The 116,361-nt window shown below is 29.2% G+C and overlaps 6 protein-coding genes across 9 annotated transcripts; 2 read left to right on the top strand and 4 right to left on the bottom strand.

Moving 5' to 3' along the window:
- Positions 1-410: 410 nt before the first annotated feature.
- On the top strand, positions 411-73,971 carry LOC123293069 (ras GTPase-activating protein raskol). The gene is made up of 12 exons (XM_044873784.1): positions 411-477; positions 6,541-6,686; positions 9,731-10,010; positions 60,929-61,439; positions 62,464-63,226; positions 64,154-64,472; positions 64,698-64,864; positions 64,928-65,068; positions 66,277-66,509; positions 68,048-68,706; positions 69,985-70,432; positions 73,153-73,971. The coding sequence occupies exons 1-12, from the start codon at positions 411-413 to the stop codon at positions 73,436-73,438; spliced, it is 4,020 nt and encodes a 1,339-aa protein (XP_044729719.1). The 3' UTR covers positions 73,439-73,971.
- A 10,355-nt stretch (positions 73,972-84,326) lies between these two features.
- Positions 84,327-87,711, bottom strand: LOC123291775 (rRNA 2'-O-methyltransferase fibrillarin). Of its 2 annotated transcripts, XM_044872194.1 has the most exons (3): positions 87,580-87,710; positions 85,996-86,019; positions 84,327-85,959 (listed from the first exon to the last, which is right to left on the bottom strand). In XM_044872194.1, the coding sequence occupies exons 1-3, from the start codon at positions 87,590-87,592 to the stop codon at positions 85,055-85,057; spliced, it is 942 nt and encodes a 313-aa protein (XP_044728129.1). In that variant the 5' UTR covers positions 87,593-87,710; the 3' UTR covers positions 84,327-85,054. The 2 variants fall into 2 exon arrangements, with proteins under 2 accessions (XP_044728129.1, XP_044728128.1); XM_044872193.1 differs by having other exon boundaries at positions 84,327-86,019; positions 87,580-87,711.
- A 6,276-nt stretch (positions 87,712-93,987) lies between these two features.
- Positions 93,988-96,281, bottom strand: LOC123293068 (gastrula zinc finger protein XlCGF52.1-like). The gene is made up of 4 exons (XM_044873783.1): positions 96,263-96,281; positions 96,089-96,204; positions 95,350-95,989; positions 93,988-94,555 (listed from the first exon to the last, which is right to left on the bottom strand). Exons 2-4 carry the CDS (start codon positions 96,093-96,095, stop codon positions 93,988-93,990), a joined length of 1,215 nt encoding a protein of 404 aa, XP_044729718.1. The 5' UTR covers positions 96,096-96,204; positions 96,263-96,281.
- A 2,079-nt stretch (positions 96,282-98,360) lies between these two features.
- LOC123293067 (gastrula zinc finger protein XlCGF71.1-like) lies at positions 98,361-99,175 on the bottom strand (the record flags this gene model as incomplete). The annotated part of the gene is made up of 1 exon (XM_044873782.1): positions 98,361-99,175. A coding segment is annotated over one exon (672 nt), but the record flags the coding sequence as incomplete, so codon positions are not given.
- Positions 99,176-103,536: 4,361 nt separating this feature from the next.
- LOC123293065 (nucleic acid dioxygenase ALKBH1) lies at positions 103,537-110,462 on the bottom strand. Its single transcript, XM_044873781.1, has 5 exons — positions 110,403-110,462; positions 110,190-110,244; positions 108,710-108,918; positions 107,547-107,740; positions 103,537-104,127 (listed from the first exon to the last, which is right to left on the bottom strand). Exons 1-5 carry the CDS (start codon positions 110,460-110,462, stop codon positions 103,779-103,781), a joined length of 867 nt encoding a protein of 288 aa, XP_044729716.1. The 3' UTR covers positions 103,537-103,778.
- A 506-nt stretch (positions 110,463-110,968) lies between these two features.
- Positions 110,969-116,121, top strand: LOC123291772. Of its 3 annotated transcripts, XM_044872188.1 has the most exons (9): positions 110,969-111,092; positions 111,699-111,858; positions 112,614-112,784; positions 113,078-113,670; positions 114,388-114,616; positions 114,739-114,943; positions 115,004-115,060; positions 115,138-115,682; positions 115,876-116,121. In XM_044872188.1, exons 1-5 carry the CDS (start codon positions 111,015-111,017, stop codon positions 114,553-114,555), a joined length of 1,170 nt encoding a protein of 389 aa, XP_044728123.1. In that variant the 5' UTR covers positions 110,969-111,014; the 3' UTR covers positions 114,556-114,616; positions 114,739-114,943; positions 115,004-115,060; positions 115,138-115,682; positions 115,876-116,121. The 3 variants fall into 3 exon arrangements, with proteins under 3 accessions (XP_044728123.1, XP_044728122.1, XP_044728124.1); XM_044872187.1 differs by having other exon boundaries at positions 114,388-114,943; XM_044872189.1 differs by lacking the exon at positions 110,969-111,092 and adding an exon at positions 111,546-111,578 and having other exon boundaries at positions 114,388-114,943.
- Positions 116,122-116,361: the final 240 nt, after the last annotated feature.

The raw sequence follows: 116,361 nt of genomic DNA, 5'->3' as shown, positions 1-116,361 counted from the left end.
GTTAAGTGTAACATGTTGAAAGGACTAACATACCTAAAATAATATGGAATACTACTTACATTTCTATAAAACAAATCTTATTTAATAAAAAATCCTTCATCTTACTTACAAACAACTAAATAAAAAAAAAACATGACATAATCAAAAATTTATTAACTTTTTATTTTTTTAAATTTAAGTTCATATTTGTGATGACTTCAGTGATCATTTCAATATTTATTTTTTTTAAGTGATTCATCAGCAAATGTGTTGTACAGTGTTTTGTTTTACCTTTTACAGGTTATAAAAAAAACAATCAAGTAAAATACATTCAATTGTTCTAAATGAAAGTTTGAAAAGTGATCGATTTAAGTGATTTTTTTTTTATTAAAATATTGATTTTTAAATGATTTGTTTTGTTATTATTCAGTATGAGTTATAATCGGTATAATAAAATTGAATATCCATGTCGAGTTGAAGGATGGTTATATCTTTATGGTAAATATTTTAAGATTAATTGATTTTCTTAGAGATAATTTTTCTGAAAATTATTATAAAAAAATAACCGAGAAAAATATTTGCATTAATAAGATTTTTTGTTGAATTATTGTTTACTTTATGAGTTCGAGAAAAATTGACAAATTTAAATGAAAAGTTTGTAATTTTTTTTTTGTGGTCATCCTGAACTTATATGAACTTCTTGGTTTTTCTTTTATGGAAATTGACCACAGAAATTCTTAGAAATGATTAAATCTTTTGTTTTGTTTGGTGGTTTTGGTTTATAAAGAGTGTCTCAAAATTAACGCAAAAGTTGTAAATTCGAGTTTTAGTTGTAAAAACTCCAAAGCTTTGTTGCACATATTTTGTTAAAATGTGGTAGAATTTCTTGAGATTGGTCTACGTTTTCTCCTCAAGATGTGTGTAGGGTAATCGTGGGCTTGTTGACATAACCCTCAAATTACAAAGTAAAAAATTAAACGGTGTTAAATCCCATAGTTCGAGTAATCAGTCAGGGTTTAGTTTCTTAGATTTTTTCCAAATTTATCTATTCAAATTTGATGAAGTTAAATCACTGTTCAGACCATAGTTTGATCAAACCTTAAATTGCTATCACGCTGTTTTTTAAACGCTCACATGGCTTGAAATTCAAAATTCGTGTTAATTCTAGCCTTTATATTTGAAAATTCTTACTAAGAAATCGAGTAAAATGGAAATTTTAACTTAAACAAGTGAAAACAAACAATTGACTGAAATAATTGTTGAAATACCATGCATAGTCTGTGTTGATTTCTTTATCACATTACACATACAAACATGTGACACATACATAAGTGATAATCAAGTATAGTACATATTATAAAATTTCCGCCTAATTGACGCCCTCACGGGTAAACAGTAATGTTTGCGAAAAAATGTTTCAAACAAAAGTTGTTTAATTTTTGATAAGAAACATTTTTTACATTTAAACTTTTGATCTATCTCTAACGGTTTACAAGATGGGTCCTACGGACCCAAGAACCAATTGACCTATGATGCTCATTTACGAACTTGACCTCACTTTTTACGCCCTGAGTACGCTGTAAAAATTTCAGCTCGATATCTTTTTTCTTTTTTGAGTTGTGTCAACAGACGGACGGGCGGACAACCGGAAATGGACTAATTAGGTGATTTAGTGAACACCTATGACAAAATTTTTTTCCTAGCATCTTTATTTTTAAGCGTTACAAACTTGGGACTAAACTTAATATACTATGTATATTTCATATATACATGATATAATAAGAATGGGCATAGGTGACATTGTTGCACTCAAAACTTCAGTAAATCATATGAAATCTCTATCTCTATATATTATAAATGCGAAAGTAAGCATGTTTGTTTGTTTGTTTGTTACGCTTTCACGCTAAAACTAACGAATGGTTTTTAATGAAACTGTACAGCAATATAGCTCATACTTCAGAATAACACATGAGATATAATTTATAAAGATATTTAATTTGACATCACCACAAATTACAGATTTCTGTAAAAATAGTCAATATAAAATATTTCACGGCCATCTTTTCTGATATACTCAATGAATAATTATGACTATTCTACATTTTAAAAAATAGAAAATCATACATATATTTTACCTGTGTAAAACAATCCTTACCATTATTTCGAGTGTTATAGAAAGGGGATAAGCGAGAGCAATCTGTATCAATCTTTACTTTTAAACCCAGCGAAGCCGGTGGGTATCACTCCAGTATCATCTAATATGATGGGGGACTGTTATCAAAAATTAGTACATGTCCACACAAATTTTAAAGACAATTTGGAAAATAAAAATAAATTTTTTTTTGATTTCTCCTGAATCGAATTTCTATTAAATAATTCTGTTAAAACGTGTTTTATTTATTTAAATTTCATTTTGTTTATATTTATTATAATAAATAATATAACTTTCTTATTAAACATATTTTTTGTTCGTTTTTTTTTTTTCTTCTTATGAACAGTAACTTTCATCTATCAAAAAATTGTTGATTGTAAAAGAATTATTATGATAAATAATACTTGAGCTAAGATTAATAATAAATAATCGTTGCGATTGTATAACCAACATAGATTATTATTAGCTTCACTCTATTTTTTTGTTGCATTACATTATTATAAAAAGAATATAGTTTGAGGTTATGTCATGGAGACTGGAACTAACTCTTAAGTTCTGTGGAGAGTAATTAGTTATTACAAAATAAATATACATTGTTTATTATATTTTTTACATGATTTATGAATTTATAAATAATTTATGATGAGAATTCTTTGAGGAAAAAATAAATAAAAAAAAAACCTTTAACAAAAAGAAAACCGACTTCAAAAGAAAAAAATTTTCCAAAATAAATTAATATGCACTAAAAAGTATAAAAATAATCATATTATAATGACGAAGTCGGTTTTCTTTTTGTTAAAAGTTTTTTATTTATTTTGTGATTTTTAGTGAATCTGAAGTACACTAACTAATTTGTCAATAAAACAAGTGAAAACAAACAATTGACTGAGTTAATTGTTGAAATACCATGCATAGACTGTGTTGATTACTCTGTCACATTACACATACATACATGTCACATATACAACTGATATTCCCATATAATACCATGCTATACAATTAACGTCTAATTTGCGCCCTCACTGGCAAACAGTGATGTTTACGAAAAAATATTTCAAACAAAAGTAGTTTATTTTTTTATAAGGAATATTTTTTACATTTAAACTTTTGTTCTATTTCTAATGGTTTACAAGACCCAATGGTCCTATGTTGCTCATTTACGAACTCGACCTCACTTTTTACGTCCTAACTGTAAAAATTTCAGCTTGATATCTTTTTTCGTTTTTGAGTTATCGTGTTCACAGACGGGCCGATGGACAGACAACCGCAAACGGACTTTCCGGTTTGTTCGTAGCAGCAATATTTTTAAGCGTTACCAACTTGGGACTAAACTTAGTATACTTTGCATATTACATATATGCATGGTATAATAAAAAAATACAATCGAATTGATAACCTCATCCGTTTTTGTTTGAAGTCGGTTAAAAAAAATAAATCGTTGTTTGTTATACGAAATTGAAAATTATGAAATTTTTCAAAATAAGTAATATATAATAATTGGCTATTATTTTAGTGGGAGTTTGTTTGATAATGTTTCTTAAGTTTCTCACATCTTAAGTTGATAATATGCTAATATGCAAAGAGTTTCAAGTCTAAGTAATAACATGTAAATTTTCGTGCAGGTATCTTTTGTAATAATTAAATATTCATAAGGGACAGATGGATTATTGCATAGAATAACTACTGTTAGCTTTCATAATAGAATAGTTTTGATATGATATCGTACTCCTTTATTATACCATGTATATGAAATATACCAAGGTATACTAATTTTTCATATGTACCTGACTAATCATTCGTGACTCAAAGGATTTAGGGATGGAGTAAAAGTAATACAAAATAATAACATTTATAAATAAATTCAAATGAAAACAACATTTTTAACATTTCTTAGAAAATGTTCTGCAACAGAGGTCGATGTGAATTGATTTTGGAAAATTAATAGCCTAGCATCGTCTGCGCTATTACAATTAATACCATAGGTACAACTTAGAAGTATATTGTTGTAATATTTCCATATCTTTAAAATTATTAATATCATCAATGTTGTCTAAGTTAGCAAATACTAACTGTACTTGCGAATTTTTCATAAATTCCTTGAAAGGGCTTAACTTTACCTTTTTTTATAAAAGCTCGCTGTGTAATCACAGCCTGTATTTGCATGAAAACCAGGCAGTGCACGACACATAAGATAGCTAAGTTTACTAGCTAATTCGGTATAACATAATTGATGAAATTAATAATGCTAGACCCTTTGTTTGTCTTCAATTTCGATAAAATTGACTGCACAGAGTTAAATTATGACCCAAAGAATACAAAAATTGGTATGATTTCGAAGAGTAATTTCTCGATTTACGTGTAAAATAATTGTTTATTAGCCAAATAAACTAAATTTTCGTCACTCGAAAATTTAAAAAATAAAATACTTTTTGTATTTGGATGTAAATAATGGTAAGAATCATGAGTTTTCTCTCTTTTTAACCGACTTCAAACAAAAAAGGAGGAGGTTATCAATTCGACTGTATTTTTTTATGTCTGTTACCTCAGAACTTTCGACTGGGTGAACCCATTTTGATGAATTTTTATCTATTTGAAAGCTGGTACTTCTTGTATGGTCCCATTTCATTTTGGTCTGACAACGGCATCCATGAGAAAACCATAAAAGCGTTAAATTTGCATTGAGTTTACACGACAAGAGGACGAATAACTCAATATCACGCCAACCGAATTTTATGATTCTTTTTTTTTTTTTTTAGTGAGAAATTAGTTAGTGTACTTCAGATTCTTTATTTTCTCGACTATTTTTTTAGCCGCTATTTGTTAGTTGCCAACTTCAGGTTCATAAAAAAAAAAACTTTTAACAAAAAGAAAACCGACTTCAAAAGAAAAGCTTTTCCAAAACAAATTAATATGCACTAAAAAGTAAAAAAAAAATAACGATAAAAAAATGTAGTTAAAATTATCGTTATTTTGGAAGTCGGTGTCAGCCAAGCTAATGTAGCAATTGTTCTGTCAGAGTTGTTTCCTTGGCTGAAACCGACTCCAAAAATAACAATAATTTTAACTACTAAATTTGTTTTGGAAAAGTTTTTTTTTTGAAGTTGGTTTTCTTTTTGTTAAAAGTTTTCTTATTTATTATTCGATATTCCTTTATATCTTTATATGTTAAAACTTATGTAATATAGGCAAATTTAACATCATTTAAATGTTGTATATTGCCTATAAACTATTAAATGTTTATAATAAATGAATGATTTTAATAATTACAACATGTAACTGTACTTATAATTATGATTAGTTTTAAAAATATTTAAACACCGTTAGTGGACATTTTTTACAATTAACTTCAAAATATACTTATTACACGAACAATTGATTTTTAAATAAATATTTTTATACTCTGTATATCTATAAATATATAGGAGACTTTCTATAGATCTATATAGATAGATAGTCACTCATCACGATATCTCTGGAACTATAAGACCTAGAGACTTGAAATTTGGCAGGAATATTCCTTTTGCCAAGTAGAGGTCAGCTAAGAACGGATTTTACGAAATTCCACCCACAAGGGGGGTTGCGGGGGTGTTCATGAATAAAAAATTCATATTTTTCAATTATGGCTTTTAATAGTTCAAAACTGGGTCAGAATGTTTTAAATTACATTTAGAAATTTTTTTAACCTTCGGAGGGTAGAAAGGTGTAGCGAGAAAGTGGGAAGGAAATATAGAATATTTACAAATATACCTAAGTGGGGTATCAAATAAAAGAGCATGACGTGTACATTACAAAAATGTTATCCAACGCGAGGAAATGTGCAGGGAGGGGTGCAAGTGGGGATGTTGCCCAGCAAACCGGGTATATTTTACGCCACGCAAAGCGGGCGGGTAACAGCTAGTATGTAATATATATCAAGGTATACTAAGTTTAGTTAGGAGTTTGTAAAATATTTGCGAAAGAAATTTTTGGTAAAGATATTTATAAAATTACTTAAAGAATCCACTTTCGGTTATATGTCTGTCTATCTGTAAATACGATAACTCAAAAACGAAAAGAGATATCAATGTAAAAAGTGACATTGAGTTCGTATATGAGTAATTTAGGTCAAGATCTTGGATCCGTAAGACCCATCTTGTAAACCGTTAGAGTTTTCTAGATATATTTACTAGAAAAATTGTTGTGAAAACTATAAAAATTTCAGCTCGATATCTCTTATGTTTTCTATTTATCGTGTTGACGGAAATGGACTAATTAGGAAGGACCTAATTCCTCCAACCATTGACAATGCTTGTCTAAAAAACATATTTCCAAAATTATTACTTACCAAAACGTTTAAATTTTAAATGGCTCTTAGACTATTTATAAAAATAAATATTTGATTTTAATTGGTTTTATTTTTTTATTTTTAGATAAAAGTAATGAGAACGAGTCCTCACATCATAAAAACGATTCGTCTGCGTATAAAGAGATACCAGAATCAGCATGGATACCAAATTTTTGTGTTCTATTGCAAGATGAACAAACATTAACAGCGTACAAAACCGAAGAATTATCGGTAAGTTTATTCAACTTAACTTAAACATCAAAAACCAAATTACTACATACCAGGACTCCAAATTATTGAAACCTATTCGAGCTACGTTAATTTTGAGATCAAAAATTTGAAAAATATGACCCAAATTTAGTAGGATTACATACTTGATTTATCAAAATTGGATGTGTTAGAGCAAAATTAAATTTTTTGGATTCTGATGATGTCATAAAGTTAAAAAATTCGATTTTTTTAATAAACAATTAAATTAGATCCGATCTTATTTGAATTTTTTTTGAAACCCACTAGTTTAGGCTCATTCTTTTTAGCTGCGATGACAGTTTTTCGCTAACCATCACTTGCGTGATTAATTCCGGGGCAAGGACTCTACATTCTTGAAACCTATTAGAGCTAGGTTAACTTTTATCACAAATTTGAAAAGTATGTCCCAAATTTAGTAGAATTACATGCCTGGTATATTAAAATTGGATAAAACATGAATGCGATCGACCAAAATTAAAATTTTTGAATTCTGATGACGTCTTAAAGTTAAAAAATTCGATTTTTTTGATAACTCAGACAAATTTGATCCGATCTTAATGGAATTTTTTTGAAGCACTCTAATTTTGGGTTATTCTTTTCAGCTGCGATGTCAATTTTTCGCTAGCTATCACTTATGTGCTTAATTCCGGGACCAGGATTCAAAATTCTTGAAACCTATTAAAGCTAGAGTAGATCTGATCACAACTACAATTTTAATCTAATTTTGTTTGTATCACTCTGTATTATTTACTTTATTTACTATCAACAAAATTGTGATTTTGAAAATTAATCAGTTCCTTATGCAAAATACTCCAGTATCATTTCGGAGAGTAATAAGTTTCTAAAAATATGCTCGAAAACGTAGAGAAAAATCTATGCTTTAATTTGATACTCTATGATTTGAATAAATAAAAATAAAAAAGTTTATCAATTAAATGTACAGACTCTTTAAGGTAAAATGACACGATTATGGCTACCCAATTTTACCTTTACTCTTATTAACCGACTTCAAACAAAAACGGAGGAGGTTATCAATTCGACTGTATTTTTTTTTTTTTGTTGCCCCAGAACTTTTGACTGGGTAAACCGATTTTGATAATTTTTTATCTGTTTGAAAGCTGGTGCTTTCCGTGTGGTCCCATTTCATTTTCGTCCAGTTCTGACAACGGCATCCATGAGAAAATCATAAAAATCTTAAATTTTCATTAAGTATACACGACAAGAGGACGAAAGACTCAATATCAAGCCAACCGATTTCGATGATTCTATTTTTAGTGACAAATTAGTTAGTGTACTTTAGATTCGCTAGAAATCAGAAAATAAAAAAAAGCTTTTAACAAAAAGAAAACCGACTTCAAAAGAAAAACTTTTCCAAAACAAATTAATATGCACTAAAAAGTAAAAAAATAACGATAATATAATGTAGTTAAAATTATTGTTATTTTAACTACATTATATTATCGTTATTTTTTTACTTTTTAGTGCATTTTAATTTGTTTTGGAAAAGTTTTTCTTTTGAAGTCGGTTTTCTTTTTGTTACGGCCCTGGACTTATACACTATATTGAAGGTAAACGAGAAAGGGTGGTGTTGGGTTTCTAAATCCGTTTCACCTTTTAGAATAACCCAATGACATATTTTTTGTTTACGACATCTTAACAGATTCCACTGACCCATAAAAAAGGCCCGCCTTATAAATGAACAAATGAACACTTTCTAAGTAAAAATTAAAAAAGAAAATTTTAAAAATAAATCTTTAAACAGAATAATATTCAATAATTGACCTTGATTTGAATTGATATTTTTATAATTTTATAATAAAGCGCAAATCACATTTTCTAATGATTAACTTTCACAGATTTATAAATAGCCGTACAAAAATAAGGTTAGGATACAAAAAAAATTTCCCATTCACTTCAAAACACATACATTATTTATCTTGTTTGGTAGGTTTTTTCTCACATAATATTAATGGAGTTAGTGTAAAATTGATTGAACACCTATTCATTTTATACCCTTTGTAAATACAGAGTGGTCCCAATAAAAGTATCGAAGTCATATATCACTCTAGGTTTTCGAAATATCTAAAGTTAAATAATTAAATAAAATTTTCAATTTTCGATATTTTGAAAATGACTTCATATATCGAAAAATTGTATTGTTACTTTTCGTTTTATATTGTCAAGTTATAACATAATTCACCATCAAATTTGAAAATATATATTTTTTTAATTTGTGTCGCCACTACCGTGCTCATACATTCTTAATTAGTAAGGTTCAACAGTTTTTTTTTTTCAATAATTAATTAAGATTTTAACTTTAATTTAAATAGTTTAATTTTAATTTCCACCGAGTAGTTTTGGAGAAATCTATGAAAACATGTCATCCATCTACCGTTTTCTCATGAGACCAATGTTAAATATGCCTACTTTTAAAGTCATTTATTTATTTAAATAATCGGGCAACTGCTCCCCCCTCTCTAAAATTTTCAGAATTGATTTAGACCTAGCCCAATTTCATACTTTTGTTTGTATGAAGTTGGGCTAAGTTGAAATCAATTCTGAAAATTTTAGGGGGGGCTGGTAAGTTATCCGATTATTTAAATAAATAAATGACTTCAAAAGTAGGCATATTTAACATTGGTCTTATATTGATTTTTTGTAGTAATTTTCCATTTAGGCCACTCCTTCACACTATGATAAAACACATCCTCTGTTTAAGTAGTGTCTTATTGGATGAATTTTTTTTTGATGAATGTATTTTGTATTAATTGATTAATATAAAATTAGGTTAATTATCTCGTAAATTAGGCCTCAGATACAAATAAGGTAAAGCACATTTTCTTTATTTTTTTTTTCAGCTTATTCAGGGAGCGAAAGTTTTGCAGTCAATTATAAAACACTCTGTATATTTCATACATACAGGGTAGGGTGTAATTAGTTAATTTTGCTTTCGCTAATGTCATACTACCTTAATATGCACATGGTATTTAAACAATTAACTAATTGATTGTGTTCTTTTTTTGCAGATAAGTGATTCATTATTTGTTGATTTACCACGCGTTCGCTTAGACGGATGTTGCGGCAGTGGTATAGGAGGAAATGGAACAAATACAAGTGGTGGAGGACGATGTCGTACAATTCGACATTGGCCAGAAACACCATCGTTACCTGAAGAACCCGAAAATGATTATGAATCAAAATCGAATAATCATGAATTCTTAGCATCTCCTCCGAATGGTTTAAATGTATCAGAGGATGCTGTCTCCTTACGTGAAGAACATTCTCATGCATCGAATGATGGTTCAGGTAAGGATCTCTTATTTTATGATCTATTTTTTAAAATTATTTACGTCTTTATTAAAGCTGAGGGGTCTTTAGGATAATGTGTTCATAAACTATCTTAAGGTTGTTATGAAAATGGAAGGAAGGGGGTCTGATTGACCCTTTCATTCTGTCCCATGCAAAATGCACAGAATGAAGTATCTACTGCCAACTTTAAATAAACAAATTTTTTAAATATTAAGTTAATGAAAATATATATATTTTTTTTTATTAAAAAATATCTTTTAATGTATTTTAAAAAATGTTACAATTGTGACGTATAAAGTCTGACAACACTGAAATGTTTATGTTGACATTTTATGATCAGTTCATGATAACAACATAAAAAAAAAAGAAGAATTTAGAGATTTTAATTTCGTGAAAAGTTCAATTCTGTTTAAACATAATTATTTTATTATTGAATTATTTAAATTAATAAAAAATTACAATTATATTTAATACAATTATTTGTTGACAATACAATGACATATCTTCAACACATAAAAAAAAACTAAAAACCAATGTAAATAGGTACTGTTATTTCTAATAATTGATTTTCAATTTTTGGAAAGTTTGTCATTAAAAAAGAACGAGAGGTGTCGTGGGAAACCCGATAGAAATTATGTTCCTTTCATTCTAAATTTTATGTTATTGAATATCAAGCACAGTGAAAGAATGATAGTAAAATTGTATTTAAAAAATTTTTTTTAAAGTTTTCGTTTATCAAGTTATGGAAAATTAGACATTCTCTTAGAAATTATTACTATAAAAATATAAACAAATTATAAAATTCATTTTTATATCAAAATTTTTATATCAAATGCCATCTATGAACAGTAATAAGAAGTAACCAAATATCAGAGTTACTTAATTAATAGTTAATTGTATAGTTTTAATTATTATTGCATAGGTGTCGCTTTTTCGACTGATAAAAGTTTTAGTTTCCTAGATTACGGTTTTACATTTTTTTGAAACTGTTACACATTTAATTAATACGATTTTTTTTGCGATAAAGAACGTAGTTTCAATAAAATTTGCCTCATAACAACCGTTCGTAATTCATCACTTGTTCACTTAAGGGTGTATTTTGAATAAAAGGCTTTATTTTTAATTTTATGAAGTTGGACTAAGTCTAAATCAATTTTGAAAATTTAAGGGAGGGGAGCCCGATTATTTAAATAAATAAATAACTTCAAAAGTAGACATATTTAACATTGGTTTTATGGGAAAACAGTAGATGGATGATATGTTTTCACAGATTTCTCTAAAACTTGTCGGTGAAAATTAAAAAGAACTGTTAGAATTAGAGTTAAAACCATGTCTGGAGTAATTTTCAAAATATCGATAATTGAAAATTTTGTTTCATTATTTAGCTTTCGATATTTCAAAAATCAAGGAAGATATCGAAAAATTTTATCCTTATCTTTCGTCAACATTCATGAAGTTATAATAAAATTCATCATCAAAGTTGAAAATATGATACATATAATTTCAAGCGTAAATTTAAAATTGTCTTGTCGCTCGTACTAACTTAAAATAAGTGTTAATAATTTTAATTGACCTGTGCTTATAAAAAATGATTCATAACAATTTAATATTTACGCATTTCTGTTTAAAACCTTGATAAATGTTATGGTCATCTAGTCACCAATCTTTTTATATTAATTACATAATAATTATTATTATTATTAATAATAAACTTAATGAATTGGTTACTTATTTATTGTTGATATGTTCGTGTCAGTTCGTATAAATATTTAAAAAAATAAATAAAAATAAATAATAAAACGGTACTAAATCGGTGGTCGGTATTTTATAATAAATTACAGTTCATTTACCACCGTATAAGGAAACATTTATTAGTATTATTAATTAAATAATACATTTTGTAAATAATACATATTAATAATAATTATTATTATTTGTATTAATTAATTGTTTTATTATTAATATTATATGGTAAACCTGTTGAAAAAACAAACGGTACTATGCCCCCCCCCTCTCTTTTTATACCATGCATATATGTAATATGCAAGGTATACTAAGTTTAGTCCCAAGTTTGTAACGCTTAAAAATATTGATGCCACGCACAAAATTTTGCTATAGGTGTTCATAGAATCGTCTAATTAGTCCATTTCCAGTTGCCCGTCCGTCCGTCCGTCTGTGGACATGATAACTCAAAAACGAAAAAAGATATCGAGCTGAAATTTTTACAGCGTACTCAGGACGTAAAAAGTGAGGTCTAGTTCGTAAATGAGCATCATAGGTCAATTGGGTCTTGGGTCCGTAAGACCCATCTTCTAAACCGTTAGAGATAGAACAAAAATATAAATGTAAAAAATGTTCCTTATCAAAAATTAAACAACTTTTGTTTGAAACATTTTTTCGTAAACATCACTGTTTACCCGTGAGGACGCCAATTAGGCGGAAATTTTATAATATGTATTATACTTGATTATCAGTTATGTATGTGTCACATGTTTGTATGTGTAATGTGATAAAGAAATCAACACTGACTATGCATGGTATTTCAACAGTTAAAAGTACACGGATCTTCTTGATATTTTGTAAAGAGTCATAATTGTTAATTGCAAGTAACTTTTTTAGTAACATTTATAAAATTAACTTATCAAATAGAAGGGTAGTTTACCAAAAATAAAAATAGTGATACCAAATTTTTGGCTACCCTGTACATTATTAAGAAGTTTTAAATATGCCTAAATACTTTTCAGAATAAGCAAAACTTCTTATAAAGAATGAATTTTTTTCTTAAAATGCAAAATAAGAAAATTTACAAGTATAGTTAACTCTATCCGGGGACACACAATATATTGCATATATACAGGGTATAAAAATTAGAAAATCCAATAGTTTTTTTACATTTTCGTGACGTCCGGAAGTTGAGTTTTACTTCTGTCCCACTCTATAGGCGTAAATCAAAAATGTACATGTCGCATGAATATGATTTTTGTTAAATACACTTAGACAAATATTTTCCATCGGCTCCATAAAAATCTACTGGCGCGGAGTTTTTCCTTGGGTAAAATGCTTCATTTCCTACAGTATTTTCAAGTTTTTGAATCTTTGAGGTTATTTTATTTTGACAGTTCATAAAAATTAGTTCATTTTGGACATAGGATATTCATGACAATTCAATACATTAAATAATGAGTTAATTAAGGTAGTAATTTTTCATAAGTTTTCTTTAAATAATTAAAGAATAAATTTTTCTTAGAATGTGTGCAAATTCCATAAAACTCCACACATATTTAAATATTAAAAACAATAATGTACTTTAATTGTTTGTTAATTGAATCATGACAAACAGACAGACATAATGACTGCTTGACTGTCTGTCTCAATGAATTAAATGAAATATGTATAATTATTCAACGGAAATGAGTTAGAGTACCACAAGTGAGATTGCGATCAAACTTCTTAAATCACCGTAAATACTGAAACTGATTAAGGAGTATCCATAAATTACGAGAACTAGTCAGGAAGGTGACTAGTTCAAAAGCTACGCAGAACTACGTCAGGGGAGGCTGGTAATAAAGTCAAGCTACGTACAACTACACTGAAAAAAATTCTTAATATCAACCGATATGAGATCGTCTCAACCTCATCGCGAGATCAAATATGGCGAATAGGAACTACCGTACGGTGTTGAGTGGTGAAATTGACACAAGTGCATGAGTTGTTTGTATGAATGTTATATACTGTGACAAATTTCAAATATTTTTCTTTTGAAATGCAACATAGTTTTAAACAATCTTCTTTTGATTGGTTCTACGACTTTTAAATATTGTAACAAAATACTTATGTGATTGACACAATCACATGAGCAGGTTTATTAGGTTTATTTAAAAAAAATAAATAGATTTCTTCGAGGTGGACGTGAACCAGCGACCTATGAATTACTAATGCTTTTTTTTAGGTCCATCACTGTTATATATTTTTAAAATGGTCAATAAGTTTATTTCAAACTCACTGTAAATTAGTAACAGCAATCTTCATGTAGTAAACACAATCGTACATTAGCTAGAGATGACAGGTAGGTGCTCGTAGTGATCAAATCTTATATTTAAAGTAAACACAAAAAAATTTTCTTTTAACTCGTCAATTCACTTTATTTACACGATTATATATTCCCACTTAGTACAATTTTAGTTCCATCAATAAAATGCATGACTTTAAAATAAAATCAATATCTTTCATAGAAGTAATGATTCTGTTTGTTTAAGCTCAGTGATTTTGTATCAATGAATTCATATTTTAAATTCAATCCCATTCTATTGTAAATCAGAGTTCAAAAATATCCGATATTTATTATAAATATCAAAATATCGGATATTTTTGATATATATCCGATATATATCAAAATTTTGATATTTAAAAAAAAACTAAAATGTTTTAAAGGTTTTATTAACTTAGGCACTTCAAATCAGACAAATGAAATCAAAACATAAAATATTCTTCTAGATCAGGCAAAATCAATTAAAAATAATAAAATTTTTATAAATAAAAAGCAATTTTAAAACAAAAAACTATTTTATAAATTGTTATCAGTCAATGGTCATAGCTACACTTAGGCAACAAAACAATAAACATTACAAATAACAACTCTAGAGTATAACCAGTCTTTTAATTATCAAATCAGTCATCAGTCATTCGTAATAAACTGTTAATTATCAAATTAAAAAAAAAAATGTTTCATAATTGTGCTTGGTTTGACTGTAAGGAAGATAAAGCTAGATCATCTTCCTATTCTAAATCTTACTTAAACTTACTCTTTAGTAACGAACTTTTTCTGACACGACACGATTTAAGCTTAGTATTAGTAGGTTTTAACTCTACTCCAATGCCATCAAAATTTGAGAAGTAGAAATATGGTAACAAACGCCAAAAATTACTAAATAATATTAAATTTTTTAAAATCATTTTTTGTGTTGATATATGTCATAAAAATTAACGTGATATATATCATGATATATATCCATTGATATATATCCTCGAACCCTGTTGTAAATACAAATATTTAGTTGTACTTTTTCCAATCATTAGGAAATTGTTTCAAAGTATTTTAATTTTATTTCAATAAGAAACGGCCAACTTATTATTTTAATTATTTCAGTAGTATTTTAAGTATTTTCAGGGATTATTTTAATTTTTTTCAGTGTACTTATTCAAAAATCGATTAGCCTTTGATATCACACTATTTCATTAATCAAAATATTCGGTTAATCTTTTGTACGTTTTCCCTTAGTATATTTCTTGTGGCTCTATAATTATTATTATACACTATCCCACTTGCGGTATTCTAGCTACTTATACAATTTAATAACTATCGTTATAAGTTGTTTATTTAAACGGTATTTAATTTATTTGTTGATTATTTATACTAAAAATAACTTTAATTCAATATTTGAGGTGTTTTATGAATTATTAGAAGAGGGGTGGAGCAGGAGGCAAAGGTGATGTCCAATCTTATTATCTAAATGTTTAAAAGATTAATGACTTTAAATGGAAACGGGTTTGTTTTAAATAATTCTAAAGTATTTTAAAGGAGTCAGTTCATCAATTTATAAAAATCTAGTACATTTAACAACGACGGGAGGGGTTTTAAAAATATTGTCGAACTTTTGAGATATTTGTCGAAAATCTCTCCAAAATATTTAAACTCGTATATGATTTCGAGCGATACCATAGAAAATACCTACTTATCCAGTCGTTGAATGAACTAAATTTTTGGGTCAAATTTTTCTTATAATCCGAGTTTGATCATATTCCGAATCAAATTTTCATGATTTTTTCTATAAATGAGACCAACTTGGAAAAAAATGATTACATTAGGTAATTTTAACCCAAAAAATTAAAAATTGGGTTAATTTAAAGTTAGGAGGACTAGTTTTGGAGATAAGATCAAAAATAGATCCTTAAAGCCTTTTTTCTCATAAACTATACAACCAATCGTCAACTGAACTCGATTTTTAAATTTATTTGGGTCAAATTTGTCTTATAAACCTAGTTTTAGCAAATTCTGAAACAAAAAAATGTTCATGATTTTTTCTAAGGGGTGTTCAATAGGAAAATTGCAAAAAATCGATAAAAATTTTTTGTCTTCGATTTTAATAAGACTTCGATTTTAAATTTAAGGTAATTTTGACTCAATAAATTCATAAATCATGTTTACTTAACTTTTAGGCGAGTAATTTTCGAGATAATGTAAAAAATCGATCTGAGAAGTCGTTTTACTCGAAAAATACCCAACTAATCGCCAAATGATGACTTTTGAATTTTTTGCATCATAATTACCTTATAAATCGAGTTTTATCAAATTCCGAAACAAATAAATTTTCATGGTTTCTCGATTTTTTCTTAGGAAGATTGGAACAAATCCAGGAAAATTTTTTCTTGCCAATTTTGACCTTACAAAATTAAAAAATCGGGTTCATTTAAAGTCTGGTCGAGTTATTTTCGAGATAACGTAAAAATTCGACCCAAAATACCCCAATCTTCAAATGCTGAAACAAAAATGTTCATGATTTAAAAAAAAATTTGTCTTTTAAGAAAATTGTAAAAATTACTGTTTTTTTATTTTGAAACCATTTAAGGCATAAACATAAATAGATCGTTCTCTATCATTATTATTTGTACTAAATACGTGAAAATGTATTTTTACAATATTTATTTTATATTAGAAAGTTTTCTCATTACGTTCCAACATTATTTTTTGTAAATAGGAAACGTATTTCTTATACAGGTTCGTATTTATCGATTATTATTGTTTATAATGTTTATAAATAATAAATAATAATCGTTTGAATTGTATAAACCGGAAGTGGTTTTGTATTTCTCTGTGTATGATGACGACAAAACAAAGTTATTTGTGCGCATTTTTTTTTTTTTTTTTTTAATTCTAAATAATTATTTGATGTGATGTGTTTTAATAACAGAAGAACAAAAAAAAAAAAAAACTACTTAAGAGAAAAAGCAGACTTCTTTAAAATGTATGGAATATGTTTTTTTTGTTAAGTGTGTGAATATACGGTCGCATAGTGGTTCCATAATTATCGTTTTTAACCCTCGAAACAAAAATAACAAGTGAAAACAAACAATTGACTGAGTTAATTGTTGAATACCATGCATAGTAAGTGTTGATTTCTTTATCACATAACACATACAAACATGTGACACATACATAACTAATAATCAAGTATAGTAAGTACATATTATAAAATTTCCGCCTAATTGGCGCCCTCACGGATAAACAGTGATGTTTACGCAAAAATGTTTCAAACAAAAGTTGTTTAATTTTTGATAAGGAACATTTTTTACATTTAAACTTTTGTTCTATCTCTAACGGTTTACAAGAAAATGGACTAATTAGGTGATTTTACGATCACCTATGATAAATTTTTTTTCCTAGTATCATTATTTTTAAGCGTTACAAACTTGGGACTAAACTTAATATACTATGTATATTTCATATATACATGGTATAAAAAGGAATGTTATAAGTTTGACCACTATGTCTGTCTGTCTGTAGCATCATAGCGCCTAAACGGATGATTTTGATTTTTTTTCGTTTGAAAGGTAATTTAATGAAAAATGTTCGTAGCTATGTTTCAAGTGCGAGTTTCGTTAGTTTTGTTAGGGTTCCGTACACGGAACTACTTAAAAATATCCCATGACCCTAAAAATCGGTTCAGTTCAAATTTTTTTCGAAATCTGCTTTATTGGTGTTCGAACTATTGAAAGCTAAATAATTAAACAAAATTTTCAATTTTCGATATTTTGAAAATTTCCAAAATATTTGTATATATCATTTATTTATTTAAATAAAATAACCCCTCCCCTCGCAACCTAAAATATTCAGAATTAATTTAGACTTCATATTAAAAAAAATTTTAATTAAATTTGCCTTGATGTTCGTACATCCTTAAATCAGTCGTGGTTAACGTAAGATAATAAAAATTGATGCATGATTTTAGTATACTGAACCCTAAAATGTATATAGATCGGTGAATACGTAAATAGTTGAGTTTAGATAGGACGACATCTGTATAACACTCAATTCAATTACAACATACATCGTGATCTGAGTCTTATGAGCGATACGAATAAATCTTGGATGTATCATATCAGGCATACATATTATAACGGGAGGTTACTGGAAAATTATATAAAACTTTAGGTAGTTGTTTTTTTTCTATGGGCATAGTGTCAGAAAATTCTAAATTTTTGTATTTAAATTAATTAATTTTCGAATTATTAACACGGAGAGTATTGGATCCCACAATATTAGATTGGAAAATGGCTTTCTGTGAAACTATTTCTAATTCAACCTAAAATGTTCTATAGATCAGTCTGATCAAAATCTCCCATGGCTACAAATTTTTTTAACGAGTAGTTTTCGAGCTACGGTCGATTAAAGCTACGAATAATAAAATAGTATATGATTAGAAAAATGGCTTTCTGGAAAACTTTTTTAAACCGCCCCAAAAATGTTCTTTGGATCTTTCTGATCAAAAGCTCTCACGGCCACAAACTTTTACCAACGAGTAGTTTTCAAGCTACAGACTATATAACTATAATGTATGTGTAGCTTTGATCACCCGTAGCTTGAAAAATACTCGTAAAAATTTTTTATGGCCGTGAGAGATTTTGATCTGAATGATCCAAAGAACTTTTTAAGGTGGGATAGAAAAAATTTCACAACAAGCTATTTTAATATCTATACCACCGAAACCGCAGTGATGAATTGTGTTTTTACATTTTTTTATGTAAAACGCTTTGAATAAGTCACTCTGTATATTCTGAAATAAAATTGACTCTGAGTCTAAACTAAGTAAAGTAAAAATTTTAAAAGTGTTCTCTTAAAAAAAATTAAATAATTGACGACATAAACTTTAATAATAATATAATAATATTAATCTTACTTAGATCGAACGTAAATCCATTTAATTTTATCCATAGACAAATTTTTATACCATGTATATATGAAATATACATAGTACATTAAGTTTAGGTCCAAGTTTGTAACGTTTAAAAATAATGATGCTAGGAAAAAATTTTGTCATAGTTGTTCATAAAATCACCTAATTAGTTCATTTCCGGTTGTCCGTCCGTCTGTGGACACGATAACTCAAAAACGAAAAAAGATATCGAGCTGAAATTTTACAGCGTACTCAGGACGTAAAAAGTGAGGTCAAGTTCGTAAATGAGCATCATAGGTCATCATTGGGTCTTGGGTCCGTAGGACCCATCTTGTAAACCGTTAGAGATAGAACAAAAGTTTAAATGTAAAAAATGTTCCTTATCAAAAATTAAACAACTTTTGTTTGAAACTTTTTTTCGTAAACATCTCTGTTTACTCGTGAGGGCGCCAATTAGACGGAAATTTTATAATATGTACTATATTTGATTAACAGTTATGTATGTGTCACATGTTTATATGTGTAATTTGATAAAGAAATCAACACTGACTATGCATGGTATTTCAACAACTAACTCAGTCAATTGTTTATTTTCACTTGTTTTAACGATTATTTTTAGCAATAAATTATGTTCAGGTAAAATTGACGACTTTTTATAAGAAATAAATATACTTATAGGTTATGTACCAGTAAGAATCCTTTCAATAAAAATTAAAATATAAATAAATCATAAAAAAGTAACTTCATCTGCATTAAAATTATTGTTAAAATTAATTAATATTTATTTATTATCATTAAAATTATTACACAATTAAATAATATGAAATTTTAACTATTTATACCGTACAGAGTCGAATATCCTTAAACAAACGAAAGTTCACGAATGAGCCCGAAAATTTTCGAAGGTAATAGTTTTTTGCTTACATCTTTAGTCTCTAGATGAGAGAAATTTTCACAATTTCTGTTAAAAACTGTAGATAATTGAAACAGTCTGAAAAATTCATGATTCGAAAATAGATAAAATTATTTGAAGATAACAAAAGTGCCATACCATTTGAAAAATAAAAATTATTTATGTTTTAAGGTAGTAGATACAAGCGTCAAAGCAAGATTAGACTTGTGGTTGAAATTATTTGTACCTTATTTTCAACTTTGATGATAAATTTTGTTAAAACTTCATGAATGTAGACAAAAAATAAGAATACAATTTTTCGATATCTGCCCTAGTTTTCGTAATATTGAAAGCAAAATAATTAAACAAAATTTTCAATTTTCGATATTTTGAAAATTACTCCAGATATCGAAAAATTGTATTCTTACTTTTCGTCAAATATTGTCAAGTTAGCTATAACATAGTTCACCATCAAAATTGAAAAAATATATTTTTTTAAATTTGTGTCCCCACTACCGTGCTTATACATCCTTAATTAGTCGGGCACAACAATATATATTTTTTTTAAATTTCCACCGACTAGTTTTGAAAACATGTCATCCAAATATCGTTTTCCCATAAAACTAATATTAACTATACCTACTTTTGAAGTTATTTATTTATTTAAATAATCGGGGGATCCCCTCTAAAATTTGCAGAATTGATTTTGATTTAGATTTACTTCTACTTTAAACTTTTTATTTTTTCATGACAATTTTAAAGCTACAGGCAGTTTTAAAAGAACTTTTCAAAAGAAAAACGAAAACGCCTGACAAAAAAATGTTCGTAAAAGATCGTGTAACGTCATAATGTTAATTAATAATTGTATACAGTGTATACTATTCAATTAACATTATTACGTCACAACGATGTTTTATGAACAATTTTTTTGTCGGGCGTTTTCGTTTCTCTTTTAAAAAAGTTCTTTTAAAACTGTCTGTAACTTTAAAATTATCATAAACAAGTGAAAACAAACAATTGACTGAGTTAATTGTTGAAATACCATGCATAGTCAGTGTTGATTTCTTTATCACATTACACATACAAACATGTGACACATACATAACTGATAATCAAGTATAGTACATACTATAAAATTTCCGCCTAATTGGCGCCCTTACGAATAAACAGTGATGTTTACGAAAAAATGTTTCAAACAAAAGTTGTTTAATTTTTGATAAGGAACATTTTTTACATTTAAACTTTTGTTCTATCTCTAACGGTTTATAAGATGACGACCCAAGACCCAATTGACCTATGATGCTCATTTACGAACTTGACCTCACTTTTTACGTCCTGAGTACGCTGTAAAAATTTCAGCTCGATATCTTTTTTCGTTTTTGAGTTATCGTGTCCACAGACGGACGGACGGACAGCCGGAAATGGACTAATTGGGTGATTTTATGAACACCTATGACAAAATTTTTTTCCTAGCATCATTAATTTTAAGCGTTACAAACTTTGGACTAAACTTAATATACTATGTATATTTCATATATACATGGTATAAAAATAAAAATATTTTTGTTATATTACTTATGTATATAATGTTTCCATTTTTGTCAAAAAAAAAAAAAAAATTGATTAAAAATCCCAATTGTTTATTTATCAATTTACGTTCGACCAATTTTACTTAGTCAATTTTAATTAAACTCTACTTAGTCTTAGTGAATTCAGTTATATCTGTATAATATGTTGAGTTAGTTTTCTGAATAATATTGGATGTAAACATATTTTGCAGTGTGCAACACCATAGTCACTACACTCACTAAGTCACTAACTCACTCACTAGTCACTTCATTTCATTTCATTTCAGTCACTAGTCACTGCTTAGTTAGTGAACACAGTGATGTATGTATGTATACCAGTACCACTTGTGTATCTAAGCTATGTAGTTCTTTAGTGAATTGTTGATGTTTTTTAAAAAAAACATTCTTTTAATAATTATCAATTATTACAATTATTAATTTTAATTAAATAACTCATCCACTCATCATCACTGTTTTACTTCGATCGCAATGTTTTGTGTTTTAAAAATAACGTTCTACTTTTTAATAAAATAATCAACTAAATTATATTTTTATGTGGAAAAAATTTAAAAAATGTGTTTAAAAAAAATTAGTTTATTGATTTGAAAGTAATTATTGCAAAAAAAGTAGTTTTTTTTGTGTTTTTATTTTTAATTTTTTTTTAAAAGTGTAAAATTATAGAGTTGAAGTAAAATTGAATGTGTAATTTTTAGAGTTCATACCGATTTGATTGATAATTATTAATACGAGAGATGAAAAATAATGGGTATTTTTTAAATAGATTTTATAATTTTTATAGGAATTTTCTTTGATTGTTATAATAAATTTGATGAAGGGTGGTGTGTCAATTTAAATATTTGGATTTTCAAAACCTAAGTTTTGAATAATTTTTGATTTAAGGATGTACCAGCGCCATGGTAATTTTGGATAAAAGGATTGATTTTTTTAAAATATAAAGTTAGACTAAGTCTAAATCAATTCTGAAAATTTTAGGGGGAGGGGGGTTAAAAATATCTATTTAAATTAAAGTTAAAACCTTAACAAATTATTGAAAAAAAAAACTCGTTGTGCCCGACTAATTAAGGATGAATGAGCACGGTAGTGGGGACACAAATTTAAAAAAATATATTTTTTTCAATTTTGTTGGTGTATTATGTTATAATCTTGACAATATAAGACGAAAAGTAATAATAAAATTTTTCGATATCTGAAGTAATTTTCAAAATATAGAAAATTAAAAATTTTGTTTAATTAATTAGCTTTCGTTATTTTGAAAACCAAGACAGATATCGAAAAATTTTATTCTTACGTCTATCTTCATGAAGTTTTAACAAAATTCATCATCAAAGTTGAAAATAAGCTACAAATAATTTCAACCACAAGTCTTAACTTGCCTTGGCGCTCGTACTACCTTAAAAATATTAAGAAATCACAAATAAATTTTTTTTAAAATTTTCTGAAAATGATGCATGCAAGTTTTTCATAAAATGTTTAACATGTTCAGCCTGTTTAACGTGTTTTATCATCTTATATCATCTTAAAAATTTTCTTTATATTTTCTCAAACACTTGCATTACCTACATTTTAAAGTTACGAGTATTTTACAGTTCCATATTTAAATATTTTTGATTATTTGCTAAAAATGTGTTTGTTATTGAAATAAAATAATCTTTTTTGAAGAATTTACTCATAAAATTTTAATAAATGAATTTTCATTGAAATTTTTTAATATATTTTGTATATAAAATATGTAAATTTTTTTTGCATCGCGTGTATTTAAAAAAAATTGTGTTATTATCGTTTATTTTATGTGTTTATCAAATTTCATTTGAATATTTTTTAACCGACTTCAAACAAAAAAGGAGGAGGTTATCAATTCGACTGTATTTTTTTTTTTTATGTTTGTTACCTCAGAACTTTCGACTGGGTTAACCGATTTTGATGATTCGTTATCTATTTGAAAACTAGTGCTTCCCGCGTGGTCCCATTTCATTTTGATCGAATTCTGCTTTCGGCATCCATGAGAAAATAATAAAAGTTATAAATTTGCATTAAGTATGCACGACAATTGAGGACGAATAACTCAAAATCACTCCAACCGATTTCAATGATTCTTTTTTTAGTGATAAATTAGTTAGTGCACTTAAGGTTCACTAAAAATCACAAAATAAAAAAAAACTTTTAACAAAAAGAAAATCGACTTCAAAAGAAAAACTTTTCCAAAACAAATTAAAATGCACTAAAAAGTAAAAAAATAACGATAGTATAATGTAGTTAAAATTATTGTTATTTTTGGAGTCGGTGTCAGCCAAGCTAATGTAGCAAACTGTTCTGTCAGAGTTGTTTCCTTGGCTGACACCGACTCCAACAAAAATAACAATAATTTTAACTACATTATATTATCGTTATTTTTTTACTTTTTAGTGCATTTTAATTTGTTTTGGAAAAGTTTTCTTTTGAAGTCGGTTTTCTTTTTGTTAAAAGTTTTTTTAGAATGCTATGCGTATATATGAGTTAAATGCGTGTTTGGTGCATACATAAAGGATTCCGTTGTATAATTTAATTCACCTTGAATTAAATTTGATGCAACAATGCATTTTATTGTGGATTTCTGATAAATCGCTGACTATCAACTTCTCAACACCCTTACCCCGATTTTGTGCCGAAATACCATGGATTTCCGCCGTTTTCAAAACTTTGTTTCTTGGTACAGCCTTTTCAAATTAATCTAGAGGGTTGAAAATCTGTTTCAACTTTCGATCTTACTCTTTTTCTTTTTAGCAAACAATAAAGAGCATCTTGTAATAAAGAAGTTTCTATATTAGTGATCGAATTAGTAGTGGACCTCGTTGAGAATTATTATTTAAAAGTATTCTAAAATAATGAATGACAACCTGTATTTATTGAATTCTAAATTATGAATTATTTAAAATTTTAAGCAATAAATAATATTGTTAAAACCAGTGAAAATAAACAATTGACTGAGTTAACTGTTGAAATACCATGTATAGACAATATTGATTAATAGTTTTTACGTCATAAAAGATAGCCACTTATACACACAAAGTAATAAAAGTGTCTGTCTTCTCACTTTCTCAGTGTACATCGTAATAAACAAACACATACATAATATATGTCACATAAATTTAAAATATATACAATACCTGGTATACATACTATATAATGTTTCTAACCTAATTTTTGCCCTCATGGGTAAACACTTAAACAATGATGTTTAAAAAAAAGGTTTCAAACAAAAATTGTTTATGTTTGTTTTATCTCTAATATTTATTTGATGAGTTCTACAGATTCAAGACCAAATTGGCTTATGTTGATTCTTTACGAAATCGACCTCACTTTTTACGTCTTAAACACGCTGTAACAAGTGAAATTTACAAAATTTAAAAAAACCACCGAATAATTTTCCGGGCTCGGAACCCTAAACTCGCACTTGAAACGTATCTAATAACACTATCCCTTTAAATTACCGTTCAAACGAAACAAAAAAAATTAAAATCGGTTCATCCGTTTAGGCGCTACGATGTCACAGACAGACAGACAGGCACACACTCATAGTGATCAAACTTATAACACCCCTTTTTTGGTTCAGGGGTTAAAAATTTCAGCTTGATATCTTTTCTCATTTTTGAGTTATCATGTTCACAGACAGGCAGACAATCGGAAATGGACTAATTAGATGATTTTATGATAAATATTGAAGCTTAGCAAAATATTGTTGGTAGCTTCAATATTTTTAAGCGTTACAAACTAAGGACTAAACTTAATATACCCTGATATATTTCATATGTATATGATATAAAAATATAAATACTAATTTAAATAATTTTGAATATTTGTTGGATTTGCGTCGCATATTAGCCTAGCGTGAGTTGAAGCGTCATTGATTTGCGTTGGTCCTTGTTTTATAGATAATGTGCGAATATGAATACATTTTATTATAATAATATTTTTTTAAATAAAAGTAAAACGTGTGAAATTGTACACATACTGTGTTTGTGTTACTGTATACCATGTAATAATGACTTAGTGTGTTGTTAAAGTGGTCCGGCTGTTTGAGCAAGTACAGTGAATGTTTACTGTTTACAAGTTTTTATACCATGCATATATGTAATATGCAAGGTATACTAAGTTTAGTCCCAAGTTTGTAACGCTTTAAAATATTGATGCTAAGAACAAAATTTTGGTATAAGTGTTCATAAAACCACCTAATTAGTCCATTTTCAGTTGTCTGTCCATTTGTCCGTCTGTCTGCCAACTCAAAAACGAAAAAAGATATCAAGCTGAAATTTTTACAGCGTTCTCAGGACGTAAAAAGTGAGGTCAAGTTTGTAAATGAGCTACATAGGTCAATTGGCTCTTGATCTATGTAAACCGTTAGAGATAGAACAAAAGTTTAAATGTAAAAAATCTTCCTTATCAAAAAATAAACAACTTTTGTTTGAAACATTTTTTCGTAAACATCACTGTTTACCCGCCAGAGAGCAAATTATGCACAAATTGTATAGTATGTATTATATGGGTATATCAGTTAAATATGTGTGGCATGTATGTTTGTGTAATGTGCAGAGTAATCAACACTGTCTATGCATGGTATTTCAACAATTAACTCAATTGTTTGTTTTCACTTGTTATTTTGTTTCACCTGTCCCGTTGTCTGTCTGTAATCAAATCTTGCATGTCAAATCTGATCCACTTCCCGGTTTCCGATTGAGCTGAAATTTTGCATACACATTAAATTTGGATAACAATGTATGGTAAGGTTGTGGCGTACTGATTTTCCGATCGCTTCCACCATTTTTGATATATATATATATATAGTGTGTCCCCGGATGAGGTAACTATACTTGTAAATTTCCTTATTTTGCATTTTAAGAAAAAAATTCATTCTTTATAAAAAGTTTTGCTTATTCTGAAAAGTATTTAGGAATATTTAAAACTTCTTAATAATGTACAGGGTAGTCAAAAATTTGGTATCACTATTTTTATTTTTGGTAAACTACCCTTCTATTTTATAAATTGGCGAAATGTTACTAAAAAAAGTTACTCGCAATTAACAATTATGACTCTATACAAAATATCAAGAAGATCCGTGTACTTTAATTATAACATCATTTTTTATTTGAACAAAACTGTAATTATAAAAAAAAACGTAAGAAAGAAAATAATAATAAATCAATTATCATTTACTACTATTCGAGAGTGTATTTTTTTGGAGACTAGGCTAGAAAATTAAAAAGAAAATTTATTTTCTTTGATAAACATTCACTAAGAATGGAATTGTCAAAGTTGGAAAGATCTTCTTGATATTTTGTATAGAGTCATAATTGTTAATTTCGAGTAACTTTTTTTTAGTAACATTTTGTCAACTTTTATATACGCTGAGCAGTTTACCCAAAAAAAAAAATTTTTTTTTAGTCTTAATTTAACAATACTTTTTAAGAGACAAGCTTTTACTGTCCTTAAAATTAGAAAATAATTTTATCTATGAGTCACTCGTATCCGACTATTTGTAAAAGCTTGAGGCGCTTAATATCAAGAATGAATCGAAAAATAATTAGGCATGTGGAGTAGATGAGGCGTTCCGATTCATTTTTATATTTTAAATTGAGCGCCTCAAGCTTTTACAAATAATCGGGTATGAGTGACTCATAGATAAAACTATGTTCTACTTTTTAGTATAATAAAAGCTTATTCCTTAAAAGTATTTTTTATTAAAATTTTTTTTTTGCGGTAAATGATAATTCAAAGTTCCTTGATCAAAATAAACACAGTTTTAGGGTTTCTTGTGGGGCAAATTGTAAATTATTTCATTTTAATTTTTAACAGTTCCATGAACCTGGAACAGCCAAAGTTGCACAACCAGGTAAACAACACGGGGTTAATTAGTACTCGATTATTACTAATTAATTACCCAAAAATTGAATTTATTATTCCATTTTTTAAAAAATTAATACTAGTTGTGCTGGCTTCGACCGAAAGTTAGCACAACAGCTTCAAAAAACTTCGTATTGGTTAGTATTAACAAATTAGAACTCATTTATTACTAATTTATTACCATAAATTTTAATTTATTACTTGTAAAATTCTATAGTAATTAAAAATTGTCCTAGTTTTCTCGTGAACCTGTAACAACTAGTTGTTTTTTTTTTTTTTTTTTTTTTTTTTTTTAAATTATGCAAGATGGAAACATTCAGTAATGTTGACTAAGAGGATTAAATTAAATAGAAATTCCCATTGTTGTTAATTATGATAATTTTTTATTTAGCAATCTTGAAATCATAAAACTCTATTTGTCTATTATCTTTATGTTATTTCTGTACACGAGAAGACATACCGGATACAAACTGTTTTGCGTCGCTCGATTTGATTTTAGCAGCATATCATCGTACAATGTCCACTCTTGACTCCTTTTGCAGACAGCATAGTGGTGACCTATCGACTTGGAATTTTCGAACGTTCGTAGGTTGTTTGTCGAACCGCGATACGTAACAAACCCAGAAAAGACGAAGTCCTGTTCGTTTTTTGAATTAGTAATATTTAGTGGTATATCCTTTAATTTCAATCTAGAAAGGCTGGTTTCGAACTCGTTTTTATAAAAATATGGTTCCAGCAGCAACAAGTCACCTATAATTGCGATTTGAAAATGATCAGTGAAATAAGAAAGATTACATTAACCCGCGTTAAAAATTCCATCCATTTCCATCGAAGTTCAGGCCCAATAGAACTACTGGGGAATGGTACCATGAAATTCCACATGTTCCGAGGAAAATTTCCATCGAACAAAAAGTACAAGAAAAAGCTTCGAGAAAATTCCATCGAACAGATGGAACTGGATGGAACTTGCAATAGAATGGTTATATGTTGCGATATACGCTGGGGGTAATTTTGTTAAAATTTTTCGGTAATTAATTAGTAATAAATTAAAATTTATGGTAATAAATTAGTAATAAATGAGTTCTAATTTGTTAATACTAACCAATACGAAGTTTTTTGAAGCTGTTGTGCTAACTTTCGGTCGAAGCCAGCACAACTAGTATTAATTTTAAAAAAATGGAGTAATAAATTCAATTTTTAGGTAATTAATTAGTAATAATCGAGTACTAATTAACCCCGTATTGTTTACCTTGTTGTGCAACTTTGGCTGTTCCAGGTTCATGGAACTATTTTTAACACAGTACCTTATGGAAGAACTCACAATAATGTTAATTGTACAAAACTTAATCGATGATTGAGCTTCAAAATTGCTTTCATCATGAAGAAAATTTATCACAGATTCTGATTATGAAAAAAAAAATTACCTTACGGCACTTTCCAAAAAGAAAACAAACAAACTTTGGTTTTTGACGTTTAAACGTCTAAAACTAGTCAAATTGCGTATAAATTTTATATTTTACGATATTTTTAAAACATTTACGTGATACAAATATTATTTTTATTCATTATTTTTTTCATAACTTAGATTTAAATTCAATGAATATAAATTAGTTGCTAACTTTACTAGTTATATGACGACCGAACTACTTTAATGTTAGTGTTAATACTGTTAAAAGTGATTGAATAATTCACTAATAATGACGACTATGATATGACTTAAGTGTAATGATTAACAGCATGCATGTTTAAAACATATCTGTAGCGTGTTTTTATTAAAATAATATTTATAAAACTAAAATAAAACAAAAATAAATGAAATATGGGTGGATTGGATATTATTTATATTAAGATAACGAACCAAATGTTTTATTCAATAAATGCATAATCAAGCATTTTTTATTTTTATTACCAGCGTTCATTTATTTTAATACAGAAAGAGCTTTATTATAATTAACCTTTAACTATTTAGGAATAGTCCTTAAAATAATTCTTCAATAGGGAATATTCATTTTTTTTTTTTTTTTTCTGTTTTTAGTTCATTGTTTACAACGTTATAACAAAGTAAAACATATAAATACTGTTTAAAAATGCTGTATTTAAGTGTAAACAAATATTTAAAATACATTATAATTTTGAGATATATAAACGCAGTTTTTTGGCGTTCTAGGTTGATGACGTATCAGTACGTGATCTGTTAATTGGTGACAGTTCAATATATAATTTACACTTTAAAAAAATGAATTTACAACACAGAATTTACACTCGTTATTGTTAAGTTTTCTAATAAAAAGCCGTAGAATAATATAATTTAATGAAATCCATACTAATATTATAAATGCGAAAGTAACTCTGTCTGTCTGTTACTCTTTCACGCCTAAACGGCTGAACGGATTTTGATGAAATTTGGTATGGTGATAGATGATAACCTAGAAATGGTCATAGGCTATAAATAATCACGCCATCGTTCTTAGGGGGTAGGCAGTAGGCAGATAACTAAATTGAGTTAGTGATTTTTAGTCGTTTTTGTTGGGACTTTTGCTCCTTTACGTCTAAACGGCTGAACAGATTTTGATGAAATTTAGTAAGGTAATAGATGGTTACCTAAAAACGGATATAAGATCAAAATGATAACGTCATCGTACTTAGGGGGTAGGAAGTAGGCAGAAAACTGAATTGAGTTAGTGATTTTTTTATGGTTTTTGCTGGGAGTTTTGCTCTATCATGCCTAAACGGCTGAACGGATTTTGATGAAATTTAGTTAGGTGATAGATAGTAACCTAGAAAAGGATATGGAATATGGGGGGAGGGGTGAAAGTGGGAATGTTGCCCAGCAAAGCGGGTAGTTCACAGCTAGTACCATATAAAATGTAAGTAATTAATATCATACAGTATGTCAACGAATTTGACAAGCCCGTACTATGAAGTCACGTCCGTATAAAAATTTGAATTTCTGTTTTAGAAATTTTTAATTGCCCTCACTGAATTTGTACTTCAGAATAACACATAAGCTATAATTTATAAAGATAATACCAGCCCGCTTCATTGGACGGTTTCGATTTTAAAAGTAAAATAATTTGGTTTCATAATAAAACGTAACATATATTTCGAGTGTTATGCATGGCAATAGAGGGTTAAATAACAATAATTGTTTATATTTATTAAATAATTATAATTTAAAAATAAATAAATAAATATTAAAATTTAAAAATATTAATTAGCATATTATGATAAATAATTTAAAAAATATAGGTATTTAGTGTGTTGTTATACCATGCATATATGTAATATGCAAGGTATACTAAGTTTAGTCCCAAGTTTGTAATGCTTAAAAATATTGATGCCACGCACAAAATTTTGCTATAGGCGTTCATAGAATCGCCTAATTAGTCCATTTCCGGTTGTCCGTCCGTCCGTCTGTGGACACGAGAACTCAAAAACGAAAAATGATATCGAGCTGAAATTTACAGCGTACTCAGGACGTAAAAAGTGAGGTCGAGTTCGTAAATGAGCATCATTGGGTCTTGGGACATCTTGTAAACCGTTAGAGATAGAACAAAAGTTTAAATGTAAAAAATGTTTCTTATAAAAAAATAAACAACTTTTGTTTGAAACATTTTTTCGTAAACATCACTGTTTACCCGTGAGGGTGCCAATTAGGCGGAAATTTTATAGTATGTACTATACTTAAATATCAGTTATGTATGTGTCACATGTTTGTTTGTGTTATGTGATAAAGAAATCAACACTGATTATGCATAGTATTTCAACAATTAACTCAGCCAATTGTTTGTTTTTACTTGTTTTAAATATAAAGTAGGTGATTCATTAAACACACAAAAATACACATAATTTAGTTGACACATACACATAGTTAGTTAGTGCTTACCTCCGATGTCTAAAATTCATTCTGAATCAGAGAATGCGTGTTGTTTTGACTGTGTGAAATTCTATTTTTGATATTTTTTATTAAAAATTATGATAATTAATGTTTTTTTTTTTTAAATATAGTATTGTTCATGATGAAAACCTAATAAAGCCGCTATAAAAATACATGACCTTTGAGAATTATTATTTACAAAATTTTAATCTTAAGCCAAATTATGATGTTTGTATGAAGACTAACTCAGTCGGCTACAATTTTTGTCCGATTAGAATGAGAGGCCAAATAAGTAAACATGAAAAACAAACATTATATGCTAATCCAGTCTTTTCGAAATACACTATACCGAAAGTATGGAACCTCCTGAAAATCTCACAGAGTCGGGATAAAAAAGGATTGTTAAGATTGCCCCTTTTACCTTAGAGCTCCCTATGAAATAAAATATTTGACCTTGTAATGACATTCAAGGTCATGGTCAAAGTCATATTTGGGCTTAAAATATACTGCTCTTTCCAAATATCCAATAAAAAAAAGGTTCCCATTTGTTAACTTTAGCTTTGCGGTTATTATCAACGTCAAATCCAAGGTCACCATTAGATTCCCCGTCGAAAAAGTGTAGGGGTTACCATTGCAAAAAGAAGTTTGACCTTGGAATGACATTGAAGATCATGGTCAAGATCATTTTTTTGCGTAAAATGAAATGTAAATTTTCCGTTCTTTTCAAATCTGAAATAAATATTCGATATTTATTATAAATATCAAAATATCGAATATTTTTTATATAAATCCGATATATATCAAAATTTTGATATTTAAAAAAAACTAAAATGTTTTATTTACTTAGGCACTTCAAATCAGACAAATGAAACCTAAACATAAAATATTCTTCTAGATCAGGCAAAATCAATTAAAAATAATAAAATTTTTATAAATAAAAATCTACTTTAAAACAAAAAACAATTTTATAAATTGTTACCAGTCAATGGTCATAGCTACACTTAGGCAACAAAACAATAAACATTACAAATAATAACTCTAGAGTATAATCAGTCTTTTAATTATCAAATCAGTCATCAGTCATTCGTAATAAACTGTTAATTATCAAATAAATAAAAAAATGTCGTTTCATAATTGTGCTTGGTTTGACTGCAAGGAAGATAAAGCTAGATCATCTTCCTATTCTGAATCTTACTTAAACTTACTCTATAGTAACGAACTTTTTCTGACATGACATGATTTGAGCTTAGTATTAGTAGGTATTACTCCAATGCCATCAAAATTTGGGAAGTAGAAATACGGTAACAAACGCCAAAAATTACTAAATAATATTAAATTTTTTTAAATCATTTTTGTATTGATATATATCATAAAAATTCACGTGATAAATATCGGATATATATCATGATATATATCCATTGATATATATCCTCGAACCCTGATATATATATATATATATATATATATATATATATATATATATATATATATATATATATATATATATTAATTTTAACGATGGTCATCTTTGACATCTAGTAGGTAGGATCGATGAACATTTGAAGAAATTTTTCCAAAATTCCAACATCAGTACAAAAACCAATAGCTCCATTTCCTTCGACAATTCGCTAATAAGTAGGCAATATCAATCCTTCAATAAACAGGAAATTATTGATAAAACCTTCGTATGTAATCATTGAGAATGAAACGGAAACAAAAAACATAGTAAAAATAATAAATAAATAAAATTGATAAAAATGAGGTTAATTTTAAAACTAATTGAAATGGCTTCCATAAAATATGTGTGCAAAATGAATAAATTAAAACAAGTGAAAACAAACAATTGACTGAGTTAATTGTTGAAATACCATGTATAGTCAGTGTTGATTTCTTTATCACATTACACATACAAACATGTGACACATACATAACTGTTAATCAAGTATAGTACATATTATAAAATTTCCGCATAATTGGCGCTCTCACGGGTAAACAGTGATGTTTACGAAAAAATGTTTCAAACAAAAGTTGTTTAGTTTTTGATAAGGAACATTTTTTACATTTAAACTTTTGTTCTATCTTTAACAGTTTACAAGATGGGTCATGCGGACCCAAGACCCAATTGACCTATGACGCTCATTTACGAACTTGACCTCACTTTTTACGTCCTGAGGACGCTGTAAAAATATCTTTTTTCGTTTTTGAGTTATCGTGTCCACAGACGGACGGACAACCGGTAATGGACTAATTAGGTGATTTTATGAACACCTATGACAAAATTTTTTTCCTAGCATCATTATTTTTAAGCGTTACAAACTTGGGACTAAACTTAATATACTATGTATATTTCATATATACATGGTATAATAAAAACCACTCGTAATATTAGAGTTTAAATAATACTTAAACTCTACTATAGTAGTTAGTGTAGGATAGAATTAGAAAGGATAATTACTATTCTGGGATGTGTTTAACTAATTGATTACACTTAAGGTAGTTTACTCACGCATGATAATCGTAGTTGGAGCTAAAAATATACCATACTTATTGCTTGTATTGATTAAACCATGTATCAATTCATCATACAGGTCACAGAATGTATTTGGGAGAGTTTTTATACCTTGTTATACATGAAATTTATATCAAGGTATACTAAATTTAGTCCCAAGTTTGTAATACTTAAAAATATTGATGCTATGAACAAAATTTTGATATAGGTGTTCATAAAATCACTTAAATTGTTCATTTCATCTGACTGCCTGTCAACCCGGTGGTGACTCAAAAAGGGAAAGCGATATCAAACTGAAATTTTTTTTGCGCGCTCAGGACGTAAAAAGTGAGCTTGAGTTCGTAAACGAGCAACATAGATCAATAGAGAACTTACATTTTTTTGCTACAAATTCATACATACAAATGAAATAATAATTCATCTAAAGTATATTTAAGGAAGGTCCCTCGGCAATAATAGAAAAAATAAATTAGTAGATAAGGATCCGAATTTTTAGTATGTTATAGTTCACGAAATATATTATGGTATAAAACAAAAATTTGGGTATCTTACCGTTCAATTAAGAGAGTTTTTATTAATTAAAAATACACTAAATAACATACCATCCATCCTCATAACAGGTTATGTTATTTAGTGTATTTTTAATTAATAAAAACTCTCTTAATTGAACGGTAAGATACCCAAATGTTTGTTTTATACAATCATATATTTCGTGAACTATAACATACTAAAATTCGGATCATTATCTAATAATTTATTTTTTTCTATTACTGGCGAGTCACCCTCCTTAAGTAATTTTTTTTTTAAATTAATTTCTTTTTATACCATGTATATGTTATATGAAATATACATAGTATATTAAGTTTAGTCCCAAGTTTTTATACCATGTATATATGACATATACATAGTATATTAAGTTTAGTCCCAAGTTTTTATACCATGTATATATGAAATATACATAGTATATTAAGTTTAGTCCCAAGTTTGTAACGCTTAAAAATAATGATGCTAGGAAAAAAATTTTGTCATAGGTGTTCACTAAATCACCTAATTAGTCCATTTCCGACGTCCGTCCGTCCGCCTGTGGACACGGTAACTCAAAAACGAAAAAATATATCAAGCTGAAATTTTTACAGCGTACTCAGGACGTAAAAAGTGAGGTCAAGTTCGTAAATGAGCATTATAGGTCAATTGGGTCTTGGGTCCGTAGGACCCATCTTGTAAACCGTTAGAGATAGAACAAAAGTTTAAATGTAAAAAATGTTCCTTATCAAAAATTAAACAACTTTTGTTTGAAACATTTTTTCACTGTTTACCCGTGAGGGCGCCAATTAGGTGGAAATTTTATAATAGGTACTATACTTGATTATCAGTTATGTATGTGTCACATATAAATATTATCTTCGATAATATTTATATTCAAAATGGCTTCCCGGCCAGCTGAGAATAATAAATTCCGCAAACTAGCGGAAAAACTTCATTTATTGGCAGCAGACATACATTTTTTAAAAATGTGCAAATCAAACGGCATCTATGTGTCACATGTATGTATGTGTTATGTGATAAAGAAATCAACACTGACTATGCATGGTATTTTAGCAATTAACTCAGTCAGTTGTTTCTTTTCACTTAACTTAGTATACCTTAATATATTTCAAATATAAATGATATTACAAGAGAAATTTGCAAAATTTAAAAAACCCCCGACAAATGCGATTTATTCCTTGTAAACCGATTTTTGGAAACTTAGCTATAGTTTTAACATAGCGTTCAAACTTATAACAGTCCTTTTTTTTAATTCGGGGATTAAAAATGCAATAATCGGGTTTTTCTCAGGATCAATTTTAATAAAATTTTACAAAATTTTCGTTTAATATAGAAACAACAGGATTTTCGTAGATCCACGTATAGATAAAACTTTCGAAGTCCAATTGTGCTATTTTCATTCAATTTTTTATAGATTAAATTACAAAATACGCGCTTTAATTAAATTTGTAAAAATAAGTTAAAATTTTTTTTTTGATGTGGATAAAAACGGACTAAGAAATGAAATAATGAATTCTTTTGAACTTTAAATTTCATCAGATTCTTATTAAAAGTAAACAAGCTCAACCCGTGCAGAATTCCACTCTCGTTGTTACCGTAACCCGTGGTTAAAAACAACAAATTTTGTAGAAAACTGGAGAACAAAATCAAAAATCCTTAAATAAATATTAGGAGAACATGTATTAAAAATAGTTATTATGTGTCTAGAGTATTAGGAGAGCATTTTTAAAAACTAACATGTTTTTGTAATTAACTTATTATTAAAATTTATTATATTTTTTCGTTCAAATTATTTGTCTAGCGTGATTTTTCCTAAGCGGTACATTTCTAGTCCATATAAGTATATTTTTCGTCAAACTTAGACATAATAATAATAATAATAATGGGGTTTAACCTCCGTTTCTCTGACATATACGCCTATAACAGAGGCCACCTACATCATTATTTGTTAATCTTTATTTATTTAATTACAAACATATTTACAATTACATTTTGATGTGGGTGGAGTCGGTTACTTCGTTCTTATCCAAGCGACGACAATGTGATCAATTCTGCACTCCCATTAATTATAAATTGTTCACACTGCCGCTGCCTGGATTCGAACCCGCAACCTAAGTCTAAATCGACAAACAGTCAAAGGCAAACGCCTTAGACCGCTCGGCCATTTAGGCTCTCTTAGGTTAAAAAAACGACCATACCACGTTGAACATGCCAATTCTTCTCCGATCACCGAAGTTAAGCAAACCTAGACATAATAATTTGGAAAATGAGGAGTGTAATCTTGGAATTTGATAAAGGAATAAGGAAGATAGGGGTAGCACAAAAAAAACTTGCTAGAATATTAATAAATAAGATTTACAAGTGAACTATCTTAAAGATTCATATTAGATCATTATTAATACTATGTGTATAATAATATTTATTGTATGTGGGTATATTATGTTACAATAATTACAATACTGAATTAAATACATTGCGTTCTGTTACGTTATTAGATTGGTTTGGTTTGCTTTCAATATTTTGTGGTGATGATTCAATGACAAATAGTTATTATTTATTATTTTGTTACAGATAAATAACGTATTATTATTTATTTTTATTGCAAAATTTTAATAAATATTCAAGAAAACATCAAATGTAGATTCGATCCCCAGTAATTTAGTATGAATTTCTAAACGAGTTACAAGATATATTTCTCACCAATTTTTGGCAATCTTGAAATATCTCAATAAAATGTTGAAAAGTATCTCTAAAATTATTACACTTAAAAAAAAGTTTTAATATCAACCGATAAGAGGTTGTTTCAATCTCATAGCAAGATCAAATATGGCGAATGGGACCACAAATGTGATACAACTACCGTACGGGGTTGGGTGATGAAATAGACACAAACGCATGAGTTGTTTGTATGAAAGTAATATACCGTCTAACAAATTTCAAATATTGTTGTTTTGAAATGCTATATTACATAGTTTTAAACAATCATTTTTTGATTGGTTCTACCACTTACAAATATTATAACAAAATACTAATGTAATTGTCACAACCACATGAGTAGGTTTATTAGCCTTATTTAAAAAAAAATTAGATTTCTTCGAAATTAGATTTGAATCAGACATATGGATTGCTATTGATTTTAGAGTCTCAATTCCGTCAATAAAATACATGACTTTAAACTAAAATCAATCTCTTTCATAGAATTATTGATTTTGTTTATTTAACTTCAATGATTTTGTATCAATGAATTCATATTTTAAATTCAATCTCATTCTATTGTAAATACAAATATTTAGCTGTACTTGTTCCGATCATTAGAAAATTGTTTAAAAGTATTTTTACTTCATTGCAATATGAAACGGTCAACTTCGGGATGATGTTGTCATTATTTTCATTTTTTTTCAGTATGATTTTATTCTGAAAACTTGTCGATATAAAAAAAGAAAATATAATTTTTACACAAATTGACACCTAGACGATTTAACCTATGTAATTAAAGTATTTGGCACATTACATAATCACATAAAATTAAGTCTATGATATGAATTCCCATAATAATTATGTAATGACTTAACTAAATAATGTATTTGTTTTTTATTTATTTTGATTACAATAATAACAAGCTTCATTGTTTATGTCAACCATTGTTGTGATATGATAATAAAATATTTTGTAATAATTATAAACAATATAATTAACACAAAATACAATTAAAATCTAAATAATATAATGTGAGATAATTTTTTATTTTACAACAATTTTGTAATCAAAAAAAACATAAAATACGCATTATTTAATAGATTTAAAATACCTAAATCAAGTCACAAATACTTTTAAAAACTATTTGAAATACTCTCAATGAGAACTAACATTTGAGTACAATGACATTTTGTTTTAGTTCTACTTCATTACATTTTAAGATTTTATAAATTCCTTTTTAATTTTTTTTTTTAGTTTAAATTATTTTGTAATTTTTGATTTATTTAAAAAAAAAAATGTACTGATGGTTTTGCTCACATACAGAGTGTCTCGGAACAGTACGGGTACAGTTTTTGTGAATCTTAAGAGGCACTTGGATTCTCTAGAGTTAGTAAAACATTTAACTTGTTTTGAAACATTTTTTTTTTGCATTTCTATTTTAATACTCTGTATATATGAAATATACAGTGTGTATCCGGATAGAGGTAACTATACTTGTAAATTTTCTTATTTTGCATTTTAAGAAAAAAAGTCATTCTTTATAAAAAATGTTGCTTATTTTGAAAAGTATGTAGGCATATTTAAAACTTGTATCACTATTTTTTTTTCTTTTTGACAAAATGCTACTAAGAAAAATTGTTCGAAATTAAGAATTATGACTCAAGATTCAAATTCATGACTGAATTTCCAGAAGATCTTTCCAACTTTGACAATTCTATTCTTAGTGAATGTTTATTCGAGAAAATAAATTTTCTTTTTAATTTTTTAACCTAGTCCACAAAAAAATACACTCACGAATAGTACATGTTAATTGATTTATTATTATTTTCTTTGTTACGTTTTTTTTTTTTTTGTATTTACAACTTTTGTTCAAATAAAAAATGATGCTATAATTAACGTACACGGATCTTCTTGATATTTTGTATAGAGTCATAATTGTTAATTGTGAGCAACTTTTCTGAATAACATTTTGTCAATTTATAAAAAGGAAGGGTAGTTTAACAAAAAGAAAAATAGCAATTTCAATTTTTTGGCTACCCTGTACATTATTTAGAAGTTTTAAATATGCCTACATACTTTTTTTTATACCATGTATATATGAAATATACATAGTATATTAAGTTTCGTCCCAAGTTTGTAACGCTTAAAAATATTGATACTACGAACAAAATATTGGTATAGGTGTTCATAGAATCACCTAATTAATCCATTTCCGGTTGTCCGTCCGTCCGTCCGTCTGTGGACACGATAACTCAAAAACGAAAAAAGATATCGAACAGCGTACTCAGGACGTAAAAAGTCAGGTCAAGTTCGTAAATGAGCATCATAGGTCAATTGGGTCTTGGGTCCGTAGGACCCATCTTGTAAACCGTTAGAGATAGAACAAAAGTTTAAATGTAAAAAATGTTGCTTATAAAATAATAAAAAACTTTTGTTTGAAACATTTTTTTGTAAACATCACTGTTTACCCACGAGGGCGTTAATTAGGTGCAAATTTTATAGTATGTATTAATATAGGAATATCAAAGTGTATATCTTTTGTTATTTACGTGACGTCAAAAAAACAAACGATTGCGCATCAACACTTGCGCATTATATGAGAATATCAGTTAAATATGTCAGATATGTATGTATGTGAAATGTGACCAAGTTATCAACACTGCCTATACATGGTATTTCAACAATTAACTCAGTCAATTGTTTGTTTTCACTTGTTTTAAGAATAAAATAAAAAAATCTTAAAATGCAAAATAAAAAAAATTTACAAGTATAGTTACCTCTATCCGGGGACACACTATATATGAAGATATACTAATTTTAGCCCTAAGCTTGTAACGCTTAGAAAAATTGTTATCTGACCATCCATGAACACGATAACTAAAAACAAAAGAATATATCAAGCTGAAATTTTTATAAAATGCTTAGGACGTAAAAAGTGAGATTGAGTTCGTAAATGAGCAACATAGGTCAATTGAATCTTGGGTCTGTAGGGCTCATCTTTTAAATCGTAATAGAAAAAAAAATTTAAAGTAAAAAAATTATTTGAAACTTTTTTTCGTAAATATCATTGTTTTCCCGTGAGAGAGCAAATTAGGGCTAAATTTTGGTGTCCGTTTTATACAATAAAAGATAGAGAGTTGAAAATTTATAAGTAGCTTCAAATAGTAAGTCTTGTGAAAGATTAGTGAAAAACAAAAAAAATGTTTTTAAAAAATACTTTTCAAAACTAGGACAAATGGAAGCCGGAAGGTCGCCATAAATGTTTTTGATTTTTAAACTAATTTATTAAAATAAAAAAATGTATGCGTCAGTCCAAAACTAACAGCGTCAAAAGTGAAACTTTGTATGTAATTCAAAAACTGTCAATGAGTGTACAAAAAAATACATTGCAGCAAAGAAAAATTGACTGGAAATTATAATAAAAATGATTTATAATAAAAATCAAGAAAAATCTACAGACTATCCCGAATTAATTACTACGGAAGTTTCACTTGTACGTACTATTATTTACATATACATAAAACTATATACATATACGTACAAGTGAAACTTCCGTAGTAATTAATTCGGGATAGTCTGTAGATTTTTCTTGATTTTTATTATAAATCATTTTTATTATAATTTCCAGTCAATTTTTCTTTGCTGCAATGTATTTTTTTGTACACTCATTGACAGTTTTTGAATTACATAAAAAGTTTCACTTTTGACGCTGTTAGTTTTGGACTGACGCATACATTTTTTGTATCTTCATTGACAATAACTGAGAATAAAAACAATATTAATAACAATAAAATAATATTAATAACAATATTAAACAATATTTTGTCCGAAACAAAAGGTAATCAATTTTTAAAATGAAAAGACAAACATTTAGAATTTATTGTAGGAGAACGCTAAATTATAAAATGAATATTCTAAACAAAGATAGCTCTAAACATGTATTAAATAGATATAGACAGTACAGATAACATTTAATAAATAAAGATCGACATATAAGATTTAAATGTAAGTAGGTTTGAACTATCCTTGTTTAATAAATAAATGGTATATGTACAGTTATCAAGTCCCACGGCCTCTCTCACTCTGCTGGAGTAAATGGTAATAAGAAAGAGACAAGGAGTTTAACAATGTTGTTAGCTCTACGAGTTAACTCTCATGACAAAACGTCCCATAAAAAGTTTCACTTTAACAAGCACTGATATTCAACATTGCCTGTACAAAGTATTTCAAAAGTTTAATATAAAATTATTAGAAGCTTAATCAAAGAAAGGCTAATATTTATTTCCTCTATTCTAAAGGGCTATTTTTAAATAGCATACGATATCAAAAAGACATTAATTATAATACTCGGGGGAAAAAATTAGCCCATTTATCAAGACATTTACTTTCATTTAAAAAAAATAATAATAATAAATGTTAAAAAGGTCTATTTTATTATTCAAGTTTTATTAATATTTCAAATTTTTATTTGATCCATAAAATAAGTAAAAACAAATGATTATATCATCTATCTACTTGATAAAATAATAATATATAATGTTAATGATTGTAATTAGATATTATTAAAAAAAAAAAAAAAAAACAAGACTACTTAATTTGCACTTACACATTATATATATACGCCAGTCAAATTCTACATTAAAATCGCAAAGCTATTTTTTTAGTATGTTATTTGGACCCCTTAGGAGAGTGTGAAACCACATTTTGTAAGCATTATCTCCAATGGTGTCCATTATCTCCAAAATTATAAAAGATGGAGGGATGCAAATTTTGTAGGCCTTATGAAAATGTATTGAAAAAAAAATTCAAAAAGTTTTCTTGCAAATACTTCGAAAAGTGACACCTGGTACGGTCGAATGAGGTCGAGTAGCAAAATAAAGCTGCTTTTTTGATGTGTTATTTGGACCCCTTAGAGGAGTTTGAAACTACGTTTCGAAAGCAAACAAAAGTACCAAAACAGCAGCTTTGTATTGTTACTTAGCTCCATTTGTACTAGGTGTCGAAAATTTTTCGAAGTATTTGCTAGAAAACTTTTTTGGATTTTTTTCAATAATTTTTCATAAAGCTCGCAAGTTGAAGCTACCTACAAATTTTCATCCCTCCTTCCTTTAGTTTTTTTGGAAAAAATTGACACCAAAGTTTTGCTCTAATTTAACCCTGCACGAGAAAACAATGATGTTTACGAAAAAATGTTAAAAAAGTTGTTTATTTTGGTATAAGGAACATTTTTTACCTTTAAACATTTGTTCTATCCCTAACGGTTTAGCATAAGCAAAACTCAAAATTTGAGCATTTGTAAAATTCAAGCATCATATTTCAAAAACTATTTATAGGCATACGGAACTGCAGATCGGCCTAAAATGTTTTAAATTTAGTATACTTTCAAAATGATACGGCAACTAATGTCAAAAATCTCACAGTTTTTGAATTAAACTGCAAAAACTGAAAAAAGTCCGAGAATTTTTCAGTTTTTCGCGTATTATGCAGGAAGCACAACTTTTTTTTGCTTGTAAAATTTGGTTTTACACTTCCCTGAGGAGTCCAAATAACATATCAACAAGTGAAAACAAACAATTGACTGAGTTAATTGTTGAAATACCATGTATAGACAGTGTTGATGAAGCAATCGTTTATTTTTTGACGTCACGTTAATAAAAAAAGATATCCACTTTTAAATAGCTACACACACACTCATATTCCCATATTAATGCATACTATGTATAAAATTTGCACCTAATAAGCGCCCTCGTGGGTAAACAGTGAAGTTTACAAAAAAATTTTTCAAACAAAAGTTATTAATTTTTTTATAAAGAACATTTTTTACATTTAAACTTTTGTTCTATCTCTAACGGTTTACAAGATGGGTCTTACGGACCCAAGACCCAATTGACCCATATTGCTCATTTACGAACTTGACCTCAGTTTTTAGGTCCTGAGTACGCTATAAAAATTTCATCTTGATATCTTTTTTCGTTTTTGAGTTATCGTGTCCACAGACGGACGGACGGACGGACAACCGGAAATGGACTAATTAGGTGATTTTATGAACACCTATGACAAAATTTTTTTCCCAGCATCATTATTTTTAAGCGTTACAAACTTTGGACTAAACTTAATATACTATGTATATTTCATATATACATGGTATAAAAATGTAGCTTTACATCACGTTTTGTGATTTTAGCTATTTTTATTGTAAGATTTGACTGGCGTAATAATAATTTACATATTTTTAATATGTTATTATTAATTTAAATAATAACATGTAATTTTTTTAATTTAAATAATAACTTGGTACTATTATGTCTATCTCTCTCTATATTTATCAGGTTTGTTTGTCATATCATCATTATAAATATGTTTGTTTAATTAATTAAAACTACCAAATGACTAAACTTATACTAACTTGGTCAACTTAATAAGCTTACAGATAGATTATAGTTTTAGGTGGATCTTGTAAAAATAATTAGCATTATACATGAACTGAACATGATATTATGATATCATAGTCCTTTTATAAATTAAATATGGGGGTGTGAACACCATACACATATATACAGATACATTTTAATTTATATAATAAATGAGGGGGTGTTAGTGTCACTACTATTCAGTGTCCACTGTCATCATGATGTGTTGAAATTTTATTAGTTTAAAACAAATTAAAACAGACAATTTCTATACAGAGTATTCAGTTAATTATTAAAATACTCTGTGTAGAAAGTATTGAATGTCCGTGCTTGCTTTATTTGTTTTGGTACCTGGATGACCGAGCTTTATGCGGTATTTTTTAGTTAAAAAGGCACAAATTTCATCACTAATATAAGAACCATTTAAAATGTATCCACAAAAATACCAATTTGAATGTACCGGTAATGTATTTTATTTCGCCGCCAATAGATGTCAGGAAGAGTCATATATTGCAATCAATGTTTCAGTTTTTCCTGAAAACATGGATAAAACGACGTTTTCCAAAAATTGGACCTAGCTAGGTTTTTTGCCCCAAAAACCCCCTGCATACTAATTTTCTTGAAAATTGTTAAAGCTCTTTTTAAGAAAAGAGTTTTTTTCTATAATTTTTTTCAAGAATCTGTCACAAGACCACCAGTTGAAGTTACCTGCAAATTTTCAACTTCCTATTTTTTATAATTTGCACCCTCACAGGTAAATAGTGATATTTACGAAAAAATGTTTCAAACAAAAGTTGTTTATTGTTTTATAAGAAACAAACAATTGACTGAGTTAATTGTTGAAATACCATTCATAGACAGTGTTGATTACTCTATCACATTACACATACATACATGTCACACATACATAACTAATATTCCCATCTAATACATAATATAAAATTTACGTCTAATTTGCGCCCTCACGGCAAAACAGTGATGTTTACGAAAAAATGTTTCAAACAAAAGTTGGATTTTTATAAGGAATATTTTTTACATTTAAATTTTTGTTCTATCTCTAACGGTTTACAAGATGGATCCCACGGATTCAAGACCCAATTGACCTATGTTGTTCATTCACGAACTCGACTTCACTTTGTGAGGTGATTTGATGAACACCTATACCAAAATTTTGTTCGTAACATCAATGTTTTTAAGCGTTAAAAACTTGGGACTAAATTTATTATACCATGCATATTACATATATGGATGGTATAATAAATTGAAAAAAAATTATTGCTGATTTGATTAAAGTGTTATGACTTCGGTACTGTTATACTACCTTAAATTAATTAGTAAATAAATATCTTGAAATATTTAAAGTTAATGATTAGTAAAAAATGTATTAATTAATAATTTATACGAATATTTAAAATCGTTATTAAATTCTAGGAATTAATAAAATATTTAATTAATTATTTAAATATAAATGACAATAATTAACTAACACTACATACACTAAACAAAAATTTATTATTTTTCAAAACCATTGGCTTAGATCGCATTCTATAATAGGGAATATTCATGAAATTTAAATTTGATTCAAATAGTTTTTTCTTCCGTAACTTTATTAGCTGCACATTTCAACTAAACCATTATTTTAGTAATTAATATCTATTTAATTACTTAAATTTTGTTAATAAAAGTACAAATTCAGTGAGAGAAATTCAAAATTTCTTAAACGGAACTTCAAATTTTAAAGCGGACATAACGTCTTAGTATTGACTTACCAAATTCGTTGACATACTGTATGGTATTAATTACTTATATTTTGTATGGTATTATATTGAGTTATATTATTCTACGACTTTTTATAAGAAAACTTAATAATAACGAGTGTAAATTTATTTTTTTAAATTGTTAATTATATATTGAACTATCACCAATTGACAGCTCACATATGAATACGTCATTAACAGAGAGCGCCAAAAGATTGCGTTTAAACGTCTCAAAATTATTATGTATCTTAAATAGTTTTTTACACTTAATTACAGCATTTTTAAACAGGGTTCGAGGATATATATCATGATATATATCCGATATATATCACGTGAATTTTTATGATATATATCAATACAAAAAGGATTTAAAAAAATATAATATTATTTAGTAATTTTTGGGGTTTGTTACCATATTTCTACTTCCCAAATTTTGATGGAATTGGAGTAGAGTTAAAACCTACTAATACTAAGCTCAAATCGTGTCGTGTCAGAAAAAGTTCGTTACTAAAGAGTAAGTTTAAGTAAGATTCAGAATCGGAAGATGATCTAGCTTTATCTTCTTTGCAGTCAAACCAAACACAATTATGAAACGACGTTTTTTTATTTTTTATTTGATAATTAACAGTTTATTACGAATGACTGATGACTGATTTGATAATTAAAAGACTGATTATACTCTTAGAGTTATTATTTGTAATGTTTATTGTTTTGTTGCCTAAGTGTAGGTATGACCATTGACTGATAACAATTTAAAAAATTGTTTTTTGTTCTAAAGTTGATTTTTATTTATAAAAATTTTATTATTTTTAATCGATTTTGCCTGATCTAGAAAAATATTTTATGTTTTGGTTTCATTTGTCTGATTTGAAGTGCCTAAGTAAATAAAACCTTTAAAACAATTTAGTTTTTTTTAAATATCAAAATTTTGATATATATCAGATATATATCAAAAATATACGATATTTTGATATTTATAATAAATATCGAATATTTTCGAACCCTGGTTTTTCATATATTTCTATTTAAAATTATCAATGCAAATAAATGCTTTTTTTTAAATTTCTTTGTGTAAATAATTTCTTTTAGTGTTTTATATGTATCATTAATATTTCTAAGCATTTCAAATTTAGGACTAAAATTATTATACATTGATATATATTTCATATATACAGGGTATAAAAACATGCAATTATACAAAGTGTTCTATTATTGACTGCAGAAATCTAGGTTCCGAAAATAAGCTAATCAAGAGCAACAAAAAAACTCTTTTCCAAATTTGAATCTGAGGCCTTATTTGGGAGATACGTACGGGTAAGGAAAAATTGATAAATTATTTCATTCACTGACTATCATTCGATAACCAGTAGCCAATGATAATCAGTAGATATTAATAAATTTCATTTAATAATGGAAGGGATATTTTAAAAAGTACAAAATTATTTAAAGATTTGGTCAAAATATCCCACTTTTTATATTTTTATTATATTTTTGTGTGAAAACAATAACAACTCTGAATTAAAATTGGACGTAAATAAACAAAACACGCCCATTGTGACGTAATTTGTTTCTTTGCTAATAAACTAATGTTTTCTCTCAAAAATATAATAAAAATATAAAAAGTGGGATTTTACCAAAACCAATTAAATAATTTTATACTTTTTTTAAAATCCTTTTCATTATTAAGTGAAATTTTCTAATATCTAATATCTAATCTAATTTTCTAATATCTGATCATATTTGCTACTGGTTATCGAATGATAGTCAGTGAATGAACAAATTTTTCCTTACCCGTATCTCTCAAATTAGGCCTCAGGTCCAAATTTGGAAAAGATTTTTTTTTTGGTTCCTCTTGATGAGCTTATTTTCGGAAACTAGGTTTCTGCAGTCAATAACAGAACACGTTGTATAATAAAATAAATTATAAAAAATTAGAAGATTAAAGAGAACAAATAAATGATTATCTTTGTAGTAAATAGATTTCCTTCCTCAACTCAAGAATAAAATTTATATAAAAAATTATATCATTTGTAATTTAATTTCATTTATAAGTATGATTGAATTGAAGGGAAATCAATTTTTAATTTCCTTATTCAACAAAAAAATAAATAAATAATTTTTTATTTATTTATCAATATTATTAAGTTACAAATATAGTATTTGTGTATGTATCGTTATGATGATGATTGAACAGTACAAAGTGTCACTCACTCTCTCTTGAACCAAGTAAATTAGTTCTTTTTATAAGTTTAAGGTAGTACGAGCGCCAGTTTAAACTTGTGGTTAAAATTGTTTGTACCTTATTTTCAACTTTTATGATGAATTTTGTTATAACTTCATGAATGTAGGCGAAAAATAAGAATACAATTTTTCGAAATCTGCCTCAGTTTTCGAAATATTGAAAGTTAAATAATTAAACAAAATTTTCAATTTTCGATATTTTGAAAATTACTCCAGATATCGAAAAATTGTATTCTTACTTTTCGTCTTATATTGCCAAGTTATAATATAATAGACCTTTTTCACATTTTTTTTTTATTCTTTTAAATGAAAGTAAATGTCTCGATGAATGGGCCATTTTTTCCCCGATTTTTTTGAGCCATATGACCGAGAAAAAAGCATTGAAAATCATTAAAATTCAAATTGGTGAAAATGATCCAGAAACTCACTAAGTTATACGAATGGCGCTGTGACGTCAGTTCGTCAGTTGACTTTGATGAATTATCATAAATATACAGTTTGCGAATGAAATTATCCCGCAATGACAGATAAATTGGTCAATAGTGACGATGAAAAATCGCGTATAAAAATATGTCGGGTGTGTTTTGTGCCTCTGTGCCCAAATACTACTTCAAAACAGCCAGAATAACTTTATTTTTCCGTGCCAATGGACTTGGCTATTAGTCAAAACTAAAAATTCCCATACCATAAAAATAGTTATTTTCGGTAGATTTCATAGACCTACCTTCGAAAATCCCGGTTCAATTTTTGGTGGCATTTTATTCTTGACTCGCAGAAATGGTATAATATAGACAATATCCCTTTAAAGTTGATATCAACGATATATTAATACGACTGTTGACACTGTTTTATTGTCATTGCTTGTCGAATTAACGCCACAGATCACGTGTGCGGTGGAGCCAAAAAAAATAGTTTTAAATTATTTCAAATATTATGACTTTTTTACAATTTTTTTTCATAGTGTTTTTATTGTTAAAAATGCGTAATTTTCGTGTTACAGGCTCTACTCGACCTATATTTTGATAAAAAATTAACAAAAAGCAGTTCTATTTTTCACAAAAATGGTCTATTCACAATCAAAATTGAAAAAAATATATTTTTTTTATTATTAGTCATAAGACGGCCGAAATATTTAATTTAAGAGAAATGGTAAAAAGTGTTAGTGTGACACCCTATATAATGTTCTGATAAAAAAAACCATATTTTTATCAGAATGATTAACTATCATATGTTAATGTATTTGTACAATCCACGCGTCCTGTCTACCAATATTCTAGTTTTTTGTTAATATAATTGTTTTCAAACAACAAGGACTAATAAACTTGTAAATAATAAATAACATAACAACTGTTATGCTTAGTTTCCTGTTTCCCTTTTATTATATTTAATAAATAATTAATAATTAATAATACATTTCATTTCATATTGATAAAAAATAATACATTTCATTTGGTGTTATTATATGGCCTGTTTAATGCAACAATAATTCTTCTTTCTTTGATATCAGTAACAGAAGGTGTTGTATTATTTTAAATATTATGGTCTTTTATAAGAATTCTAAAGTATTTCAACCCATACTTCAATATTTACTAATAACTAGGTGTACCAGGGCCATGCGTTATTGGGGTACCCCTTAGGAGGAATGCCTCCCAGCTACATTGTCTGAATTTTTGATTTGTTGGACAGTTTTGGTATTATTACGCTATTTTCTCCACTGATAAAGCAATTATTGTTTCAATATAATAAGCCAATAACCGGGTATTTTATTTCTGCAATTTACTGTAGAAATTTTTTTCGTATTGGAGTACGTTTAGAGGTATCCTCCGAGTGTAAATCCAAATTGGCGGGACGGAGGGGCGTGAGCTTCAGCCGCCATCTTAGAAAACACGTTTTACCAACCGGGGATCGTACAATAAAAATGGTAGGGATCATTTTCATAGAGAATAACATTTTCTATTACTTTTATTCGAAATTTTATGTATAATGCATAGGTTTTTATTTATACCGCTCCAAACTTTTCTTAATATGGTTATTACTAAATATATAGTTAACGGTTCACGATATATTAAAAATCGATGATTAGCTTTGTAGAAGATATAATTTCCAATAAATTTCATCTAAAACTTTTTGCCGTAATATTTGTAGTTAGAGAGCTATAGGCCAGATATTTTTGCAGTAAATTGTAAAAAAAGATACCTGGTTAATGGTCTATAGCTCTTAAACTACGAATGTTACGTTAAAAAATTTTTAACGAAATTTATTGAAAATTTTATGTTCTAAAAATTTGTTTATTACCATTTTCATGTACCATGAACCGTTAAAAATGTTTTTAGTGATAACCATATTAAGAAAAGTTTGTAATGGTATAAATAAAAACCCTTGAATAGGGAATATTCATGAAATTTAAATTTGGTTCAAATATATTTTTTCCGTAACTTTAATGACTGGACGTTTCAACTAAACCATTATTTTAGTAATTAATACTTTTTTATTACTTAAAATGAATTAATTAAAGTACAAATTCAGTGAGGGCATTTTAAAATTTCTAAAACGAAAATTCAAATTTTTATACGGACGTGACATCATAGTACGGGCTTGTCAAATTTGTTGACATACTGTATGATATTAATTACTTACATTTTATATGGTATTTCATTAAATTATATTATTCTACGGCTTTTTATTAGAAAACTTAATAATAACGAGTGTAAATTCTGTGTTGTAAATTCATTTTTTTAAAGTGTAAATTATACATTGAACTGTCACCAATTGACAGATCACGTACTTATACGTCATCAACAGAGAGCAATTATAATGTATTTTAAATATTTTTTTACACTTAAATACAGCATTTTTAAACAGTATTTATGTTTTTTACTTTGTTATAACGGTGTAAACAATTAAAAATATAAAAAAAATACATGATATATGAATTTATAGATATTTTTATTTTCTATAAAAATGATCCCTACCATTTTTGTTGTACGATGCCCGGTTTACGAGATTTTTGATAAAACGTGTTTTCCAAGATGGCGGCTGAAGCTAATGCCCCTGCGTCCTGCGAATTTGGATTTACACTCGGAGGGTACCTCTAAATATGTCCTAGGCGAAAAAATTTCTGCAGTAAATTGCATTATGAAACTACTTTTTTTGCTCTGGCTATTGGGGTATAAGTAGTGATCATGATATTTTTCTGTAACCATGGAAGTAATGTAATAGTACAGTCAATCTGGCATTTTGACTGGAAAAAATTTCAATGGTGGATCTGAGGTTATAGATCGTTAGGGGGGCATGGAAATAACTTTAAAAAAAATTAAGAGAAGTTTTCGTTTCGTTTTGAAATACAGCTTGCTGAAGAGAGAGTTACACATCGGACATTTTATGCCGTGCTGTGTTTGAGATTGTTGTAGAATTTAAAATTGAATTGATTGTTCGAAGAACCGTTAACTACGGTGCGTTGCATTTTTGGCCTATAGCTCGGAAACGGAAGTTTTTCATAAAAATTGTTTAAATAAAAGTTGAAACTAATTTTGAGTCAAACAACTTTCTCATTTACATTTTTACAAAAAAATCATTTTTTCTTAATGAAAATCGTGAAAAACCCTTTTTTTGATACTTTAGCGCCACCTACTTTTTGTAATTTAACTCGTATGACGTTGCTCCAATGACATAAAATGTAGCTGACAATGTCCTCTACATTTTTTATTTGAATCTTTTCCCTTAAATCAATAGATTCCGAGAAAAACGCATTCCAAAATTTTTTTGGATTTTCTCAAAAACAGCGGAACGAAAAATTCTCTTAATTTTTTTTAAAGTTATTTACATGCCCCACTAACGATCTATAACCTCAGATTCACCATTGAAATTTTTTCCAGGTCCGGCCTTATTTTCGTCTAGATTGACTGTATCATAAGGCTGTTAGGTACAAATTTTAAACATTCTTGTGAAACTTTAATTTTTTTCGAAAAATATATAAGTACCCAGAGCAGATAGAATATAAATAAATATAAATACTTATAACATATCCAAATTTCAAACCGATAAAGTAAAGCGTATAATCGTAGTGCTTGTTCTTACGTAGTACTTACGCTCTAGTCTAATTTGCACCCTCACGGGCAAACAAAGATCAATACGAAAAAATGTTTCAAACAGAAGTTGTTTATTGATACAGGTGTATATAAAATCACCAAATTCCCTGTTGCCCGCCCGTCTTTCTGTCTGTCAATTTGATAACTCAAAAACGAAGAGATATCAAGCTGAAATTACAGCGTGCTTATTACGTAAAAAGTGAGGTAGTAGTAGTAAATGAGCAACATAGGTAAAATTGGTTTTGGGTTCGTAGAACCCATTTTGTAAACCGATACAGTTAGAACAATAAACAGTTAGAACTTATAAAAAATAAACAACTTTTATTTGAAACAAGTTGTCGTAAATATCACTGTTTACCCGTGAGGATGGAAATTAGGTAAGAAACATTATATAGTATAGACTAATTAGATGATTTTATAAACAGCTATACCAAAATTTTATTCGTAGGTACCATCAATGTTTCTAAGCGTTACAAACTTGAGACTAAAATTACTATACCTTGATATACAGGGCGTTCTGTTATTAACTGCAGATCGTTGGCCTACAGAACAAGCTCATAAAGACGAAGGAAAAAGTCATTTACCAATTTTGGATCTGAGCCCTAATTTGGGCGCTACAGGTATGACAAAAATTGATAAATTGGTAAATTCACTGGCTATCATTCGATAACCAGTAGCCAATGATAATCAGTAGATATTAGTATATGTCATTTGATAATATTAAACTAAAGAAGGGATATGAACTGATTTCAATTGGATTATATTATTTTGAAAAAAACATTAAAAAAACTATTATATTATTTCATTGGTTTGGTCAATTCCCACTTTTTTTTATTATTATATTTTTGCAAGAAAACATTAGATTCTTAGTAAAAAAAAAACAAACAATATCACCGAAGGAGTGTTTTTAATTTAACGTAAACAATCAAAATTATTAAAACTTAAAATAAAATAAGTAAAAAAACAAATTACGTCACAAAAAAGGCGTACTTGTTTGTTTACGTTAAATTAAAAACATTCCTTCTGTGATATTATTTGTTTTTTTTACTAAGAATCTAATGTTTTCTTGCAAAAATATAATAATAAAAAAAAAGTGGGAATTGACCAAACCAATGAAATAATATAATAGTTTTTTTTAATGTTTTTTTCAAAATAATATAATCCAATTGAAATCAGTTCATATCCCTTCTTTAGTTTAATATTATCAAATGACATATACTAATATCTACTGATTATCATTGGCTACTGGTTATCGAATGATAGCCAGTGAATTTACCAATTTATCAATTTTTGTCATACCTGTAGCGCCCAAATTAGGGCTCAGATCCAAAATTGGTAAATGACTTTTTCCTTCGTCTTTATGAGCTTGTTCTGTAGGCCAACGATCTGCAGTTAATAACAGAACGCCCTGTATATTTCATATATACAGGGCATTATTAACGATATTTTGCAAGCGTACGTTAATAATGCTCTTAACCACTTGTATTGTAAATATTTAAATTGATTTTTATTAGCCAGAAAACGTTTAAAAAACATTCGGAAAAGTTCCTTTTAAATTTTAACGGCAAAATTTATTAAATAATTTTTTTATTGATATTAATTTTGAATTTTGATATTAGAACTTTTATTAATTATGAAATAAAATGAATAAAGACTAATTAACAAATTAATAAAAATGTAGTGAATACAAATAAAATTATAAAAAAAAAAACAGTATTAAACAAAATAAAGTAATATGACATCAAACAGTTCGGGTACGGGTACGACATCAAATAGTTCAACATCTGATCGACGAATAAGTCGTAGTTTAAATTTATGTTTACGTGGTAACAATCATAACTCAACAAGTGCATTTACATCTGATGAAGATTTTTATTATAACGGTGCGTATTTGTATTTTTTTAATTTTATTTTCATTTCACGATTCAAACCACAACTCCAAACAAATGTATACCATGTTTGGTCATCTACATATATATTATGTCGGAAGTCTTTTGTAAACAAATTTTATAACGTTTTATTGTTTCACTTTTGATTTTGGATTTGGTAAAAGAAACGGTTTTTTTTTTAATATTACGTTTTGGATTTGAACAAAATAAAACTTATATAAAATATAAAAACAGCTTTGCAGACTATAAAAGCTTGGCCTTCTAAAATGCACACTTTCAATAAAGCAAAGATAATTCAATCAAATTAAATATTGGACCTTGCATCAAATCAAGTATTTTTGTATTTTTGATATGTTTTTTGCAATGTGAAGGCAATGTTGAATCCAAGTTTTTGATCTCGGCAAATAAACGGATCATGCTGAAAAATAAGGAAAACTTCGAAAATTTTCACTTTATTTCATTTTTTGCCGATTTTGACCTAAAAGGACTGGTTTTTCATCAAAAACTGCAGTATTTATTTTTAAAGCAGGTTAAATTTGCAACAATTTGGGATCATGCTGGTTTTAATAGGACCAATAGTTTCGAAGATACAGCTTTTTAAATTTTCTCTATTTTGTCAAGCTACACGATTTTTACACAAAATTGCATCTTGAAAATATAATAATTAAGCCTATTAACTATTGAGCCCACTGCAGGGCAAAAGCCTCCTCTTAATCCCTCCACTTTGTTACGATCAGTGGCAAGTCTTTTTCACATTCCTCCTGAGTAGCTCACAAGACTATCCCTCCCTCTGGATAGCTTAATCTGGCGTCCCTTCCTTCTTTTACAATTATATGGCGGCCAGTTTGTGGTGCACACTGTCCAGCGATCGTCTACCAGTCTAGCTATGTGCCCAGCCCATTCCCACTTTAGTTTTTTTACGCAAACCGTAACGTCTTTTAGTTTGGTTTTGTTGCGTATAGTTAAATATCTTATTTTGTCCCTTAGTTTTATTTGGCATATGCTCCTCTCCATGCTTCACTGACAGGCTCTAAGTTTTTTAACCAGAGGTATTGTAAACTAGGGTCTGTGCGCCGTATGTGAGGATTGGAAGAATGCAACTGTCAAATATTTTGCGTTTCAGGACCAAAGGTAAATTGCTCTTGAAGATGTACTTCAAGGACCAATACTTTCGCCACCCATTAGTTGTTCTTTGTTGAGCCTCCATAGATGTGCTATTCTTGAAAGATACCAGTTGTCCTAAGTATTTGTAGCTGGTTACATTTTCGATTATTTGACCATTGAGGGTGATAATTGAGTGTTCTCCTGTATTGGACATTATTTTATCTCGATATTAATGTGTAGCCTGACTCAAGAGCCTCAGAGATCAAGACAAAATCGTCTGCAAAACGTAAGTTAAACCATTTTTCACCGTCAATTATTATGCCAACATCTTCAAGATTCATTAAATGGAAGATATATTCGAGGACAGCATTGAACAACTTTGGCAACAGTGGATCTCCGTGTTTGACTCCTCTTTTGACTGGAAATATTGGTCCCAAACGTTCTAATTTTATTTGCGCTGTGTTATTGTCATACAGTGCTTTAATAACGCGTATGTATTTGTCATCAACGCCATAAAATTTAAGCGACTGCAACTGCTTTGGTATAGTCGATAAATAACAAGAACAGGGGTTTTTGATATTCATTGCACTTTTCGATTAGTTGGTTTAGTGTTTGTAGGTGGTCCATTGTAGAAAAGCCGCGGCGGAAACCAGCTTGTTCTATCGGCTAATGAAAATCCAAAGTTTCTTTAAATCTTTTCAGTAAAATTTGGAGGAAAGCTTATATATGTTTGACGCGATACTAATTGGTCTGTAGTTATTAATTTATGACCCCCCCCCCTGATATTGATGCGTGCATCCATTGTTGAGGGCAGCATCCATTTTGAAGCATATTGTTAAATAGATTAGTTAGCACTTCCACTAAGCACTGACCACCACATATTACAAATTCAGTTTTTATACTGTCACATAGTATACTAAGTTTAGTCCCAAGTTTGTAACGCTTAAAAATATTGATGCTACGAACAAAATTTTGATATGGATATTCATAGAATCACCTAATTAGTCCATTTCCGGTTGTCTGTCTGTCGTATGTCCATCTGTCATTACGATTACTCAAAAACGAAAAGAGATATCAAGTTGAAATTTTTATAGCGTGCTGAGGACGTAAAAAGTGAGGTCAAGTTCGTAAATGAGCAGCATAGGTCAATTGGGTCTTGGGTCCGTAGGAGCCATCTTGTAAACCGTTAGAGATAGAACAAAAGTTTAAACGTAAAAAATGTTTCTTATGAAAAAATAAACAACTTTTGTTTGAAACATTTTTTCGTAAACGTCACTGTTTACCCGTGAGAGCGCAAATTATGCACAAATTGTATAGTATGTATGTTATTGCTATATCAGTTATATATGTGTGACATGTATGTATGTGTTATGTGACAAAGTGATGAACACTGTCTATACATGGTATTTCAACAATTAACTCAGTCGATTGTTTGTTTTCACTTGTTTATGACTTATAATTCATCTAGCACACCATCAAAATTTGCCAGATTTGATGATTTGCAGATTTGGCCCTTGGTATGTTACGAAATCAATGTTCCGTTTTGAAAGTTTTTTATATTATTTAATTTCATGGCTTATAGATTTTAAGTATACAATTTTGTTTAATGATTAATCTTCTTGGTACATAAAATTTACAAATTGAATTTACCAAAATAAATGAACCAATGAATCACATTGAACAAAATGGCCAGTTTAATGGTTCAATATAACAAAAAAATAGATCCCATCACGAAAAGTTATAATTTTTAGGTCGATTTTTTCGTCTTTAGAATCGTAATTCACTCTCCATATTTTATGTATTAAAAAAAAAACTACAAATGTGACGTATAAAGTCTGACAAAACTGAAATGTTTATGTTGACATTTTATGATCAGTTGATAATAACATAACCCAAAAAAGTATTTTAAACTTTTATTTTCCTGAAAAGTTCAATTGTGTTTAAACATAATTATTTTATATTTAAATTAATAAAAAACAAGTGAAAACAAACAATTGACTGAGTTAATTGTTGAAATATCATGCATAGTCAGTGTTGATTTCTTTATCACATTATACATACAAACATGTGACACATACATAACTGTTAATCAAGTATAGAACATATTATAAAATTTCCGCCTAATTGGCGCCCTCACGGGTAAACAGTGATGTTTACGAAAAAATGTTTCAAACAAAAGTTGTTTAATTTTTGATAAGGAATATTTTTTACATTTAAACTTTTGTTCTATCTCTAACGGTTTACAAGATGGGTCCTACGGACCCAAGACCCAATTGACCTATGATGCTCATTTACGAACTTGACCTCACTTTTTACATCCTGAGTACGCTGTAAAAATTTCAGCTCGATATCTTTTTTCGTTTTTGAGTTATCGTGTCCACAGGTGGACGGACGGACAACCGGAAATGGACTAATTAGGTGATTTTATGAACACCTATGACAAAATTTTTTTCCTAGCATCATTATTTTTAAGCGTTACAAACTTGGGACTAAACTTAATTTACTATGTATATTTCATATATACATGGTATAATTACAATTATATCATTATTTAATAAATGACAATAGAGTATTATCGTTAGTCAAAAATAAATCATGAAATTTGAAAAAAGTTAAAATTTATGTAAAAATATACTTAAATATTCTGATTTCGAGTCATGAAGGCACAATTTTCTTTTAAAATATTAAAATTAAAACTCGTAATTTTTAAACTGTATATCACGTGACCTAAAACGCGGGCAAGCCTTGCTGGGATGTCATATCGGTATGAGCTAGGGATGAGCATCGATGGTCGATGTTTTCAAAACATCGATGTTTCCATGTCGATGTTCGATGTTTTTGACATCGATGGTAAGGGAACGATGTTTTTCGTACATCGATGTTAAACAGCGATGTTTTCGTACATCGATGGTAAATAAACGGGAAATTGCTAATTTTATTTTCAAAACTTAAAAAAAAACTTGAAATTAATATCAATTTTAATTCATTTAAAAACTTGGTTAATGTGTAATGTATTAATTATATAAAGAGGACGTTTTGAATTTTGAGAACGGTAAGATGGCCACCGGCGCAGGGAATTACTTGGCCACCTATAGTACCTTCAATGAAACCTTTCAATCCCTCCTCCCTTCCCAGCTCCATGGCTTCATAACATTATATTATAAGATAACCTCGCTAAAAACTTCCAGCAGCTGTTACTGATACTGTTTTATCGTATTTTGTATATTCCTACAATTTCTTATTTAATATGATTTTTCCCTAAAACATCGATGTTTTGCACCGAAATACATCGATGTTTAGAGACCGATGTTTTCCACATATCGATGTTTTGGTTCGATGTTAACATCGATGGTCAACATCGATGTTTTCTTATCGATGCTCATCCCTAGTATGAGCCTTAGACCATCAATTAGTTCAGTGAAAACAGCTGAGTATAATATGTCCATAGATAATAAGTATTTATATTTATTATAATCAGGTGTCTAAGAATATATCTGTCAAACTGATCTGTGTTATTTCGTGTAATGATGCCGATATTACGTCATCAAATTAGATGGCCGCGTTTTTAACAGTTTAAAAAAGGGTTTAAAATTTAATTTAAGTTTTTGGCAAGAAAGTGTGTGTATTTTTCGGAAATAAATTTTTTGTGGCTTTTTATTAGCAAAATCAACATTTAGTACTTTTTCAAAAATAGTAGAATATCCTATACAATGACATTATATAATCAACATATATGCGCAACGCTGCCAAGCATATTATTATTATTATATTAAATTTTATATTTTTTGTAAAGGAATGGGTATTCTAAATGGGTACAGTTATTTAAAAGCTTTTAATAAATACTGTGGTAGTTTTTTGTGAAGCTGTCATTTCTGGATCTCGAGTTTGATGAAACTTCAATTAGTGTATTTTTCGTCGTTTACCCATAATACAGCTTAATATCGTCTTAAACTAATAACTTTAACATCGTTATTGAAATAAATACCATGATACTCGAAATATAATTGTATATTAAGAAATTCTATTTAAAAAATACAATTAAAAAACATACAAAAGACTTACGTGTCGCTAAATATCGGTATTTCGATTGCAATGCAATCATCGTCAGTAGCAAAATTTATTCATATGACACATTACAAACATTTTACAAAAAATTAAAAATTAAAAATAAATAAGCAAAACATTACCAACAATTACAGTCACGATTTACAAAAATAAAAATACAAAAATTATCACAAATTTGAAGAAAAAAAAATTTCTCAAAACCACCAAACTTTTTATAGACATTTCACAACAAATTATTTAGTGAGTTTGAAAAGTTCTTTTATTGACCTCAATTTATATCTAAAATTTGGTATCGTTTGTGAGATGGGTGTGTCCAAGTTCGCTATAACTGATGAGAATTGTTTTATGGCTTGACTTTTAACACTTGTCCATTTTATCAATTCAGAGTCAGGTTTAGGATGTCTAACAGATTTAATTAACTTGGCAAGTAGAATTTTGTGTTCTGTATTTAAAACATAGTCCGCAATGCAAGATTTCTCGATTCGATGATTCTTGACATCGCTTATTTGTTCTTTTTCGCGGATTGACATCTGTCGCTTGATCTGCCCTAAATAAATTTTAGGACAATTCGAGCAAGAAATTTGGTAGATATCCGATTTCTGTGAGTCCGGAATTGGATCCTTTTTTTGACCCAAGGTGTGTTTTAACTTCTGAGATGTAAAACCAACTGAAATTCCAGGTTTGTTAAAAATTCCATCTATCTTGCTTGTTATTACAATGATGGTTAAATATAACTCTAGCCCACTTATTCTTTTTGCAAACTTTTTCAAAGGAGGTTGTATCCCTCTTAATTCATCCTTATAACTTTAACATCGTTTTTCATGAACATCAAAAACAGGAATGACTTAATATTTTGACTAGACTTTCCTTATTATATAAATAATTGACTGTCAATTTTTGGAAAGTTTGTCATTAAATAGTATTTTCTTCATAAAAATTAAATTATTAGAATAATAATGATTTTTGAAAATAAAATAAAAGTTTAAAGAAAAATTTATTGAAACAAGAATTTTTTATAAATTGTTATACATCCCCCTTCTCTTGGGCCCCGTCAGTGTTTGGTGTTTGGTGTTGGGTGGCAGTGCAGAGTGCGTATAAAATTACATGTTACATGCTTATTAACAAAACATTCCATGCTATAACTTTATATATATTTTTTTATTTAAAATAATTAATTTGGTAATGAAATCTTATATTTTTATGTCACGCTCTAAAAGAATGTTGAAGTTGACTTGACTTTGTTGAAAAGAAATGCCTATTTTTATAAACAATTCAATTATATTATTTATATGCTTACTTCTAAGTTCTAAGGTAGTTCATTCGTAAACTCAATTTTTAACAAAAAATTGTTTAAATTGAAATTTAGTCAAAATCCGATTTATCGATTATATCGGAATTGAGGAGACGCTTCCACTAAAAGCATCCTTCTCTTCTCCGACGCAAATAAAAATCCGGTCGTCTTTACACGAACTTTTAATATTTCAGTTTATCTTCGAACGATCGGTGACATCACCAAATTAGATCCTTATGACATATACAGAGTGTGCCATTTAAATATATACACCTAAATATCTTGTTTTGTAGTTAACAATCAAAAAATAACTTTTAAAAAAAGTTGCAAAGTTTGATGGGGAGCATCATGTTCTCACAAGAAATTGGTGCTTTAATAGTTAATTTAGATTCTAAACGGTAAGAAATGTAATAATACTTTAAAGTAGAAAGTAAATTCTCATAAAAAAAACTAACAATTTTTTGTTTGAGAGATTTTTTCAAAAAACGTCAACTTTCGGAGAAAATGCGACTTAAAAATATATCATTATTGCATTTAATCGAAAATACGCTTTTATCGTAGGTCAAAGTCATGGACCCAGGCGAATTTCCTTTATTGTACTTGACAACTTTTTAGACTCCTTTGATTTTAGGAGAAAATTTTTTTAATTTATGCTGTCCGCCTTTTGTTAATTTGTGCCCATACCAGTTAGTCTTTCTATGGACCTGTTTAGTTTGATTTGCGCGTAAACTATCTTAAAATTTTTAATAAATATTTTAATTCTTTGAAAATATTTTAAGCGAAGAATCCATTTTAAATACTTTTAAAAATAAAAAGAATTAAAAATTTTAGTTTATTGGTTTTCGGACGATTAACCCTGGCATTGAATTTTGAAAGGTCTTGGCTAATATTTTTAATATTTTGACTTTCTTTTTTTAAATTTGTCAACCAAATACATAATGTTTGGATGCAGAATCCTACAAATTGTTTGTCACGTTTGGCTTTTGACCTCACCAGAAAATCACCAGAAAATGAATCTTCCTCCTAGAAAGCCCACAGTACTAGCAAATCTTAGTTTTACTTAGACCCCCAAAGCGAATTTATTTCAGTTTGCAATGTTAGACAATTAAAATAATCGAGTTATTTTTATTTTCAGACACATCATACGAAAAAGCATGTCGTCGTGGGAGTGCCCCAACAACCCCAGTCCTCGGTGGAAGTGGAAACAGTACAAACGTAAATACAAGTACAAACCAGAATACATCATCCGATAACATAACGCCCTCAAGAATATTAAATTTTTTTGCAAAACGTTCATTTCGAGCGAATCCATTAAAACGTACAAAATCCGTGGCGAAATTAGAGCGTGGAAAACGTACAGTACTTAGTAACGCAAACACTAATACAGGGAGTACCAATGGCAGTAGTACAGGAAGTTCAAGTTCAAGGCTACGTTCTTCACGATCACATGAGAGTTTATTATCCGGGCATTCGTTAATCACATCGTTAGATTTGGGATCGAATCCGGGGAATGTTGAAATTAAGGAAGTACATCCATCAGTATTAGGACGACCACATTGTTTTCAAGTGAAATTATCATCGGATGAGCATAATCCAAGATATTTTAGTTGTCAGTCACAGGATGAACGGGATAAGTGGATTTATAGGTGAGTGTTTTTCGAAAAAATTCAGAAACAGTGACAAAAATTGTTTTCGAATATTTTGCATTTTTTTAAGTTATAAATAATCATTTTCTTCTTAGCCACAAAAATTGTCTCATGTGTTTATATATCATACCTGAATGTCCGGTATTTTTTTTTTAATTAAAGGACTTTATCACTAATATAAGAACCATTTAAAATATTTCCACACAAATACCAATTTGAATGTCCCGGAAATGTACTTCGTTATCTATGATATATATATGTATATCGCCAATAGATGTCAGGAAGAGTCATATTTTGCAGTTTATGTTTCAGTTTTTCCTGAAAACACGGATAAAAGGATGTTTTATAAAAATTAAACCTAGCTAGATTGAATTTTCGCCTCCTAAACCCCTGCAGACTAAATTTCATGAAAATCGTTGGAGCCATTTCCGAGATTGTTGATTTATATATACAAGAATTGCTCGTTTAAATATATAACATAAATAAAACCATGAATTACATTGATAACGTAACCTCAAAGTAGATTTATAATCATATTTTATAACAAAAATAAAACATAAAATAATTTATAAATCATAATTAGATATATAGTTCAAATAATAAAATACAGATGGACCTACGGTTAGCTTAAGTATCTGACAACTCTGTACTCGAAATCAGAACTACCAGGCTTTGATCACGTAATAGATCAGAGCACTGCATTTAGCGTAGTCCCAGGACATTTAAAATTAAATATTTAATTTCGAGATAAAATAATTGGAATGAAATATTTTTCGAATGAATATTATAATATTTAAAATATTAATTACATTTATTGTAAGCTTCTGACGTTCATAGGTTTTTCATAATTTTAAAAGAACTTTTATCTGTCATTTTCAAAACATGTCTAATCAACTCTATCGGTTGACAAATGTCAAAGGGATTCAATATTTACATATCGGTATAAAAGATGGCGCACTCTGTAAATCAACATTAAGAACAACAACCCAGCCTATAAAATTAAAATTTTTTCTTTTTTTTACAGTTTACGTAAATCGGTTCAACCGGATGTTGAGCATACACGTCGTACAGATAATTCATTAAAAATATGGATCCTAGAAGCTAAGGGTATCATCAATAAAAAACGTTATTTCTGTGAAATATATTTAGATGACACCCTGTACGCACGAACCAGTATTAAATATAAAAATGATTTATGTTTTTGGGGCGAACAATTTGATTTTTACACTCTGCCATTACTTTCAAATATTTATATAAAAATTTATCGAACTTCGGACGACAAAGTGAACAAGAAACATTTTAAAAAGTATAACAATAATAATTACATCCATAAACAAATTTTAATTGGTACCGTAAATATTGGAATCAAAGATGTCGCCTCAAGATATCCAATCGAACGATGGTATCCAATTGTAACTACATCGAATGCTTCGAATTCGTCAAGTAACACTAAGGAAACAACATCTTTACGAGTTAAATGTCGTTTTCAATCGATTGATATTTTACCAGTCAAAATTTATTCCGAATTTTTGGAATACTTAAAAATTGATTATAAAAAAGTATGTGAAATATTAGAACCGGTAATTGGAGTTAAAGCAAAAGAGGATATTGCCACTTCACTGGTTTTAACAATGCAATCGGAAAATATGGCACATCAATTTTTGGCTGATATTGTTATGATGGATATTTTACGGGTCGATGATCAACGGTTAACGTTTCGTGGTAATAGTTTGGCTACGAAAGCTATGGAAGCATATCTGAAATTAACTGGCGATCGTTATTTAAAGGTAAGAAATTTGTAATTCTAAATTGTCTTTCGTAGTTATTTTCGAGGAAAATACTATTAAAATTAAGATATGCATTTCTGTGGGCTGTGCGAAGAAAATATGACTAAAAATACTTCGCAACTGTTTTCTAATAAATTTCAGGCGTTCTAGTTGTGGTTCTACACAGTTTGGCTGACCCATGCCCTGCGCAAAGTCCAAGTAATCAAGATGGTTTTGACGTAGCAATTCCTTGATTCTATAAATTACGGACCATCTTGCTATGGGAATGACAGACTCAGTTGAAAGGGGCGTTTGAGATGATCCTTCTCAAACTTCATGTCTACGAGTTCGCTACTTCATTTTCTTCAAAGCCAGAGTGGTCCGGTAATCAAATCAATTTGGCTGTGTTATTCAATGCCAAGCGGTTCAGTTCCTCGAAGCATTCATATACTATCCTCGATTGGAAGCGTGATGCATCAAGGGCTCGAAGTACAGCCTGACTATCTGAGAAAATGTAACAGATCTAGGCACCTCTCAATATGGCCAAAATTTCTAATTAAAATCGTCACATATTGACCAAAAGGAATCGATTCCTTTATTCTAGATCCATAAACCCCTTCACCAGATAGATCTCCAGCCCTTGACCCATCCGTATAAAGGTATGGTTCGGGATGGGGTGAACAATTATTCTCCCTCTCGTGCTTAAGAGTCCGCCGCTTTATTCCCTTTAACGCAAGAGTGTCCCGGCACCCAGATCAACCAAAAGATTTTGTTATTCAGTGCATGACGGGTCACTTCCTTGAATCATCGAGGGTCTCGAAGAGCAGCCTGACTAACTCGCGGCCCACTGAAACCTTTCGTGTTACATATCTATGTACCTCTCTGCATAGCAAAGATTTCTGATTGAAAAACATTAGGTTTTCCACTAATTCAAATTTTGATTTCCAGGAAACATTATCAAATGTTGTATGCAATGTTTTGGCATCAAATTTTGATTGTGAAGTGGATCCGTTGAAGGTAATGGGACCCGACCAATTAAATAAACAACAAATGAATTTACGTTCAATGGTTGAAATGGCCTGGTCAAAAATATTACAATCGCATACAAATTTCCCGTACGAGTTACGTGAATGTTTTGCATTGTTTCGTGAACGTTTAAAATATTTGGATAAGGGTGATATTAGTGATAATTTAATATCCGCATCCATATTTTTACGATTTTTATGTCCAGCGATATTAAGTCCAAGTTTGTTTAACATCACACATGGTAAGTTACATTTTAAATTATTCAGATATTCAATTGTAAGATTGTTGTGAATTTGGAAAGGGCTCTCATTGTTCCTCTCATTCTATCCCATACAAAATTCATAGAACGAAGTTATTTTTTTATTTGTTAACTACAAAACGAACTATAGTATATTAAAATGGTCCACCCTCTATAATTTCAAAAAAAATGTTGGATGATTCTAATTGGTAAAAAAATTCGTTTCAGAATATCCGAATGAAAAAGCATCAAGAAATCTAACATTGATTGCAAAAACATTACAAACTTTAGCAAATTTTACCCGATTTCAAGGTAAAGAGAATTTTATGGAATTTATGAATGATTTTCTGGAACGTGAAGCAAAAGATATGAAAGAATTCTTAAAAAATATATCCGTAAGTTTATTCTTGTTGAGTTTTTGTTGAAGAAAAGCTAACTGATAACGCTTTTTTTTCTAGACACGTTTACAAACATCACCAGAACATAATTCAGCGCCCACTTATGAATTCGATGGTCATATTGATTTGGGTAAACAGTTGAGCATATTAAGTATGCTACTTACAGAATGTTTAACGAAAGTTGCACCAACTAAATTACAGGTAAGCAAATTCACTTAAAAACAAATGAAAACAAACAATTGATTGAGTTAATTGTTTAAAATCCGATGTATAGACAGTCATGATTAAGCAATCGTTTGTTTTTCACGTCATGTAAGTAAAGCAAAGTAGTCACTCCTAGATAGCTACACATACATACATGACTGATATTCTCATATAATACATACATAATTTGCGTCCTCACAGGTAAACAGTGATGTTTACAAAAAAATATTTGAAACACAAGTTGTTTATTTTTTTTATAAGGGACATTTTTTGCATTTAAACTCTTGTTGGTCTGGCGGTTTACAAGATACTCAAGACCCAATTGATCTATGTTGCTCATTTACGAACTGAGCATGCTATAAAAATTTTAGCTTGATATCTTTTTTCGTTTTTTAGTTGAATGGGCTAATTAGGTGATAAACCAAAGTTTTGTTTGTATTATATTTCTAAGCGTTACAAAGTTAGGACTAAAATTACTATACCTTGATATATATTTCATATATACAGGGTTTTTACGGAATGTAAAAACTGGATAAATTGACAATTTAAAAGTGTTATGTATTCAAATATTTAAACTTGTAATAATTTTGTGTAAAGACCAAAATTAAAAGTGTGAATTTTGTCATGAAAGTCGGTGTATGGGTATAAATAAATATTTTAAGCAACTTTTTCTAATAATTTTTTTCGATATCTCCAACCACCTCTGACGCTAGGCAAAATATTAAGAATTGGCCCTATTTGTCAATTAATAGTAAGCTGAAGTTAAAGTTCTGATTTCGGTGAAGTATCTAAAAAATGGTGACCCATCACCCTGTATGACTGTACAAAATTTCAGATCGATATTCCTATAAATAACGAAAATATGCGGGTGTCTTTATCTTAAATGCGACACACTGTAAATAATTTTTTGTCCGTAGCACCATTTAAGCGTTATAAACTTGGGACTAAACTTAGTATACCTTGATATATTTCATATGTACATGATATAAAAAGAGTTCTCCCTATAACCTTTGGATAATTATTAATCTCGTAAAAGCATGATGGAATCATGAAAACGAAAAAAAAAACCGGGACTTTTTAGAACTGTAACAGGAATTTGTAAATTTCCCGTTTTTCTTTACGTTTTCACGGTTTTACTACATGGTTTCTTATGGTTACCATTTATCAATATTTGTTGGTAATTGAATTCTTTTTGGTTTTTGTAGGAATTGGATGTATTAATAAAAATATTAGAGAATTTACAATTACATCAATGTTCAGTTGGTACACAATTTATCCAACACAGGCCACATTCAACAGTGTCAGCATCATCAGTGAATGTGTCAACACCACTCGCACATACAGTGATACCAACAATACCACAATATCATTTAAATAATGATAACTCATGTATTGTTGAGCAACATACAAATTCAGCCCATCATACAAATCTATTCAGGTAAGGCGTGCCACGCTTTTATTTATCATCTTTTTAAAATTTAATCCAAACTTTTGAAGAGTATAAAAAAAAAAACTTGGATGCTGTTCAATTCTGTCAACATGATATAATTTTATTTAACGAAGGAAATTTCTGTGAAAATCCGATTTGATCTACGTAAGGGCAGTCTTAATTTCAAACTTTTGCTCACCATGTTCGGTCATAAAATCAATAAAAACAAGAAACTGTTTTTTCCAGTAAGAGAACATTTTATTGTGTAAAAGTGTGATATTCAGTCACTATTTTTAAAGAAGTTAATTCTAAGAGGAACAAAAAAAAAATTTTTACTAAACTCTGTGCGCATCGACCTTTACACCGCGGTGTAGATTGAGCGAGACTAAACCGTTTAGCCAATCTTCAGACATTTTCGAACTAAGGTATGTTTTGAGACGACGCCAAACTCCCAGAATGCGAAGCATTAGGTAGACATATGGAAACGCATCTTCATTACAAATATCGAGTGCTTTGAGTGAATTTTTGGCATCCGGTCCGGCAATGCTTTTTCGCTAAAGTTGAACTTCGTCGACCCAGATGTCACGGGAATCATCGTGCAAAATTGAAGAGGTTTACAAAGTTAACACAAGAATTTTAATCTAAAATGTTTCATTTGGTTGAGGAAGAGACAAACAAAATTTGATAAAATATTGCGGTGATACAAAAATTGAGTCTGTTTTGTTGCGAACCTGGGCTTGCGCATTTTTATGTTGTATTCATCGCAGATTTCGCACACGCTTTTAAAAATTTGTCTCCTGCGTTTTCTCTCATTTTCATTAACAATAATTTCAATGCGTAGTTCAAAAACCTGCGAACCTACCCCCCCCCCCCCCCCGCCCAACTACGTGATGCAACGGAAACATATTTTTAGTTCTTTCCAAACTCTTTTTATCAACTAAAGTAACGCTTAAATAATCTAATTGAAGTGCGAGAGAAAATAACGCAGAATCCAGAAAGGGGGTTTAGCATATCTGATAAATTGACAATCCCAAAAAGCATTTCCCCGTTGATAAATCAACATTGCAATTGCAATTCTTTATACGTAATTCAATTATTCACTGTTGCAACAAGATCTCAATCGATTAGTAGACTCCAAGTCAAATTTGGTTTGAAAAACTGATATAAGCTTGGAGAAATTATACGTTAAAATTTTCAGAAAATACAGAATATTTCGAAAACCGTGAAGTTAAAGTGAGGTAAACTTCAATAAAAACACCTTTATTTCGTTCGTAGAATCTAAAAATAAAAAAATACAACTTTGATACATTTCGCGTTTCCGGACATCCTGTATATTACGGGAATAATTTTAAAATGTACAGTCAATAATAATCCATCTATTCTTGAACGACAATTAGGTCAAAATCAAGTCGTTTAGCCATAATCTTCTGTGTCGTATAACGTGAATAACTCTGTATATGTCAGACTTTCGCCTCTTACTACGTTCTGCTCAGTGCGTATATCGGTAAAAATATGGTTAAAAATTTAAATTTGATTTTTTTTTACAGAGTATATGATGCTGGTTTAAAAACAAGTAACATAAATTTAACAAATGCTTCAAATAATAACATGGATGATAATCGCACTTTATCAGTCGCACAAAATCATCATCCTCATCCAAACATGTTATCATCGTCAGCATCCTCAACATTATCATTAACCAAAAATAATTATTTAACCGTTCAAAATTCATCAACCCTTGATAATTATCATTTGCATCCTCAACACTACCAATTATCGTTGAATAAGTCCCCAAAACTTGGTGTACGAGCTTCAACTCTGCCTCGTAACAATACCACATCATCGTCAGCGTCCTATAATATTATAGAACCAGCTACAGCCTTTATTAGTAAAAGTCCAACGCCGATGCGAGTCCATCATGTTCAAAACGATAGTCCCCACCATCATCATCCTAATTTGGATGAATTGTCTGATTTGCTACGGTATGCTGATGAAGAGGATGTAATGAAAGGTTCAAACATGTCAATTAGCCAAATATCGAATGTGGCCTCGTCAGGATATCAAAGTTTTACGACCGAATCGAATTCACCGATTGATTTAACAAATCAAGGACAATCATCGATGCAACGATTGAAAATGAAACAAATGCCACCACCTTTAGCGTTTGCCAATCCGGTTTATCAACGATTTAATAATAATCATTCAGGTGAGTGGAAAATTTATTTCATGAATTCTTTTCGGAAATCAAGATAGGCGATTTATATAAATCTAGAATAAGGGAACCAATATTAAGCTTTTGATTAGTATCCGATGAATTTTCTGATCTCAATTAATCTGTGCCAAAATTGCATCACAAAAAAATCGGTTTTTCTGATAGCTCGGCTGTAAAATGGTCGAGACTTTGGAAAACTTTGAAAAACTTTGAAAAAATTTTGGGATCTGAATCTGTAACTCACCTGTTGAGGCAAATAAATTCCTGGGAAACGAACTATTTGCGTTCTATTTTACTAGCTCCTATACCGACTTAGGAGCTGCAGACAGTGCCATTGTAGGACAAAGAACAGGCTGGAGACTGTGACTTCACATGTGGAAATTTGCTTGATTCCACTGTTCCAATTTACCGTTTTGATCGCAAATCTCGGATAATCGTTCCTTCCCGTAAAAAATGAGATCGAAATATCTCTCTCTGAAAAATTTACAAAACTTTACACTTTCTCCCGGACCATACCTTCATACGGATTGATCAAGGGTCAGAGATCTTTCTGGTGCGGGGGGTTTATGGACCTAGAATAAACGAATCGATTCCTCTTGGTCAATATGCGAAGGTTTTTCAATCAGAAATCTTCGCCATGCTGAGAGGTTACAGTGGTGCATATATATCAGCATCTTCTCAGATAGTCAGGCCGCTCTTCGGACCCTTGAGGCATCAAGATTCCAATCGAAGATAGTCTATGAATGCTTCGAGGAACTGAAACGCTTGGCACTGAAAAAAGGGAATGAAGGCAAGATCACTCTGGCGTTAAATGCCCCTTTCACCTGAGTCTGTCATTCCCATAGAAAGATGGTCCGTAATTTACCGATTCAAGGAATGCCTATGACAAACCCATCTTGATTACTGGGAATTTCTGAAGCACATACGACAGAGCAAACTGTGTACCACAGCCAGGCTATTCGACTATAACAGGAGACGTCTATCGCCTTTGGGTGACAGGTTTTTTTTAAAGAGTACATAGAGAACCCTTTGGTCTAGGTGCTAGGGACCCATTATTGGTACCTCTGAGAATTTCTCGAGAGTACTTGAGAATTCTTTTAGAGTGAGAAAGGACTAACCCACGAACAATTTTCCCGAAAACTCGTCAGGTCGACTTTTGCTTAAAATATAAGCAAGCTTGAGTCAACTCATAAATTCAGTTTCCCAGAGATTTCACCAATTTCAAATTTTGTAAATAATTCTTTTGTAATTTTATGCATTTTTTGATTCCAGATGACGAACAACTAAAAAATCCACGGCCATATCCTCGAACAAATCCATTAATCACATATCGTACAATACCAACGACCACAATGAAATCGAATGATCTCGAATCGAAAATGTATAGGCGTTTATCATTAGAGAGTGCTCGAGAACTATCAGACACATCATCGGATGACGATTCAACCACTAAATATCATACTACAGGACGTTGCCATAATAATAAGTTACGTTTAATGATTGATACAGGGTGTACGGGTACGAGTGATAATGCACCCAACACACCAAGTAGTAAAGAGAGTGTTGAACATTATGAACGTCAGATTGAACGTTTACAAGCGTCCGTCGATGAGTTGAGACGTAAGTTAGAACGTTCTGAATATGGTAATTCAACACCGGATCTATGTGTGACTACAACCACCATTGATAGTGACAATAAAATGAAAGAAATTATTAACAGGTTTGTACTTTTGATTTGTTTATTTTTTATCTTTATTTTATTTATTCCTGCTTGTACTTAGTTACTTTTCATCTGTCCAAAAATAAATAAATAAACAGAAAAAATATTAAGTTCTTAAGAATTCCGGGCCTGGTTCTTTAATTTTTGTATAACTTTGTAGAAGTATTCTTTAATCCTTTCGACTGGCCCTCACACTATTGCTCAAGCGTCAAGAATGAAATTTCAAACTTTATTTACAATATGTTTTTAGGTTACATATGCTTAAGTGTGGAAATACATTAATTCATATGAAAGAATAGTATAATAAATTTACTTATTAAATATTCTGGATAGATAATCTCACTTATAAAATACTAGCTTGGTATCCGCCCACTTCGCTGTGCTTAAAAGTAAAGACTGATGATTAAAAGTAAAAGCCGTGTTATAACTTTCACCTCCCTTTGCTCTCGCTTATCCCCCTTCTATACCATTCGAAATAGAGATAGGGATTGTTTTACACTTTTATGTTCACCATTTTTACAGAAATCTTCAATTCATGGTTCAAAATTACACTCATAGATGGCGCAGTGAATGTCTGACTAAATTTAATTATTTAATTAATTCTTTTTTTTTTTTTAATATATCTTTATAAATTATAACTCATGTGTTAGTGTGATGAAGTCCATTCAGTAATTTTTGCGTGAAAACGTCACAAACAAACAACCTTACTTTCACATATTATAATACTAATTAGTATTATAATATAATATTAGTAAAGTATAACGAAGTCATCCGAATTGCGTTTTTTTTTTTGCCAACTTTACTTTCAAAAGTAAACAGACGTCAAGTGGACATTCCGTTTGAAATTTTGAAAAAAAATCGTTTTAAAATAAGCGTGAGAGAATCTCTCTAAGCAACCGTTCTGAAGGGTTAAATTATTCTGAAAAATTTTCAGGGATCGTAATATTTTGATGCCTTTCCAAACTCTGAGAGAATTTAAAAAAATTAGTTAATATATTAGATTAATATATGATACTATTTTATGGACAGATGTATTTCAGTTTTAATTCACAGATCTCTATACTATCTCTATACTAAATCAAGATAGCTAACAACTGTTAATATTTCATAAATTCTTTTACTTGATTTCTATTCACAATTCTTTTCTATGAAGGATATTCCATTTTCGATGTTATTTTTAAATGTACCGTCATTTTGATGTTTTGTACAAAAATTTCATGTATTGAGGACAAGTGACAAATGAAAACATTCCGGTTAACATAAGTGACAAAAATGGAATATTTATTTTCACCTCATTCACGAAGAGAACGACATCAAATTCTATTTATTTTCGACTTATATCCCACGTTGTCCGGATATTCATTCGTTCCCTTCGTGAATGAATTGCGGGTAAAATATTATGATTTTTTTTTAAATTTAATCAAAAGTAGCTTAGTTATTTTGTTAGAGTTAATTAGGTAGTTTTTTTTGGTTAGCCATCTAATTTTGGTATAAATATTTATGGTTTGCGCTAAATAAATAAAAACGCTTATTTGAATTTGATGTTCAAGAGGGCGTTCAAGTATTATTGCACATAATCTGTTTATTATGACATAATTATTTTTTGAAAGTAGTCATTTTTCTAAAATTTGGTTAACTTTCAAAATGTATCTTTTTAAGGATATTTAAAAGAAATTAATTGAAGGAAAGGATGTCCCAAAAGGGTGCCTCCAAGTTTTGAATGAAATATCTAAATGGAAAATACTTGAATGTTCTTCCTAATAGCTAGTCATATGCGAACACTCTTTCCTGTAAGAAAGAAACTATCGTACCGAGACCGACATCCATAAACGCCATACTTATGGACTCACGAAGAGCAACGCTTTCAAGTTGTAGGAATTTTTTTAAACATAATAATAGTTCTTTTCGTTTACATGACCCAAATCATATACAAGCTTTAATGGCATAAAACGATCTTTCCAATAAAGCCTGTTTTATTGATATTAAAAAATATTTTCTTTGTTTTATTTAATCCTAAATCAGGAGTCAATGTTCAAAAATAGACATTAAAAAAAAACTTTAAGAAATGGAAAACTTTCATTTTGATTGTAAGCAGTGACAGATTAATCATTAGGCGGATAAAGCAACTGCCAAGGGCCCTGTATCCGCTTAGAAAGAGGAAAAGACAAATTATTCTTTTGCATAAGCACAATTGTGTGTTTAGAGAAGTTGATTAACGAAGACTAAAATAAAGAAGGGGGAAAAGGCAAACTTTTATGAGAAGGCAAAGGGCGCTAAGATATTTACGAAGACTGAAAAAAAGCACGGCTCCATCAGATTTTGTGGGGCTTCTAGGCGATGTGAAAAATCAGACGACAGCCGTGTTTTTTTAGTCGTCGTAAATAATTTGGCACCCCCTTGTCTGCTTGAATATGATTTGAGTCATGTGGCCGAACAGAAGTAAAATTTTGTTAAAAAAAATTTCAACAATTTGAACCAAACTAAAAACATTGTCTGCTGTCAAATCGGTTATCAAACAAAGTAGTGTTGCCAACTCAAAGATTTGAATCTCTCAAGAAAAAACACTCTCTACAATGCAGTGTCTTTTGTGACGTTGAATCCCGGAGTATTCGTTATTGTAGAAAAGAATTGTTGATGTATGGCTAGCTAATGTGAAATGCTAAGTAAAGCTATGTGCTATATTACATTTGAATAAATTTTTATTTTGTTGATTTGAATAGATTAATAAATGTTGAAGAAGAATTGCGTCGTGAACAACAAAAAATGTCGTTAGCTTTGTCACATAAACAACGTGTGATCGAAGCTCAAGAACATCAAATTGCTGCTTTAGATGCTGCAAACAATCGCTTATTATCTGCTTTAAGTACATTAAAACTTAGATATAATAATAATAATAATAATAATAATAATCAACAAAGTACGACTACATCATCAAACAATAATAATCAAAATGATAATACAATGTTAACGGATGTTAACACCTTAATTAAATCATCAAAATGTTAAAATTTTTATTTAAATACCAAGTGCCTCCCCTTTCCCATCTTTTACAATAATAAAATAGATTACTAGGTAAACGATCTCTCGATTGTGGCACTCAAGCACAGAAATAAAATAAAACTCAGTCCAAAAATAACGAAAACCATTAAATAAAATACATTTTTCTTCCCTGCGAGCGGAAAAAGTCTACTTTCGTCCCACTTTGCTAATCTTAGTTGCCGCTTTCCGCCTCCGTCGAGCAGAAAATAGTATACACACCACGGGAGCAAGTAATGAAGTTTTCATGTTTGTCATCTTCGATTTCGCCTCAGGCGACAATGAACATGAAATCTTAGACTTTCTTTACTTTTGCTTTCTAGATGACTAACATACTATTTTCGGCTCACTTTAAACGCTTTGTGTCGCGTATACGAAAGAGGGCATCTTACGTAAGGGGGTCGATTAAAATGACCCATTCTATATATTATATCCGCGTTTGGGTCCAATTTATATTGACTGTGGGCACTCTGGTATTTTTAAAAATGTTGCTGGTCAACCAAAAATATGAACAATATGATTTGATTTTGGTTTGGAATTTAAAAAAAAGTTTAGAATTTTCTAGTATCCTCTTTTAATATTAGTAAAATCTTGCCAAATTACTTTACAAGTTTACAAAATTATCAAAAATAAATAAATCATCATCAATAAATCAAATCATTGCTTCAAATTTGACTCAAGTATTAAATTATTGACTAATTAGAAATCACTTCTTTAATTTCAATCAAAATTTATAGGGTCAGGTAAGCTAGGTTACATTTTGGCAACTCAGTTTCTCAAGAACAGAAATTTTAAAAATTATCATCAAAGCTGTGCTAAACATACTTTTCCCATACAAAAATTTTCATAGGCATGCATTTTCAGAGAACCAGAAAGATTATTAATTGCGCCATAAGCTTAACATTGATTAATCGTCTTCAATTCATGAATTTTAACTTCGTGGCACACTTAAAGATTGTCCAGGTTCTCTGAAAAAGAAGATATCAGTTATCTTCTTTTACGCTTAGCTAATTCATAATGATGATGACTACATGGCAGTCAAAATACGTATTTATACGAGGTGTTCTATAATTTACTGTATAATTCTTGCCTTCCTAAATAAGCTTATAAAGACGAACGAAAAAGCTTTTTTATCAAATTTCGATCTGAAGCCTAATTTCCGACATAATTACCCATATCAATTAATAAATTTAGCCAATAACAGATCACTTAGAAATAGAAAGATGTCTTTATCGTGAATGGGTGGGGTTTAATAAAAATTAAATACAACGATAAAGACAACAACAAAAAGATAACAATTATTGTTGTACGTTGTATTTAATTATCAAATTATCTATCTCGCTTTTAAATTTTTATTTAACCCCACTCAGTAATTGTCATGGTATGATAATTAAATGCAACGATGAAGACATCCTTATATTTCTAAGTGCTCTGTCATTGGACAAATTTATTAATCTCGGAAATTATGTAAAGATCAGATCGAAATTTGGTAAATAACTTTTTTGTTCGTCTATATAAGTTTATTTAGGATTGTATAATATAAAATTTATTTAGGGAATTAGGGAAAAAATCGAAATTTAACGTAAGAGTTGAGTCTCGGATTTCTGTTCTTAATAAAATGGATTGTTAAACTGTATATTCTGAGCCTGAGCGTATTTTTATTTGAAACGTAAGTCGATTACTTTGAATAATATGACGAGAAAGAGATTCAATGTAGAAATGTAGAAACATTCTTCTCTTGCATCTCACAATATATTTTTGGACAAATATTTTGATTGATTGATTTCCATAACTCTTGATGGTATGTCGTGATTTTGTTGAATTAAAAAAAAAAGAAAGTATTTTTTCAATATTTTAATTATAAGAATTGTAATTATGTATTTTGTATAACATTGCGTTGCGCTGCGCATATAATTAATTAATTAATTAATTATATATATAGAATGAAAATAGTTTTTTTAATAAAAATATAAAACAAATTCATATATTTTGCTAAGCTAAAAACAAATATTTTTTATATAAATAAAAAAAGATGATGGCAGTTATTAATTTTATACAAATGATTAGAGCTAGAAGTTAAAGATTTAAAAAATTAGAGTATGACCAAGTATTAGTATTAATAGAGAGCACTTAGTTTATTCGCTGAGAAAATCAAGTGTTCCATGTTTCCTGTTTCCTTATAAATACACCATATTTGAAGGCATATAACTTTGTTATCTTTCCTTCAATTGGGCTCTACCAGAGTTCTTTTTAAGGGCAAAAAGTGAACATGAAGATACCCTACTCCTATTTATTCTACGACTCGAAATATTGACATGACAATCGAAAATTCAAGACCATCTATTAAAGGAAAAAAGTTATGTGTGTCAGTTCCGATGCACTACTTTAGTTTGCTCCTTAAGTGTTGTATAGTGTGCTGTGTCCATTAGGCCATTGCCATTTTCAAACAATAGATGCTTTATCTGTTATACGTACTATGTAGTGCAATTTATATATGGTAACCGAAAAACAACTCGAAAGACGTACAATGTACGTTAGCTGAGTAGTTATGTCATTCTGTATCGGTGGGTAACAACTAGACTGTATGTTAAGTCCGTCAAGTTATTGTTAGTTTCAAACAATAGATGCTTTGTTGACAGCACAAAAGTATACAAGCTATACACACGCATTACTAAAAAATGAAACGTGCGCTCGATAGGTTGCGCATCAAAAACGTATCGAGGTTATTCGATCACTAGATTTTACTCCTCATATTTTCTTCATACCGGGCGTATGTACGAACATTGTTTACATTATTTATAAATTATTATATTTATTATTACCGAAGATGTATCACTTTTTACGAGCGTATATAAGTACACACATTCTTTTTTAAAAAAAGAAAACTTCTGTCTCCCCTCCGGGGAGAAAGTGTCAACTTTTGTCCCGTTGTACTAAACAAAGTTGCCGCTTTCTGTCTCCGCCGAACAGAAAAATACACACCACAAGAGCAAGTAAAAAATTTCTGAGATTTCATGTTCGACATTGCCTCGGGCGACAATAAACTTGAGATCTGAAACATTCTTTACTTTTGGTCCCTGAAAGTGTAATATACTATTATTGTTAATATGAGCCCTGATAGAGCCCAAATAGACCAAGGATAACGAAGCTACATGCCTACAAATATTGTGTATTTTTAACGAAACAAAAAATTTCGCGTTATTATTCTTGCGGATTGTATTTTATACAGGTTTTTCCTAATATGTTTCCTCATTTCTAAGTTATAAAAAAGGCTGTTTTCGTTGGAATTAGTGAAAATTTAATGGTATTATTTTTCTCAGCGATTAAATTGTAAATTAATAAATAATGAATGATAATCAATTATCAATTATATCCGCCCATTTTAATCACTTACTTAGAGGTAGGAACTAGAACTAGGCTTTTCTAGTATTTCTTTTTTTTTTCTTTTAATTGATAAAGTAAAACTCAAACAAACAAAATATTTATAATTATTTTAAGAATTTATTATTGCAATCGAATTACTAACCATGTTACATATTTAAATATCTAGAACTTAGAAACTGTAAGTATCTTAGAATAACGAATTCTAATTTCTGATAAGGAAATAATTGCATATGAAAATGGAAATTTTGTATTCATAATTGACGCTCTCTTGATTCGAACAATTTAATGCTTGAAACATTTTCTAAGAAAATTATTTCCTTTAGTTTTATACTCTCAGGTTTTTCCTTAGTATTTTGATCCGCTGATTTGAGAATGGAAAATCCAAAAATGGTAATATCAATTGTTTAAAAATGGTAATATCAATAACAATTACAATTTTTTTAACAATCAAAATGTAAGAAACACCAACAATATTGTTGCTTACCGACGCCATATTGACAGTGTGTGGGATTTCAGTGCCATGTAACAAAAAATGGAACTAAATTAAAATGACTAAGATAGGTAAGTAGTTCAACGTTATCCAAGCCAAAGTCATTTTTCTCTCTGTTTGATGCTGAATATCGTTCAGGAAGCTAATTGATGGGTGTCGTTTAACGGCTAACATCCGGGCAATAGTGTTTGCCCAAGAATTAGCCCTGGAGCCTGTGAAAGTAAAACTAAACTTACACGAATTTCGTAATTTCGCATACGAATCAATACTATTTAACGATAGGTAAAATATGGATTAAGTGTGCCAGGGCTTATCCTAGTAGAAATATTTTTTGCCAGGATTTTTTTATTTTTTACTGGTTTGACAGATATTTTGGTCAAGTTTTAAGCTGTCACACCGAGATATTTCGAAAGTAGAACTCAAAAAGAACAAATTAAAAAAAAGTAATTCCGCGATAAGAGTAAAATTTTATTGGCTTTATATATTAAAAATAGGTGTGGCAGACCTTTCTGCCACAATAAGAGCTGACACCAAATTTTCCTGAAAACAGATAAAATTTGCTAAAAAATGGTCTCTTACAAATTAATTTCCATGAAAGTGCAAAATACTTGTAATTATTAAAAATATAAAAAATATTTCTGCCAGGATAAACACTGGCACACCTAGCCCATATTGTACCTATCATTAAATAGCATTGATTCATATGGGAAATTTCGAAATCCGTGTAAGTGCAGTTTTATTGTCTCGGCCTCCCCGTTTATTACCTAATATTTCCTTCCTAATTTCGATATGGAATTATATCTATAAATAATAAATTCGCTATTCTAAGATATATTCATGTATAAAAGTGGGTTCAGTTTTTGTTTTGTTTTGTTTTTTTTTTCTATTTGAATCTCAAAAATTTTGCCAACTGAATCCCTCTTTTTAATAGAAAAATTAAGTTATATTAAGTTTTACAGTGTTGTACACATATTTCGAATTTCTCTAGAAATGTGTAATTTAAAACAATAGTGTACCTGATTAATAAGTATCTAAGAAATGTGCGGATCTGATTCTGAAGGTCTAGAAAAGACCCAATTTAGATATTTGGCAATAAATATTGTAAATCTTTTTTTTTTCTTTGAAGGGAGAACGAAATACATTTTTAGAAAAAGAAAACGAAATTACTTAATTATTATGTACAACACTGTCTATTAGAAACATGGATGTTTATATTAAATCTAGATCGCTGTTGGAGTTATAAAAATATGTTAGTACCAAGGTTTGATGAAGGTCTTTGCAATGATCATCATCTGATCTTATAAATAGTGTGTTTGATCCTGGATCGAATAAAGAGGAATAATTTTGATCAAAAATACAAGTTTTTACTTAAAAAATATACAGTCTAGGGCTGTGGAATATGTCGGATAAAATATATATTATATCGGGTAAAATTCCAAAGTTTTGTTGGCATATAAGAATGTTTTTGTTGAAATTTTCCTTGAAAATGTTGTATAATAATGATTATAATAATAATACATAAGAGGGACATAGCACCTAGACCAAGGGGTCTTCTGTGTCTTCCTTGAGAAAAACCTGTCACCCCAAGTCGAGACGTCTCCGCGTAAGAGATGAGATTTTAAACAAATGAAGCTATAAGATTCTATAAAGGCCAGACACCAAGCACAAAGCCCACATCTTCTACTCCGAGATTTCTCACAGGATTGATGAATCTAAGGTTTCGGTTCAGATGGGTGCAAATAACATGTAAGGAGGTTTTATCGTCCTCCATGTAAGGCATAAAAGTGGAATCATCAGAGAAAAAGTATAGTCTAGGGCTATGCAAGCAATATGTCGGTTAAAATTTATATTATTCGGGTAAAATTCCAAAATTTTGTTGGCACATACAAATTGTTTTTGTCGAGAATATCTCTTTAGAAGTTAGATTTTTTATTTTTGATTTTTTTTTTTACAGTAAGCGTTGAATTATGGACTTTTAACGATCTAGATTTAAAAAAAAAACATCTGCGAACAACCGAATTCATAATTTTATTTTAACTCTAAATCATTCCGTTAAAAATTTACTCAATATTTACTTGAATTAAGGTTGTTTCAAATCTTGTAAAGATGATTTATGATGTTTTCGATAGAGAAAAACACAACACGCGTTGTGTTGACAAATATTTCCGATTTATACTTGTAATACACGATCCGCGCGTAACAATATGGTAATTCTTTACACTGAATACCTTCAGGAGATTTCGGAATCATTCGTCTGGCTTCGATAATCTTCGGTAAACAGTTGTTTTGCTGTCTCGAAAATATATTTCGTTAAATGGTTATTACATCGTAATAACGATATAATGGTAATTTTTAACGGATTAACGGATAATTTTGTTTTCATTTTTGACAAATTTCGTTTTTTTAGTTTTTTGTAAAAGAAGTATTAAAAGTATATTTTATCTTTTTTTTTTTAAATTATCACTGTTTATATTTATTCAAAATTATAATACAAAGTGTAACCATAATATTCGTCCATTTGGTTAGATTAATTTTTACGTTTTTAAAAAGAGTAAATTTAGGCGCCTATATAATTGTTGCCATTGTGAATACTCAAAGTAGTTATAGTTTTTAATGCGGAGTACGATATTTTATGCGGTTGTGGGTGTTACGTAACACAGACGGCTAAAAAATAGCTTAAGTTCGTAGCTCAGTTATTACTAGTACGAAATTGAGGAAAAGTGCTATTACGAACTCCAAGTATTTTTTGACTCGTGACAATTTTCACCAATTCTCACCGTTTTCCATTATAACCGTTAAAAAAATGTTTTTCCAAAAATTCGGTTATATATCGAAAACGTTGAGGTTTGATGAAAATTGTCACGAGTCAAAAAATACTTGGAATCGTCCAAAATATAACATCTAATGGCTTTTCAATTAAATTTTTGACCGAAATCACAAAATTTAACTAAACGGCTAATTTAACTATCTGACTACGACATATCCATGGTATAACAAAGACGAAGATATAGTTTAGTGACGTATCACTATAGATATTTGAGATAGAGTATTGCACTTTATCACTATAGAGATTACATATAAAACTTTGTTTTGCTAAAAAGCGATGGGCAACAATTTTTGATAACTTCTTCGTTTTTTAATCAATTAAAAAGTGAAATTAAACTTTCAAATTTCGTAATGGTATCAAGTCTCGTTTTACATTTTTATGGGTAATATGGCCAATTTGACATCAGGCAACTACCGATTATTACACTCTGACACAAAGAGTGAGCCTGTCTCTTTTCTGTATGTCAGTAATTACGTGGCCAGAGACATAGCAAATGAAATGTGTTGTCGATCTAACTGTCAAATAACTGAGTAATGTCGTATTCTGCATTAAGATCCATCTTTACTTTGAGTATTCGAAACGGAAGTCTGTATTCTGCCATTTTTAATACAGACAGTCGCTCAACAGACAGACAGTAAGACAGTGTCCTTTTTGATAATGTAGAATTGAATTCTAAAGGAATACGACGAAGTTTTGGCTCATTTTGTTTGTAGATATATATTTTTTTTTTATTAATTACAAAAATTACAAATTATGGCCAATTTGGATTGATATCTAAAATAATTTGTAATTGTAAAAGATTGTATAGAAAACAAATGAATATTAAATTTAAAAAAAAAAAAGGAGCAATAAAAAGAAGTATTTTGACCCAATATCCATGTAAATTTTGTAGTAAATACAAAAAATGTGAAATATTTTTAAATAGGGTGAGATGGGTCTTTTAATACTTAGATAGAAAATATAATTATAAATATATTTTTATTAAAAATAAAAAATTGTGTATTATAATTAATATTTTTTGATTATGGCCAAAGATTTAATAAATATTTTCAATGATTATCTTGTGTGTTTTATTTTTTTTATTTTTCCAGATTATCCAGAAATAAGTTATCTGATAGCTCTAAATTACATGGTAGGTACACCAAAATATTATTTTCCCTTGAAGTTAACTGTGTATCACGAGAACGTTTGATTTTAGGGCAAAAATGACAAAAATTTGAAACCTCTCCTGAATCAACTGATATGTGAATAATTTTTTAATTAAAAATAGATTTATGATTAACATTTAAAATCATCAATCATCAATTGAATCTAGTAATTTTTAAAATTTGTTTTATCATTATGTTCTCGTAATACAATTATTCAAATATTGAAAGGTTTTATTTATAAAGTTTTTCTATAAAATAATTTTAATTTTGTACTTTTGTAATTTTTGTTTTAATTAGAACATGATTTACATGATTTTTAATTAAATAACTATTTAAGAATCATGTTCTCCTAGAAAAATACTAAAAATTTGTACAAAATTAAAACATTATTTAAAAATAAATGGATAAGAATCGATTAGTAGTACCTGATAGGGGGAAAGTAAGTTAGTGTTTTCACCCCGAAATAAAATAAATTAGAAATTTATTTTCAGAAAGTTTTTGGTCTGCTAACTAAAGGTCATATTCACCCAAAAATTGCTGAGCATTAACTTTCTTATAACAAATTTCTAATTTTTGGGTAAATTACTTACTTATTACTTACTATTTCTCTATCAGGTACTACTAATTCCTTGTAGAGTTCGTACAAAACGAAGTGGCACCGAGCAAGAGAGAGTGTATGATGTATATGTATGTGCACTCGTATCTACACTCTCTCTTGCTCGGTGCCACTTCGTTTTGTACGAACTCTACTTTATGTTCCCCTAATACAAATATGAGAAAATTTAGTATTTTTTATCAATATTTGTTTATATTGACCAATTAAAAAGACCAACTGACCTTTTATGACCAATTTCTGACCTTTCAGATGGTATATAATTGGTCAATCGAAATTCCGTACATGAGGTGCTAAGATCGCGGAGCTGGCCAAAAAAACTTTTTTCAATATTTGTATTAGGAGAACATAAGGTACACAAAATTACTGGTACCTGATAGATAAATAGTACGTAAGTGGTCTCACCCAGAAATTTGTTACTAGAAAGTTATTGGTATGCAAATTCTTTTGGTAAGTATGACCTTTAGTTAAATTAATAAAAATAATTAAAAAATTTATATCTAACGTTTTCTTAATACAAACCTACCTCTTTTAATCACCCTTTTCAATAAACTTACTCATTACTTACCTATAAATGAATAATAATACTAAGTAGGGATATTATAGTACAAGATCCGAATTAAGGTCAACCTTCACCCATCTGTTTACCGAATGAAAGCTATTTTTTATGAAATGTAAAATATTTACAAATATCCCTGTAGTAGGTTGCCTATAAAAATATGGTCAAGACAACTTTTAATAAAAATATCAAAACTTGGAAAGTTTGTAAACTTTTTGACTGATTTTTGTGGACAATCATATAGCACCGTATTTACAATAAAATTATCTTTATTTAGATATACGAGTCAATGAATTAACAGATGTACGTAATTACTGTTCACAACTTGTATAAATGCGATATTACTGAACAAAAAGAGGCAGACAACTTAGCTCCTGCATATTCTTTATGGCTTTTACTTTCGAGTAGATCAAAATTCGTTACACATGCAAGTCAGTGAAAAATTTCAAAAAATTTTACTCTTGATATTTTCACTAAAAGTAGTCTTGACCACATTTTTTTAGGCAACCCATTGCTGGGATATTTGTTAACATTTTATATTTCATAAAAAATAACTTTCATTCGGTAAACAGACGGGTGAAGGTCGATCCTAATTGGGATCATAAACAATTATTTAAAAGGATAGAATTTGTTTTATATTATTGAAATCAGGATGTTAAAATGGATGATAGCAAGTTAGGAATTTAAAAAAATATATTTAAACAAAAAAATTGATGTTTTATTATAAAAACAAGTGAAAACAAACAATTGACTGAGTTTATTGTTAAAATACCATGCATAGAATGTGTTGATTACACTGTCACACTACATATACATACAGGTCACACATATATAACTGCTATTCTCATATGAACATACTATATAAGTTGCGCCTAATTTACGCTCTCACGAGTAAACAGTGATGTTTACGAAAAAATGTTTAAAACAAAAGTTGTTTATTTTTTTATAAGGAACATTTTTTATATTTAAACTTTTGTTCTATCTCTAACGGTTTAAAAAATGGATCCTATGGACTCAAGACGCATTTCACCTATGTTACCCATTTTTTCGAAAAACGTTAGCTTTCGGAGTAAATGAGACTTAAAAATATATCATTATTGAATTTAACCGATAGAAAATACACTTTAAGTTTATCAATAATTTTAGGTCAGTTATAGACACTGAAGAATGTCCTATATTGCCCTTGACAACTTTTAGCTAAAACATTTTTCCGTAGTTAGCGTGTTTTCTTTTGATTTAATGTAATAATAACATATTTCGCATTGAAAGTAAGTCGCATCGAAAGCTAACGTTTCTCAAAAAAAATGTTAATTTTTTTATGAGGTTTAACTTTCTAATTTAATGTGCTATTTTGTCTCCTACTGTTAAGGATCTGAGTTAACTATTAAAGGATCCAGAAGACGCACAAATCTGCCGCTAGAATATGATGTCCCACTTTAATTTGAATAATTTTTGTATAAAATATTTTTTTGCAGTGTAAGTATTTTAGAAGTTACTTGAGTCCATCGATTAAAATGAATTATCCTGTATATTATTTTAGCAAAATTAACTGTAATAAAGTTACAGTTTAACATCATGGTGCTCAGTTTTACTTTATAAGAGCATCCTTTTCAACATGATTCTTGTGGGTCATTTCATCCTGAAAAGTTTTAGCATGGGCTTGTAGCCTAGAAAATATTCTAGAAAGGATATAAAAATAAAACAAATTTTGTTTTTTTTTTTATTTTTTTAACAAAAAAAAATTTTACAATAAAAATACAATGAAAATTCCAATAATTTTCATTAAATTTAAATTGAATAGAAAATTATTTTCTAATATAATAATAATTATGTACTTACATATATAAAAGTTACCTTAATTTTAATTACTTAACGTCATATTTTACATTAATCTGTGTTTAAATAACAGTGGTTTAGTTTAGAGTCTTGTAAGTGAGAGAGTTGAAGCTCTGCGATTAAAATTATATCAAATTTGGATTTAACGATTCTAAATTAAATTGAATTTCATATTCCATAAAAACCTTACCAAGCAACACGAAATTAAGTAAAAAATAACCAGATTTGTATATTTTTAGATCGAAATTACCTTATGTATTATGAAAGCCACATTCGCTCCTTTTTAGTTTTCATGGTATCGACCTGTTTTTGGAGTGGTAAAAATTGCAAACTACTTTTTATCTCGGGATTTTAAGCTTGGCAAATAGTAGTATCATAAAAAAAAAAATGAAGAAGGATTCATTTAAAGATATCGAAATCCTATGCTTTGAAAAGATGTTCGTTGATATTTATGAATTACTCGCCCAGTCGTAAAATGAACTAATTTTTGCCTCTTTTATACGCTATATATTTAAAAAAAGGGATAATATTCCCCGACAAGTCTTTCTTTTTTATATAATTAGTTTAGAAAAAAGGATCATATTCCCGATGATTCTCGATTTTCCCTCGACAATCAGTCTTACTTACAAGAACTCTATCCCACTAACGTCCAGGATTCAATTAAAAAAATATTTTTTTTCTAATTAATAAAAATTATATAATCAAATTCTTTTCTTAATAACAAAATTTTTAATTTTTGGTCGGCGGTCTAAATTCACCAACGACTACAGCATGATCTCGTTCATACGGCTCTAACGTAATCTGTTCTTTTGGTTTTAATTTATCCGCTTGTAGTTTCTTCACTTCCGCGGCAAATACAGCTTCTGGTTGTGCCGTACTATCAATACACGATGCTTTTATGGAAATAACAAAATGGCCACCATTTTTCAAAAAATGTTGAGCGTTTAGTGCAACAATACGTGCTTGATCGGGTTGAGCAACATCCGCGAAAATTGTATCGACCATACCAACAAGCATACGATATTTATGTGGATGACGGGCATCTTCAATTATTGGAATAATATTTGTACGTTTTTTCGCAACATTTATTAAATCTCGTCCACTTCGATGTGAAAATTCAACGGCATATACAAGACCTTCAGGTCCAACCACATCGGATACATGTGATACCGTTGTTCCAGATGCGGCACCCAAGTACAATACTTTGGAACCGGGTGGCATATAAATACGATCTATTCCTCCTAATATAGCTGCAGCTAATTTACTACGGAATGGATTCCATACACGATATTCAACTTTTTCGGCTGTACCACCCGGAGTATTTGAAGGGGATTCAACTGATATTCTTTTTTCGCCGTATACTTCTGATCCAGGTACCAAGTTTAGGGTGACTAATGCGTCTTCTTTGCCACGCGCTATGAACACACCTTCATGACGATGTGGTTCAACAACAACTGTTTTACCACCTTTGAATCCACCTCCGCCACCACCTCGTCCTCCACGTCCTCCGCCACCTCTACCACCACCTCCACGGCCACCCCCCCTGCCACCACCACCTCTACCTCCAAAACCACCACGGCCGCCACCACCACCACCGCCTCTACCTCCAAAACCACCACGACCACCACCGCCTCCTCCACGACCACCCCCACCAAAACCACCACGGCCACCGCCACCTCCTCTAGGTGAAAATCCTGAAAAATTAATTTTATTAGTTAATAATATTAAAGACAATGAGATATAGCCGAAAAGCAATTAAAAAAAATTTGTTACATTCTTCTGCTACAAAATTTCAAATCGTACTGAATCGTTTTTATAATTTAAAATACCGCGTATTTAGGGATTCAGCGGAAAGGAATGACTTTTTTTTCGACTCAGTAAGGATAACGACTTAAGGAGGTTCGTGTTACCGAGGTTACGCTGTAGTTTTTAAATGTTCAGGAAGTTGCATAGATCACAATCTACAATCTACATCTAACTTACTGTCGGTAGAAAGTTTGGACATTACTATTGGCCAAACAGGCCAATTTTTTTGGAAATCATTTTTGTAGTGTTTTTTTTTTTTAATTATTAAAACTTCAACAAAGAAAAATATTCAACAAAATGGATACTCGAGGGTTTTCGGGGTCACTAAACATAGAGAATTCCGATATTCCCCGCTCACCATGGGGTTAATCGTCCCCCGGTTCAAAACAGCGACATTCTGTAAATACTCAACAAAATGAACCAAAAAATGTAGCCGGGGGCTTTTGGAATAAAAGGTATTATTGGAATTCTGATTTCGAAAATGTGAACAGAGACCTCGAAATACCTTTTTGGGCCATTTTGTCGAATATTTACAGAATGTTACTGTTTTGGATCAGCGGAGAGGGGGATTACAACAAGAGTTGGGAGTATATCGGAATTCAAAGCCCGCTGGTATACTTTTCTGGCTCATTTTGTTGAATATTTTCAAAGTTTTAAAACTTCAAAAGGTCCCATCAGAAATGGATTCCAATAATTCGCTTATTTAGCCAATATCATTGGCCAAACTCATTTTGCACATTTTTTCGTATAAAATGACATGGCTGTAGATCAAATTTTTTGGAAAGCAAATTCCTTTAATTTTCGTATAACACTTTCTAAATTTAAATATTTTAAATAATATAGGGCAGTCGAAAAATGTTCGGTTATCAAATACAGTGAGTACGGTCAAATATTCAATTCTATACATCAAAATATTTAGATGTACACTCACTGTCAGAAAAAGTGCCACAGTTAAAACCATTCTAAGCGTACGCATCATATGTTATGTTATAATAGTAACACTTAGAATGTTTTAAAACGAGCATTTTTTTGTGACATTGAGATACATAAAATTTTCACATTACCAAGTTGGTGGACAAGTAGAGATGTGATTGGAAAATTTTTTAATATGTCTAAACTTATCATTGCAAAATGAATTTTTATTCAAAACATGGCATTAATAGCGGGTATCAGTATTAAAAATGAAAATAGAACGCCCTTGTAGAATTTAAATTTCAAACACGTGTTTATTATGAGTGCTTGTTAATAATCCAATTTCTCGATAATGTTTACTAAACATGTTATATATTTATCGTAACAATTAACATACAATCATAGAACGTATTTTCGACATCTAACCCTCAATATTTTTCGAGGAAAATTTGATTCGAATGTTTATTTAAGTAAATGAAATCTTTCGATATTATTTTAAGTACATAAAATTGGTATAAAATTTTAAGAAAACTCACCTGGACGTCCCATTTATAAAATATATATTAATTCTACACAAAATCACTACAAATTAAATTAAACACGGCACATGAATTCTACAATCGAACCACGTGCTAAAATTTTAAGTTTACAAACGATGCGGTTAAATGCTTAAAAAAACGACACCAACGCCATCATCTGATCCGATGGAATTATATCTACTAGAGCAATATCTAATTTAACTTAAGGTACGTATACACGGTATAGAAAAGATTCTTTTTGTTTCGGACTGTTTTCAATCAAGTAAAGACATATCTTATATATTCTATCCTTGTCAAAAAGAGCTGCTTGAAAAAGATAAAATATATTTAACTTTCTTAGGTTGAATAGTTTTTTGACAACTGTCCGAAACAAAAGCAAATCGATGAAAAGGCCTATATATATGACTGAGAAATGATTTTTTTGTAAATCTTACAATCTTAATTAAATATTAATTATAAGTTTATCCGTGCTTTTGACTTCATTATACACCAACTCTGCCACAACTATGAATCCGTTTATGTTTAACTAAATACCTTTTCTGTCTATATATTTTATTGCAAACATCACATGAAAATGGTTTTACTCCGTCATTAATTATTTTATGTGTAACTAAATTATGTTGATAAGTATATATATATTATTAATGTGAAAGTTAGGATGTTTGTTACGCTTTCACGCAAAAACTAGCGAATTAATTTGAATGAAACTGTACAATAATATAGCTCATTCATCAGAATAACACATGAGCTATAATTTATAAAGATATATTTGAAAAACATATACTGAAATAACCTGTACAGAAAGTCTTCAATATCATGTGCTTGCATTAATTTTTTATAAATTAGAATAGTTTAAAAAGCAATACAAATTATTCGGTTTTCGAGAGTATTTTGTAGAATTTTTTTTCTTTTTTCGAAAATGTTTCACAAGACCACTAGTTGAAGTTACCTGCAAATTTTCAACTCTCTATCTTTATAATTTTAAAGAAAATGGACACCAAAGTTTTGTTCTAATTTGCGCCCTCGCGGATAAACAGTAATGTTTGCGAAAAAATGTTTCAAACAAAAGTTGTAAGGAATATTTTTTACATTTACACTTTTTGTTCTATCTCTAACGGTTTACAAGATGGGTCCTGCGAACCTAAGATCCAATTGACCTATGTTGCTCGTTTACAAACTTAGCCTCACTTTTTACATCCTGAGCACGCTATAAAAATTTCAGCTTGATATCTCATTTCGTTTTGATGTTATCGTGCCCACAGAAGCAGAAGAAGAATATGTGATCATAAAAGCTCCTAATTAGTCCATTCCCGTTTGTCCGTCCGTACAAACTTGGGACTAAACTTAAAATACCTTGACATAAATTACCTATATACAGGGTAAGACAATGTCTTTTATATTATCCTAATACAGGGTATAAAAAATAAAAAAAATTAAATTTATTTTTTTGACATTTCATAAATCAGGGTGAAGGAGACAACTTATGGTCATCTACCAATCAAGGTTATCAGACATACTTTTTATATTTAAACAAGTGAAAACAAACAATTGACTGAGTTAATTGTTGAAATACCATGCATAGTCAGTGTTGATTTTTTCAAGTATATATTATAAAATTTCCGCTTAATTGGCGCCCTCACGGGTAAACAGTGATGTTAACGAAAAAATGTTTCGAACAAAAGTTAAAGTTCGACAAGCTACTACTGGTAACTCGAGGTTGCAGGCATTAATGCATACCATTATACTATAATACATTGTACAATATTGGTTTTAGAGTGAGCTGGTAGTCTTTTTAGGGGTATTAATCGAAGAAACGAAGCAATGAAGTTCGAAAAACTTGAATAGTAAGTCGGATTGGAATTATAATGTAGGCACTGAATGAATTTCGTATGCATTTACAGGTCTCATCGAACAAGGAGTGTATTTCGACGTATTTTGAACCGCTGAATCCGAATAAGCAACTTGCTCATCGCTCAGAGTTGGGGGAAATTTGTTATAAACAAACAACATAGCTCCTAAATTATTGAAAATTTAGTAAACAATTTTGCAAAATTTTGTTCTACATGAAAAACCAAATATTTCCTTTTTTTATTCGTCTTGATACTACCAATAGAACCGGAAATATGGTTAAAATTGTAAACAAAAATGGTCATGCAGAAGGTTCGCGCACAGCGCTTGGTTTTAAAATTCCGTAGATTACCCAATAAATAATATCTTGGTGCTTTAAGGTATTCATTTTAAAGATATGCTAGCACGATTGTAAGTATTAAGTTTCATCATTTTGCCGGCCCATAATTAGTTTATAAGTCGAAAGAGAGCCCTTAGCGAAAGAGGGATATATATGAGAAAATTGAAAATTTGTTCTAGTTTAAGAATATTTTTTTAAATAATTTTATTAAAACTTGAGTTATTGCAACCGAACAAGAATGGGACCTAAAATACAAAATTGTGGAATCTATATAAAATTATAAAAATTTGACCACCAGCTCTTGAATCAATATACCTACCGGCATTTAATGATTCAGAGAATAGGTAATAAATTTTATGTGTTTAAATTTAATTAAACATTTTAAACAAGGTCAAATTATAAGAGGCCGAGTTTAATAAGAATTTATCAGATTGTATATGTGAATGTTTTGTAACTCTTCTTCGTATCGGCCTCGGTTCAGACGTAATAATTGAACAAACATTTCAAAACGGCTGCAAATTTGAGAAGTTGATGTTATTATTTTGAAATTTGGTAGGATTGACTATCATAGATGAAATATAAAAACTCCTCATCCTTCCTAGATGTGACAAAAAATTGTACGCGAAGTAAAAAGCCACAAAAACGGTAAGTTATTATCGTAAAATTAGTTCAGGCATAAACTGGAGATCAGATAATTTAATATAAAAAATGTCAATACTTTTTTTCATAAATTTAATAGTTAATAACTAAGTACTTGGATGGACGAGCTTTACTCGGTATTCTTTAAGTTAAAAAGTCACAAAAATTTTATCACTAATACAAGGAACCATTTAAAATGTCTCCACACAAATACCAATTTGAATGTCCCGGTAATGTACTTTTTTTCTTCGAAAATAGATGTCAGGAAGAGTCATATTTTGCAAGGGAAGTTTTTTCTGAAAACACGGATAAAAATAAAACCAAGCTAAATCTATTAATTGATTAATAATCGATTAAAATCGCTATGTAAACTACTGGACTTGTTTCTTTCTTTTCAGATTTTATTTAACACAATCGGGTTTTTGATTTTTTTTTTATTTTTACACCAAAAAAACGTTATTTACAAAAATTATCAACAAAAAATAAACAAATATATTTTAAGGAAAAATTATCTAAATATTACATTAAAATGATTTTTATTTAGTATGAATACGTTTATGACCAATTAAATTAGTTTTATGTCGAAATGTTTTATTACAAATATTACATGAAAATGGTTTTTCTCTGGTGTGAATTCGTATATGTGAAACTAAATAACCTTTCTGAGTAAATGATTTATTACAAACATCACATGAAAATGGTTTTTCTCCGGTGTGAATACGTTTATGTGAAACTAAGTTATAATTATAAGTAAATGTTTTATTACAAACATCACATGAAAATGGTTTTTCTCCGGTGTGAATACGTTTATGTAAAACTAAGTTATAATGCTGAGTAAATGTTTTATTACAAATAACACATGAAAATGGTTTTTCTCCGCTGTGAATTCGTTTATGTATAACTAAATGATGTTGATGAGTAAAATTTTTATAACAAATATCACATGAAAATGGTTTTTCTCCGGTGTGAATTTGTTTATGTCGAACTAAATTATAATACCGAGTAAATGTTTTATTACAAATATCACATGAAAATGATTTTTTTTCATAATTATCTTGTATTGGTTCATAATTTGCTTCATCTTTAATTATGAACTCCGTATTTAATTGTTTTTCAAGTTTAATATTTTCGAAGTTGATGATTGTAGTTGAATTTTTTTCATCTTCCAGACCTTCTTCAATTTGTCCACTTTCCATGTTGACATCGATGTCTTCTAATATTTCCTCTTTTATTATAAATTCTGTATTTAATTGTTTTTCCATTTTAATATTATTTTCACAGTTGATTGTAATTGAATTTTTATCATTTTCATGAATGTGTTCAGATTTCATATCAATGCTTGTATCTGGTTTTTCACTATCCCTGCTTGTATCTGGTTTAATTCGTACACGGTGCATTGTAATTTGTTTCACTGTCTTCCAGAAATTGATTATTTAAAGTAAATTTTATTGCAAGGTCAAATATTAAATAATTTTTTGATTGTATCTGGTTTTTCACTATCCCTGCTTGTATCTGGTTTAATTCGTACACGGTGCATTGTAATTTGTTTCACTGTCTTCCAGAAATTGATTATTTAAAGTAAATTTTATTGCAAGGTCAAATATTAAATAATTTTTTGATTATAAAAAATATTTTTAACAATTTATGTAAACATGTTATAACCTCAAAGTTATTTCAATGATTTGAATTATTTTAAGGTTGATGATCCCTGATGACTATATTATAATAAAGGGTGCGTTCCGATATACACTGCGATTACTGTGAAAGATGGCGTTTATTCAGTATACTTTTATTGCCAGCTGTTGACAAATGTTAAATAATCAGGTGGTCTAAATTGGAACTACTGAAAAAACGGCCCATGAATTTTATTGCCAGTTGGCGGGATTTATCTGATTTGAATTTGAATATTTTTATTGGCCTTAAAAAATAGTAAGTACAAGTACAAATTATAACTACTGAATTCGGGTCTTCTTCTGATATTAACTAGTACGAAATATTATCACCATTTGGCGAGTTGCAACTCCCAGTTATCAATAATAGTTACTGGTTAAAACGGAATACAGTTCAATATATACTGTCACCCCGTTTTTGGACACCATCCAATCAAATAACAATAATTATACCATGTATATATGAAATATACATAGTATATTAAGTTTAGTCAAAAGTTTGTAACGCTTAAAAATAATGATGCTGGGAAAAAAATTTTGTCATAGGTGTTCATAAAACCACCTAATTAGTCTATTTCCGGTTGTCCGTCCGTCCGTCCGTCTGTGGACACGATAACTCAAAAACGAAAAAAGATATCGAGCTGAAATTCTTACAGCGTACTCAGGACGTAAAAAGTGAGGTCAAGTTCGTAAATGAGCATCATAGGTCAATTGGGTTTTGGGTCCGAAGGACCCATCTTGTAAACCGTTAGAGATAGAACAAAAGTTCAAATGTAAAAAATGTTCCTTATCAAAAATTAAACAACTTTTGTATGAAACATTTTCTTGTAAATATCACTGTTTACCCGTGAGGGCGCCAATTAGGCGGAAACTTTATAATATGTACTATACTTGATTATCAGTTATGTATGTGTCACATGTTTGTATGTGTAATGTGATAAAGAAATCAACACTGACTATGCATGGTATTTCAACAATTAACTCAGTCAATTGTTTGTTTTCATAAAAAATTTCGCAGTTCAACGAAATAAATTATTGTTTGAATATTGTTTAATAATCCAAAATGGGATAAATTGAACATAAAAAAGACAACTGTGACGACGAATACAAAGGAATTAAAGAATCTAAAAATGAAACACAATTACAATTTTTTGTTTCTATATGATAATAGTTTGAGAGAATTTAATAAATTTTAAAACAATGAAACATGAGAAAGTTTTTATTTTTATTTTTGATGGGACACTTTTCCCTCACCTAAATTTCTTTGTTTTAGAGAGAAATATTTTTGTTTGGTTTTATTTTTCTTCATAATTTAGCTTAAATAACATGACAATATAATATAAATGATTTTTGAAACAACTATCACAGAAGGCGTGGTGTAAATAGATAATTATTATTATATTTTTTAACTAATATTTTTTTCCTAGCATCATTATTTTTAAGCGTTACAAACTTGGGACTAAACTTAATATACTTTGTATATTTCATACATACATGCGGTATTAAAAAAAATTGAAAACTGATTATTTATTTGGTATGAAAGATACAATTTATGGCCTCTTCCATTTTTATGTCACCATTAAGGCAAAACAATAAAATTCCATATTATTTTATTCACTTTTTAATCTTGCCAGTTATTTACGGAGAAAAACGCGGGCGTAGTCGCGGGTAAAAGCTAGTATTACATTGAAAATGATTTTTTTCCATTGTGAGTCACCTATAAGGCACTTATTTATAAATTTCATCCCACTTGTTGCCTGGGGATGGTTGAATAATCGAAATAACTGTTGAAAAAAAAAACTAAGTTCGTTAAACACAAAGAAAATATTTATTTGTTTATTAAAATAACAATATATTTATGTTTATAATCATAAAATATGTTTGTAGTTAAATTCTTCCTCACAAACTTTACATGAAAATGGTTTCTACCCCAACATGTAATCGTTTATGTTTAACTAAAATATGTTGGTATCGAAATTTTTCCTCACAAACATCACATGAAAATGGTTTTTCTCCCGTATGTGTTCGTTTATGTCGAACTAAACTTTGTTGGTAGTTAAATTTTTTCTCACAAATATCACATGAAAATGGTTCCTTACCAGTATGTGTTCGTTTGTGTATAAATAATTCGCTTTTATTAGTATATTTTTTTTCACAAATATCACAAGCGAATGGTTTTTCTCCACTATGTAATCGTTTATGAACAATCAAATTTTGTTGGGCACTAAATTTTTTTTCACAAACATCACATGAAAATGGTTTTTCCCCTGTATGTGTTCGTTTATGTACAAATAATTCGCGTTTAGTGGCAAAATTTTTTTCACAAACTTCACATATAAATGATTTTTCTCCACTATGTAATCGTGTATGTACAACTAAATTATGTTGAATGCTAAATTTTTTCCCACAAACACCACATGAAAATGGTTTTTCTCCGGTATGTAATCGTTTATGTCGAACTAAAGCATGTTGGACACTAAAAATAAAAAATAAAATGTTCAGTTTAGGCACTTTTTATAAAAATCAATCTGGTTAAGAGCATGATTAACATCAAATCATAGAGTGAACTCAAAAGCTCTGTAAACTCATGCTACGTCAACCCCATTAAAGGAATGGCCAACTCGTAGGTCACAGGGAGAATTCAATTACAGGGTGAACTCAAGGATCAAAAAACTCACAGACCCGTGCTAACTCGACCCCATTAAAGACTTGGCCAACCCGTAAATCACAGAGTGCACGGAAGGACTAAAAAACCTGCAGGCCCGTGCTAAATCTACCCCAATAAAGACATGGCTAACTCGCAGATCACAGGGTGAACGCAAGGGCCAAAAAACTCGCGGGCTCATGCCAACTGGACCCCTTTAAAGGCATGGCCAACCTGTGGCTGACAGGGTGAACGCAACAATTTGCCCCTTTTTTGACCCTTGCGTTCACCCTGTGATTGAATTTACCCTACGAACTACGGGTTGGCCATGCCTTTAATGGGGTCGAGTTAGCACGCTTTTTTTGTCTTTGCGTTCACTCTATGATTTGATGTTAATCTTAGAATGAGTATCGTGGATTAATAGTATTTTTAGGGTTTCAGGCTCAAAATATAACTTGTACTGACCAAGAAAATTGAGCATATTTTACTTAATTAAAGAAAACCTGTAAGTTTTTCACTATCTCCACCAACTTATTCGTAATCTACGTAAAAAATTGCTTGAAATTTTTTTTTTCCCGATGTTCTAGGATGATTTTTTAAGAAAAGTGCCTAAACTGAACTATTACCTAAAATTTTTATCACAAACATCGCATGAAAATGGTTTTTCCCCTGTATGTGTTCGATTATGTTGAACTAAATCATTTTTTCTATTAAATTTTTTCTCACACATATCACATGAAAATGATTTTTCTCCCGTATGTGTTCGTTTATGTTGAACTAAACCATCTTTTCGATTAAACTTGTTATTACAAATATCACATGAAAATGGTTTTTCTCCAGTATGTAATCGTTTATGTGTAACTAAACGCTGTTGGTAGTTAAATTTTTTCTCACAAACATCACATGAAAATAGTTTTTCTCCCGTATGAAATCGTTTATGGGCATCTAAAGTGTGTTCATAGTTATATTTTTTATCACAAACATCACATGAAAATTGTTGTCCCGTATGATATCGTTTATGTGCAACTAAACTTTGTTCACAAATAAATTTTTTCTCGCAAACATCGCATGAAAATACTTTTTCCCGTGTTCGTTTATGTTTTTCTTGATGATTTGAATCAGTTAAAGTTTCTTCAAGCATTCCATCATAACTCTCATTTTTTATTACTAATTCTGATTGTAATTCTTGTTCAATTTTAATTCCATCATTTTTTGAATCCACCTCAAATAATATTTCATCATTGACCTCTTCTTTGATCCACAATTCTAAAAGTAATTTTTCATTTGTCACCTTCAAATATCTTTACTATCATTAAAATAAAGATTATTTAAATAAACAATTATTATTTTAAAAATAATTCTTACCATCCATTATTTTATTTATTGTGTTCGTATATAAGAATTCAAATAAAACGAGTAGGGAGTAGAACGAAACATGCGTGCACCAGCAATCTCCATCGATTTTAATTTTAATACAGTCTCTGTTTAGACGAATCATTTTAGATAAAAAAAAGGATAAAATGAAGAATTTTTATGTACCTTAACCTATCGGGCCAGTTTTTTTTTTTAAATGTTCAGGAAGGTCCATATATATCAAAATCTACATCTAACTTCTTGCCGCTAGAAAGTTTGGCCACTGCTAAGAGCCAAAAAAGCCCATTATTATAATCCATTTTTGAAGTGATTTTTGAAAATTTCAAAACAATGAAAATATGCAACAAAATGAGCCAGAAACGTACACTTGAGTGGTTTTCGGGGCCGCTGATCACTATTCTGAAGTCAGAATTTCGATATACTCCCCCCTTCTGGGGTAATCCACCCCGCTAGTCCAAATTGAATATTTACAGAAAAGTACAGTGTTAGGTCAACGAAAGGCGAAAAATCTCAAGAAAGCTGAAGTTTATCCCCATTCTAACTTCGGAATCGTGATAAGTGACCCGAAAAATTCCTGAGTATTCTTTTTTTATCCATTTAATTGTTGAATGTTTACAGAATATTGCAATTTTCGACCAGCGAGGTAAATTAACCCAAGAGGGGGAAATTATATCGAAATTCTGATTTCGGAATAGTGATCAGAGACCCCAAAAACCCCCGAGTATAATCGTCAAAATAGATCTCATTATTATTATTAATTTATTAATTGATGTACCCTTTGGGTTATTAAATCTACACAAATTCACTTATCAATTCTATAAACATTTTGAATGTAACATTACAAAAACAAAAACAAAACTAATCCTAACAATAAAGAAAAACTTAACAATAAAAATTCTCAGACTGTACGTATACTCACTGTCAAAAAAAAATGCCACAGAACATTCTAAGCGTACTCATCATATGTTATGTTATAATAGTAACACTTAGAATGTTTTAAACCGAGCATTTTTTTGACATTGAAATACAAAAAAGAGCAAAAAAATAAATAAATAAACAAATTATAATATAATTCAACGTAAATCTGGTATTTTACACCTTCTCATTCCACAGTAGTCTAATTTTTCTTAAATATTTAGCTAACTCTATTTGCTTTTTCTTCTCATTCGGCATATCACTTTCACACTCACATATACATAATTTCACCTTTGTTTCACTTAGCCCAATACATTCATACAATTAATGCTCTTCACTCTCCACACACACCTCACATATTACACTAATTCTGTTGCCATCTCTATCCCACCTATGTTTATATTTCCAGCTGCCTAACCGGAACCCAGCCAATTCTCTCCTCCATTCAAGCTCCATATGAGGCAAGTATTTTGCTCCTTGCTTATAATGAGCCAACTGATTAAAATACCTCAAGTTTTGCTTTTCTTCAGCTTCGTTAAATAATTTTATAAATCCCCATTCTAATACCATTTCTCCAATACTTGATCTTTTATTAAGATTTTTCTGAAATATTCAAGATAAGAACCTTATTATCTTATATAATAAGGTTCTTATCTTGAATAGTAAGCTTATTGTCTATTACAAGAATACTTTGTTGTAATTTTTTCTCTAGGCGCTTAGTTTTCGAAATAAAAGTTCTTGGAAAACTAAAAATGCAATATTCGATTTTAAGAAAAGAGAGTTATTTTTAAGAATGGCTATTTTCAGAAAAAAACCGCATTTTCCGGCCTCCATATTGCATTTTTCCTTTTTTTAGAGCTTGGATTTGTAATCAACGACCCCGGAAACACCCTACATAGATTTAATCTATACTAATATTGTTATACTAGCTCGCCCCGTGGGGAATTCATTCCCGTATTTACTGTAACCCGTGACTAAAAACAACAAACAACAAATTTCAAAGAAAAGTGCTGGTGATAAAAGTCAAAAATCCTTAAATTAATATTAGGAGAACATGTATTAAAAATAGTAATTATATGTCTAGAGTATTAGGAGAGCATCTGTAAAAACTAATATGTTTGCCTAATTAACTAATTATTTAAATTGATGATATTTTTTCGTTCAAAATATTTGTCTAGCGTGTTTTTACCTAAGCGGTACATTTTTAGACCAGGAGTATATTTTTCGTCAAACCTAGACATAATAAGCTTGAAAATGAGGGGGTGAATCATGGAATTTGATAATGGAATAAAGAAGATAAGGGTAGGACAGAAAAAAAAACTTGCTAGAGTAATAAAAGATCTTTTAAATTAAAAACTAATAATATGGTTTTATAGAGACAGAACACTCGCTTGTAGGTGAACTGAATGTCGAACGCATACACACACTTCATGTTCAGTTAGCTTCAGTTAGCTCACAATGGTAAGCCACGTTTTAAGAAATTTCGTTTTTCTACTTTTGTTTCGATTTTACTCTGGAATGAATAAGTCTATGATTATTTAAATGACTTTGCCTCGAAAATGTTTTATTACAAATTTCACATGTGAAAGGTCTTTCTCCGGTATGAATTCGTTTATGCCGATTTAAATCACCTTGTAAATTAAATGTTTTCTCACAAAAATCACATGGAAAAGGTTTTTCACCAGTATGCGTCCGTTTATGTGTAATTAAATCACTTTTCTGTGTAAAATTCTTATCACAAATTTCACATGTAAATGGTTTTTCTCCAATATGAAATCGTTGATGTCTAGTTAAACTACTTTTCTGAGTAAATGTTTTTTCGCAAGCTTCACATGAATACGGTTTTTCTCCGGTATGAATTCGTTTATGAACAACTACATTGCTAGGATGACCAAATTTTTTGTTGCAAATTTCACATGTGAATGATTTTTCTCCCGTATGAATTCGTTTATGTATAATTAAATCGTTTTTCTGGGTAAAATTCTTATCACAAACTTCACATGTAAATGGTTTTTCTCCGGTATGGATTCGTTTATGTTGAAGTAAACCAAACTTTCTAACAAAAGTTTTATCACAAATTTTACATGAAAAAGTTTTTTTTCCAGTGTGAATGAGCTCATGCTTAATTAAATTTTGTTGAAGAGTAAACTTTTCCTCACAAATTTGACATGAAAAATGTTTTTGTTCAAAATCATTTTCATTAAAAATTTCGTTTTGAATTATTAGTTCTGTTTTTAAATTTTGTTCAAATTTAATATTTTCATTTTCTGTGATTTGGTCATTGTAATGAATTTCTTCTTGTTTAATTTCAACAGGTTCTTCTAATATTTCTTCTTTAACTTCAAATATTTCATCTTTAATAATAAATTCTGTGTTTAATTGTTTTTCACGTTCCATGTTTTCTTTCTTGGTAAATAAATCGACAAATAAATTTTATTTACACAATTTTACAACTGTTGTGTTTACAATAAATTTGACGTAAGAGAGATACCATTTTTATTTTTAGATTATTTTTTTATGGTCAATATTGGTTGCATTCAGAGATACTATAAATTAAGATAATTGGATTAAAAACTAGATTAAAATGTAACTTTTTAATGGTAAACTTTACAAAAAAAATACAAAAAATTTAGACAAGAAATGAAATGTTGTAGTTCGATATTTATGTCTAGATGTGTTATCAATCATTATTTTTAGAAAAAATTATATGAATAATAAATAATAAAAAACAACAGTATTTTTTATTTATTACAATGTATATCTCAATATATATGCAGAGACCGTGGCACCATCTATGAGCTACATCTAATACTAATATATAATTGACTCCATTTAATATTAATTTTTATTGAGTGGCCATCTGTAGATTCTTTCAAGTATTAAAAACTTCATAATGAAAAATACAAAAAACGTGATAACAAAACATAAACAATTAATTTTTGCAGTTCTACAGTAGAATAACTTAAAAGTCTAAGTGATATTAATACAAGTAATGAAAAAATTTTAATTATAGTTATTATAATTTTAAAGTTATTTATTAATTGCTATTAAAGCAATAAAATGACACGACGTCGTACGTTGACGGGTCGTAAAGAGGGTGATCGTAATCGATCATTAATGGGTGATGATCGGAAACGACGAAAACAAGATCAAGGAGAATCATATCTTTATCGAGATGATATTAATTTTAAAATGTATGCAGAAAATTTTGAGATTGCCCAAAAGAATTTGAATTTTGAAGTATGTAATGTATGTCATCGTCGTTGGTTTGATTTACAAATCAAATTAATTAAAGATTAAAATAAAAAATGAATTGAATATTTTCACAGCGGATAATAACATGAATCCTGGTTTACAACCTGATGTTTTAAAGAAATTAACGTTTGTTGAGGAACAATTAAATTAAAAATATTTGTCAATAATTGAAGTATAATTTTATTTTAGAAATATCTATTTTATATGATACCATTCGCGAGCCATTACAAAGTTATACTTTTATCTAGTAATAACTATAATTAAATTTTTTTCATTACTTCTATTAATATCACTTAATTTTTTTTAGTTATTCTACTATAGAACTTCAAAAATTAATTGTTTATATTTTGTTATCACGTTTTTTGTATTTTCATTATGACTTTTTTTAATACTTGAAAGAATCTACAGAATCTCAATTAAAATTAATATTAAAAGTAGCCAATTATATATTAGTATTAGATGTAGCTCACAGATGGTGCCACTGTCTCTGCATATATTTAGATATATACATACATGTAATAAATAAAAAATATTGTTCATATAATTTTTTCTAAAAATAATGATTGATATCTAGTCATAAATGTGGAACTACATCACATTTCATATCATGTCTAAATCTTTTGTATTTTTTTTGTAAAGTTTACCACCAAAAAGTTACATTTTAACCTAGTAGAGGATAATAATATATTCAAATTTCTGCGTCAAAAATTAAATAGTTTCATTGTTTAGTTAATGAAACCCAATATATCATCGAAATATCTGATAATTGTGAATTAACAGAAATTAAAAAATACGGACTGTATTATCTTTGTGGTTGGGCTGTATTTTTTCGTCCTCCTTGATTGCGAAGTATGTGAAAGAGCAGTTAATTCTCCAATACCTTTATCAAATGCAAGCTTTGAATACACAGATGCAATAAATCGAGGTCACTTAAAACATCCTGGTGAGGCAGTAAATATCAACTTCTGAAAAAAGGCGAAGAAGTTTCCACTAGCTATGGAAAATCATTATTGCATCTGCAGAATGTTAATGAGCTTTTAACAAGATGTATTTAGGAAGCTATTAAACACTCACTTATTTTTCTGAATGCCACAAAATATGCGATAATGTTTTGGGGAAACTCATTTCCTTACGGCTTCACATTCTTGCTATAAAAGATATAACGGTGCAACCAGAGAATCAAAATCTTGTTGTTTTTAATTCTCGAAGTACATATTTCCGTATTTTTACAAACACAGTTCGCAAATAAATTGTTTAGATTTTTGCAATAATATTATAACATAGAGTTGAAAATTTGCAGGTAGCTTTACTGGTCTTGTAAAACAAAAACAAAAAATTTTAGAAAATAATTTCGAAAATTTTCAAAAACCAAATAAATTGTTGCCTTCCGGCCGCTATAATTGTTTTGGTTTTTTAAACTCTTCTAATTTATAAAGAAACAATGCAAGCACTGTCATTCAACATTTTCTATGCAGGGTATTTCAACAATTAACTCAGTCAATTGTTTGTTTTCACTTGTTTTTATGTATTTTTATTATTTACTAGGAAAGAAATAAAAAACAAAATATTAAATATATTAAAATTATTATTTAAAAACAATAAATAAAATAAATTTCAAAGAATATTATAACCAAATTAAAAGCGAAAACGACCGATTCTTGGTTAGAAAAAAAGAACTTTCTCTCAATCATTTGATTTCGAAAAAGTGATTACCTTATCATTTACTAAGAACTTTCAAAGCGTACATGCATTACTTTATCGAATATAGAGTCAACTTGGTCAAAAAAAGATCTTACGAGAATTTGTGTAAAAATATATTTTGGATTTCTTAGAAAATAATTTTTGCGCCAAGTGTACGCTTTCAAAATTCTTAATAAAAGATATTTTCTGTCTTCCGCCCAACTCTCGACAAAAAACGTTGTGGGGTAATAAAAAATGTTCGACCTTTGTATACAAAAAAAATAAAAAGTACAAGCTTTCAAATGAATTGTAGATGATCCAGACTAGACAATTTTCCTATAACTCCAATCGACTTGAAAATTTGACGGTAAGTAGATAAGACCCAAAGAAGCAAAAGTTATATGATGCCGAAAGGTGCTTATGCCTAGGGGGTGGTAATCAAACTTTCTAAGCAAATGGTGAGTTCTTAGCAAAAAGTGTCAATTTAAGCATATTTCGAAGAGTCAATATTTTCCGAGTTATTGGCGATTGAAATTCGGAGTATTTAACGTCAAATAACTAAAAAAAATTGACGTTTTTTTAACGAGTGATAGTACTTAAAAAAGTGTACGATATACTTTTCAAAAAATATCTAGTTATTTGAATACTCCGAATTTCAATCGCCAATAACTCGGAAAGTTTTCGAGATTTCGTCTTTTTTTCTCCTCGTTTACTGAAGTATTAAATTTTGATTCATGATTGATTATAAAACATTCTTTGATCAATAACATCTCTAGGACCATGCATAGAATTTGACATATAATAGGGAATATTCATGTATTTTTTTTTACATTTTTAATTCATTGTTTACACCGTTATAACAAAGTAAAAAATATAAATACTGCTTAAAAATGCTGTATTTAAGTGTAAACAAATATTTAAAATACATTATAATTTTGAGATATATAAACGCAGTTTTTTGGCGTTCTCTGTTGATGACGTATCTATTAATTGTATAATTTACACTTTTAAAACATGAATCTACAACACAGAATTTATACTCGTTATTATGTATTAAGTTTTCTAATAAAAAGCCGTATAATGATATAACTCAATGAAATATCAACAAATTTGACAAGCCCGTACTATGATGTCACGTCCGTATACAGATTTGAATTTCCGTTATAGAAATTTTTAAATGCCCTCACTGAATTTGTACTTTTATTAATTAATTTTAAGTAATTAAAAAGATATTAATTACTAAAATAATGGTTTAGTTGAAATGTCCAGTCATTAAAGTTGCGGAAGAAAAATATTTGAACCAAATTTAAATTTCATGAATATTCCCTATTCACAAAAACTGGAAATTTGAGACAGTATTGTGCTAAGGTTATGTTAATTTACTTTCCCTTCCACGAAATTATCTTTAAATATCATCTCTCTCCCGTAGATGTCTCACCTTCGGGGACAAATTGTTCTCAAGGAGAGCATAAACGACCCTCCTTAGTCTAGGCGCTAGAGATTCACTTACGATACCCCTCTTATGTATTATTATTATCCGACATTCAAAAAGAACGAAGCGCCTATTTATTCGACATCTTTTGTTGCTAATTTCCGACGGAAGCTATCGGACAAAATGTTTTTTTTGGTATATTTTTCATTCAATTATCGTCTTTTTCCCACTAATTTTAAATTAACCGTTCAATATAAAATTTCTTGAGTCTCGTTAAAGCGAAATCCTACGAAAATTTGAGTAGAGAAAAATTTCTTTAACACAACCTCGACAACAGTCAACAGCCATGCTGGAATAATTGTCAAATACAACATCTGGCCCTAGACCAACAATTAACAATTAATAAACTTGTCGAATATTGATATTAATTCGTGATGTTTGTAAATATTTATGAAATGGTTTAAAAAATGTTGCATTTTTACATTTATTTATTAAATCGATATTTGAATTTCTTTGAATTTGATCGAATTCTTCTTCGTTCGCCTCTTCTTTGTTCGCCGCCGCTTCCTCTTCATCGTCAATACAATTCCATGTTTCATTTGTTGTTTTTAGGATGCATGGTACCGCATGATAACATAATCTTGTTTCATTTGTCATAATAACAATATCACCACTATTTAAAAAAATCGCTAACGGTTCATCATCTTTTGTTAAACCACCAACCATAAATACTGCTGTTTGACCAAAACTGTAACAAAACAAAAAGTGAAAACAAACAATTGACTGAGTTAATTGTTGAAATATCATGTATAGTGTGATCAAATAAAAAAAAAATGGCGTCAATTTTTAGATAATTCTGAGTTCGGAGAAAAAAATTGAATTTAGTAGATCATTATGATACAAATTGAGGAAACTAAAATCTAACATTTTTTGATGGTCGGAAGGGGTCCAAAAAAAATGGTAAAGTGGCCTAATCCGGTCTTTCGCGTCAGACACCGTCGGATTGAGTTAAAAATAAAAAAGTGTTTAATAAGCTTAGGCGCCGTAAAAAGGCGAAAAGAATGAGCTGCGAATGAACCCGATTGGTCCATCGATGTCCCCACAAATTGCAAAAAACCATCGATTTTGCTCGAAATTTCAAAACTTCATAGCTCTTGTTGTTTTAAAGATTCAAAGCTGAGATTTAAATGGATTGTAGCTTTTGTACCCATGAAGTATCACACACAATTTCAGCAAGATCGAATGTATACTTTTTGCAAACCGCAGCTGAATGCAAAAAACAGGACTTTTGTAAAATGGCCCTAAAAAAGTTGTGGTGCAATAACGCGCTATTTTTTTTACGCGAGCATATGCTTCAATAGTTAAAGTAATACCTACTAAAGTGCCAACCTCTTATCTTTAGTAAAAGTTACTAAAATATTAATTTTAAATTACTATTATTTTAAATTATGACATTAAAAATAGGATGGGAGTAATGTGAGCAATTATTATATGTGACATTATAGTATGATGCATATGCATTTAATATTGTGATACACTTACTATATTGAACTTTTGTTCAATATAGTAAGTGCATCGTTTGAAGTGCATCACAATTTTTAATGCATATGCATCATACTACAATGTCACATAACTTCTGTCTCTTAATAATTGCTCACATTACTCCCATCCTATTTTTAATGTCATAATTTAAAATAATAGTAATTTAAAATTAATATTTTAGTAACTTTTACTAAAGATAAGAGGTTGGCACTTTAGTAGGTATTACTTTAACTATTGAAGCATATGCTCGCGTAAAAAAAATAGCGCGTTATTGCACCACAACTTTTTTAGGGCCATTTTACAAAAGTCCTGTTTTTTGCATTCAGCTGCGGTTTGCAAAAAGTATACATTCGATCTTGCTGAAATTGTGTGTGATACTTCATGGGTACAAAAGCTACAATCCATTTAAATCTCAGCTTTGAATCTTTAAAACAACAAGAGCTATGAAGTTTTGAAATTTCGAGCAAAATCGATGGTTTTTTGCAATTTGTGGGGACATCGATGGACCAATCGGGTTCATTCGCAGCTCATTCTTTTCGCCTTTTTACGGCGCCTAAGCTTATTAAACACTTTTTTATTTTTAACTCAATCCGACGGTGTCTGACGCGAAAGACCGGATTAGGCCACTTTACCATTTTTTTTTTACCCCTTCCGACCATCAAAAAATGTTAGATTTTAGTTTCCTCAATTTGTATCATAATGATCTACTAAATTCAATTTTTTTCTCCGAACTCAGAATTAAATTATTCAAAAAGTTAATTTGATCACACTAGTATAGACAGTATTGAGATTACTCTATCACATTACACATATACCTATACATGTCACACATACATAACTGATATTCCCATATAATACATACTATACAATTTGCGCCCTAACGGCTAAACAGTGATGTTTATAAAAAAAATGTTTCAAACAAAAGTTGTTTACTTTTTTATAAGGAATATTTTGTACACTGTAACTTTTGTTCTGTTTCTAACGGTTTAGAAGAGGGGTCCTACGAGCCCAAGATCCAATTGACCTATGTTGCTCATTTACCCCAACTTATGGTATCCCTTACCTAGTTATATATCATTTGAAAGGGCATAAAATTCTCTATTCAACCATGATGAAAAATGAAATCGATCGATTGTACCTTAAGATAGACTACACAGAAGATGGAATTCATACCTTCTACCTTAAGAACTAATCGATCGAGTACATTTTCTTTAACATGGTTCAATAGAGAATTTTATACCCATTCTAATGAAATATCACAAGGTAGGGAGTGCTTTTTGAAATTTCAAAGTTGGGCTGGTAAGGAGCGAAGGGGTAAAACCTAAAATTCTCTAGGTACCATTTTTCACACAAAACAATAATCACGCCAGGTCAAGAATTATTAAGGATGGATACTTTTGAAATGAACACACTGTATAATATTTCTTACCAATTTACGCCCTCACGGGTAAACAGTGATGTTTACGAAAAGATGTTTCAAAAAAAAGTTGTTTATTTTTTTATAAGGAACATTTTATACATTTAAACTTTTGTTTTTATCTCTAACGGTTTAAAATATGGGTCCTACAGACCCAAAACCCAATTGATCTATGTTGCTCATTTACGAACTCGAACTCACTTTTTATATCCCTGATATCTCTTTTTGTTTTTGAATTCTCGTGTTAATAGACAGACGGACAGACAATCGAAAATGGACTCTTTAAGTAAATTTATGAACACCTATATTAAAATTTTGTTCGTAGCATTAATATTTTTAAGCGTTACAAACTTGGGACTAAACTTAGTATGAAATATATCAAGGTATAAAAACTATGAACTAAGGAAGTATAAATGTATCGAGGATCACAGGTTAACATCTATTTTTTTTAAACTTTATTCAAAGGATCTTATAGTTCCCTAAGTTAAGAGAAAAAAAATTGCGTGTATCAGCTCCGAAGCACGACTGGAGTTTACTCCTTAAGTGTTGTAAAGAGTGCTGTGAACGTTATGTCATTGTCAGTTGCAGACAATAGATGCTTTGTTTGTTATACGAATTATGTAGTATAATTTATATTAGTCTAGTCAACAAGTTCAATTTGTTGAAATGTAGAGATAAGGCTTGTAAAAATACCTGTGATAGCTCGTTGGATTCGGATACACGCGTATTTTTACGACCCTTGTCTTTATATTTCACAAATTTGAACTTGTTGGCTGGACTAATCAATATTTTTAAGATTTAATTACAAACTTGTGACTAAAATTACTTACATTTAAAATTTAATATTCTTGTCTCACAAATTTAAATAAATAATTATGATAATTTACATTTGAAAAATAATATTTGTTCAATTTGATTTCTTATTTTCACAATTTTTAATGCATTAAGTTTAATTACTTAGTGTTTTTCAATAATTTTAATTTGACATTTCTATTATATTAACATGTAAAGAATTGCAAATTAGTCATAACAGCCCCCTTTAACTCCAAAATTTTTCACTTAAAGCGCTGGCATCGATTTTATTGTCCCTACCATGACTACGCACACAACGAATACAGTTCTTTTTATCACAAAGACCGTAAACTTTTAAAAGCAATCTAGATGTAATGTATAAACATCTATGAATCAATAAAACTCTATTTACGTACCTAAATGAAAATAATGGTGCATTTAAATTATGTTCAGAATGATCCGTATGCCCTGATAATGTAGAATCCATATGATAATAATTAATAATCGCTGCTTCTGATTTAAAATTATCAAAATTTAACATATCTGCTACATATTCACACATTTCACTTAAATCGCTTGGAAATACATCTTTATTTTTATCATCGTAAATCTATCAAAAATTAAAATTTAATTTAGCTTTTTACTTATTTAAATTTAGCTTATTTAAATTTAATTGATATACAAGGTGTCTCTTTTTTAAGTTGACATATGCTTGAAATTCGAAAAAACATTTTTATCGATAAAAATTCTTCAAACATCTTACGCAGGCATTAAACTTAATCTAGCTTTTCAAGCTCCATGAAAAGCTCACTCTATTCCATCGTATCTCCAATCTACTGAAAGTTGTTATTAATTAAAAAAGTAACATTTTTTGTTCTAAACATTTTTCCGCAAACCCTACAGTTTAGGATTGAAAAGTTTTACCCAAAATTGTTTTTCGTATCAAAATTGTTATTTTGTATAATTATTTCTGCGAAATCTAGACACTTTTTAAACAAAATTTTCCAATATATACAATAAATTTTCAAATACGAGCGAACACGCAAACAGCTAGATTTTTTTCTATCAATTTCTGTCAAAACTATTCGGTTTACAAAAAAATGTTTGCGTATTTAAAAAGAACCTCTTTAAAATTTAAAGCGTTCATCTAATGTTTGTCAGTTATGAATCAGATTAAGTTTTAATTGAACCTGAAAACTTAGATAGAATTCGATGCCGGTATAAGACGTGTGCCTTTATAACTAACATTATTCGTTTGAAACATTTCCCTTGATTAAATTTATTTATCGAGTTTCAAGTATATGTCAACTTAAAAAAGACACCCTAATCCTTTTGGATTATAATCGCCAAAATCTGAAAAAAGACGAAATTTTCCCAATTTTTCGATTTCCTTAATTTTTCGCACGATTGGCTATTATGAACTTGTAAGCGCTTTACACGCGTAAATTTAAAAACACTTTTTGCATACGGCCTCATAAAAATCAGAGGTGTACTTTTAAATTTGCCGAACTTTTGGTAATTTTTCTGTTTTAATACCTCGATTACACACATTATATTTATTCCAATTTTATTTACCAACTTTTGTATCCCAATTATGATGATATCCCAAGGTAATCCAACGTAATTTTTGTAATAAATCGGATTCGAATATGTTATTGAATTCATCATCATTTTCAATTATAGAATCCAAATTTGATTTTTGTGGTTTCTTTGTATAATCCGTCATACATCTACAAATCCAATAACGTTGTCCTAAACTTGTAAATGGATTTTTCACAAATATTAAACCTAAAAAACAATTTTCTCTTAGTATATAATTTTATACTAAATAGAATAATTAATTCCAGCAAAAATGAACTTAGCTGGAATAAGAAAATAATTAATTAATTCAAAATCCAATCGAAAATACATCCAGTCATTACGTCGGAAAAAACGGTGTAGATAAGCATATGAACCTAACAAGCTAAATTTTTGATATTACGTGGAGAAGGCGTAGAAAAGCTTAACTTCGAATTGTCGACCGAAATTTCTTTGTGGATTTTCCGCCATCTTGAAAAAAGGGTTAAATTTAGTTTTTTCATAATTCGGTTCTTCGTTGAGATACGAAAATTTTTATGCAATGCTTTTTTTTTTGTTTTTTTTCACGATCTACAATAAAGATCCTTTACATTTTTGACCTATCGTCCATCGTTATTGAGATATCAATCGAAAAAACTTCGAAAAAATTTATTATTTTTTCACTTGTCTCGAGTCTTTTTAAGCGAGCGTAAGTGTTTGAAAAATTGATTAGAACCTCGCGGATTTCTCGAGACAATTGCGACATTGAGAAATTGGACATGTGGCTCGCAGGTTGTAAATTTTCTGTCAAAGGTTCTAAGGCATTGTGTAACAGCGGCTTTGTTCCTTTTCGCATTCCTTCTTCGGTCAACCAAGACAATGGGAACGGAGCGAGCTCGTATGACAGAAAATGTTTCAGGTCAGTCTCGGAATTTTTCGCTTTGTACATTCTTTGGTAAAGCAACAATGGATTGATCCGAACTGGTGACTCGTTGATTATAATGCTGATATTTACTGCCGATAAAGAGAGCACTTTATCCTTCCGTTTAAATGACAAGGATCCGCTCGTATGAATCTAGTCATCATTTCGCGACCAATTTCGTATGCACGATAATTAATGTTCTGGTTTGCAAATAACTCTTGTGCCGACAGACATCAATTCTTTATTCTCATGACAAGAATTACAACCTGCGAGCCACATATCCAATTTCTCAATTGTCTCGAGAAATCCGCGAGGGTCTCATCAAATTTTCAAACACGTACGCTCGCTTAAAAAGACTTGAGACAAATGAAAAAAAAAATTGAAATTTTTCAAGTTTATTAATATTGAGAATAGGGAATATTCATGTAACTTTTTATATTCAGGCGAGCGAAGCGAGCCTCTATTAGGTTAAAAATGTTAAAATGTAATTTTTTGGTGGTAAATTATCATCCGAAATACCTTAAGGTTCATTCTTACTGGAATTGTTGTCTCTAAATATAGTATGTGATATTATTAGTACCTGGTTTTTCAATAATTTCATAAACATTCCATGTTTCTGGAGGTTTTAATCCAAAATATTTAAATTTATTATTTTTCGTATTTAATAAATTTGGTTTTACTGCATATGGTCTAACCTTCAAATAATTATAATTTAAACAATTTGTTGAAATAAAAATGTGTTATTCATTTTTACCTTGTTAAAAATACTTCGTTCTGAATTAAAATTATAAACTCCACACAAATTTGGTGGATTTTTCTTTGATTTTAATTGTTTAAATACTTCTTTAAACATTTTTATTAAATAATACTGTTGTTTTTCATTTAAAAATCGTAATACCTTCACTTTTACTAACTTGTCAGGATGCGTTCAGCAGGACAAATTAGTTATAAGCACGATATGTAAAGTAAGAAGCGGCAAAATTGAGAGGGAATTTGGGCGATTTTTCTTCCAATATCATAATCTTCCTCTAAAGAGAAAAACAAATTTTTTTGAAAATATTTTTATCCAATTGTCAAGTAGTGGTTATGATTTTCGCGCATATTTTGTATGTATGAATGTATATTTATTTGTAAATTACTTAATTATCTCCTATCCATACGCTGAAATCTCGTATCCTTGTTACATTATGGGAACTTTTTAGATAAATTTAGTTCCGATTCTGCTACCTGTAGCGCTGATTTAAACAAAAACAAAGAAAAAATATATGTTGTACTCTATGTTATCGACTATAAATAGTTTTGTCTACTGTCATTATGTTTATTTACAAAATAATTTTTGTATAGATACTGATAGATACATTTAAATTTATTATTTGTGAATTATTAAAATATTTAATAAATAAAAATGGGAGTCAATTGTGGTGTACCTGGATGCGAAAGTAAAGTGAGTGAAACAAAAATGCATGTGTTACCTGGCGATAATGTAAGTACCTACATATTCAAATTATTATTTATTGAATTTTTAACTTAATAAACTCATATGGAAATATTAGATTATTGTTATTAAATGTGTACATTATTGAATTTTAAAAAGATATCCAATCATGAAATGAGTATATTTCATTATAAATTAAGTTTAACGAATACATAATTTCTTACAATTTTAAAATGTTTGGTTTTTTATAAATTTAATACAAAAAATTGTAACCTAACCTAAAAATCTCATGTGGACGTATCATGTTACTGTTAATAAATGTTTATTTAAATAATAAATTCCAATGATGGCATGAGTTGAGTATATTTACTAAATTAAGTCAACAAGTATGTCATTTCTTACAATTGTTTAGTTTTTTTTTATAAATTAAATAAAAAAAACACAAAATTCCAACCTAAAAAATCTAATGTGTGAATTATTGGAATATTGTTAATAAATGTGTACATCATTTAATGACAAAAATTTTTATAAATGGTATGAATATATTTCACTAAATTAAGTGGTCGAATGCATAGTTCCTTATAATTTTAAGACGTGTAGTTTTTAAGAAGTTTCAATACAAACGCAAAAGATAACTATTATTTTTGTCCACAGCGATTTAAGATTTGGGCTACATTCATTGGACGTCCGGACTTGGATATTTCAAAACGAAAATCTTACCGTATTTGCGATAAACACTTTCCGGAAGAAATGAAATATGCTACATTTCACAATGTTACAAATCTTAAAAAGACTGCTTTGCCGGTTAATAAAGGTAAGATAAATAGTTATAATCAAATGAAGTTATATAAAATAACATAAATCGTGATCAAAAGAATATAATTTTTTACAAAAACGTTTTCTTTATATGAACGCTTTTTAATTTTGAAAGTAATCTTATAACTGTATAAGTTTACTAATACCTATCAACTCAATGTAAATAAACTCAAATTGAATTTTTTTGAATCTAATTATTTTAATTTTATGCCAATTTCTGATACACGAGTTCTATTTTGTAGGATAGTTGATTGTTAATAAATAATCGATAATAAGTAGTTGATCGTACCATTAAAAAAAATAAATATTATACGTCACTTAAATATGTTCGATATGTAGCTTTTAAATTCATTTTTGTGTAAATTACAAAACGGTATTTCTAAAATAAAACAATTATTTCAATTTTTGTTTAAATTGACAATTGTTTTTAAGAACACAGTCTGTTTATAATTTCATTATTAAAATTTTTTTTTTTACTCTAGATCTAGAAGATCGAGAGTGTTATTAAAAATTTTATTTTCAATAAAATACCATTTTTATTTTTTGCAAATATTTATGAAACTTTTGATTATCAAATAATCGAAGAATAAATACTATTAGAATACGAAATTTAAAGGAATTCAATTTGTAAAGCTATATTTATAATCAAAAAATAGGTGACTTTTTCACTCGAATCAAGTAAACTATGATTCAAGGAGACGTTTCGTGTTCGAAAAATGGTTTTTTATATCATATTTATTTTTACTCTTCCAGAAGTCCAGAGAAATGCAGATGTGGAAGAGGCGTATTCTTCTTTGGAGGTGAATGTTTCAAGGCCAAATGAATTGGTTCAAGAACCTGGTAGTTTGAAAGAATTAGCTGTTCCTGGTCCGAGTCGTTTGGTTCAAGAAAAATCACCTCCTAGAACACCTGTGTCTCTACATGGTAAGCATTTTTTCAGTTCAAACAATTTTTTTTAATAGTAACCTCAAATTCTAGTTCTATAAATTTTGAAATGAATAAATAAAACAAAATTTAAATACCTTGAAAATTAATCGCTTTATTATGAATGCCGTTTCGACACGCATTTAATTTATAAGTAGGTATACTAAAAGATTATGCCATTAAAATAATTTGTCGTGGCTATATGATAATAATTCTTTTTTGATACAATCTTCCATATGCCACTTAAATTTAAATATATGTATAGTAATAATTTGATCATTCTCATTTTTAAGGTGCAGAGTATTTGGACTCATTAACAAAAGTTAGATTGTCGCCTCAGAAAAAGCGATTGTATATTACAGCACGAAAATTTCAACGGCGGGCATCATACCAGCTTCGCAAGTCGTTAAATTTTCAAGCTCGCTTAAAAAAAGCAGAACAATTCTCGTCGCAAGCAAGTTTCAACAAACTTACAGAAACTCTGAACGAGAATTGCAGAAAGTTTTTTTTGAGTCAGATTAGTTGCTCAAAAAAGAAAATGAAGGGGCGTCGATTTTCCACAGACGACAAGGTTATGTCTCTGGCTTTGTTTAAACAGAGCCCAAGTGGATACAGATTGCTATCCAAGATATTTGCGCTTCCGTCAAGAGTCACCCTGATGAAATTTTTAAACCGCTTACCCGTGTCACCAGGACTTAATTTGGAAATCTTTAATGGACTTAGTCGAATGGTGAATAGACTCGATCCTTCAAACCGGACATGCGTCTTACTTTTTGACGAAATGAGTCTATCACGTAATTTGACGTATAATGTCCATAAAGATTGCGTTGAAGGTTTTGAAGATTTTGGGGATCACCAAACCGATAAGATTGCGGATCATGTACAAGTAAGTTGCTATTTAAAATTACAGTTTACATTACATTTAACTTTTCGCGTTATACAAATTTTTAACACACATTTTTATTATAAATTATTGTTTTTCAAAATAAAATATGTTATAATATTTAAATTAGAATCATGATAACAATTTACCCGTATTTTAATATCTTTCATATCACCCGCCCACTTTTTTACAATATAATAAAAATTTTTGCGGAACAATAACAAAATTTACAAAAACTATGTTTTGGAAAGTATAATAACATAATTTTTTTTAAATGGGTGTGGAATTTAACAAATTGAAGGACAGATAAACTTAAGTAAACCATAAATTGTCCCTTGATTATAATTCTAAACAAATCGTCATCACTTTTAGTAATAAAATTATGCCTACTTGAAAGGTAACTGTAATAACAAAATATTTTGTAAAAATAAAACTTAAAAGCAAAGAATCGTAATTAAATATTTATTGCTTTTGGTAGTACAAATAATACCGAATTGTTTAGAATTACAAAGGGTTGGTTATGTTGTAACACATTTTAATCTCTTTTATTACTCACTCATATAATAAAATATATTTATAGATCGAATTTGTTGACAAAAATGCCGATTTATATTTGATTTAATCATTGTACCCATAACTCTTCATTTATTCTAAAAATCTTATATTATAATTTTTTTTATGATATCTATTTTAACTCAAACTTTTTTTTCATTATTACAGGTTTTTATGTTAAGAGGAATTGTCCAAAATTGGAAACAGCCGGTGCTATATCAGTTCGTGAATGGAGCCGCAAAAGGGCCACAAATAGTAAAGGCCATTAAAGAAATTATTTTGGCTGCTCAAAATGCTGGATTTAATGTTGTCGGTACTATTTGTGACCAAGGGTGAAATAATATCAACGCGATCCATCGTTTACTAGAGGATACGCGGGGAAAATATTTGGCCCGAGGTGAGGAACTCAGGCATCAAGTTTTTGAAATTGGAGATTCAACAATAATTCCTCTCTTTGACACTCCCCATCTCTTAAAAGGTATAAGAAATAATTTGTTAACAAAAAATATTTCATTCCAGATCGACGGTGAAAAAAAAGTGGCGAAGTGGAACGATATCCTGAAGGCATGGACATTGGACTCTCCAAGTGGCGATCTTAGAGTCATGCACAAGTTGACGGAGCATCATGTCAATCCAAAAATTTTAAAAAAAATGAAAGTTTCTGTTTGTGCCCAAATTTTTAGTCGTTCAGTTGCGGCAGGAATCAATTTAATGGCCAAAAGTGGTAAGTTAAAGTTTATTTTATTAAAGATTCACATTTTTACAAATATTCTTAATTCTTCAGTAAATGGACAATAATTTTTAAAATTTGATTTTCTACATTTCATCACTAGCAAAGTGTGTAAGTGTTTGCGTAAAACTTTTATTGCCAATTAAATGTAAATATAAAACAAAGCTTAAATGAGGTTTATTTTTCAGAATTCACTATTGGTGAAACGAAAATGGAGAGGCGCGCTACAGAAACGGCAGTTTTTTTAAAATTTATGGATGATGTGTTCGATAGCGTCAATGGTTGCGGACCTTTCAACGAAGGAGGAAAAAAACTCAAAACTCAGATTGATCTTAAGGAAGGGGATAGCTTACAAGTAAAGTTTTGGAGAGAGGCTATCCCCATTTTCAAAAGTATGGAATGCCACGACTCGAGTGGAAGACGAATGACACGCCCACCGACTTTCAAAAATTGGGTGTTTACGTTGACAAATTTAATTTTACTGACGAATAAATTAAAGGATCTTGGAATAAAGACGTTGGTTCCCAGGTTTTTGAACCAAGATCCTTTAGAGAATTTTTTCGGTAAAGTTCGTCAACGAGGAAGTCGGTGGTCGAATCCATCGTGCCATGCTTTTGGACCGTTTTACAAATCTCTTCTGGTCACTAACTTAGTTAGTAAACATTCTGTGGGAGGGAATTGTGAAGATGATGGGTCGGATTTGCTGATTCCATTGCAAACATTTATCCTACAGGTAAATAATAACTTTTGATTATTAACAATTATTGATAACTTTTGTTAAATTTATTTAAGAACTTGATTATGTTTCTACGTTTCTAAAAAATTATAGTTAGAATAGTTATTTTTATCGATTTTAAAATTTTCTGAAAACAGTTACAAAAAATTACTTTTATTTGTTACTAATGTTTTTTTTTTTTTCTTATTAGAGTGAAGTTTTGAGTAATATTTTCAATGATTTAGAAAAAAATGCTATTGCATATGTAGGCGGGTACATCTTAAAAAACATTAAAATAAAAAAGTGTGAGAAGTGTAAGTATAATGTGTTTTTGCAGCAGGAGGAGGAAAATGAATTTTTAAATTTTGTGCGCGAAAAAGAGTTTGGGGGGGCCGTTGCTACTAGGCTTAATTATATAAATAGTAGATTTTTATTAAATATGACTAAGGCGTATAATATTGCCAAATTTATTTTGAAAAATGACCCAAACAAAAAACATTTGTTAAAAGTGATTAGGAAAACGGTTTTTCAGAACGTAAATTTCAACTTCGTAGAATGCGAGCATTCTACGGAGTTGAAATTTAATATTGTGCATAATTTTTGCAAGATGATTGTGTTCACTTATTTTAACGGATTTAATAGTATATTGGCCGGTAAAGATTTAAGATCTTTGCCTTTCAATAGTAGTAGCTTGTAT

The sequence above is a fragment of the Chrysoperla carnea genome, chromosome 2 (genome assembly GCF_905475395.1).
Source record: "Chrysoperla carnea chromosome 2, inChrCarn1.1, whole genome shotgun sequence".
Taxonomy (NCBI): domain Eukaryota; kingdom Metazoa; phylum Arthropoda; class Insecta; order Neuroptera; family Chrysopidae; genus Chrysoperla; species Chrysoperla carnea.
Note: the sequence above shows the minus strand (reverse complement) of the source record. Positions and strands in the feature narration are given on the sequence as shown.

Coding starts and splice junctions, on each gene's coding strand:
- LOC123293065 (XM_044873781.1), bottom strand. CDS start 110,462: ATGTTTAAAGAAGTATTTAAACAATTAAAATCAAAGAAAAATCCACCA. Junction 108,919..110,189: donor TGAAATTATTGAAAAACCAG/GTACTAATAATA, acceptor ATTGTTTTTTAG/GTTTAATATTTGTGAAAAAT. Junction 104,128..107,546: donor GCACCATTATTTTCATTTAG/GTACGTAAATAG, acceptor GTTTTGTTACAG/TTTTGGTCAAACAGCAGTAT.
- LOC123293069 (XM_044873784.1), top strand. CDS start 411: ATGAGTTATAATCGGTATAATAAAATTGAATATCCATGTCGAGTTGAA. Junction 63,227..64,153: donor CTGGCGATCGTTATTTAAAG/GTAAGAAATTTG, acceptor TTTGATTTCCAG/GAAACATTATCAAATGTTGT. Junction 70,433..73,152: donor ATGAAAGAAATTATTAACAG/GTTTGTACTTTT, acceptor TGATTTGAATAG/ATTAATAAATGTTGAAGAAG.
- LOC123291772 (XM_044872188.1), top strand. CDS start 111,015: ATGGGAGTCAATTGTGGTGTACCTGGATGCGAAAGTAAAGTGAGTGAA. Junction 111,093..111,698: donor ATGTGTTACCTGGCGATAAT/GTAAGTACCTAC, acceptor TTTTGTCCACAG/CGATTTAAGATTTGGGCTAC. Junction 112,785..113,077: donor AACACCTGTGTCTCTACATG/GTAAGCATTTTT, acceptor CTCATTTTTAAG/GTGCAGAGTATTTGGACTCA.
- LOC123293068 (XM_044873783.1), bottom strand. Junction 94,556..95,349: donor GTTTGTGATAAAAATTTTAG/GTAATAGTTCAG, acceptor TTTTATTTTTAG/TGTCCAACATGCTTTAGTTC.